Here is a 144,179-nt window from a genome sequence, read left to right as displayed (position 1 = left end):
GAGGTGATTCTTTTACTTTTTCTTCAATTAAAATTCTTCTTTTAAGAACCTGATTGCTTTTTCATTGTTCTTAAGATCCAAGGGTTTGGGTCTAAAGAGAAAAGGAGTACTTGTGGCACCTTAGAGACTAACCAATTTATCTGAGCATAAGTTTGGGTCTGTGTTCACCTATGCAAATTGGTGAGGATTTTTATCAAGCCTTCCCCAGGAAATGGGGTGTAGAGTTTGGGAGGATTTTGGGGGGAAAGACGTTTCCAAGCGGGCTCTTTCCCTTTTATATATTTGTTAGACGCTTGGTGGTGGTAGCAATAAAGTCCAGGGGCAAAAGGTAAAATAGCTTGTACCTTGGGGAAGTTTTAACCTAAGCAGGTAAAAATAAGCTTAGGGGGTTTTTCATGCAGGTCCCCACATCTGTACCCTAGAGTTCAGAGTGGGGAAGGAACCTTGACACTGTTACAAAAGTATTTCAAAGGGTGATAGCTAAAACATTCTACAAAAGGATTTTAAGGTAACAACCTTTACCTTCCATCTCTTTCATCACAGATTGGATCAGTTATTGGTTTGATACAGTGCTTGTGATTCTCATGAGTTGTTCATGGCATTGTTTTTGTTATCTTTTCTGTTTCATTGTTTAATTCATAGTACACTACAGTAAGTGGGGTTTTAGATACCTGTAAGATTTAAAAGATTTGAGTGTTAGGACCCAGCCCCACAAAATGCTGAGCCAATGGGACTAATGTGTACTGAGCACCTAGCAGGACAGCGAGAAGAGGGACCGAAAGGAGAACGTGGCACGCCAAAACAAAGCCACAGAGAGGCTCTTAAAAGTTATGGAGCGCCAAGCAGACACTCTCGAGGTAATACTAGCACTACAAGCAAGCAATTCCGTGCCCACCCTCCCCTGCAGCTGCTGTCTCAAAACTCTTTCCCATGCCCTCCCAGACACCGCCAACACACTCTCATCAACCTCCTGGCTCCAGTCTGTACATGCAGCATTCCACTCCTCCCCATCACAGCCCTGCAGACTCCCAGTACCCACTGCACTCAACACCCGTCCCTCTGCAGTTTAGCCCTGCTGAAGTACAGTACCCGCTGCACTGTACTCCAAAGGACAAGGCTGCATATGATACCTGGACATACACAAATCTTTAACTGTCCTGGGACCCCCACCTCCTGGGACCCTCCCTTCCCCCATTCCCCACAGTGCTGATGTGTTTTTTTGTTTGTTGTTTTTTAATAAAAGAATTGTGTTGGTTTGAAAGCAATCTTTATTCCATTAATTGAAAGCAAACAGAGCCCTGCAAAGCAACAGGCAACATTCTTAAACCTTCATAGTGCATCATCCGCACCAATCACAGTCACCTCCTAGCGTGACAAGCACTGCACTCCCGAGCATAGCAACAAATATTAGTGGCTTTCAGCTTCAAATTGCTGCCTCAAGGCATCCCTAATCCTTATGGCCCTGCACTGCGCCTCTCTAATAGCCCTGGTCTCTGGCTGTTCAAATTCAGCCTCCAGGTGCTGAGACGCAACGGTCCAGCCCTGAGTGAAGCTTTCACACTTTGCTGCACAAATATTATGGAGTGTACAGCGCGCAGCTATAAGCGCAGGAATATTGTCCTCGGCCAGGTCCAACCTCCCATATAGGCAGCACCAATGAACCTTTAAACATCCAAAAGTACACTCAACAGTCATTCTGCACTTGCTCAGCCTATTATTGAACCGCTCCTTGCTTCTGTCAAGGTGCCCCATGTATGGCTTTATAAGCCATGGCATTAAGGGGCTGGCAGGGTCTCCCAGGATCACAGTGGGCATTTCAACTTCCCCTATGGTGATCTTCTGGTCCAGGAAGAAAGTCCCTGCTTGCAGCTTCCTAAACAGGCCAGTGTTCGGAAAGATGCATGCATCATGCACCTTTCCAGATAAGCCTGTGTTAATGTCCGTGAAATGCCACAAGCACCAGGAGAACCATAGAAAAATACTCCTTCTGATTAATGTACTCGGTGACTAGGTGTTCTGGTGCCAGAATTGGAATATGCGTGCCATCTGTTGCCCCTCCACAGTTAGAGAAGCCCATTTCTGCAAAGCCAGCCACAATGTCACACACGTTGCCCAGAGTCACGGTCTTTCGAAGCAGGATGCGATTAATGGCCCTGCACACTTCCGTCAACACATGTCCAACAGTCAACTTTCCCACTCCGAACTGGTTAGCGACTGATCAGTAGCAGTCTGGAGTAGCCAGCTTCCACAGTGCAATTGCCACGTGCTTCTCCAATGACAGGGCAGCTCTTGTTCTCATGTCCTTGTGCCGCAGGACTAGGGCGAGCTCATCACACAGTCCCATGAATGTGGTTTTCCTCATGCAAAAGTTCTGCAGGCACTGCTCGTCATCCCAGACGTGCATCACAATGCGATCCCACCACTCAGTGCTTGTTTCCCGAACCCAAAAGTGGCATTCCACTGTGGTCAGCATCTCCATGAATGCCACAAGCAATCTCATGTTGTAGCTACTATGCGTGGCAAGATCTATGTCAAATTCCTCTTGCCGCTGTAATTTAAGGAATAACTCCACTGCCACTCATGACATGTTAGTGACAGCAAGCAGCATACAGGTCAGCAGTTCAGAATCTATTCCTGCAGCCCCAAGAGGCAGAGTGCGTAGTACACAAACCATTGAGTGAATTTGTGGGGGGGGGGGGTGGAGGGTGAGAAAACCTGGATTTGTGCTGGAAATGGCCCACCTGATGATCACTTTAGATAAGCTATTACCAGCAGGACAGTGGGGTGGGAGGAGGTATTGGTTCATATTCTCTGTGTATATATAAAGTCTGCTGCAGTTTCCACGATATGCATCTGATGAAGTGAGCTGTAGCTCACGAAAGCTTATGCTCTAAAAAATTGGTTAGTCTCTAAGGTGCCACAAGTACTCCTTTTCTTTTTGCGAATACAGACTAACACGGCTGTTACTCTGAAACCTGTCATTGAAAGATGGTGCCAAATGCGGACGGAAGCACGTGATTGCTGGGTTGCGAAGCAATGCATCATGGGACATTGGGACAGGATGCAGAATGCCTTGCGACCCCCTCCGCCTTCCCACAACTCTTAGCAGCAGAAGAGGAAGAGATGTTCTGTGGGATAGCTGCCCAGAGTGCACCACTCCTAATACTGCTGCAAGTGCAGCAAATGTGAACACACTATTGCGCAGGCAGCTGACAGTGTGAACACACAACAGTGGTTTTCCTTCAGCGCTCTGAGCGGAGCTGTGACTGCCGGTGCTGTAACTCTACCAGTGTAGACATACCCTTAGCTGCAAAAACAAAGATTATGTGGTATAGGCCAAGAAAGGCAGTGCAAAGCCATGGCAGGCGGCTTGAATAGCCAAAACTGAGACCTCATTAAAATTAAAGCAGCAGATACTGACATGCTTTAATCCTCATTTAGATGGATACAAATGTTTTGCTGTTAGACTTTTCAACACCTCAGGCATGCCATTTGCATTCTCAGCAACCTTTTTTCATACAGATGTGATGATGGAAGGTTAAACTTACTGAGAGCTTGAAATGTCAAAATCCAGTAAGGGTTCATGGTAACTGTCTGGTGTTTCAGGGCCAGGACTGCCATACTAACATGCTTGAAAACGCTACTGTTATCATATGCACTTTTAAAGGTAATTTCAAGCAATTTTTAGAGAAACTGTAATTTCCCGGCCTTCTGCTGTGCTAAACCAGGCTACAACAATAGATGCTTCTGTATTGCTTCACCACTGAGACCATACACCAACCTGTCATAAAAGGTGAAAAGGTGAATGAGGTAGTATCTTTTATTGGACCAACTTCTGTTGGGGAGGTTTTGAGCTGCACAGAAATTCTCTTCTTCATCAAAAAGGTGTAATTTAACACACAAATTCAGCATTAAGCCAACATTTTCAGACTATCACAAAACATTAAACTTTTTTCCCTCTTCTTCTTCTTGGGGCTTGTCTACATTACCCGCTGGATCGAAGAGCAGCGATCGATCCAGTGGGGGTCGATTTATTGCATCTAGTCTAAACATGATAAATCGACCCCCGAGCGCTCTCCCATCAACTCTGATACTCCACCAGAGCGAGAAGCGGAGGCAGAGTCAATGGGAGAGCATCAGCAGTCGACTTACCACAGTGAAGACACCACGGTAAGTAGATCTAAGTACGTCGACTTCAGCTACGTTATTCACGTAGCTGAAGTTGCATAACTTAGATCGATTCCCGCCCCCACCACCACCACAGTGTAGACCAGGCCTTGGTTTCTCTTATGAAACCAGAATCCCTCTGCAGTACAATTTATGTATGTTCTGTCTGTTTGCTACCATCAGACTACATAATACTATAAAGTGGAAGGTTTGCCCCACACTCAGGAGAGTGGGTATAGTTGGATTCACAGAAATAGCATTTGCAGCTGCACTGAACATTTTTAATATTCTGTAGGAAGTCCATATTCTCATCCAAATCTCCCAGAGGTCCTATCGCAGCTGCCATTTAAAAAAATTGAAATTAATATCTTCAATCTCACAACACACATGGCCAACTGTCCCTCCTTTCCTCTCGGGGAGTTTTACTCTCTCATTCCAGGGTATGAGAATACACAACTCATCAAAATAGGTTTGATTCACCTACTAGATCCCCTGCATCTAAAAAAATACTTTATTAAAAAAAAAAAAAGAAGGCCAGTTGTCCTGCAGCTTTTTTTCCTGATGATTCATAGTAGAATCATCAGACTTGTCACCTTTATTAAACCTGGAACTTAGAGACTGTTACATCAATGAGAAAATTCACCAGCAGCAGATCAACAACCAACTATATGTGATGTCCTCCTGTACAGAAAGATCTAAAATAATTCCTGCCATCCCATCATTTTAAAGTGTATTGTTAAAATTAATTATGCATTCTATGCAGTCATGCAACACTGTTATCTAATCTATCATAGGTACCTATATGGTCCCAATCACCATAAGTTCCAACCACTTCTCTTTTTTCTTCCCAATCTGTAGGAGAAATAGCTTAATTTATTGATGGGTATTTTTGTTTTGTTTTAAGTACGAAGAGCTTGTTTCAGGGAAGTGAAACCCATGGAATGAATTTTCCATCTAGCTCTAAAAATTGTGAATTAATTTTATTTAATCTAGTAACAAGTTCTGTTTTCTAGCTCCAATGAATGTTCTCTCTCCCATGCTCACAAGTTTCCCCATACTGATTGACAGTTCCATTGTACCAGTGGAACATAGTTGTCCTGGAAGCTCTAGTTGGCACTGGAAGAGACAACCTTTCAGGTAGCTAGGGCTAGTCCCAAGGAGAGGGTTGTTTATTTGGACAGAGACTTTGAACTGGATTCTGTATTCAGTGAGGAGTCAATACAGAGCATGGAGCATGGGGATGATATGTTTGTGACGCTGGCAAACCAGGTGCCAGCTCTTGCCAAGATTGCAGGCGTTAGCTAAGAACTGACAAGCTCATAGCTGGAGATCAGGCCAGTTCACCTATATGTTAGTTTTGCTCAAATAGGAATTAGTCTCATAAGAACGTATTTAGACTCTATGAAGTGCTTGTAAGTTGCTGCATGCATTAATTTCACTTGTAATGTCTGTAAATATATAAATTTTGCTTTATAACTTTGAAAATGTTTGCTCTGAACTTGTGAACCCAGGCACAAAAATCATCTCTCCCTTCCCATTCAGAAGGATTATCATAATCAGATGGGCCATCAAAATACAAAGGATTGGTTAATGGCCCTATCACACCTGGGAAATACTATGTGCCAGGAAGCTTGTCCTGTGGACTTAGAAGCTGAGTGAAGGAAATAAAAGAAAGTCACAGGAAAATTTTCCATCTTTTTGGCTGGTTGAACCCTGACAGGGCTAGACACACTAACCTGAAGCCAGAGATCCCCAGGGACTGCCCCGTATATCCGCCCTGAAAGACTTGACAGATCCCTACAACTTTGTCTCTTAGGATTTAGATGATAGCTCATTTCTGTGTATAAGTTTGCTTGCTTTAACCTTGTAATAACTCTCTCATTTCTTTTCTTAGTTAGACTATCCTTTCCTGAACCCCCATCTTCTGGCTTTCAAATTACCTTCATCATCAGAAGCAAGTTCCCCACAAACCAAGACACAGTCACCAACTCAAAGCGGCACCAGACCCTTTCAGAACAACAGATGCAAAACTGGCTGACAAATCTTCACTGGTACAATGATCAATACCCCCCACAACACACCTTTTAAAAGGCATGTGTAGAACCCATTGATATCACAACATGTGATGTACCTCATCCAGTGCACTAAATGCCCCAATAGCAACTGTGTGGGTGAAACCAGACAAGCACTACGCTCTTGAAAGAACTCATGTAGGAAAATGATAAAAGACAAAAACACCATATCACCTGGGGGTGAACACTTTTCACAAAGCAATCATAGAATCATAGAACATAGAATCATAGAATATCAGGGTTGGAAGGGACCTCAGGAGGTCATCTAGTCCAACCCCCTGCTCAAAGCAGGACCAATCCCCAATTAAATCATCCCAGCCAGGGCTTTGTCAAGCCTAACCTTAAAAACTTCTAAGAAAGGTGTCAAGGTTCCTCCCCAACTCTGAACTCTAGGGTACAGATGTGGGGAACTGCATGAAAAACCTCCTAAGCTTATCTTTACCAGCTTAGGTCAAAACTTCCCCAAGGTACAAAATATTCCACCCGTTGTCCTTGGACTGGCCGCTACCACCACCAAACTAATACTGGTTACTGGGGAAGAGCTGTTTGGACGCGTCTTTCCCCCCAAAATACTTCCCAAAACCTTGCACCCCACTTTCTGGACAAGGTTTGGTAAAAAGCCTCACCAATTTGCCTAGGTGACTACAGACCCAGACCCTTGGATCTTAAGAACAATGAACAATCCTCCCAACACTTGCACCCCCCCTTTCCTGGGAAATGTTGGATAAAAAGCCTCACCAATTTGCATAGGTGACCACAGACCCAAACCCTTGGATCTGAGAACAATGAAAAAGCATTCAGTGTTTTACAAGAAGACTTTTAATAAAAAAATAGAAGTAAATAGAAATAAAGAAATCCCCCCTGTAAAATCAGGATGGTAGATATCTTACAGGGTAATTAGATTCAAAAACATAGAGAACCCCTCTAGGCAAAACCTTAAGTTACAAAAAAGATACACAGACAGAAATAGTTATTCTATTCAGCACAATTATTTTCTCAGCCATTTAAAGAAATCATAATCTAACACATACCTAGCTAGATTACTTACTAAAAGTTCTCAGACTCCATTCCTGGTCTAGCCCCGGTAAAGACCAGCATATAGACAGACACACAGACCCTTTGTTTCTCTCCTTCCTCCCAGCTTTTGAAAGTATCTTGTCTCCTCATTGGTCATTTTGGTCAGGTGCCAGCGAGGTTACCTTTAGCTTCTTAACCCTTTACAGGTGAGAGGAGCTTTCCCCTGGCCAGGAGGGATTTCAAAGGGGTTTACCCTTCCCTTTATATTTATGACAGAAGGAGATTCTACCACCTCCCTAGGTAACGCATTCCAGTGTTTCACACCCTCCTAGTGAAAAAGTTTTTCCTAATATCCAACCTAAACCTCCCCCACTGCAACTTGAGACCATTACTCCTTCTCCTGTCCTCTTCTACCACTGAGAATAGTCTAGAACCATCCTTTCTGGAACTACCTCTCAGGTAGTTGAAAGCAGCTATCAAATCCCCCCTCATTCTTCTCTTCTGCAGGCTAAACAATCCCAGTTCCCTCAGCCTCTCCTCATAAGTCATGTGTTCCAGACCCCTAATCATTTTTGTTGCCCTTCGCTGGACTCTCTCCAATTTATCCACATCCTTCTTGTAGTGTGGGGCCCAAAACTGGAAACAGTACTCCAGATGAGGCCTCACCAATGCCGAATAGAGGGGGACGATCACGTCCCACGATCTGCTCGCTATGCCCCTACTTATGCATCCCAAAATGCCATTGGCCTTCTTGGCAACAAGGGCACACTGCTGACTCATATCCAGCTTCTCGTCCACTGTCACCCCTAGGTCCTTTTCCGCAGAACTGCTGCCTAGCCATTCGGTTCCTAGTCTGTAGCGGTGCATTGGGTTCTTCCGTCCTAAGTGCAGGACCCTGCACTTATCCTTATTGAACCTCATCAGATTTCTTTTGGCCCAATCTTCCAATTTGTCTAGGTCCCTCTGTATCCTATCCCTGCCCTCCAGCATATCTACCACTCCTCCTAGTTTAGTATCATCCGCAAATTTGCTAAGAATGCAATCCACACCATCCACCAGATCATTTATGAAGATATTGAACAAAACCGGCCCCAGGACCGACCCCTGGGGCACTCCACTTGACACCGGCTGCCAACTAGACATGGAGCCATTGATCACTACCCGTTGACCCCAACAATCTAGCCAACTTTCTACCCACCTTATAGTGCATTCATCCAGCCCATACTTCTTTAACTTGCTGACAAGAATACCATGGGAGACCGTGTCAAAAGCTTTGCTAAAGTCAAGAAACAATACATCCACTGCTTTCCCTTCATCCACAGAACCAGTCCAATCACTCTATAGCTGACCTTTCTATCCTCATCCTAAAAAAAGGCAACCTGCTCAACACTTTCAAAAGATGTGCCTTGGCGCTTAAATTCATAATTTGGCTAGACACTAAAGATCAGGGACTGAATAGCAACACTGGATTTATGGCTTCTGTGACATTATTGACTTGAACTGGGACCATATAGATCATTGTTGCAACCAAAGTCCTGTAGTGGCACCAAATCTTATAAAAAGGGGGTCAAATGAGGTGTCTAAGATAAGGTTATGGTTTGCTGGTTATGATTATGCTATCTGTGTACGTGTATCATTTTTATAGTTGAAGTTATGAATATTGGCTCTATACTGTCTGTAGTTCAAACTTATGCTATGCTTCTGTGTGACACCCCAGACAAGTTGGTGTCAGCTCTGCCTCGCCTGCTTGATGGCCCATTAAGGACCATCAGCTATACAACTGACCCATTGAGAAAAGGCAGACACGCCTTGTGACTCAGCAAGATATGCAGGGACATGCCTATGGACAGAACTCTGGGGTGTTTCCAGGCCATGTGATGGACAGCTTGTCCTTGGGACAAAGAAAGCAGAGACCACATGGCAAGAGAATATAAAAAGCTGCTGCAGCTCCTCCATCTGGTCTTCAATCCTGCTTCTTACCTCTGGAGGAACTTTGCTACACTGAAGCTTTGAACCAAGGACTGAAAGACCCATCCCAGCTGTGGAAGTACTCCAGAGACTTGATTTGAACCTGCAGTCTATTCCATCACTGCTGCAAGCCTGAACCAAGAACTTTGCCATTACTATAGTAATTGATTCCATTTAACCAATTCTAGCTCTCATCTATATCTTTTTCCTTTTATGAATAAACCTTTAGATTTTAGATTCTAAATGATTGGCAACAGTATGATTTGTGGGTAAGATCTGATTTGTATATTGACCTGGGTCTGGGGCTTGGTCCTTTGGGATCAAGAGACCCTTTTTTCTTTTACTGGGGTATTGGTTTTCATAACCATCTGTCCCCATAACGAGTGGCACTGGTGGTGATACTGGGAAACTGGAGTGTCTAAGGGAATTGCTTGTGTGACTTGTGGTTAGCCAGTGGGGTAAAACCAAAGTCTTCTCTGTCTGGCTGGTTTGGTTTGCCTTGGTGTACATAGAAACCCCAGCCTTGGGCTGTAACTGCCCTGCTTGAAGCAATTTGTCCTGAATTGGCACTCTCAGTTGGATCCCACCAGAACCAGCATCGTTACAGCTTCTTACAACAATTTCTAAACCACTAAGGGCTTGTCTACACGGGCACTTTACAGCGCTGCAACTTTCTCGCTCAGGGGTGTGAAAAAACACCCCCTGAGTGCTGCGATTACTCCCCTCATGGAGGTGGGTTTTTAGAGCTCTCCCAGTGCTGTGCCATGACTAAACAAGCCACGTTAAAGTCCTGCCACAGCAGTGCTTTAACGTGGCCAGTGAGGACTAGCCCTATCACAGTCCCACTCTCCCCCCATCCCCAGCTGCTTCCTGCCCCCTTCCTTTCCTCCATAGGACTGGAGAGGTATTACTGGGCCACTTCACTTTGAATGGTCCCTTGAAATATATCCGATGAAGTGAGCTGTAGCTCACGAAAGCTCATGCTCGAATAAATTGGTTAGTCTCTACGGTGCCACAAGTCCTCCTTTTCTTTTTGTGAATACAGACTAACACGGCTGCTACTCTGAAACTTGAAATATATGTTAATTACTTTTATGCCAAACAATCTGTTCAAACCTTGTATTTAGCTGTGACACTCTGAGTACATTCCCTAGACCTGAAGAAGAGCTGTGTGTCAGGGCATGGCCTCACTGGCAACGTTAAAGCACTACCATGGCAGCGCTTTGATGTGGCTGTGTAGTCGCAGCACCAGAGAGCGCTCCCAGCACTGTAAAAAAACCACCTCCACGAGGGGAGTAGCTCCCAGCGCTGGGGCACTGTTTCCACTGCCACTTGACAGCACTGAAACTTGCAGCGCTCAGGGGGGTGTTTTTTCACACCCCTGAGTGAGAAAGTTGAAGTGCTATAAAGTGGCAGTGTAGATAAGGCATTAAAAAGCTATTTTTCTCTTGCCGGTTTCTTGTTTCTTAAAATATCTGAAATTCCTGCACAGAACAAATACCCAGTAGTTGCCAGTCACTTAGCAATCAATTTTGAATATCACATTAAATAAATAATGACAACTAGGTGGAATGCAGCCCAGCCAGGATTAATGAAATCAGTTTGTGAAAGGTTTTTAAAAAAAACAGACTTGATATATATTTGGTTCTACTTGTAAAGTTTCAAAAGCACTCAGGAGTCAGGTTGGTTAGACCGAAGCTTTATTTAAAAGTGCACTAACTTTCAGTTCACTTTGAGTTTGCTTAGGCTTCTGTGACTATTTAGCTGACATTGGGCACGCTCAGAGGCTTAATGGATGAAAAAAGTAAACGCACCAGAATTCTTTCCGCAAGGAAATTAGCATGTCTTTCACAGCAACACACAAGTAAAGCTAGACACAACATCAAAACAGGCTTCTGGACTTTTACTTTGATACTTTTATTACCAGTGCCATTTCATGAAATATCAGGTTTTCTAGCAAATCTAACCTCTTTATAGGTAGGGCACCAATCATTACCGTATGTAGGTACTGCAAATAGAGAAAATGGGAGGTATGAAGGTGGGCTACATTCTTGCTGTCCTGACAATTCGCAGCTTAAACATTTTAAGATTTCCTTTAATGAAAACAAAATAAAATTACGGATCAAAATATCTTCTAGAAAAAAAAATCATAGAGTCTATTAAAGAGCAAGACATTTTTCAGCAAAATGGTTTGTGGCATTTGAGTACCAGCTGTCTGACCTCATTTGACCCTGGCCACACACTCATGCTCTCACTTCCCCTTCAGGTAAACTCAGGGTTGCGGTGGAGAATAGCAGGAATGGTGGGCTTTTAATTGACTTCTGCATTCATCATTTATCCTGCCTTATGTAACTGTTTTCACTTTTCTGAGGACTTGTGAGACTGCTAAGCGATGCAAATTTCCTGGCAAAGCAGCCAGTAAGTAGCTTATTTACAGCACAAATGGCAAGGTAAGAGAGGAACCCGATGTTTCTTCATATTTTGTATACATCTAAGACCAAATCCTCCAATCGGCTCTACAGGCTGATGCCACGTCTGCACTGTGGCATCCGGCCTGGCAGCCAGAAGGAATGCTAGTTTTTGCCAAGACGTTAGATCTGGTTGGTTAAGGGAGGTTTGAAATAACACCGTTTAACTGTAAACTCCAGCAGCAACAACCTCAAGAGGATCAGGGTCCAGTGGTCTCGACTGTGAGACAGGAAGTGCTGTGTTCTAATCTTAGCTGTGTGGCTTGGGACAAATTCTTATCCCCACTGTCTCCTCATATGAAATAAAGGGATTTTAATTTATTTGTATAGCACCTATTGTTCCAGCGAATAGCTCTCCAGTCTCAAAAATTACCAGTGAGTCATCTATAAAATGGAAAAATAATGCTCCTTTCTCCTACTCTTTGTTTTGTCTAAATAGACTGATGTCTCCAGGGGAAGGACACAGTGTGTATGTTGTAAAGTATGTGGGCCCATACTGAAGTGGGTCTGGGATTACTTAACTGTTCAACGCTAAATAAAATTAAGTTTGATAGAAATGTTAAAGCAGTTTTGTGTCTTTACGTTAGAGGGTGCTGAGGTAAGCTATGGACTTGCATCGAGATGGGGCTCTCAGAGACATTTCCTTAATTTCTCGCCTAGTAACAATCATGAGTTAATATATGTGAGAATGGCTGACAAGTTGCTAATTATATTTAAATAAATGAAGTGTGCGCTCCAAGTCCATCACTCAGAGTAGAAGCCTGTTGCCAGTCCTTCCAGCAGGAGCCCCACACGTATTCTTGGAAGAGCCCCAGTCTTTAGTCACCACAGTGGATCTTGGAAGACTGAAATTTTTCGTTATGACTGAAGACCTAGAGACAGCCAAAGCCTTGGGGCCACATCAATCATATCTAGCATGCAGGGACCATCTAACTGGCCTTTGAAGATACAATGGTGGCCCCTGAGGTGAAGTGAATGGGATACTGACCCCTATAAAAATTAAAACCATGAAAATTAAATGTGCCTCTCTCAAGACATTAGCAACACCAGACGCTACATGCGCCTGTCTTCCTTTCTCCATGCCCCTTGCCCAAGCCATCCAGAGAAGATGAGGTAAAAGACCTATGCCTTTGGCCATGCCACCCTGACCAGTCTACAACCAAATGAGACTCCCCACATACACACACACCATGTGCCTGAAGGTATCTTATGAGTTCTGACAGCTGACACCTGCTTCCAGTTAACAACAATCACATGAGTTAAAGACACCAAGAAACAAAGAAGAAATGAGAACTGTAATATGGCACAAGGGACTCCTCAAATCCCCAGCACTACATCAGTGTGTGTGTGTTTGTAGGAAAACAGCTCTCTTTTAATAGCTCCCCAGAATTGAATATTAAACTGTCTGTTAGCTAATTAGTCAGAGATTTTCCTGGGTTAAAAGGGGGTGTTTAGTCTGAAGCTCCTAGTGTGTGTGGTTTAACACCATCACTGTGTAAAACCTGTTAAAAAGATGCTGTGCTATTGTGTGAAAGGGTGGGGGGGAGAGGGAGAGAAGTAAGAAAAGTGGAACAATTGTTTGTAACTACGATGAGACTAAAGGACTGAGGGTTCAAGTGGTGAATTACAAGGAAATCATTCTAAGGGCTTGTCTACAGTACAAAATTAAGTTGACCTAACTTACATCAGCATACAGCCACCGCAGTGGTTAAATCACGTTTGTGTGTCTACATTTTGCGCCTTGTGTTGGCAGTGTGCACCTTCACCAGGAATGCTTGCACTGACTTAACTGTCAGTGTGGGGCTTTGTGAGATGGCTTCAGAAAGGCTTCTGAAAGTTGATGTAAGCAACACAGTGTCTACACCAATGGTGGGCAACCTGTGGCCTGCACGGGGCCCATCAGGGTAATCCTCTGGTGGGTTGCAAGACAGTTTGTTTACATCGACTGTCCGCAGGCATGGCCGACCCGCGCTGCTTCCTGCAGCTCCCATTGGCCGGGACCAGCAAACCGCGGCCACTGGGAGCTGCGGGCAGCCATGCCTGCGGATGGTCAATGTAAACAAACTGTCTCGCGGCCCACCAGCAGATTACCCTGATGGGCCGCAGGTTGCCCACCACTGGTCTACACTGATACTACGTCGACCTAACTACATCAACATTGACTCTGTGTCTCCCATGGAGGTGGAGTTACTAAGTCATGTAGTGAGCAAGTTACACTGGCGGGAGCAATAGCTTAATGTAGGCGCTTAGAGTTAGGTCTACATAAACTGCCTCACATTGACCTAATCTGTAATGTAGACCGGGACTTAGAGTTTTACTTCCTTAAAATAATCCAAGGCAAGAACATTGTCTGCTCTGAGCAGTCTCATTTGGTTGGGGTCTCAGATCAGAGAGAAACCTGCTGCTCCTTAACTCTGGTTAACAAAATAATTCTTTCTGATGTCAGCCCCATAATTTGATTGGATTACTTGTATTAACTGGAGAAATTGATAGACTGAGCCATAGATCAATTGATTTTTATTTCAACTGTAACCTTGATCATTGCATTGTTCTATTAATTAATATAGAGAAATGATAGTAATTAGGGATATGATTGTTTAGTTTTATATTTGCTTGCTTATTCTCTTAATAAAATCCACAGAAAGTACACCAAACTGGTTTCTCTCTCAAAACTGCAACACAGCTCCTCCCACCCCGAGAACAAAGGTACTTTTAATTAAAACATAATTAATTCCTAGATGGCTCCTACAGTGAACAGAGCCTAGGCTGGGGCTTCTAGATGCAACTGAAATATAAATAATCACAAACACATAAAATATTTATCTCATCAGGAATTGTGAACATTAATTAGATGAGGCCAATCTTGAACACTGTTGAGCACCCTCAACTCCTACTGTCTTCTGTGGGCATTGAAGGCATCTGGGATCCAGAAGCTATTATTTCCATCTAACAGCTCTGCAGTGACCCATGTGAGAAAAAAGGGATGGTATCAGTTCTGTATCTAGTAAGAGAGGCATCTACATAACAAGTCACCATTGAAACTGGCACTCTTTTGGTGGTCCCAGCAGAGCTCAATGAAGATGGGCACTGCCCTGCTTTCACAGACAGAGATAGCCTCTTTACCGTATTGGATGGTTTGGATGTGGATATTTTTATAAAAAAAAAATGTATTTTTGCTGAGGGTTTTTTTTTTTTTTAAATATTTCGGTTCTACTTGGTCTCTTCCTTAAAGGCTAAGACACGAGGAAAATGATAAATGGTTTTCTCTTTAGTTTTCCCTTGCTGCTCTGTGTCACTCCAGCCAGAAATCAATAGAAAAATGATAAAAATCTTGAGAGGAAAAAATCTAAGGTTTCCCACCAAGCAACAGATTTTGGTTGCAAAATAAATGAACATCCTAAGTCATGTGTCATTCAACAATGAAATGGTGGATATTTATTGTCCAGGATTTCAGCCAAATGTTTCCTATTTTGGGTGTCTAGAGAAAGGCACTTAAATAATTGGCCTCATTTCCAAGTTTGGCTTCCATAATTAAGCTTAAAAATTACATGTGTGGAGATGTGTGTGTTAAATTCATAGATCATAGTTCTCTGTCTGCACATGCAAAAAATCACCAGTGCATGTGTTTATATTTAAAAGGCTGCATTTATAGCAAGAAATGACTGTTTAGTTGTGACATTATTGACATAAACTGTGACCGTATAGATCATTGTTGCAATCAAGGTCCTATAGTTGCACCAAATCTTGTAAAAAGGAGGTCCAGTAAGGTGTCTATGGAAAGGTTATGATTTTCTGGTTATGATTATGCTATCTGTATATGTGTATCATTTTTGTAGTTGAAGTTATGAATATTGGCTATGTACTTGTATCTCAATGTGTTTTGATCCTAAGTAGTCGCAGTGAAGCATTTAGTCAGCTTCTTGAGAAAGGACTATTCTCAGTAAGTGCCCAATCAAGAAACACTTAACTGACAATGAACTTTGGGTGACGCCAATCCACATCTGAGCTTTCCTGGGAACGTTCAAACTAACATGAAAACAATGGCATCAGTCTGTAAAGAACTGAGTAATGCACGGACATATGACTTGCCCATGTGACTCCAAACTCCATCTTGTTGCTGTGCTTTTGCACAGAAGAACCAAGGGGTTTCTGCCCACAAGAGAAAGAATATAAAAGGCCCTGGAAACCCCTCCATTTTGTTTTCAGTCCTGCTTCTAATCTCTGGAGGAACCTTGCTGCAAACTGAAGCTCTGAACAAAGGACTGAATGACCCATCCCAGATGTGGATGTACTCCAGAGACTTGATTTGAGCCTGCAGTTTATTCCATCACTGCTACAAGCCTGAACCAAGAACTTTGCTATTACTGTATGTAATTGATTCCATTTAACCAATTCTAGCTCCCATCTATATTTTTTTCTTTTATGAATAAACCTTTAGGTTTTAGATTCTAAAGGATTGGCAGCAGCATGATTTGTGGGTAAGATCTGACTTGTATATTGACCTGGGCTTGGGGCTTTGCCCTTTGGGATCAGGAGAGCCTTTTTTCTTTTACTGAGGCATTGGTTTTCATAACCATTCAAACCCAAAACAAGTGGCTCTGGTGGTGATACTGGGAAACTGGAGTGTCTAAGGGAATTGCTTGTATGACTTATGGTTAGCTTGTGGGGTGAGACTGAAGTCCTCTCTGTTTGGCTGGTTTGATGTGCCTTAGAGGTGGAGAACCACCAACCTGGGGCTGTGACTACGCTGCTCTAAGCAATTTGTCTTGAATTGACAATCCCAGTTGTGTCCCGCCAAAGGCAGCATTGTTACATTAGTACAGAAAGAAACCTTGGATTTTGGAGAAATTTGTCAGAATGCTTCCACCTCACCATACTCTGTAGAAGTCTGCTGTCCAATTTTTAGTACTACTTGGTGAGCCAAAAACTCAGCTAGTGTAAGTCAATGTAGATCCACTGAGCTGCTGTTAATCAGCATAGTTTCATTTACTTCAATGGACTTATACCAACTGAGGATTTGGCCTAATGTATTTATCTGAAAAAGAAAAACTTTACACAGTTGGAGTAAGATGTCAACCCAAACTGTCTGATAGAAGCCCCGCTCAATATCTTTGCAGGTATTAACAGCTAAAGGGTATGTATGTGTTGGAGGAAATTGTCTAGAATCTAGATTTATTAATCCACACGAAAGGCCATGAGTGTCGGTGACACAAAGACTGTATATAAATTGGATTTTGGGCAGAAGTTTCCCATTGCTACCCATCAGTTCAGCCCCACCAACAGCAACACTACAATTGTCATACACAATGCTCCAAATGGCCACTTATACTTTTCCTGTATCATGTCTTCTAATCCTGTTCAAAGCAAGGTTACACAACATAGTACTTGAAATATTAGAGGCTTCTGGCACCTTATTCACACTAGCTCACTTACTCTTGCTATCACTGTTGCTGCTCCACCATTGGTAGAAGTTTTAGCAGGAAATTTTAGCAAGAATTTCTTAGGCCATGTCTACACTACAAAGTTTTGCTGAAGCAAGTTACGTTGGCATACGCCCACCATTGTTAGCATATCGCTTTTGTGTGTGCATACTTGGCTCCTTGCATCAGCATTGCACATACTCTCCAGAAGTGCTTATGTTGGTGCACCATGGGTAGGTATCCCACAGTGCAGCCCGCCACTGTTCAGTCTTTTGGGTAGTTTTGACAATGCATGGTGGGGTGGAAATGAGTCACAAAGGGGTGACTGGGAGCAAGGGGTCAACTTCCCATGATGCAATGTTGTCCATCTATATCATCTATAGCCCATAATTTTCAAGACATAGAGACATTGTTCTTTGACTGACCAAGAAAGTAGCAGTTTTCTATGATGGCAAAATATACTGGAATTGGAAAAGATACAGAAAAGGGCAACAAAGAGGATTAGGGGTATGAAACAACTTCCATTTGGAGGAGAGATTAAGACTGGGACTTTTCAGCTTGGAAAAGGACAACTGAGGGGGGGAATCTGATAGAGGTCTATAAAATCATGACAGGTGTGGAGAAAGTAAATAAAGAAAATACTGCTTCTCATGACACAAGAACTAGGGGTTATCAAATGAAATTAATAGGCAGCAAGTTTCAAACAAACAAAAGGAAATATTTCTTCACACAGTGCACAGTCCACCTGTGGAACTCTTTACCAGAGAATGTTGTGAAGGCCAAGACTATAACTGTGTTCAAAAAAGAACTAGGTAAGTTCATGGAGGATAGTCCATCAATGGCTATTAGCCAGGATGGGTAGGGATGCAAAACCATGCTCTGAAGTGGCCCTAGCTTGTTTGCCAGAAGCTGGAATGGGCAACAGGATGGATCACTTGTTGATTACCTATTCTGTTCATTCCCTCTGGGCCACTGTCAGAAGACAGGATACTGGGCTAGATGGACCAAAGGTCTGACCCAGAATGGCTGTTCTTATGTTTTTATCTCCACATAAAAGGGTAATAGGAGCTAGTGAGGGCCAAAATTCACAGGAAAGGCTAAATTGATGCAAGACCTTCTCCTCCCCCACCACCCTTACCATTCAGATTACCATCAACCCACGACCCTTAGAGACTTACAGCCACTTAGCAACTGTAACTCCCACCACACATTTAGTACCTTTACACTGCTTGCTGGTCCAGAGTTGCTTTCTGTGGCATTCACCTTGGTGTGTGTTTAATTTTCTCTATTTCTGTAAAATTGCCAGTTAAGACTTTAGTTTGTCTTAAAGCAAACAACTGTTGGCTGTGTGCACAAAAGAGTTAAGTGCTGAGATGCTGAACATCATTGTGCCTAACTTTCAGGCATGTAAGAAAACACTGATTCACAAAGCCTGAGTTAAGCACATAGTCACTTTTGACTGCTATTCACAAAAGACATGCTAGGCAGAAAGCCACCTAAACTATCCAGGAGATGCTGACCAGAGGGCTGTGTGCTAAACCCTGCCCCTCTATAGTCATAGTTGCTTAAGTCCAGGCTGGCGCCTATCTCTGTCAGCGATTTTTCAACTGTGAACCCTCTCCTGGAGCCAGGCGCCTATGCTCTTTTAGCAAAAAGCCAGGGGCAGGGAAGGACCTCTCAACTTTTAGCCCAGTGGTTAGGTATTCAGCTGGGATGTGGGAGAACCCCAGTTCAAGTCCCTCTCTCCTTGACAGGGAGAAGGGTTTTGAACTTGGACCTGTCACATGAGCACTCTAACCACTGGGCTATGGGATATTCTGATATAGAGCTCCCTCACTCTCTCCTCTTAAAGCTGTTGTACTGTGCAACTGTGGATAAATAGTCATCGGAGCTGGGGAACTGGATCCTACTAGATTGGGCTCCGCACATGACTTAGGGGGCCAAATGCCTATCTTACCCCAGTTTGTGAATAGTTCTGGGGCTTAAGTAAGAGATAGGTATCTGGAGGCCTCGAGGGTGAAAGCAGTACACACATTGAGAGGCAGAAACATAAGTGCCTAGGGAATGTATACTGCAAAAACTTAGGCACTGAGTGAATTTAGATACTTACAGGGTTCAGAGGGAGTTTTGTGCATCGCAGTGGCCCAGAAACTGAAACAGGGACTTAGGCACCTACCTCCTTTTGTGCATCCAGTCTTTTGTACCTGACTTATGTGAGCCAGATTTTGGTTGATGCACTCTCAGAGCTGGTCTATGTGGGGAAATTTACAAACAGAAATACAATTTTACTGCTATAGTCATACCGGTATAACTCCCTACATAGACACTTATTCTGCAATAAGAGTGTCTTGGAAAAAGAGCGCACAAAAGAAGTATTCTAGAAGTAGTGTACGCTTAACTGTACATTAAATTCAAGTTAGTTTTACAAGGTTTATAAATAAGAGGGCAACTAGTCTATCACTAATCAAGACTAACGCTGATGTGTTTTGTAAGCAAATAACCCAATCAACATGCATCACACGGAGGTCTGTATTAAAATTGTTCTTTATTGTAAACAAGGTATAAAGTACGACATAAGAAGTATTGTGCAAAATTTTAAAGTAGTCATAAAAGATTACCTAGTACACTATTATCCAACTGTTTAGTTGTCTGTATTTGTGTACTCAACATAATAAGATACAATAGAAAGATGGTTAGTAAAAGTTGATGCATTATTTGTCACAAAAATCTACAGTATTAATTCAAGGCTGGTGTGTTTACTGCCTTATTTTTACTTTACAAATAACTCCTAACTTTCTAATTTAATACAGTATAGATTATATCCTCATTATATAAAGACCATTTATCTCTAATAGAAATCATCTTCAAAAGTGACCTCCACATCAAGTAGCCTAGCATAACATACTTGTTCTTGCCTTCTTAATAAACCCACTTAATTTATTATTCTTATGGTTACATTTTTATTTTTTTTAAACATACCATCTCAGTGTTTATGAAAAATGCGGTGGTATGGAATTTTGAAAGGTATAAAGGAAACCACAAGCAACTTGAAAGCAGAAGCATCATAGGATGCCTAAATATAACCAATTGTAATAATCATGAGCTTTCAAGAGGAATAGCAAAAATAGTATTAGCGTTCTATATTATAATAAATTAATGGGGATTTAGGTACTTTTGGCTCTCTCTAGCCACTCAATCTATTCCATATTTGGACAGTAATGTAAAACTGGCATGACTGACATACTTGATACAGTATTTAATGTATCAAGAGGTGCTGAGCCTCAATGCCCATCTCTCATGATTGGGCTGCAATGTAAATAGAAAAAAAAAAAGTATAAATATCCTATCAAGGAAAGGTGACAGCAGTAGGATAACTGTTTTATACTATTTCGTACAGATGCATTTCTGATCTACAAATCTGTACTATACATTGATATTTCTCTCTAGTCTGTGCTCTACTGAAAACTCATTACGTCTTTGAAAGCTGTAATTGTAGTTGGTTTCAAGAATTATCAGCCAACAGCTCTGCATGACTTATGTCTGACCACTCTATAGTACATACAAATAATCTGCATAAATTCAAAACCCTTCGCTACCTGTGCTGCTCTGCTCTCAAACCTTCAACCTCTTTCTCTTTTCACCAAGTCGAAAAGAAACCTGACATTCCATTATTAGTCACTGGTTCTCTCAGTAGCATTTCCTGTGACCAAGCACAGACTGCCTTTGCCTCTCTGCTGTAATGCCATCAACAGCTGGCACTGAAGAACTACAGACCTGGAGTAGGAGCTTTTATACATCACTGGTGGTATACCATAGTGACAACAGTTAGTTCTGGTAACTTTTCAGGAGTTCTTTCACTGTGCAGGTGTGGATGCAAGTGGCACAACAATGTCATTTAGCTTGCTCACTTCCATTTGCCAGTTTGGTAGCTTCTTAGCTGACAAATGCCGCCGTGCATGCTTTGTTAAATGGTCACTCCTCATGAACCGCCGATCACACATCGGGCAAGCAAACTTCTTCTCACCAGTATGCGTTCTGCGATGCCGAGACAGTTCATCAGATCGTGCAAATCTCCTGTCACAGCCTTTCCAACTACAGCTAAAAGGCTTTTCTCCTAAAACAAAATAGAAACATGAGCATTTATTTAGCAACAATTTTGCTTTTGACTGATAATATGTTTGACTTTTTTATAACCGATTTCTACTGTGACAATCAAGACACAAATAACCAACCAGGAAACCCAGAGACATATAATATTAAGATGGTTTTGACTGTGCTAACTCGAAGAGTCACCATCATTAGGTAGCCAGTTGTACAAAGGGTCAGTGCACTAGCGTTTCATCACTGGAAAGCAGAGTTCAGCTTGTGCTTTATGTTTCAAAACAGTTATATTCTCATCCTTATCTTCATTTATATACATTACGAAACCATGACAGCTTTGCGTGACCAGCACCCACTGCTGAAAATGACGTCTATACTAAAAACAAGAGGGATGTTACATGACAAGGCTGAAGTGCACTAGTAGAGCTGTGTAAACATACATAGCCCCTTATCCTTTACTAGTGTGATTAGATTCACTGCCAGGTTTTTTTTAAAGAACTGCCGGACACCTGAAGGAATGACTCCCTGGGGTGTTAATGTTGAAGGTGAGAATGCTAGTCACCTCTCCTTTTTGAGGCATCCTACCAAAGATTATGCCATGTATTAACACCTACTGGCAAAAGCAAGCAATAGCACTCTGGGACTACCCCACAATGCTAGATTATGTTCAGTCAAGACAAAAAAAAAAAATCTTTAGAGATGTACAATGTTAAGATAGCTTTAACTGAAGTAACTAGAAAGGTCACCATTATCAGGAAGCCAGCTGTACAAAGGATTAGTGCACTAACCTTTCACCTCTGGAAAGCAGCAAACATGAACAAAATCACAACTCACTAGAACACTGATAAATATTAGCACAAATATACATGAAAAGCTTTCTTTGAAATTCCTACTATCCACTGCTTAATGACTTACCCGTGTGTGTTCTCACATGGGCCTTCAAATGAGAGCTCTTGAAATAAGTCTTTCCACATCCTGGATAGTTGCAAATGTGGCTTCTTATTCTTGATGAGTCAATTGGTGGAGTGATTTTTGCTGCAGAAGGTGTAAAACCTGGAGCAGGAGCAATAGGAGAGAGTCTAGTGCCATTTGGACTAATGTTTGGAGCCTTTGTGTTCTGCACAACCGGCTGGGGCACAACAAACATAACGGCACCTTTAGGAACTTGAGTTCCCATGAACATCATAGGCTGGCAAAGGGTTGATTGTTGGCTCGAAGGAGTGCTGGGCACTATTGCTGTCACAACAGAGTTGTTAGTAGACAGAGGAACCATCTGGCAAATTACTGGTACAGATGAGACACCACTCGCTTGCACAGCAGGAGAAGATGCTATCATCGATGACTGCTGTACTGATCCAGGAACAGGCTGAGGTCTACTGGTTGAAGTCTGGATCAGGGACAATGGACTGACAGCTAGTGCTGTACTTGTTTTTTCTTCTAAAACTGGAAGTTTGTCACTTTTGTAAGTTGCTCTGTTTGGTGACACAATTGCACAAGGTGGATTTTGTTTTGCAGTTCCATTATTCTGTATATTTATTTCCCTTGAAGTATTGTTCTGATACTTCAACACACTAGCTGCTCTCACTGGACATGTTCTTTGATTACAAAGCTGAGCATCAGCTGTATGGCGAATAACACTTGTTGCTTGAGCTTTCATTGGTTTTGGTGCTGGAGACATTTCAGTCTCTTTAAAAGTTGCTGAAGGAACAGGCTTTGAAATATCAGACAATCTACATTGTACAGCAGATGGCGCTGCTGCTGCTGGCAGATGAATTACTTGAGACATCTCAAAATCAGAAGGGCTGTAGGGTGGAGTCAAGCACTAAAAGGGGAAAAAAGATGCAAGTAATGAGACATCTAATCAGCACGATTATTTCTCACAGTTAATGTGATCTAAAAAACTTTAATAAGGCATGTACAATAATAGAATAAAGCTTACAAATGCTGGTATTGCATGAAAGTCAGCTGCACCAGGTAGCAGGTTATCATCAGTTTCTTCTGACATATCAGATGCTGGTGTTATAGGTCTCAGTTCGGCATATTTTTTGAAGTCTGATTTCCAGTTGCAGCTCATGGACATAAGGGCTTCTACGGCTTCAAAATCACTCTTTTCAGTGGTATTGTTCCAGGAACGTCTATTATTGTTTTGCTTTTCAGTAATCATCTCTATTCCTTCCTCCTAAAAGGAAAAAAGGAATATTTTTCAGTTTACGGTTAATTTAACTATTTATCAGTTCCTTCTTTAAAGAAAAATTACAAAAATTAAATGCAACCTGTAAAACATATCATACTTCATAGAACCTATTCAATATTTTTAAAGACACTCTACATTCCTGTTTCCTCTCCTAATACAGTATATAACTTTCATTAAAAGGTTAATATGAAAGAGGGAATCAGACTATCTGATGAATATTGTGTCTGCACAGCTGTCTAGTGAAATTATTTGGAACAAAATACAAAACAGTTTTTGAAAAGCAACAGTAAGTTACTCCCTTACTGCAAGTTTTGAATGACTGAAAGAAAGCTTGTTCCTTAAACTGTCCTTTAGTTATTTTATACTTGCTGTTCCTTTATTCCATCCTGTAAGGATTTTAATTAGGGTACAATCTTAATTTTTTTGTTTGAATAAACTGAAAAGGGACAATACTGAGGCTGAGACACAAAAGTTGACTGACTTGAATTGTGACCTGATAAAGTTTGTCAGACAATATGGAAAATGTTTCTGTTGTTTCATTCTTGTTGTTTTACTCATATCATTTGAATATTAAAAACAGGTAAACACTATTTTGTGTAGCTGGAGGGTGGGGAATGTTTTGGACTCTACAGGATCATATAGCAGCCGCCATTGCTGAAGCAGTTGATTTTAGAGTGCTGATGCACAAACAGATATTTGTGTGCCTGAGCTCATTGGTGGGTGTCCTCAGTGGACAATTCACACTTCAGAAAGCTGTGGCTAACGTGCTCTTGCCAGGGCCCAAACTAGTGGAGCTTCAGCATGCATTAAGATGGAGCTGTTTGATCAAGCTTTTAACCAGCCTCTGGATCATTCTTAGGGGCAGGACAGGTAAGGTTTTATAGATGCTTTTCTAAAGGCCTATGTTTTGCAGATTTTGAATTTTATAAATAAAGAAAAGATGGAACATGTAATCCTCAGAAGATGGACCCTGAGAGGGCTAGGGAAAGGTTGTCCTCATTGGATTCTATAAGGAACTGGCCTATATTAAGAGAGACATGACCAATGAGCAAAAGCAGCAGAGGAAAAAACTGCCTTTGGCTCACAAGGGAGGCAGCAGAGGCTCCGGGAGATCCTCGCTGGCAGACGGATCCTGTGTTTGAACCACGCTCACCTCGGTGAACCTCTGTGACTCACTCTCTCCATGCCTGCACTCAAACCACGCAGTACCGCCCCCGCCTCTCGCCCATTGGTCGCCACGGTCAGGCACCACAGAAGCCGAATGGCTGGCACAGGGCCGAGGCGAGGTTGGGGCGGAGGCATGTGAACAAAGCGTGATCAGCGGCTGGTCCCAGGCACTCGCGAAACGTGGTGAACTGGGGACTGCCGCTCGGCGACCTTTCCCCTACTTGTGCGTCTCTCTCTTCCCCCGCCTCCCTCCCCAGAGGGTGGAGGCTGAGCCAGGGCCCGCCGCCAGGCAGGAAGGGAGCCCGCCTGCTGCAGCAGTGAGCAAGGCTGACAGCCAGCCCGCCGCGTGCTTCCTCGCAGCTCCCGCCAGGCCAGAGCCGCACAGAAGGGAGGGGGCGGCCTCAGTCCACCCCCGCGGCTCCCAGGAGAACAAGGCGGAGACAGCCCCTCCTCTCCAAGGGCTGGGGCCGAGAGGTTCAGCACCACCACACCCGACGCTTTCCCGCGCCGCAGCTCGGGTTACCACAGGGAGCCCTTGGAGGGGCCACGGCTGCTCCGGGGGGGCTCTCAAGGGAACGGAGACAGGGCGCTCCCTGTTCCCAGGCTGCACAAGAACCATTCGCCCAACAGGCACAAGCCCTGTCCGGAGCCTGAGCCCGCCCGACGTGCCCGGGGACTCTTGCATGGCGGGAGCTGGCCACAGACTCCCTCGCCCCGCCCGCCGCCTTCAGCCGGTCTCGTCTCATCTCACCCACCCCCGGCTGACCTCCAGCCCCCGCAGCCTCGCCCACCGGCTTGTCCCAGCCTCATCCCTCCCCGTCCCGATCCCCCTCCCTGAGCCTCGCCCACCGCCTTCCTCAGCCGCGAGGGAATCCCGCAGCGTCTCCGGCGCCCAGCCCCCACTCACCGCCCCTTTCCCTCACAGGCCCTCTCAGTCTTTTCCCGTCACCCCAGTGCAGTCCGCCCCCGACCAAACCCTCCCCACCCACCCCTCGCTCTGTCACACGCACCCACCTCCCCGCCCTCCAGGCAGGGCTCCCCAACTACCCTCATCCTAGCGGCGTGAGCCCATAGCTCCCGGTACACGCCACGTGCCCCCTCCACTCGCCACAGGCCCCCCAGCAACCTCTCCCCGCCAGCGCCCGCAGACCGATGCCCTGACATCCAGTTCCCCAGTAACCTCCCCCAAACAGCCCCCCCGACTGCCTCCCTCTCTGCCATCCCCTCTCCGCAGATCACCACAGGTTCCCCAATAACCCTCCCTAATCCCTCCCCCCTCTCTGCAGATCAGGCTCCCCAGTAACCTACCCCAACCAGCCCCCCCCCCGACTGCCTCCCTCTCTGCCATCCCCTCTCCGCAGATCACCACAGGTTCCCCAATAACCGTCCCCCAATCCCTCCCCCCTCTCTGCAGATCAGGCTCCCCAGTAACCTACCCCTGCCTCCCCCTCTGCCATCCCCTCTCCGTAGATCACCACAGGTTCCCCAAATAAACTTCCCCCGACTGCCTCCCTCTCTGCCATCCGCTCTCCGCAGATCACCACAGGTTCCCCAATAACCCACCTCCGACTGCCTCTCTCTCTGCCATCCCCTCTCCGATCACCGCAGGTTCCCCAATAACCTTCCCCTAATCCCTCCCCCCTCTCTGCAGATCAGTCTCCCCAATAACCTACCCCAGCTCCCCCCACCCACTGCCTCCCTCTCTGCCATCCCCTCTGCAAATCAGGCTCCCCAATATACCCCCCTCTCAGCCATCCCCTCTCTGCAGCCCACCAATAACCTCCCCGCAAGACCCCGATTCTCTCTCCAGATCCCACAAGCTCCCAGTAACCTCAGCCCCAGCTCGATTCCTCCTCTGCCACCACAGGATTCCCAGCAACTCCTCCCCGCAGCTCCCCAAAGGGAATCCCTTGGGGCATCGTACCCCAGACAACATCTCTCCCCCTCCATCCTCCCCGGGCCGAGCCCCTTCTCCTCGTGCCCCGCCTCAGGTGCAGCTGATGCGGGGAGGGCTCGCTGGGCACCAACCCCCCAGGACTAGGGAGCGGGAAGAGACGCACTTACAGCTGGCTGGTAGAGGGAAGCTGCAAAATTCAGCATGGCCCTGCTGGGAGGCGCCGTGGCTGGGAGCTGCTCTGATGCTGATGCTGCAGCTGCTGACAAGAGCCTTCACCCCAGGCGCTCTCTGGCCACTGCCTTGATTTTCCTCTTTTTGTTCGCAGCTGCCCATTCGGCTGCTGGTTCCACCAGCCCGGCGTAGGGGGAGACCGGAGCTGGCCGCGGCCAATCCGCGGCAAAGGTGTGTGAGGCGGCGGCCAATGGCGAGCGGGGGCACGCGTGATCAGCGGCTGCCCAGCGGCATGGAGAGCGTGTCAGCTCTGCGTGTGCACTAGCCCCGGCAGCGTGTTCCCGACGCAGCCCTTGGGTAAGTCCCGACGAGGGCTGAGTCAGTGTCACGTCTCCTCTGTCTCCCTCTCCGGATCCATGTGGGAGAGGCGCGCCCGAGCGGGGGAGGGGGCAGCAAGATACTTCCTGTCAAATGAGATCATACCGCTGGGGGAGGGGAGGGCATAGATCATGTCTCCGCATCTACCTTCTCATCCGACTAGCCGGGGCTTGTCCTTGCACCACTCCCGAGGTCTCAGGTTGGGTAGGGGGTACTTTGTCCAGATTTTTTTCGAGGGGGGATCTCCTGTGGGAGTCCAAATGGCTGTACCCAAGTGATATCAAATGGAGCAGTTTATAGTCACCAGTAATAGCTGCTATTTATTATTTTATTTATGGTCTCCATTTGAGCAAATATTAACCAGCTTTTCACTGCAACTCCACTGTGAGGTATGCAAGTATTATTATCTTCATGTTACAGATAGGGGACTGAGGCACGGAAAGATTTGTGACCCCGGGGGTGAGTGTGGCAGAGCCTGAAAGAGATCTCATACCCAGCCTTAACAGGACCATCTGATACTCTTACCATTTGAGTGGGTTGGTCAGTGTGATCCATGGAGGCTACAAGTTCCAATATTTGTTGCTCCTCTGGGGCCTTCAATGGTATCAAAGGAAACAGCTGCTCAGGCTCCTACCTGTGTGTCACCACTCTAAATCCAGCCTAGGTTTGAGTCCCAGGGACAATGAATTTGCAGTTCATAGTGTAGAACCAGGGACATCTACGTCGAACACATCACCAGCCACCGACAGTACCAGGAGTGTGAGCCGGTACAACATTGTGCATCAACTATGGGAAAGGGACTGAGAGACTTTTTCCATTGGACCATATGAACTGGAACCATAAACTCACTGAACATTAAATCCCACCAAATGAGGGTAAATCCATCCTCATCATCGTATCCACTCATACTTCACACCTGAACATAGCCATTATATGAACAACATAAACCCAAATCTCAATGTCTGTACTTTGATCTGTTAAACTTTTACCCCCAATCGGGGAGATTGCAGATTATGTATTCCTTACACCACCTGTTTCTAAACTGAATTTCGCACCCCTTGATAATCTGTACCTTATTCCCTGATAACCAGAAACTTCTATGCTTAAACTCTGTACCATTTTCTTTTTACTTCAATGTCATCTTAGTAAAATTATTAAATGTGAGTGACTTTAATCATGTGTAGAACCCAGCTAAAACCTCAGTCCTATCCTAGGCTTTAGCCTGCTACTGGAACACTCTATACTACAGATGGCAACTGTGTCAGAGGATAGCCTTGGTGTAATTAGGTTCATTCAGCTGTCTTCCTAGTGGCTTGGCCCTTAATGAACCCACATCCAAGGCAGGCTCTACTTGTCCTAGCTCCCTTACTATTATTGATACTCAAAGGGGAAGATGATAACTCAGTGTTTTTCACACATGCTTGTTGGGAGCAGGCCTTGAGAAGAGGCAACTCATGGCTTGATTTCTCCTACTGGGAAGTTGGGACAATAACTGTAAGGCCAGCCTCATCTTAATCGGAGTGGTGCAGCTTATGTGGCAGTTAGTACCTATTTTACAGGTTCTTATATTGTTACCAAAACTGTGATATCTGAGTGCCTTGCATATATTAATGTATTCTCATAACACCTGTTATTTAGGAAAGTATTATTAGTCTTTTCAGATGGACACACAAAGAGATTAAGTGACTTTGCCAAGATGGTACAGGAGGTCTGTGGCAGAACTGTGAACTGAAACTAGAGTCACAGTCTAACACCTTAACCACAGCATGTGCTGCTCTGCCTTGATCTGAGAGAACAACTCTTGCTTGGATCAAGTTGGAGTATCTCTCGGGCTAGGACCCATTGTCCCCACAGACTATCGTTATGAATCAAAGATGTAGATGAATGAGGGTCATACTGTTGCAGTCAGTGGGCTGTGTTTGATATAAGGACCAATGTATTGGTCCCTATATCTCTCAGTGATTACTCTGCTTTACTGTAACTGTTGTTAGAAAAAAAATAAAATAAAAGGGCTTAGTAGTTAAAAAATGTTTACACTCTGTTTTCCTATGGAGTTGGTTAGAAACGTGAAGAGTGAAAACATCTAAACTTTTAAATTTTACATTTGTCAAACTTCATTCCTTTCTTAGTGCTGACTGCAGCTCTTTTAATAGCACAGTTTTAAAATTAGTGTTCTACAGCATCTTTGTCCAAAACATCTTTAATAATGATGCTGTAGAAAGTACATATGGGTCTGACCCAACTTCCATTAAATTCATTGGGAGTTGGATTGGGATCAGTGGCAGTTTAGATGCTAAATAGCAAACAGGAGAGTACAAACTTTTTTCTGCATTTCATAAAAATTGTTACTGTTCCTTGAATGTTAAACTTTATTTCAGACATTATAATACTTTAAATCTCTCTAATTTCTTTCATTCTAAAGGGTTCTAAAATACTTGGTTAACTATATACATCTAACACCAATGAAATGCAAGCCTGTCTTGGGTGGAAACTGGCAGTCAGTTGACACGTATAGTAACAAGGGGTGTGGGAATTTTGGCTAAAGTCAGATTCAAGGCTCACAAAAAATTTGTCAGACCACTCTGTTTCTTAGCGAAGCGCTTTGCCAATGCACCCAGATATGTGAGCCCCCTGCAAAAGCTCAAGCTAACTTACTTATACAGATAAGCCAAAGCCAATTTAACATAAGAGACAAAAGGAAGAGAAACTGACAAATTTACATACATATCTTATTTGCATACTAACGTTTACCAATCTCCTAGCTCAGTAGGAGCTCTAAGTTAATTAGTTTGAGGACCCATTGTCTCACACTCCTTAATGTTTCTCTTCCTGACAACTATATTTCAACAAACCTTTCAAGCAGCATTTCTTTAATGAATTATAATTTAAATATAATTCATTCTACTTTCACAATCCCTCCTTTTGGTCAAGCTACGCAATGACCAACAATTACTGGGTTCCACATATCAATCATTCTTTATCTCTTTGTTCATCAGTGATATTTAAAATCATCAAATTAGCACTCTGGTTTGGGGCAGTTATCTGTGTAGCATGCCTGACACAATTTTGGATACAACAGGAAAGTAACTGAAAACATACAAAAATTATTAGGATTCCAAACAGGAGAGTTAGGGCTCCCTGAAACAACCAGTTTTCTATGCCAGAGAAATTGAAAAGGTTACTTAGCCACTTCCATAAAGAACTTGGCTCTTCGTGGGGAAGATATGTGATTTGTTCTAAGTGGCTAGCACGATCTGTTACCTCATTGGTGTTGTCTGGTATATACACACAGCAATCTTTTGCAATAAGAGCACAAGTCCCTCCTTTTGCCGCCAGCACTATGTCCAATGCCTGACGGTTTTGGAGGGCCATCTGTCAGATTGCCCCTGTTTCTTTGGCCAGGGCTCTTAAACTTTCTCCGGTTTCATTTGCCATTATTTCAGCTACTGCTTGTAACCTTAGGAGCCTTTTTGCATGGTGTATTACTCCCCCTAATGGTATTAAGGAACCGCCAATGGCCTCTTCCCAAATTAAAGGGTTTATGTTATTTACATACCATTGGGCATCTGTTAAGCCCCTTCTTTTTCACCTGAAATTGCGGAGGCGTTCTCGAGGGAAGGTTCCTAGCACTTGGAATTGTGGGAAGAGTCGGGCGGATAAACAGATTCCTGACCAATTAGCTGGTAGTGCAGTATAAGCTCTGGTCCCACACACCCAGTGATGGCCTATTAAGGCCAGGAAGGGTTGGTTGCACCCATTTGTCATATAGGTGTTTGCAAAGAAGGAGTAGTATCCCACAAAGGGTACAGGGTAATTCTCCTTACAAGGAGTGATGTTATTTGCATGACATTGAAAGATTGTATTGTTTTCACTAAGGGGGGAACATGAGATTGATTTCTGTTTGATCCCAGGTTGAGAAAAAATTCATATCTCCATACCCGGCCCGCCACTTTTTAGTTTTGTTTGAATAATCCCCTACACCACTGGCCACAATATGCTGAAGGCAACAGCTTTTCCCCAAATCCAGCACTGTCCCATTACACACCCAACACCAATGACCTTTTCCCTCCACCACACTTATCCATTTAGATGCATTTATTCCCACCGCTTCCCAAGTGTCATTGCTGTTCCATATTTTGTTAAACGGATGAGGCCCTCCAGTGAGGTCTGGGGACTTGAGTGGGATAGCCAGGACAGGAACACCAGTTTGAGAGTGGGCTGGGATGTGGCTGCAGTTAGAAATATTAAGGGTCTGAGCTATCCACACCTGCTGCTGGATAAAAGAATTGTCATCATGGTCTCCCCAGACCGTAAGATACCAGCAGCCGAGGAACAGGCAGAGGCGCATGTTGGAGGCAAGGCTCTTCTGGTTCTGACAACCTCAACTGAGGGAACCGCAGTCATGGTTTTATGCCCACCAGGCAGTAGGCACTAGGCTCGCTACTGCTTTCTTTTTTTTTTTTGTTCGTCATCTGCTTCTGGCAACCCTTACGAGAGCGTAGATTGTAAGGTATTGCAGACTGTTCCTCTATGTCTTCTTCTGGAGTCAAAATTGACTCTGCGTTGTCCTGAGGTGATGATTGGTTCTCTGGGGATGGTGCCTTCTTACACTGTGAAGCATGTATCCACGCTGCGATGCCAGATAGTTTAACAGCCATCTGTGTAGTAAGCAGTACCTGATAAGGACCCTTCCACCAGGGCTCCAAGGCGTGCTTTCGATGATGGCGCCTTACATAGACCCAATCACCTGGCTTGAGGTTGTGACAAGTGTCAGTGGTGGGTTCCATGGGCCAGGTGGCTCGAACCTGTGAATGGAAGTGACTTACAGCTTGCATTAGTCCCTTGCAATACTGAAGGAGCGTGCTGTGGGTCAAGTTCAAATCTGGAACGGGAGTAATGGTAGTCATAGCTCGCATAGGGCGTCCCATAACAGTTTCAAAGGGACTTAATTTATGCCTTTGGGATGGAGTGGATCTCATGTCAATAAGGACTAATGGTAAGGCTACTGGCCAGCTTAATCCTGTAGAGTCACAAATTTTAGCAAGCTTATTCTTAAGTACATCATTTCGTCTTTCAGCTGCACCTGTACTCTGTGGGTGGTAGGGACAGTGCAACAGGTGTTTGATATGCAATATACGGTCCAGGTGTTGAACAAGTTGTCCAGTAAAATGTGTACCCCGATCACTGGACAGAGTAGCAGGAATTCCCTTGGCAGGCATAATATGATTTAACAAACATTTGGCAACAGACAGTGAGTCAGCCTTGTGACAAGGAAAGGCTTCAATCCAACCCGAGAATAAACATACCATAACCAATATAAATTCATATTGTTGACACTTAGGCATTTGTACAAAATCAAGTTGCCAATGCAAGAACGGTGCTTGAGGCAGGCCCCGGAACCCCTGGGCCATTTTTACAGGTTTACCAATATTATGGCTTTTGCAAATGGTATAGGCTGCACAGAGGCGGGCTGCAAAAGAGCAAAAATGGGGGGCCCACCATCCTGTCTTAGTTACAGCGGAGACCATCTCCTCCTTTCCGACATGCGAAACACCGTGTAGCAGGGCGGCCAGAGACGGGTAGAGTGAAAAGGGGGTTACAAGGTGCCAGTAGGCGAGCGCCAAAGAGAATCGGGATGTAGAGAGCAACCTTGGGCAACCCAGGATTCTTTCTCGGTTTCTGGGGCAGAGTCTTGGAGCAGGGTGAGGTCAGTGAGGGACGGCGGCGGAACAGAAAGGGAACCTAGAAATGCATCTGGGGAAGGTTCTATGGCAGCAGCATGTTTAGCAGAGGCATCAGCAAATGTGTTACACTTAGCAACATCAGTATCCGCCATTGAGTGGCCAGGGCACTTAACAAGAGCTAGGGCAGACAGAAGTAAAACTGCATACAGGAAGGCAGTGATGTAGGGCCCATTTTTAATAGGGGTACCAGCAGAGGTAAGGAAACCCTGAGTTTGCCAGAGGGTACCAAAGTCATGTACAATCCCAAAAGCGTAGCGGGAGTCAGTGTAAATGGTGGCGGAGCGTCCCTCTGCCAAAAAGCAGGCACAGGTGAGGGCAACTAATTCAGCGACTTGTGCTGAGGTTACAGAAGGTAAAGGCGCAGCTTCCAGGGTTTCAGAGAGTGAAACTACAGCGTATCCTGCAAGGAGATGACCTTGGTCATCTCAAAAACAGGAACCATCAGTAAATAAAACAAGGTCAGAGTTAGGGAGAGGGACATCAGAAAGGTCAGAGCGCGGGACGGTGACAGCAGAGACAGTTGCAAGGCAGTCGTGGGGATCAGTCATTAGACAAAGGAAGGAGAGTGGCAGGGTTTAACTGAGAACAATGCTTTATGGTGATATATGAAGCTGATAGTAGTAAAAGTTCATACCTGGTAAGGCGGGCAGAGGAGAGGTGGCCTGTGTTATTTTGTAGCAGGAGAGTTTCTACAGAGTGAGGGACCAGGAGAGTAAGAGGAGAGCGGAGAACAAGGGAATCAGACATTTCGACTAGGCGCACTGCAGCAGCCACAGCACGCAGGCAGGGGGGTAAGCCTTGGGCAACAGGGTCTAAAGTGGCAGAGAAATAAGCCACTGGGTGGTTCTTTTCTCCGTGCATCTGAGTGAGAACTCCAAGTGCACACCCAGATTGTTCGTGGCAGAAAAGGGTAAAAGGCTTAGAATAGTCAGGCAGCCCTAAGGCAGGGGCAGAAGCCAAACCCTGTTTGAGGGAAACAAAGGCAGAATTGGCCTTAGGGGGCCACGGCATGGGGTCAGGCACAGAGAATCCAGTGAGTTCCTGGAGAGATTTTGCAAGGGAGGCATATTGGGGAATCCATTGTCTGCAAAATCCAGTCATGCCTAAAAACTTCCAGACCTGGTGTGGGGAGTGGGGTCGGGGAAAGCTAAGGATAGCTTGGACGCAGGTGGGAGAAAGTGCACGGGAACCCTGGGAGAGGAGAAAGCCAAGGTATGTGACAGAAGCTTGACAGAGTTGTAGTTTAGAGCGAGAAGTTTTGTGACCCTTATTTGCTAGGGCAGTAAGGAGCACTAAAGAGTCAGTTTCAGAGGCAGACAATGAAGGGGAACAGAGGAGTAGATCATCTACATATTGGACTAGAGTGGACCTGGATGGGAAAACAACGTCAGCAAGGTCTCGGGCTAATGCTTGGGAAAAATATGATGGGCTTTCAGTATACCCCTGGGGCAGAGTGGTCCATGTGTACTGTTGCCCCTTGTAAGAAAAGGCAAACAAGAACTGGGAGTCAGGGTGAACCGGGACAGAAAAGAAAGCAGAGCACAAATCAACAACAGTAAAATGAGTTGCATCTGGTGGGACAGAAGCCAGAATCTTTGAGAGAGGCAAGTTTTGATTCTGTCCACCTATTATTTGCCTCTTCCCACCACTGCATGAAACAATCAACCTCTCCTTTTACCAATTTAGTTTTAGGTTGGCCGAGTTTATCTTTTAAGATATCTACTCAGTCTTTGTCCCAAGATCCTAACAGTGGCCACTGAATTTTGGGATTCTCCTGAGTTAGCCTAGACCATTTTTCCAGAAATTTACAGGAGTCCAGACCCTTCCTAAAATACATAAAATGAGCCAGCATTCCTTTAGGGAACTGTCCCGACTTAGATGTCTGGTTACCCATACAGGAGGACTTTACACACCAATCACACAAGAAGGAAAGTCGGGTTCGTCAGAGCGATGCCCGGTGCAACACACAAAAGGAGCCCACAGGCTACTGCCTCAATCGCCCTTGCTTTCAAACCAAGGGTTTTACCCAAGGCGCGGTGCGGCTGCGATTGTGCAGATTTCACTCACTCAGACCGTGGGGACAGGAACCCTTTGGTCAGCCGATCCCCAGACGGAGATGGCGACCAGACTCAAACACACCACAGGGAGGACGGATAGACACAGAGACAAGACAGTCCTCAGTCCGGACAAAACACAAAAATAATTACCTGACCAGATTCCTGATGTCAGATCCCGGGATCCCTACCAGAACAGAGTGGGAACCAACAGGTTCAATGGCGTAGACTTCACTGTGGTCATGCACCCTTCCGTTCTGGCGGAGGACCGTTCGGGCCAAGTGCCCAGGTGCCGGCTTGCCACGACTGTCCTAAGAACGGTCAGGAGTCACACGGTTGTCATCTCAGTGGGACCTCCAAAGTCAGATTCAAGGCTCACAGAATTTGTCAGACCACTCTGTTTATTAGCGAAGCGCTTTGCCAATGCACCCAGATATGTGAGCCCCCTGCAAAAGCTCAAGCTAACTTACTTATACAGATAAGCCAAAGCCAATTTAACATAAGAGACAAAAGGAAGAGAAACTGACAAATTTACATACATATCTTATTTGTATACTAACGTTTACCAATCTCCTAGCTCAGTAGGAGCTCTAAGTTAATTAGTTTGAGGACCCATTGTCTCACACTCCTTAATGTTTCTCTTCCTGACAACTATATTTCAACAAACCTTTCAAGCAGCATTTCTTTAATGAATTATAATTTAAATATAATTCATTCTACTTTCACAGGACCCTGGAGCAGAACCTCCTTCTTATGAAAAGTGCTATGGGATCTTTAACTTTCACACACAACAGGCAGGACGCATCCTAAAGGCTCTAACACAAGCAACTTCTTTTGTTGTCTTTGGGAGGATGAAGAATTGCAGTGCATTTTTAGATAGTACAGATATGTATTTAGAATCCAGAGGGTGCTCCCATAATATATGTAATGATTTTAAATGCATACCAAATAATGGGTTAAAATATTCACAGTGTCCTTTTAATTAACTCCAAGAACCTGATTCTCCACTTAGTTGCACCATTGTAAATCAGAAGTAACATAAAATAAATGGAATGATGTCAGTGTAAAACTAGTGTGAGAGGAGAATCAAGTCTTTTGTGCTTATTTTCCTTAGACAGAAACACATTGGTTAATCATTTGGGCTCTAGGAAATGCACACAGAGCAGTGCCAAATTCAGCATTCATTTACATTAAAGTAAATGTGGAGTCACTCCACGGAAGTTGATGGAGTAATCCATCCAGATTTACACCAGCGTACCTGAGAACAGAGTTTGAAACACAAGTTTTATGTTTCCCACCAAAATAAGAATAAATTATTTAACAATTCTCTTTCTTCCTATGTTGGAGTATTACGGATCAGGTTTCAGCAACCATCCTTCCAACCAACATGGACTGGACATGGACTCCTTTTACAGTCACCCTTAAGTCCTAATATCTTCTAGAGAGGTTATTGTTGAGAAATGAATGCCTCTTTTCCTCCTTGCCTGTCTGTGTCTTTCCTCTCTGTGTGTCCCATCCTCCTGTGCACGTTGTGCTGCATTGAAGCAGTGTAGCTGGACACAGCACTGCTTGGAATGAGTGTTGTCAGGTCTGAACTCAGCGCTTAATACAGTGCTTTCTGTTATTGGTTGACACGGGGTGCTGCATTCAGCTAAGCCATTTCAAAGTGATATGTTGTCGTCAGGACAAGCGATACCTAACTTGTGTTTTAGATAGAGGCCCCATTCTCTCTGTGGCATGGTCTTCCTCTGTCTGTTCTTTTTAACCATCTCTTTAATGGAAATGATAATACCAGGATGTATTGGGGAGCTTCTCTGAAGCCCTCAGGCCCTGGTGCTCTCTTCTCTTGCTGCTTTTTTTTTTTTTTTATTGTGGCTTCTCATTATCACGGCAAAAAATGTGCTCTTCTTTTGTGTCATGCACTCCATACAAGTTATGAGGATGAGAAGGTGGTTGAGTTTGGCAGCATCTGAAAAAGTATCACCTCCTGCAAGGCTGTTACTTCGGTGGTTCAGTGCACCATCTCATCTCTCCTGCATTGGGCCACTCCCCTCACTCCTGTTCTGCTCCTCCAATAGCAGATCACCACCTGCAGATGGGAGCTGACAGCAAGTTGGTTATATCCTGCTGTTTGCTTGTAAGCATTACATAATACTTTGCATATCTGAAGGTGAGAAGTGCCATAATAATAGTGCACAAAACACTCTGGGATATTTCAGTCTGAAGGATACAAAGTGAAAGCTGAATGCACAAATTCATTGGACAAGAATAATTTTAACAAATTCTTAAATTATTTATTTTTTTAGCTGAGAAGACACATTCTGAGGTGTTACCTTGATTCTGCAGTTGCCACTGAAATTCTGTGCATGGGGGTTCCTCTCAACACAACTGCTCATACTCATTTCCTTCCTACTGGGGTACTCCATGCCACACACCAATGGTGCCCTTCTGTCTTTCCTCTGTTCTGTTCTATTCAGGTTATTTATACTGCTTTCATCACCATGGTATCTGAGAGACCCATTATCTCTCTGAAATGGGAGAGCCTACATATTTTGCCTTTTGGTTACATTATGTAGCTTGTAGCAATATTGAGGATCTGCTACTCTTTGGCTGGTTCTTTAAGACCTCTAATCTAATTGTAAGGAGCCCAATCGGCTGAAAAGCCCTTTTCTAGATTTCTTGAAAGAGATTTAGTATACTCTGAGCCTCACTCCCTAACAGCAGCAAACGGTTGTTTATAAACTAATCCTCTGGTTCCCACAACTCAAGTTATGCTTCAGCAGGAGAAATTGTATTAACTGTTACTCTTAGGGTTTGATCTTTCTCCTGCTGAAGTCAGTGGGAGTCTTTAGTGGGAATAGATCAAGCCCTTAATGTACTGTACTTCATCAAAAGGCTCAAAAAAATCCCTTAGGCATCCTCATAAGCACAGATTCTCCTAGCTGCTACCCCAAGCCCCCACTCCCAGTTACATAAATAACTGCTGTGAGATTGAGGTAGGAGTCACACAGTGAAATTTTATGGCCTCTCTTATGCAGGAGGTCGGACTAGATGATTGTAATCGTTCCTTCTGGCCTTAAAATCGATGAAATATTTCATTTACTAGTATGCTAGAGATTAATCCAGAATAATGACAACAAATAACAATTGTCTGTGTAAATGAAATGAGTACATTGTATGAAATACTACTTCCACATTTTTTTTTTTTAAAGAGTTTGTTGACTTACCCTCTAAGGCCCACTGCAATTACAGAAAGTTGCTGGTAGGTCTACACTGCAGCTGGGAGCCAGCGCGGATTGAGCTAGCACATTACAAACAGCAGCATGGACGTTGTGGCTGGCAGCAGCTCAGGCTCTCAAGTCCACCTGACCCCCCTTGGCTTCAGAGCCCGAGCTGCTAGCTTAAGCAGAGCTAGTGTGAATGTCTACCTGGTAGCAGTATAAAGAGACCCTCAGTCATCAGTGAAAGCTAATGATATACAGTACTCTCCTAGTGGGGGGGAGGGGAAAGAAACTACTCAAAGAAATTCCATCGTTATGTTCATACATAGGTCAAAAACAGAGTATTTCTTTAGTTTATCTATATTGAGGCTTGATTCAGTGCTTACTGAAGTCAATGTGCAGACTTCCATTGATTTCAGTGGACATTGGATTAGACCCTTAAACTGTATGCACTTTGGGGCAAGGACTGTGTCTTTGTGTTTGTACAGCACCAAACATGATGGCTTGGAGTCTCTGGGCACTGCTGTAGTATAAATATTAAATCACTCACATTCTCAGGTGGCCCTTCTCAGTCAGTTTTTCCTTTTCTTCTCTTTCTTCCTCTTTTGCTCCCTTCCCCTTTTCTTTCTTCACTGCACTTCGTTATTTTCACACGTTTATTTTGGCTTCCTCTTAACGCTTTCTTTCTGACTCACACCTTTTTTTGTTGCCTCCTCAAAGGGTGACCTTCTGCTGTTGCTATACCATCTTCAGATATCCACTACTCACCCACCGCTTTCCAACTGCCACCCCCAATTAACCCCTCCTAACCTGGCCCCCCCAACTGCCATTTTCATCTGGCCCTGCCTTAATTTGCACCTGTTCCCAGATGCTCCTTCCCATCCATCATTTCCAGACTGCCTTCTCCCAGTGCACGGTGTCCCACACAACCCCCTCCCAACTGACATTCCCAACACGCCCCCTTCCAACCTGCCCTGTAACAACGGTCGTTGTCAACCCACCGCCTCCCCACTGCCCTTTTCAGTTAAATTCTCCCAACCTGTCCCTTGCCAACAGTCATTTCAAGCTGCTCTCTTCAATGGTGTTTCCCATCCTGCACCTCCCAACTGCCATTTTAAACCTACCTGCCATTCACACTTGCGTGACCTAACCTGCTTGTTGCACTCTAATTCCCAAATGAAGCTTTCCCAGCTGGTATTCTCAACTGCCCCTCCCAACTGTCATACCCACCATGACCCTTCACAACTATCATTCTCACTTACCCCCTCCCAACTGTCAGTCTTGTCTGTTCTCTCCCAGTTGTCTATTTCCAGCTGCCATGGCACCTTCAGAGTCCAGCATGCCATTCCATCTCTTGTTCAAGGGAGAGCATCCAAAACACTGTGCATGCTGCCTGAACATCAATACAGAATAGAATATCTCCCTGTCGGAATCCTGTTACGATTCTTCTTGGATCCTTTGGGCTAGATTTCAAATGAGATCTGGCCAGCAGCACAAAGGGGCTGAGTTCTAGCTGCAGTGGCCAGCAGGGAATTTCCCTGGTGTAGAGGAACTCCATGCTGGCATAAAGCTGACACCTGAGTGCTATGCCAGCTGCTCCTGAATCCTGCAGTGGGGTTACATCAAGGGGAAAGGAGGTAGGGAGGGGAAGAAGTATGGTGGAGTAGAATTTTGCTACACCTATCCTCCACTGACAGAGACTCCCTTAAGGACCCTATGCCAGTGACATAGACATGTCAGGGCTGGGATTGGTGTAGATCAGCCTTCAGAATGAGGGAGCTGTAACCAGCTCGGTGACACCACTGCCATTATCCTAAGGAAAGCTGCATCTCAAGAGACTCTGGTCCTTTCTGTGTACTCAGAACTTCCAACTGGTCTAAACTGCTGCAGGGTAGTGGGAGTGGGCTGGTGTATGTTGTACTGTCATTTCCCCCTACTCTGCATGTTTGTCCCAGGGTATTAAAGAGAGGAGGTGGGTGAGGTAGTATCTTTTATTGGACCGACTAATGTTGGTGAGAGAGAGAAGTTTGCAAGCTGCACAGAGCTCTCAGTTCAGTTCAGAGTGCTGCTCAGAAATACCATCCATGCTTCCGAGAGAGGAAAATGTGACAGCTTCATTTTCACACCTAGATCAGGGCAGTGGGTGTCGGAGGCAGAGAAGTTTGAGGGGGTGGGAAGGGAAGCACAGTGCTGAAGCAGCAGCAGAGTGTTGAGCAGTCAGGGAACAGGAGAGGAGACAAGTGGGAGGAAAGGGAACAAATTAGAAAGTGAGGAGGGGGAAGGGAAGGGAGGAGACAAAGGGGAGGTCAAAGCGGGCCAGTATGTGGCAGTTGAAGGGATAGATATATTTTTCCCCTGCCTCTAGTCTGACCTGAGGGAAAAATGAATTGAAGCAGCATTCATTTCAGAAGTCTTTTGTTGGCAGGGGCAGGTGATGAGTGGTGCAAAGGAGGGACAGTGTAATGATGTGTGGATGTTGTAACTGTGTGGTAGAGGTGGAACTTACAATTTGCACCTCTACCATGGGGGTGGATTCAAGGGAGGTGACAGCATGTGTGAGGATGAGAAAGTGGATAGTGTGCATGGACCTGAGGGAGGGAGGTAAAGTGGGGAAAGGCAACAATGTGCACATGTAGCAATACAAGGCCATGATCAGAGATGATACAGGCCCTAGCAAATGTTCGCAGTGTCCTGGTTATAGAAGTAGTTTAGTTTTTGTCTGTCAGAGAAAAGACGTAGCTTAATTGAAATGAATATAAAGGGGATTCTTTGTTAAGGCTCTGGAGACAGGCAGCTCCCTGTAGTTTCTTCTAGCAGCCTGCCTCCCAAGCTAACTAAGCACTGTTTGGCTGACTATTTTTTGTTGTTGTTGTTTCTTCCCCATGCTACATCACATAATCTATAGTCATTAAATGTAGCTACTTTGTATGTGCATTTCACAGAATACTCCTCATGGCTTAGGGCCTCCTGTCTAAAAGCACTTGTGCCTGGTCCTGAGTCATCACTGCTCTAGTTTTGCCTCTCCTGATTGGTGCCTTTCAAGGGGAGGGATCAGAAGAGGTTCATAACCATGACATTCTCACTCCTGCTGGTAGGAGACCAAGGCTGCCAGGAAGGGCAGTGACTCGGACACCAATGATGATCCTTCCTGAAGCCTAAGGAGAGCAAGAGAAACTGTTTGTGGTATCAAATAAACTGTTTTCAATAAATCTGTCGTCCCCCCCCAGTATAGTCATTGGAAGCATTTGAACGATCACAATAAGCTCAAACTTAGTTATGCTTCTCATTCACTTTACCAAACATGTTAACTACATTCATGTTTCTAAGAGAAAATTTGTGAAGATTTTACAAGTATGACTTGTTTAGCACTTGTGCCGGGGTTATCTATTTGTATATGCCTGTTGCACTGGATTGTATATCTTTTATGCTGAATTTTCCAGAAAGCCTGCAGCCAGGAAGTCCAGCCTGCAGGTCCTATTCTGTTGATGCAGAAAACTGAATTACCATGGAATTGTGACGACAAACTGAGAGAATAATTGGCAGCATGTCGGGTTTCTGGTGGGGAGTCCCCAGGATTGGGAGGGGGATCCCAGGTCCCAGCCATGCACCTCTGCACAAACATCAACACTCCCTTCTAGGTGGGTCAGAGTTAACCTGAGGAACAAGCACCTTACTTAACCATTGAACAACAGTTCTATCTATCCCAGGCAAAGCCAGGAATAGACCCATGTGAGGATCTCTAGCAGGGCTTACACAGACTCCCTTGTCTCTGACACAGCATACAGAAAAACAGCACCCCTTCTCCCTCTCCCCCCAACCTCAAATGCCTGGCTAGACACACACAAGATCTCTGCTCCACACCAATGAAATCTCCCCCTCCCCACCCCTGTCCTTGGGTCAGTACAACCTGTCTGTGCACTCTGATGCTGGCATGTGATGTGAGCTCAGAATGGTGTGTCCTGTTGTGTGGTCTCAGCTGTTCTGTCAGCTCCAGGCTAGGCATTTACAAGAATCCCCTTTTGCAAACAGCTGGCTCTCCTCCAAGCAACTCCCTCCCTGCTGTAGCTGAGGGTTTCTGCTTCCTGTGCTTGCTTCTTCCTTTGTTTCCTCTCTGAATTTTCCCAGGCTCGTCCCTGTTCGTGCATTCACTCAAACCCTGGCTGAGTTCAGAGTTAGTTCTGTGTCCTTGGTTTGGAAACCACCCCACCCCCCACAATCAGGTTTCTGCAGACTATCAGGAAGGGGAGGAGAGGAAGGAAGGGAGGAGCTTTCTGGTTAGCCCCAGACCTGCCACCATGTAACACAAATGTCACCAGGTAGTAGGCACACCCTGTAGCTTGGTCACCCTCATGACTGCTATAGCAGTCGGCTACGGGGACCCCACCCCCACCCCTGGTTTGGCCTTTGAGAACAGCAGGGTCCTCTGCCTCATTGCTCTGTTTCCTCCCCTGCGCCCGTGTCAGGCTTGGGTGCTTCCTCCCTGTTCTGCTCTTGCCCTGCCTCAAGGCCGGGACCAGGGTCTGGGTCTTCTGGTGGGGATCCCTCCCAATGTGATCCACCCCACAAGTGGGAGCACATTGACTCCTTCTGGCCCTTTCTCCGAGGTACTAGGGCTTGGATCTCTTCCCCCACACCCTCTTTTGTGACTCAGGCTCCAAGTAGTAAGGCCGGAGCATGTTGTGGTGGCCCAGGTCCTCCAGTCTATCCGCAGACTCTGCTCAGATCTTGTATCCTGGCTGTCTGGGGTATGGGATCCCACAGACAATGCATGACGTGGGGCTCCAGGCTGGATCCAGTTTGGAGCACCTCTGCTGCTTAAGTAGGACCAGATCCCCCAGCTCCAGTGGCCTGGCACCAGTCTGTCATAAAGCTGTTTCTGCCTGTCTCGGTCATGGCCTATGTTAGTGGCCACAATCTGGCCTGCCTCCCAGAGGCATTGGTGATGCTCATGGACCAATTCTGGGGCCCCTGGACCCTGGTTCCCCTAGGTGGCTGCCCAGGGTCATGTCTGTAGGCTGGTGGCCATGCCTGCTGAAAACCAGGAATTAGCAGATGTATTTTGGGGCAGAGTGCACTGCATTATTACACATGTAGGTCAGTTCTGGCAGGTAGGAAAGCCAGTGTGTCTGTTGCATTTCTGACAGGGGCCTCAGCCCTGCTAGCAGTGTCTGGCTGGCTTGTTTGCAGATGATAGGATGTCATCCTTAGCTTGTGGCTGCCATATAGAGAGCACAGTACAGTTCTTTGAACATCTGAGACTTGTAGGGTGTGCCTTTGTCTGTGAGCACCTTGGTAGGACAGCCATAGGGCTGGTCAAAGTAGTGCCGGAAGGCTTCTGTGGTTGCTCTGGATGTGATCTCTCTGAGGGGCGTGGTGACCAGGAATTTGGTATAATGATCTACCATGGTCAGGATGTAGGATGCACTGCTCTGATTTATTTCCATCTTCAAGGGGTCCAATGCCACTGATTCCAAGAGTGTGCTGGTCTCTGTTGGCTGGAGGGTTTCTCCATTCCTGGGTTTCTTCTGCTGGTGCAGACCGAGCAGTTGTCACAACACTCCTGCATGGCTTGGGCTATCCTACGGGTAGAACATCCTAAGGGTGTTTTTCTCAGACTTTTTGGGGCCAGAATGGCCCATAGCATCATGATAGGCTTGGAGCACTGTCTCAGCTGCTATCTGGGGCAGCACTGTCTGGATGATTTCTTCATTAGTCCCTGGGTCTCGGGTCTTATGTACCAGTCTGCCCTCTACCCTCACATAGATAGGCCTGCTGGTCACTTCTGGGGTCAGAGCACTCCAATCCATGGCAGAAAGTCCAATGCTTCTCTGGATAATCTCTAATAATCTCTGAATAATAGTGTTACGGTCTTGGATCTGGACCCAGAGGTCTTTGCCCTTTTCAAACTCTTCCAGGGGTGGTTCATGCAAGCCTGGACTGCTTCAGCAGAGATGGTCACAAATGGTAACATCTCTAAATCCTTGTGGTCATCTGGTGCTCTGGTTCCAGTGTTGTCAGAGCCTTGATAGGGCATCAGCATTGATGTTGCTCCGGTCAGATCAGAATTGCATGGAGAAGCTGTAATTAGCCTCTCTTGATGCCCAGTATTGATCTAGTTCTCCTGGCAGAAGGGGAGAAGGGAGGGAAGGCACTTTCTGCCCAGCCCCACAATGGCAAATCACAGCACTTTTAGCCATTCAGCTGAACCTGAACCATTTTAAATACTCCTGATTCTTATAGTGCTCTGGTATCTTTTAGACACAGGTATGTACAAGTGGGTGTCTTGCTAGTGGGTCTTGCCCACATGCTCAGGGTCTAACTGATTGCCATATTTGGGGTTGGGAAGGAATTTTCCCCTGGGTCAGATTGGCAGAGACCCAGGGCTGGGGGAGATTTGCCTTCGTCTGCAGCATGGGGCAGGGGTCACTTGTAGGTTTAAACTAGTGTAAATAGTGGATTCTCTGTAACTTGAAGTCTTTTTAACCCATGATTTCAGGATTCAGTAACTCAGCTAGAGGTTATGGGTCTATTGCAGGAGTGGATGGGTGAGTTTCTGTAGCCTGCAATGTGCAGAGGGTCAGACTAGATGATCATGATTAAGGATAAGATTATGTCATGGAGGTCACGGATTCCATGACTTTCAGAGACCTCCATGACATTTTCCAGCCCCGGCATGGCAGGCCGGAGCTGTCAGCTGGCGGTGGGCCCCTGCTCCTTGTGGGCAGTGGGCACCTGTAACAAGCGGGTGGTGTAGGTGGTGGATGCTGAACCCCTTCCGCAGTGGGGGTTCTCAGTCCCTCCCCAACCCCCCGATCAGCCCCATTTTCTCAGTTACTTTTAGTAGAAGTCAGGGACAGATCACAGGCTTCCATGAATTTTTGTTTATTGCTCATTACCTGTCTGTGGCTTTTACTAACAATAACTGACAAAATCTTAACCTTAATCATGATGGTCCTGATCTTAGTCTATGAGAAGGGCCTGCAATTAGAGCAAGAGGAATTCTAGCTCAATAAATACCTCATCCAGTGCCCAAAGTGAGAGGCTTTCCATTAGCTTCAGGTGTTGAATCAGACCCTATGTCAGCCACAGTTCCTTCTGGGGTTCTGCAGGTGTGTGTGCTGTTGCAAAAGTTCACATCCTTTTGCAGTGTGCGGTATCGGTATGTGCACCTCCTTGTGTTCAGTTGGTGTGCTGACAGGCCCTTCCTTGTCCTCCCCCTTCCTCCCCTTTTTGCAGGCTAGCCACAGTACTAACCTAGTGCAGTGGCTGCACTTTCTAGCTACTGTGCAGCTGGTATCTGAGTGGGGATGGGGCCGGGACAGGGGAAGTCTCCTTGTATTCTCTACCACCGCCTTAGTTAGCCCCTACATGAGTGTGTGAGCACAATTTGCCTTTTACTGCTCTCAGAACACTCTAGTACTATTGTCAAGGCTCCTTCCCCACTCTGAACTCTAGGGTACAGATGTGGGGACCTGTGTGAAAGACCCCCTAAGCTTATTCTTACCAGCTTAGGTTAAAAGCTTCCCCAAGGTACAAACTGTTTTACCTTTTGTCCTTTATGCTGCCACCACCAAAGTGTCTAACAAAAACAACAGGGGAAGTGTCCACTTGGAAACGTCTCCCCCCCAAAAAATATCCCCCCAAGCACTACACCTCCTTTCCTGGGGAAGGCTTGATAAAAATCCTCACCAATTTGCATAGGTGAACACAGACCCAAACCCTTGGATCTTAAGAACAATGAAAAGCAATCAGGTTCTTAAAAGAAGAATTTTAATTAAAGAAAAAGTAAAAGAATCACCTCTGTAAAATCAGGATGGTAAATACCTTACAGGGTAATTAGATTCAAAACCTAGAGAATCCCTCTAGGCAAAACCTTAAGTTACAAAAAGACACAAAAACAGGAATATATATTCCATTCAGCACAACTTATTTTATCAGCCATTTAAACAAAACAGAATCTAATGCATATCTAACTAGATTGCTTATTTACCCTTTACAGGAGTTCTGACCTGCATTCCTGCTCTGGTCCCAGCAAAAGCATCACGCAGACAGAGAGAACCTTTGTTTCTCCCCCTCCAGCTTTGAAAGTATCTTGTCTCCTCATTGATTATTTTGGTCAGGTGCCAGCGAGGTTATCCTAGCTTCTTAACCCTTTACAGGTGAAAGGGTTTTTCCTCTGGCCAGGAGGGATTTAAAGGTGTTTACCCTTCCATTTATATTTATGACAACTATCTATGCTAATTCCAGTAGATCCAGTACTTAAAATGGAGTTCTAAAAATTACTCAATGAATTTCCCTCACACTTCATAGGAAAAGTTTCTGCCTGGTTGACAGTTTATATATGCAGTACTGCAGCATTTTAGACAGAAACATACTTCTGCCAAAAGTTGAAAATCCTATACAAAAGAGATTTATTTACACCTTCACAAGAACCAGGGGTCACCCAAAGGAATTACTAGGCAGCAGGTTCAAAACAAGCATAAGGAAATACTTCTTCACACAACACACAGTCAACCTATAGAACTCTTTGCCAGGGGCTATTGTGAATGCCAAAAGTATAACTGGGGTAAAAAAAGAATAAAATAAGTTAATGAAGAATAGGTCCATCAGTGGCTACTAGCCAAGGTGGTCCGGGGCGCAACCCCATGCCTAAACCTCTGACAGCCGAAAATGTGACTGGATGACAAAGGTGGATCACTTGATGAATTGCCCTGTTCTGATCATTCCTACTGAAGCATCTGGCACCAGCCACTGTTGGAAGACCAGATACTGGGCTAGACAGACCATTGTTCTGCCCCAATATGGCTGGTTTTATGAGATCCAAACCAAAACTGCTGCCAGTCTTAATTATTACATTCACAAACAAGCTATATTATAATTTATGAATAGGGTCCTACCAAATTCACGGTCCATTTTGATCAATTTCACATGCATAGGATTTTAAAAATCATAAAATTCACAATTTCAGGTATTTAAATATGAAATTTCATAGTGTTGTAACCATGGGGGGGGTCACAAGGCTATTGTAGGTGGGTTGCAGTATTGCCCCCCCTTACTTCTGCACCGCTGCAGGCGGCAGCGCTGCCTTCAGAGCTGGGCTCCCAGCTAGCAGCTGCGGAGCTGCCTGCAACTGGGGGAGGTTCCTAGAGATGGGTCTGACCCAGCCCTGGGAGCAGCCACTGCAGGGGAAGAGGAAGTCCCGTCCCTCCTCAGTCCAGCTGGAACTAGCATCTGGAGACCAGCGCATAGTAAGAGGCCCCAGCCCTGCCCCTCCCCTACACTAGCCAGACTTCTTGGGTGAGACCAGATTTCACGGTGTGTGACACATTTTTAATGGACATGAATTTGGTAGGTCCTATTTTTGAAGTTATGCAATATAGCAGTCAGGTGGAAACCTGTGAATGCTGGTTTGTAAAGTATTGGGACGACAAAATACCAATGTTTACATGTTGACTATCATGATTAAAGTAGCCCATGTGCCTAGAATAAGAAGATCGCAGGCAAAACCAAGGGCTGCTGTGTACTGGCCCCACACAGCCTATAACTTTCCTACAGTGTTATTGGAGACATTGGGTTAGTGTGTGCTGCTTTAGTTTGTTTGTAGTCCTAACTCCTTCACATTAAGAACTGCAAGTAGTGCACACGGATTCAGAATTAGCTTTTCCTCCTCACTGCCGCCCAAATCAATGACGCTGTATTCTTGAGCTTAAGCTCTTTATAGGATGATGATAATTTGCATCTACCCCATAAATGCAAAACCTTGAGTCTTGATCTGAGATGATAGTTGCCCTGGTTTTCTTAAACCAATTGGCTGCTGCCCAAAATAGCTGCATTAGGGGCCAGCTTCAGATGCAATGTTTTAGTGAAGCAGACTTCTGCCCACACTTATGGGAAATAGCTCCTTATGTTGGTTCCATTCTGTTTGGGGTTAAAGATGAGTAGGAGTGCCTGTATATAATACAAGCACTACATCTGTTTGTAAGAATTGCTGTTTCAAATGGGTACTACAAAATGTATACCCTCTATCTTCCACAGTAGTTTTTGGTTCTTAAGCCCAGGGTTCACAATTTGGAGTATAGTCTTGGAAGTGTTCTTATGGATAAGATATACACTCTTGTTTAGACAGCCTTTTGGGTCTAACCAGCCCAGGAGAGAGATGAGGGTATATGGCATGTGGAGAATGGGCAGGAGGACACAGAACCCTTGGCAGGAGCAGAATAGGGGACCCTGGTATGAAGGTGAAGGGGGTACAGAATCCCTGGTATGGGGGGGAAGATTAAGGGAGGGGATAATGGGGGGAGGAACAGCCCCTTGTATGGGAGAGGGAGGGAGGGGGTCACCTACAGAGCCCCTGCCATGGGGAGGGGGGAATGGGGAGTACACAGAGCCCCAGGTGGGGGAAGAATTGGGGACCCTGGTACGGGAGGGGGGATGCAGGGGTACACAGCGCTCCTGGCATGAAGGAGGTGGTGGGAGAAGATGCAGGGAGTCTCTGAAATGGAGGGAGATGGGAGGGTGGCACACAAGGAAGGAGTTTGTGGGAGGAAAGAAGGGATGTGAGGAGCTCCTGATATGTGCAAGGTGCTCAGTCTACAGAAGCAACAAAGTTACAATCTTCGAGTAAAACTTGCAGATAGGAAGCTGAATCTCTCTCTGCCTCATTGCTTTGAACTCTCATTCTGGGGTATTGCCTTGCCAGGGAAATGAAGCACATATATGGGTCAACTCTTTCCTGTACCACCCTGCAAAAACTCCTGGTAAGAGCAAGGAATGTTTGTCTTCACTAAATTAATGCAGCCAACTAGAGGTAAAGGAAGACTTTGCAACCTTTGAAGGTCTAATCTAAACATTTCATCTAGTCTCCCTTCTTCAAATATTATCTGTTTAGATAAACACTTGCACTCCCACATATTTGTGGCCTTTAGGGTTCAATCACATTAGAAGTTAATTATGGATTGATTTGCTGATTCATTCTGTATAGGTAGTGTTTCAAATTTCGCCATGTTTGCATAGAAACTGAATATGGCACTGTTCTTCTAGAGCTACATTGAATAGAGTTGCCAGTTTGAGTTAGGGATACCAAAATATCACACAGAAGTAGTCTGAACTTGTGTTCATATTCTAGTCCTGGGGGAATTCTGTGCCAAAAAACTAAAAATTCTGTGCATAATATTTTAAAATTTTGCAAAATAACACTATAATAATGCCAGTTTCAATTATTTTGGTAATTTATTTCAAAATACTTATCAGCAAATATGTCTGTAGCAATATAGATTAAAAAAAAATCAGGGATTTTTTTTTTGACAAATAGATTCCTTACTAGGCATATTAATACAGAATGTTGAGTAATTCATTTAAACTACAATACAGAAATCCTGTGTGCCCTCAGAAGCATTGCGAAGGCTGGGAGGAATCAGGGGTAACAGAGGAGTGGAGGAAGAGAGAAGGAACCTGGGAATGAACCTGGAGGGTTGTTGGGTGTGGGTGGGAAAAGTATGGAACTGTTGTTTTGAGGGAGCGGGGTGGGAAGGAAGGGATTTTTAGGGAGTTGGGGAGCCTCCCCTGTGCAGACCCTGGTTGACCCCTAGCCTCTCCCATTCAGTCAAGCACATCTGCCCCCTGTCCCTGTGTGACCCTGCACCTCCTGTCTTCATGTGGCCCTGCAGCCCTTCTCCCATTCAACCCCTGGCTCAATGCTGTCACCTCACTAGCTCCTGAGCCCATGCTCCAGTCTGTCCCCGCCACTAGCCCTTCTGAACCCCAGTCTGTGACACGCCCCCCCAGCAGCTCCTTGTGCCCTGCTCTGCCCATCCCATGTCTCCTCACCTAGCCCCATTGTGAGGAACAAATCCTCTCCGGCTGGCTGCCCTCTCTTCTGGTACCAAAGCAGCCTCTGGTGGGTGAAAGGTGTAACTGCAGCACCTCTCCAGCAGAATCTATATTCTGTGGAGGAAAAAAAAGTTGGGGGGGGGGACATGATTCTGCACATGTGCGGTGGCACAGAATTCCCACAGCAGTAATATTAATTTATATCAGTGCCTTGTGTATCTTCACTGAGTATAAACTGCTAGTGGGTCTATAAATAAGACAAATAAGGGTAGGGACAATGCACAGTCTTGTCACGTTCCACATCATAATTCAACAAGTTCTAAATGTATCCCATTTAAGAATGCCTTTGGATAGTTACAGAAGCATTCGATAGATTTCATAAATTATTGGATGAAGTTAAATTACCTTTTGCAGTACTTGAAAAATCTCATAACCTAAGTTCCCTGTAAGCTGTGCAGTTGGGCGGCTGCCCAGCAAGCTATCAAGTGCCACACAGTTCAGGTGTCCCTCCCCCCACTGCCATGTGTTGCTTCTGCCTTAGAGCTGCTCCCAGGCGCCTCCTGCTTGCTGTGCAGAGTAAGGGGGAGAGGAGTGCTGATGACAGGGTGCCCCTCTCCTCCCACCCCTGTACCCCATTTCCACAGAGCGGGAATATGAGAGGGCTCAGGATCCCGGGAGCTTGCTGGCAGCTGCTGCTGTGTTTGAACTTGCTGATTTACTTAAACGGGAAGCATACTTAAAGTGGGGTCAGCATACTTAAAGGGGCAACACGCATCTCTATCTCTGTCTCACACACACACACAAACACACACTGTCTTTCACACTCACCTCCCAACACAAACATGTTGTTGTTGTTACTTCTTGATACTTCTTTCAAAGTGTGTTGTTTTAGTTTTTTGACTGCTCTATGCATTTCATAATTTTTATTTCTCTCTTATGCTTAAATTTAATTTTTTGAGTAGTGAGTTCTCAAATGCCTAACCTGTCCTGGATGGAGTAATTATCCCTATGATAACTCTTAAAAAAAAATATATATATACGTTTTTGGTTTCTACTGGTGGGGCACACATCCACACATTACCTCGATATGGTGCACATAACAAAATTCATTTTGCACATGGATGGAAAAAATTAGAAGGAACACTACCCATAATACACAATCAGAATTTTTTTTTCATGGAAGGATAAAAGAAGCCTGTGTGTTGTATCTTTGGGAATGGTGTAGGACATTCAAAGGTCTCCTGCTATAATGATTTGTTGATTTGCCATATGTAAAGCCCACTTGATCAATGTGAATTAGGGCTTGATCTTGCCAACACTAATAGCTGAGCTGTCAGCCACCTTGGTTGAAATACAACAACCTTTAAGCATGACAGAATGATGGGCTTTCACTGAGCACAACACCATCTGTCTGTACTATGAAAAATAAGCAAATTTCTTGACAAAATGCTAGATGCAACTCTGTGTTTTTAACATCAAAACCACAATTTATTTGTGATATAGGTGACCTAATTACTGCTATTCTTGACAGAGCTCCTTTGATGTGATAAACTCAGGCTGTAGGAAGTGGGATTGTTTAGTGATCTAAATGTCACGATTGGCATATTGATATGGATTCAAATCCTAGCAGGGACTATTCAGCCTTTCATCCTTTTAAGGAAGATAAATATAATACTATCTAGCTACTCTGTGTGCATGTGTCTTTTGAGGCCTTAAAATGAAGGTCCTGTCTTCCCTCTTTACTCCAGTGTCCTTGATTTTCACCTCTCTGCCTTGATGTGCAGCAGACTGCAGGCCTCCACCCAGAGAGGGTTGCATATCAGTGGCATTGTGTGTATATAAGCCCTGATCTTGCAGTAGTATCACCATATGTGAACCCCTGCGCCTATGTAAAGCCCCGCTGACTTAACTGTCAGGCACCAGTGTCTGCTTCTGTGGATTCTGTTGCCCCTTTTTGACCTGAGGGGCTAGTCAAATTTTGGGGTCCTGGGGTTGTGTCAATTAGAAATAGAAATTGATGGTGTGTGGTATTTTCTTTGATGCTATCTTGTTTATTTACAAGGAATGTACAAAGTCTTGCTTTAACAAACACAAGAGGAATCAAAAGCAAAAGGAGCGGTTCTTAGCTTCCATCCCCAAGCCTCTTTAGCCAACAGCCCCAAAAGGTCTGTCTGTAGCTTTTCCCAGGGTCAGACTGAGCTTGCAGGTTACTGCTTGGCTTTCTTTCTTTTTGTTTTTCACCCTCTCTCTCTTCTTCGTTTCTGTGCATTCTCTCATATGCCCATCTGGTCACAATACCCAGTGGAACTCCTGCCCACATGGTACTAGTTTCTGGGAAGACTCTATTAGGCCTTGTTTTTGGTGTGGCCTGTTAACTATCTCTGACAACTATCTTAATTGAAGGGCACGTTCATACATCAGTTTGAATAAGGTTTTGTCTCAACACATAGCAAGGCTTAATCCATTTTACAGCAATCTATTGTGAAACTGGGGTCAGTTTGTAAAAGGTTTTGTGATTCTTATAATTTTCCAGAGATAATTTTAAAGTATAAACTGCAAAAGCTACTGGAGAAAATCAGTTAATAACAAGAATGTTTTATTAAGTCAGTTGACACCCTGCTTTGTTTGTGAGCTGTCAAAACCCCATTTGGTGAGAATACTTGTTTGATTACTTTTGTTAAATCTTCCTGGAATTAATTGTTACAAGATATATTATCTTAGCTCTCAGTATTTGCATGTATCCATTTCAGTTTATTTTTATATTTTCTTGTTTAATGGTTAGATTGTGTAAACAAATCCTAGTTTTATTAAGATATAAATGTTCAAAGTAAATGTATAGCAATATCAGTTTTTCTTTCAAATGGCTCTTTGTGTCAGTGGAATGGTGCTATCTAAATTTAACCATCTGTTTCTATAGTAATGACAGGACGAAGTGATTGTTGTGCAGAGGGCCTGATCCTGCAGTTCTGCTCAGAGGTTTTTTTGAGGAAGGGCCCTGTGGCTGAGAGTGAGCAGCAGGCAGGCAGGGCCTTGAAGGAAGAGGTGGAGTGAGGGTGAGGGCCTTGAGGGAAGAGGTAGAGTGAGGGGGAAGGGAGGCTGGTGGTTCCCCCACTTCTAGGGAGCTTTGCATCCTGCACTACGAAAGTGACAGACTGGCACACCTCCAAAGGGAAGTGACCCATGGCGTATCCGTGGCATTTGCCCTCCTGCATGGCCAGCCTTTATTTTATTTTATTTTATTTTATTTTTGGAGAGGCTTCCCCTCCCCAAGCCTCTTGTATGCGCTGCCCACACATTTGTGACACAAGCTCTTTGTTCTTAGAGTCCCTTTGTGAACTGGTTTTCTTTCAGAAAGTGCTGTCAATTTGTGCATGCGGTGCAAACGCCTGTGTGTGCAGTTGATGGTTTCTAGATAAATGGATTTTGTGCATGTTCAGTTTATAACCTGTGTTTGCAGGTACTAGTGCTAGAAAAGTGCACATGCTACTTTACACATCCAAATACAAGCAAGTGCACAAAAGGAGGATGGGTTGGAGCCCTTTGAAATTCAGACCTTTGATCTCCATTGCCCTGAGGAAGCTTTGAGGTTAGACTCAAACTCAGGTCAGTTTTGTGACAACAGAAGGCACTTTGTGCAGGGTGACATTTAGTGCTCTGGAGCAGGAAACATTAGTGAATCCTTTCCACCCAAACATGCTCTGTCTGTTTTCTCTCTTCTGTGGAACAGCAAATGCTGGTGAAGGAATCCCTGAAGTTCCAGAAGTCCATGTGAGTGCTGTTTTATGAGTGAATTTGCTGGGATTACCCATAACCTTGTGAACTGAGCTGTGTTGTGTTTGGTATGCCCAGTGGCAGATTATCCAACAGGCCCATGCTCAGGGGCCCCGGCCAATTGGGGAGCCCCAGCAGAAACCTGCCTTGGGATGGCAGAAGCCCAGAGCCATTGCAGAAGCCCCAGAATAGCCAGGGGAAGCCCCAGTGCCTTGACCCAGGGTCCCTGCAGAAGTGCCAGGTGGGCAGGGCGGGGGAAGCCCCAGCGGCTGGCTGCGGCCCCAGGACTGGAGGAGCTCTCACTCCCTGCTGTAGCCTCGGAGCAGTGGTGGGGGGACAGAGCTTCTCTGGTCTTGGGGCCGTGGCGGGGGGACACAAAAGGAGGCAACAGGTTGCGGCGCTGCAGTGTGGGAGGAGGAGTGGAATGGGGTGGGACTGTGGGTGAACTGGGGGCAGGGCTGCAGGGGAAGGGGTGGAACAGGGGTGGGATTGCAGGCAGTGGAGGATTAGCCAATGGGCCCACAGGGCCCAAGCCCAGGGGCCCTAGCCAATTGGGGGCCCCCCAGAAAATGAGTGCCCTGCCCCCAGCAGACAAGCACCAGGGTGTGGCAGGGGAAGCCCTGGACCCCGCTCCTCTCCCCGGCAGTAGTGCCAGGTGGGAAAAGCCCCCATACCCCAAACCCGCTCCCTGGCAGCAGTGCCAGGCGAATGGGATGGGGTAACGGAAGCCCCAGTGCCTGGACCCTTGCTCTGGCTCCGGGACTGGAGCTCTTGCTCCCTACTGTGGCCTCAGGGCTGGAGGACTCTCACTCCCTGCCGCAGACCATCCTCTTTTTTTTTTTCTTTTTTTTTTTTGAACACCGACTCTGGCCATCACAAACTCAATGTGCAATTTTATTATGGTCAATGCAATATTTGGCAATTCTGGCATAATGCCCCTTACTGGTTCTCTGGGCTCTACATTTTGGACAGCTTGAGAGTTCAGAAAGCCTTTAGCCAGCTCTACCCATGTAAAATGAACAATTGATATGAATTACAACCTATGAGAGGCTCTGTGGTTTAACAGTCTTCCTGGTACTGTGACCACTCAGAATTCATTTTAAAACGTATACTCAGAATTCATTTCAGTAAATATTTGTTTTTGTGTGAGACAGAAAAACAGTTCAACCATTTCTCACACAGCTGTCTCTGTGCCTTTATCTATATCACCCCTGCACATGGAAGGTAGAGTTTTCAAAGCTATTTGAAGATTTGGATGCTCAATTCCCATCCATTTTAATTGAGTATCCAGATAGGTTAAGCAGTTTTGAAAATCTGAGCCACAATGCTCTGGCTAGCCTAGTTCACCAGGAAAAAACCCTCTCCTCATTAATATCCCCTCTAAACCAGTGGTTTTCAAACTGTGGGTCATGACCCAGTACTGGGTTGCAGAATGTAAGGTACTGACTGGGTCACAGCAGCGGCTTTGGTCAGTACTTCCGACTGGGCTGTTCAAAGTCCCATCAGCGGTGCTGCCCGACTAAGGCAGGCTAGTCCCTACCTGTTCCGACACTGCGCTGCGCCCTGGAAGGGGCCAGCAGTAGGTCCGGCTCCTAGGCGGGGGCTCGGGGGGTGGGTGGGACGGGGCTCCATTTGCTGCACCAGCTCCACACTCCTGGCCAATGGGAGCTGGGGGGACGGTGCCTGCGGGCGAGAGCTGTGCAGAGCCACTTGCATGCCTCCGCCTGGGAACCAGACCTGCTGCTGGCCACTTCTGGGGCACAGCACGATCCGTTGTGCCAGGACAGGTGGGAAGCCTGCCTCTGAACCCTGGCTGCGCCACTGACTGGGAGCCACCTGAGGTAAGCCCGTGCCCCAATCCCCTGCCCCAGCCCTGAGCCCCCTCGCAACCCCAACCCCTCATTCCCAACCCCAGCCCAGAGCCCCTCTAAACCCTGAACCCCTCATTCCCGTTCCCGTCCTGAAGTCTGCACCCCAAACCTCTGCCCCAGCCCTGAGCCTCTCCCACACCTCAAACTACTCATTCCCAGCTCCGTTGGGTCGCGGGCATCAACAATTTTCTTCAGCTGGGTTGCCAGAAAATTTTTTTGAAAACCACTGCTCTAAACACTCCCATCTTCTGCACTGCCACAAAAAGTGAATGAAAATGCTTTAAAACAGATTTTAACGCCCCCCCACAACTGTTCATCCATCTAGCCCTGCTCTTTCCTGTCTATGTTAGTGGATAAGGTCTTTGAGGCAGAGTCTCTCTGAGTTCCGCGTATTATACAGCAGCAAGTCCATTGTCAGCATGCAAATCATCATAATGGACCTGTCATAAATATAAAGGGAAGGATAAACACCTTTAAATCCCTCCTGGCCAGAGGAAAAACCCTTTCACCTGTAAAGGGTTAAGGAGCTAAGACAACCTCGCTGGCACCTGACAAAATGACCAATGAGGAGACAAAGCTGGAATGGAGCGGGGGGGAATGGGGGGGGGAAACAAAGGGTTCTCTCTGTCTGTGTGTTTTTGCCAGGACCAGAGCAGGAATGCAGGTCAGAACTCCTGTAAAGGGTAAATAAGCAATCTAGTTAGATATGTGTTAGATTCTGTTTTGTTTAAATGGCTGATAAAATAAGTTGTGCTAAATGGAATAAATATTCCTATTTTTGTGTCTTTTTGTAACTTAAGGTTTTGCCTAGAGGGATTCTCTAGGTTTTGAATCTGATTACCCTGTAAGGTATTTACCATCCTGATTTTACAGAGGTGATTCTTTTACTTTTTCTTTAATTAAAATTCTTCTTTTAAGAACCTGATTACTTTTCATTGTTCTTAAGATCCAAGGGTTTGGGTCTGTGTTCACCTATGCAAATTGGTGAGGATTTTTATCAAGCCTTCCCCAGGAAAGGGGGTGTAGGGTTTGGGAGGATTTTGGGGGGAAAGACGTTTCCAAGCGGGCTCTTTCCCTGTTATATATTTGTTAGACGCTTGGTAGTGGCAGCAATTAAGTCCAGGGGCAAAAGGTAAAATAGTTTGTACCTTGGGGAAGTTTTAACCTAAGCTGGTAAAAATAAGCTTAGGGGTTTTTTCATGCAGGTCCCCTCATCTGTACCCTAGAGTTCAGAGTGGGGAAGGAACCTTGACAGTACCATTCTAAACTGACAAGGTGGGTGAGATAATATCTGTTGTTGGACCAATTTCTGTTGGTAAGCTCGAAAGCTTGTCTCTCTCTCCAACAGAAATCGGTGCAATAAAATATATTACGTCACCCACCTTGTCTCTCTAATCTCCTGGGACTAACAGCTACAACAACACTGCACACATTATAAACTGATACAGATTAAGCATCCAGAAACCATTTTTTCCCCCTGTTGATTCCTCTGCTGTACAAATACATGTCAGGCTTCTTGCCTAAATGAGAACACCACATAGCACTGCCAAATACAACTCAAGGCAGAACTATGTAGACAGAGTTATGTAGGTGAAAGGACCTGGGAGTCCTGTTTACTACACTGGCACTTATTATCCATCCTGGGATGCTACCATGTAGGATTGCCAGTTTTGTTATTGCAGCATAGCGAAGACATTGTTTACTGTAGTATTATTTGATGAGTGTGGTTTTTTTGGTAGTCTCTTGTGTCTCATAAAGGACTGTTTGAAGGATGAAATAGCTGTAACTATGAGGTCTATCTCCAGACATGCTGAGAGGAGGACCCAGGATAATGGTTCAGCCAGTCTGGTGTGGGTGAGTGAACGAACAATCACAGAGATGGACCCATCCAGCTCTGGGAAAATGGATGCAAAGGTGGATTTTTCCTAATGTTTTTTCCCTTTTCTCTTTAATTCTGGTCTAAGTGGAAGTCACCATGGTGAAGTAGATTGCTGAGCATACAACCCGTTGAATGGGAATTGAAGGTGCTCAGCACCTTGCAGGAATGGGCCCTCTGCTGGTGCTATGTGTTGCTGCTATGCTGTAGCTGTGTTTGGCCAGTGTTTCCATTTTAAACTCCATTTTTTCAAGGCAGAAATTAGCTTGGACCTTAGCATACCCAGGGCAATGCCGAGTGTGAACAATTTTAAAGTAAGGGGCCTGATTCTGATCTCCCTTACGCTGATATGACACCATTGACTACAATGACTTACTTCTGATAAAGGTAGAAGTGTTCAGTAAATATTTCTGTTCTGTATTAGAGGGGGAAAAACAGATGATATAGCCATATCATATAACAATCTGTCCATTTCACTAGCATCTGAGGAGAATGTTAAACAGTTGCTACTGAAGTTAGACTCTTAAAATCAGCAGATCTCGATAACATCCATCCAAGAGTTTTAAAAGAGCTGCTTGATGAGCTTGCTGGACATTCATATTGCTATTCAATAAATCTTGGAAACTGAGGAAATTCCAGAAGACTGGAAGAAAGCTAATGTTGTGCCGGTATTTAAAAAGGGTAACTGGGATGACCCAGATAATTATAGGCCTGTCAATCTAATATCAACCCCAGGCAAGACAATGGAGTGGCTGCTACAGGACTCAATAGTTAAAGGAGGACAATGTAATTAATGCCAATCAGCATGGGTTTACGGAAAATAAATCCTGTCAAGTTAATTTATCTTTTTTTAATGAGATTTCATGCTTGGTTGATATAATGTACTTAGACTTCTGTAAAGTGTTTGTTTGACTTGGTACCACATGACATTTTGATTGTGGGGGTGGAACTAGAATGATATAAAATTAACATGCCACATCACAGGTTAAATGGACTAAAAACTTGCTAATTGATAGGTCTCAAAATGCAACTGTAAACAGAGAATCCTCATAATCAAATGGGTGTGTTTCCAGTGGGGTCCCGACAGGATTGGTTCTTGGCCCTATGCTATATAACACCTTTATTAATGACTTGGAAGAAAACATAAAGTTTACAGATAACCCCAAAATTGGGGGAGTTGTAAATAATAAAGTGGACAGTCACTAATACAGAGTAATCTGGATCTCTTGGTAAACTAGGTGCAAGCAAATAGGTGTTTTTAATACAGCTAAATGATGAAACCACTCCTGGAATAGTGTGTCCAGTTCTGGTGTCTGCAATTCAAGAGGGATGTTGAACATTTGGAGAGGGTTCAGAGAGAAGCAAATTAAAGGATTAGAAAGCATGCATTTATAGTGATAGAGTCAGGGAGCTCCATCTACTTAGTTTAATAAAAAGGTGAAGGGGCAACTTGATTACACGTCGATAAGTACCTGTATGGGGAACAAATATTTTGATAATGGGTTCCTCAGTATAGCAGAGAAAGGTATAACATAACTGAATGGCTGGAAGCTGAAGCTTGACGAATTCAGACTGGAAATAAAGTGAATTATTTTGGTGAAGTTCCAAGGCCTGTGTTATACAGGAGGTCAGACTAGACCGGGGTGGGCAAACTTTTTGGCCCAAGGGCCACATCTGGGTATGGAAATTGCATGGTGGGCCATGAATGCTCACGAAATTTGGGGTTGGGGTGCGGGTAGGGGGGTGAGGACTCCGGCTGGTGGTGCGGGTTCTGGGGTGAGGCTAGAAATGAGGAGTCCAGAGTGGCTGGCCATCTCTTCCCCATTTTGTGATGCCCAGCGCAGCAGTTTCGGGAGCTGACCTTGTTAGTGAAAACAGAGGCAAAAAAAGCATTGAGTACATTAGCTTTTTCCACATCCTCTGTCACTAGGTTGCCTCCCTCATTCAGTAAGGGGCCCACACTTTCCTTGGCTTTCTTCTTGTTGCCAACATACCTGAAGAAACCCTTCTTGTTACTCTTAACATCTCTGGCTAGCTGCAGCTCCAGGTGCGATTTGGCCCTCCTGATATCATTCCTACATGCCCGAGCAATATTTTTATACTCTTCCCTGGTCATATGTCCAACCTTCCACTTCTTGTAAGCTTCTTTTTTATGTTTAAGATCCGCTAGGATTTCACCATTAAGCCAAGCTGGTAGCCTGCCATATTTACTATTCTTTCGACTCATTGGGATGGTTTGTCCCTGTAACCTCAACAGGGATTCCTTGAAATACAGCCAGCTCTCCTGGACTCCTTTCCCCTTCAAGTTAGTCCCCCAGGGGATCCTGGCCATCCGTTCCCTGAGGGAGTCGAAGTCTGCTTTCCTGAAGTCCAGGGTCCGTATCCTGCTGCTTACCTTTCTTCCCTGCGTCAGGATCCTGAACTCAACCAACTCATGGTCACTGCCTCCCAGATTCCCATCCACTTTTGCTTCCCCCACTAATTCTACCCGGTTTGTGAGCAGCAGGTCAAGAAAAGCTCCCCCCCAGTTGGCTCCTCTAGCACTTGCACCAGGAAATTGTCCCCTACGCTTTCCAAAAACTTCCTGGATTGTCTATGCACCGCTGTATTGCTCTCCCAGCAGATATCAGGAAAATTAAAGTCACCCATGAGAATCAGAGCACGCGATCTAGTAGCTTCCGTGAGCTGCCGGAAGAAAGCCTCATCTACCTCATCCCCCTGGTCCGGTGGTCTATAGCAGACTCCCACCACTACATCACTCTTGTTGCACACACTTCTAAACTTAATCCAGAGACACTCAGGTTTTTCTGCAGTTTCGTACCGGAGCTCTGAGCAGTCATACTGCTCCCTTACATACAGTGCTACTCCCCCACCTTTTCTGCCCTGCCTGTCCTTCCTGAACAGTTTATAACCATCCATGACAGTACTCCAGTCATGTGAGTTATCCCACCAAGTCTCTGTTATTCCGATCACGTCATAGTTCCTTGACATCACCAGGACCTCCAGTTCTCCCTGCTTGTTTCCAAGGCTTTGTGCATTTGTATATAAGCACTTGAGATAACCTGTTGATCGCCCCTCATTCCCAGTATGAGGCAGGAGCCCTCCCCTCACAGACATTTCTGCCTGTGCTTCCTCCTGGTATCCCGCTTTCCCACTTACCTCAGGGCTTTGGTCTCCTTCCCCCGGTGAACCTAGTTTAAAGCCCTCCTCACTAGGTTAGCCAGCCTGCTTGCAAAGATGCTCTTCCCTCTCTTCGTAAGATGGAGCCCGTCTCTGCCCAGCACTCCTCCTTCATGGAACACCATCCCATGGTCAAAGAATCCAAAGCCTTCTCTCTGACACCACCTGCGTAGCCATTCGTTGACTTCCACGATTCGACGGTCCCTACCTAGGCCTTTTCCTTCCACGGGGAGGATGGACGAGAACACCACTTGCGCCTCCAACTCCTTTATCCTTCTTCCTAGAGCCACATAGTCCGCAGTGATCCGCTCAAGGTCATTCTTGGCAGTATCATTGGTGCCCACATGGAGAAGCAGGAAGGGGTAGCGATCCGAGGGCTTGATGAGTCTCAGCAGTCTCTCCGTCACATCGCGAATCTTAGCCCCTGGCAAGCAACAGACTTCTCGGTTTTCCCAGTCAGGGCGGCAGATAGATGACTCAGTCCCCCCGGAGGAGAGAGTGCCCGACCACCACCACCCGCCTTCTCCTCTTGGGAGTGGTGGTCGTGGAACCCCCAACCTCAGGACATAGCATCTCATGCCTTCCAACCAGCGGAGTCTCCTTCTGCTTTCTCGCCCCAGACATATCATCTGGTCCACTCTCTGCAACGATACCTGTGGAGAGAACATGAAAGCGGTTAGTTACCTGTGTCTGTGATACTGGAACCCGGACATTCCGCTTACCTCTTCTGGAGGTCACATGTTGCCAAGCTTCTTCACTGGCCTCTTGGCTTCTCTGTGCAACCTGCTCTATATCTTTAGAGCTTTGTGCCCCTAGAAGCATATCCTGAGTTTTGTCCAGAAAATCCTCAGTTTCTCGTATGCAACGCAGGGTTGTTATCTGTTGCTCCAGACCTTCAATCTTCTCTTCCAATATGGAGACCAGCTTGCACTTTGTACAGACAAAGTCGCTTCTGTCCTGTCTAACTTCAGGCACATGTTTTTTAACTTGTGGCACTAACATGGCTCAGGCCAGCCAAGTTTTAGACAGGCAGAGAGCCCTGCCTCTGGCACTTCTGTCTGTACCAGCTCTGTATGTATAGATTTCCCCTCCCTGACTTTCCCTGCCAGACTCAGCACTCAGTTCCCCACAGCACATCCCTCTTATTACTACTGTACCCAATTCAATTCCAGTTGTTGTCAATGGCAAACCTCCCATTGACTTCAGTGTTGCAGGATCAGGCCCATAGGATGCTGGGGGGATATTAACTAACTCCCCAGAGTTGGCCCTGCCCTAGAAATCCCTGCATACCCACAGGTAATTAGGGTCCTTCCTGTAGCCAAAGGAGATGGTTAACCTTGGGACTGCACCTATACATCCTATCACAGGACTCTTCTGAGGAGCAGATCACTGTATGGATCCTAATGAAATGCAGGGCAGGTGCCAGTCTTAGGTCATTTTGTCTGAGAAGAATTTCACACCTTTCACTCCTTTTTATTATTCACACAATAAGTTACTTCAGCTACTGCTGATGGAGCAAGAGACAGAAATGGACAGTGTCACTGAGCTCTCTTACATATGCTCACAAATGCAGATTTATTCTTTCAGATCCCAACTACAGAAAGACATCAGGGACACCTACAAATTCCTCCCTTCTTACTGGGTGGCAGTGACTCTCTTGCTCCTTGCTCTCTGTTTATACAACAGTTAGCATGTCATAAGGTATGTAAGGAATCAATCGCAGACAACCTAGTGACCATTGGTAAAAATAAATTTCTTATATTTGTTTGTCTTTACTAACCATTCTGTGATACAGACTGCATGAAAACTACACACAAGATTAATCCGATTCCGATTCAAAGTGTGGGCCTTTACTCAGATGCTAAATACTACAACTTTGATGTTTCCTCTTTTTGGCTTGCTAAATGGATGGACAAAATCCAAAATCATAAAGCTGGGTATCTTTATTTGTGTGAATTAATAACCAATATTCCAAGAATAGCAGTTCTCAAACGTAACTGAACCGCAATCCCCTTCTGACAATTACTTCACAATCCCATGAGGATGGACTGAAGCCTGAGCCCGCCTAAGCCCCACCACTCTAGACAGGGGAGCCAAGCTGAAGCCCAAGGGCTTCAGACCCTAGTCAGGGGGCCTGCAACCCGACCCCTGCCACCCAGGGCTGTAGCCCTCGGGCTTTGACTTTGGCCCTGGGCCCCAGCAAGTCTAAACCAGCCCTTGTGACCCCATTTTGACCCCATTTCAAGAACTGCTGTGCTAGATCTTGAGACAAAGCTCTGTTGCTTTCTATCAGAGGTTTTAGCCATTTTGATCTTAGCTCATTATAAAATGAGTTCCTTAATATAGAGTGGCACATACCCTCAACTTTACCCTTCCCACATGGGCTTAATCTCAAATCAAACTCTCTAGCCTGGGGTCCGCAATTATTTTGTTCAAAAAAGAAAATAACACCGATAATTCTGCATCTTGCTTTAACATGGGAAGGATGAGCGTCCTATGTGAGATTCTACAGGTGAACCAGTGACTTTATGGGGAAATGTCTTAAAAGAATTTTGGCAGTCTTGAATACCCCTGTCATGAGAAAACAAGGAGATGCAAAGTGAAGTTTTACATGTAAAAACAAAACACCTCATGAAAGTGATTCAAACAACTGGGAGTTATACTCTACCAGCATATGTGCTGGCATGCTGCCTAGATTAATTCTGTTAAGGGCTTCAGGGAGTTTGAATTCTGGGGCTGGAGGCAACATGAGCCAGATCCTGGGGTGCTACATGGCCACTTTGCATCACATTGCAGTCAGGTTCTTTTCCTAAAGTTGGTATAACTGACCATGGGAGGATCACCCAGTGTAGGGGGATCACTGAATGTGATATAGGAGCTGCTGTCTCATCCCCTAGCTCCCTGCTGTTGGCACAGAGGGCATGATTAGAGCTTTCCTGTGTCCTCCTGAGCCCTGGCTGTTGTGTTGGCCCTTTGGGCTCAGAGGTATGCTGTGGGGAAATGGCCAGGCACACAGGCAGTTTTGAATCAAGAGAGCAGAAAGGCCACCTTCTCCCCATTTCTGAGCTGCCATGGGTGCTGCTTGGCTGTAGCTGAGGAATCAGGATTTGAGCTTTTCAATCCTGTATGTTTGCATTCTTCCACAACTGGCTTGTGAGCGCCAGATGTTCTGCTGAGGACATTAAATCTTGCATAATTGCACTGACACATTTGGCAAGTAAGCCGGAATTATTCAGCAACGACGTCAGGTGAATTTTAACATCTTAAATTGCTAACCCCAAAACTGTTCACTTCTTGAAAGGGCTTTCAGAAGTCCCAACGCTGTAGGGGAACTTGCCCTGGCCTTGCATGGGAGGAGGGCAGGAGGAGCTGAGAGTGCAAAGAAGAGGTGGAGCATAGTTGGGCCCAGAGACAGCTAACATTTTGGCTGATACTAGGAGCTAAAGAGAGACCTTCACAGCAGACAGCATGAGATTCTACAGCTTGAGCTGAGCTGAAGAGCCAGCCTGTATAGCTGGGGCTGTAAGAGAGTCATCTCCTCTGTGGATCAAGCACAGAGGGGCACATGTAACCCATACCAACCAGTGGGTTCTATTGCTCCCCCGGTGTGTTGAGGTGCTCAAGGAAGGATTGTGCCCCCTGAACACTTCCTGATGCTCTGCCCCTCACAGAGGCCAGTGATGAAATGCAATACTTGGGCCCTGAATTGTTTTGACTGGTTGTGTGGGGATCGATCAAAGCTGCAGCCATGTGCCCATATAGCTCAGTGTATCTGTTGAATCGCAGACATGTGTGACTACAAGTGGGGTGTGTCAGGTAATGCACATTATGCAAGCTGCACTAATAGTGTGCACAGGATGGTGTGCTCTCTGTCAGTGTGTATACACATGAGGGAGGCTTGCTGCTTACTAAGGGCATGCCATTCTTGGAGGTATTGCATTGTCCTTTGCTGCTGAGCAGTGTGCATTCTGGGATTTCTCACTGTGCATGTGGGATGCAAAGCAGAAGCCAGATGTGTTTAATTTTTAAAAAACAAACAAACCCCAGAACACCTATGTTTCCTCTGTCTCCACTCTGTCCTTCCGTTTTGGGTGGCCTAGCACCATTTCTGAATTGCTGTCAGCTAGCACAGACCCAACAATGCTCTGCACTGCTATGCTGGCAACCATGAATGTGCAGAAGCTGTTTGGGCTGTCTTAGAGCTCTCAATGCTGGATAAATTTGGCTTTGGACTCCACCCACCACCCACTGAGCACGTGATGTGGCGGCAGCTCCTCAGTAGTAGGAAATTCAGGGGCAGAAGAAGCAGGACAAGGATGAAGAAGAAGAGGAGGATGCTAATCAACTGGTTCCTGGAGCAGCTTCATGCTGTGCAGGGCTGTTTCTGTGCTTGGGGAAACCAGTGTGGACTGGACATTCTGCAGACCTGGAACAAATAGCAGTGGGGAGAGAATTTCAGGATGGGAAAGGCAACCTTTTTGGAGATATTTGCTGAACTAACCCCTAAGCTGCAGCAGCAGCGAACCAATATGAGCTGACCCATACCTGTGATCAGTCAGGTTGTCCTTCCCATCTGGAAACCAGCCACCCCCAAATGCTTCTGGTTCATAGCTAACCAATTCAGCATGGGGAGGGGCCATTGTCATACAGGTGTGTGATGCCATGGAAAAGGTGCTACTGAACTGGGTTATAAAGCTCAGTAATGTTCAGGAAGTTATTGATGACTTAGCACACAGGGGCTTCCAACATTGTACTGGGATAATTGATGGGACCCATGCACCTATTTATTTGCCCACAAACCTCCCTCCTCCATCAGGGATCAGAATTTAAAACCAGAGATGGTCATTTCTCCATGGTGCTCCAAGGGCTTACAGAACACCCTGGGCAGATCTAAGGTCACACATACTGGCTGATCTTTCAGAACTCCGCTCTGTATACCTTAGTGGTGAAAGGATTGCTTGCCACCAGGAATGCTATGAACCTTCATGGTGTGGACACTGCTCATTATCCTGGGAGACACGGCTTGTCCTCTCGTTTCCCTGGCTAATGAAGCCATTCACTTGTTGAACTACTGTCTCAGTAGTTTCAGAATGACAGGGGAGCATGCATTTGGCTGTTTGTAAGGAACGTGGTGCTGTTTGTGGAATAGGTTGGAGGCAGCAGGAAAAAAGTGCCCAAGATCATAGCAGCATGCTGTGCTTTGCACAATGTTTGTGAGAGAAAGAGAGAGAGCCTTAGTGATGAGTGGGAGGCTGAGGCGCAGACACTTGCTCAGCAGTTTGAGCAGCCAGCAAGATGTCCAAGAGAAAATGGAAACAGACAGGACAATATTGTCAGGGATGCCTATTGCTCCTACTTTGAGTCTCAAGCCTAAACCTGTGCAGCTGTAGATCCAGCTGTTAACCCGCAGGGAGGTCTGGATGGATTGTGAGCAGTTTCATGGCGTTTATGGGCAATGGAGGTGTAATGTTGTGGCAGTCCTTATTTACCTCATGTCTTTGCCTAGTACTCTTGTAAAATGGTATGAGTTATATAAAACTTAATAAATTTCAGTATTAAGTGCCTTGACCCCTCATGAATGTTTCTTTGAATTTCTCAGTGGTTTTGTTATTAATCTATTACGTAATAAACAAAAAATAAACCTATAAATGAAACCATAATGAAACAATGTATTGTCAAACAACTACAAAGCAACCTCTAATTAAAACAATAGTCAAAACATTAAAGTGCAACAGCACAATGCATGGTTTAAAGTCACAGACAAGCTTTACGTCTTGCCTCTGCCTCTTCTTATTCATGGGTCTTATGGTGTTGAATGGTGAGGCTTAAAGTTACCAGGGCAATAGAGGTTTCTAAAGAGCTGGGCCAGCAGGTACAACTGTTCTCAGTGCCCTGAGCTTGGCCCAACCAGGGGAATGGCCTCTGGGAGCTCTCCTGTGGGGTACAGAAGGGAGGAGTTGCTGGTGCTCCCACTATCCTGTATTGCCCAGGAGCTGCAGAACGTGACTGGCTCCTGGTTTACAACAGTGCAGGGCCTGCTGCCCGAACCGCAACATATGTTAGAGTGCAGCATTTTGGCTGTGTGCTGTATTCAGGAGCTGCCTCTGCATCTCCCTTGTCTTTGATGAGGTCTTTGGCCACAGCAATGCTGTCTCCGGCACCTGCAATGCTTTGAATCCCACAATGTCATTGGCCATTCCCGCAATCTCCGAAGAGTTCCCTGTCGGTTTCCCTCTCCATCCTCAACAACTACCTCCACCACTGCGGAGGTTTTTTTGGGTTGGGGGAGGGGGGATAGGGATGAGGAGGAATTGGATGGTGGTGGGTTTTTTTGGTTTGGACTTTGCGGTGATGGCCATGAAGATTTCATCATGAGTTAGCCAGCTGGTCAGTCACTGATAAAGGCCCTGTCCTTGCGGGTCTGGCCAGTGCAGGTGCTGTGTCACTATTTAGAAGAGAGGAAAAAATTAATAAGTGATTACTGTTCATATTCTAGGGAAGCTGTGATAGAAATGCATGCTAAAAATGCTGACTTTACCTCCCTGAGAGTCTTCCCATCCTTGGGGGAGCCAGTTGAGTGGTGTGTGCTTTGGGATTTTTGTCTTTGCTGTTGTGCATTGGAGGTGGGGACATAGGCTGAGTTGGGAATGATGTTCCCAGTCTGGGGGTGGTCGGGAATTATGTTCTCAATCTGGGCTTTGCAGTTTTGGTGTAACTTGGAGGTGCCTGTATGCTATCAGAAGGGACACTTCCAGGAGCAAACTGCATAGTAATCCCTTCTATGTCCCCTTTAGGCTGTCCTGACTCTGGATGACATTACACTGAGGCAGGAAAGCAGGAGGCAGAGAATGGCCTTATTCAAAAAGGCAAAGAATAGACCAGTGAGGTACACTGAAGTTATTCACCAAGATGGTCCCTCCCAGAAGCGTTGCAGGCGTGGAAGGGAGTTGTGAGCTATACCATGCAGCTATTCCTCAAAATATCCGGACAAAACCTGAGAAATTTCTCAGTCTTAGATTTTGCTTTATCTGCCCTGCAGCCATGGTGAAAGTTCAGAGAAAAATAGAGTTCTGAAACGATGGACACATTCACTGTTCCCAGTTTTTCTCTGTGTAAGCCTGTGAAAAGTCACTAAGATCTTTGCTGTCCCTACAGTAAAGCTTTTGTACTGTAACATGTTATGGAGCTTTTATATCTCAGCTGGGGGCTGCAGTCTTTGTAACTTTATTGGCATGCAATGTCCATGTCTACCTCATGCAAACAGAGAATGCTAACCAAACTTCTTTTCCTGTAATCACTGTCTCAATAAATCAATAAATTTTGCACAAAATAATATTTTCATTATTCTAGTCAGCTGCAGGAGAGGGGGCTAAGAGAGGCTGTTGCTGGCTGCCGTCTCGAGCTGGGGAATAGGGTTGTGGGCAGACTGGTGTGGTAGGCTGGGCAGATCAGGGAAGGGGAAAGGAAAGGAAACCAGAGAAACTGAGGCATGCCTAGGAGTCATATTACAGAAAACTCCCACTTTGTCAAAGCTACACCCCATTTTTGTACAGCTATAACTATTTCTGAGAGAGTATGATTTATTTTGGGGTTTTCATTTTTTTCTTTTTAACTGACATAGTTCTACCAGTATAACCTCTCGTGTGGGCACAGTTATACTGGTAAAAAGGCACCTTTATACCAGTAACACATATTCCCCTTCCCCTACAGGAATAGCTATGCTTGTATAAGCAGTTATACAGAGTAACTGTATCCACCCTAGGGCGTCTACCAATATTGTTAAAACAGTAGAACATCTGTGAATAGACAGGGCCTTGTGTATTACCTTGGAATCAGTTGCAGAACAATTTACCTTGAGCTGACAGCTTTTTTTTTGGCTCCGTCTCCTGCTGATGACAGTTACTATGGAAAATGAGGGTGATTTAGAGGGTTTATGAACATCAGGTTCAAGGCAAATTGGAAAAGGAGACATATTAGCTTCTAATCCTTGTCCTCACTTTATTTGATGCCTGTCTCTTTTTACCGTCACCCCCATATCTCCTTAGTCTCCACACCTCCTTCCCAGCTGGGGCTGTGTTATCGTCAGATGTCAGCTTTTAAACAAAAAATCAAGGTCCATCAGCAGTGTATGGAAATGCTACAGAGATGAGCTGTTCAGGGACAAGGGAACTCTGCCAGTCAGCAGCCAGTCCACTAGCCAACTAAAGGTTACTATTGTCAGGCTTGGAAGGGGGAGAGTCCTGTCTGGGCTAGCTAGCTCCAGATGGAGCAATGGTGGCCATGATTTGATTTGTAAAGCAAAAGGAAAATTGTGGGGAGATCCTCAAGACTGCATCAAGGCAGGAGATAACCAAGGAATGGAGATGCTTCTTAGCTGTAGGGGCAGAAAGGAAGGTTTGGAACTTCCGTATGTTGTGGAGGAAGAAATGTCAGGATTTGATGACATCCTGGATGTGTGAAACATGACACCAAGGGCTAGATTTACAAAGGGGACTTAGATTCAGTGTAGCAAGGCCTAATGTTTAGATGCCCTGCCACCTAGCATAACTCTCAGCCTTTTGTCAGGTGCCCAGGCTCCCTACACACTGGATGGCGGGAGAGAGGTGAATGAGAATGGGATCCACAAAAGCCAGCACACTAAGTGGAGGGCTACCTAAGCTAGCCAATAGGACATGCTGAGGAGAGGGGTCTGGCCTAAGCCCTGCTCTTGAAAGGGATTTAGGTGCCTAACACCAAGTCAGAGGAAGGTGCCTGTATCTAGTTGGGATTCGGAGAGATGAACCCCTTCCTTGAGTTAGGCTTACCTGACTTTTAGGCACCTTTCTCACAAAAACTGGTGGTAGTGATGACTTTTCCCCATAGTCCAGTGGATGTGGAGAAAGGTCTTGACCCTGACTTGCCCTCATTGTACATGAGAGCCCTAACTACTGGGCACAGAGTCAGCCTCAGTCTCTCTCTCCCCCACTGGCAGAAATTTAGGCACCTACAGGGGTAGGTGACAGCTGAGCAGAAGTTTTGAGGATCTACATTTTGGATGTAGGCACCTAAATCCCTTTGTGGCTCTAGCCTCAAGGTTGCAATCTGGATGAACAGGAAGATAGTGGTGAAGGGAGGGAGAAGAGAGGTGAGAAGGTCAGTGAAGGTCATGTTGAAGCTGAACTGGAGGCTGAACATCCAGCATCATAGGTAGTAGGATAGTTGGAGGAGGGCAGCTGGACTGCAGGGGAAGGTTAGGGTGGAGAGAGAGAGATTTCAGAGTCGTTGACATAGATGGCAGCTGCAACAGAGTAAGCAGATTAGGTCACCCAGTAACAGGGTATAGAGGGTGTCAAGGTTCCTTCCCCACTCTGAACTCTAGGGTACAGATGTGGGGACCTGCATGAAAGACCCTCTAAGCTTATTCTTACCAGCTTAGGTTAAAAACTTCCTCAAGGTACAAACTTTGCCTTTTCCTTGAACCCTATGCTGCCACCACCAAGTGTGTTAAACAAAGAACAGGGAGAGAACCAACTTGGAGACATCTTCCCCCAAAAATATCCCCCCAAGTCATACACCCCCTTTCCTGGAGAAGGCTTGATAAAAATCCTCACCAATTTGTACAGGTGAACACAGACCCAAATCCTTGGACCTTAAGAACAATGAAAAATAATCAGGCTTTTAAAAGAAGTATTTCAATTAAAGTAAAAGAATCACCTCTGTAAAATCAGGATGGTAAATACCTTACAGGGTAATCAGATTCAAAACATAGAGAATCCCTCTAGGCAAAACCTTAAGTTACAAAAAGACACAAAAACAGGAATATACATTCCATTCAGCACAGTCTATTTTACCAGCTATTAAACAAAAGGCAATCTAACGCATTTCTAGCTAGATTACTTACTAACTTTCTACAGGAGTTCTGAGCTGCATTCCTGATCTGTTCCCGGCAAGAGCATCACGCAGACAGACAGACCCTTTGTTTCCCCCCCCTCCAGCTTTGAAAGTATCTTGTCTCCTCATGGGTCATTTTGGTCAGGTGCCAGTGAGGTTATCCTAGCTTCTTAACCCTTTACAGGTGAAAGGGTTTTTCCTCTGGCCAGGAGGGCTTTAAAGGTGTTTACCCTTCCCTTTATATTTATGACAGAGGGAAAAGAGGATAAGACCCAAGAACAGAGTTTGGAGAGGTAACAATACAGGGAGGGAGGAGCAAGAACAGAAGGGTTCCTGGAAGTAGCAGATGGGGGAAAACTAGGAAATCCTTACAAAGTTCTCCATGAATGCTATCCACAAGCTTTCCCTCAGCCACTATTCTTCGATCTCTTTCCCCAGCCCCTGAATCCTGCTCCTGAGGGTTCACTGACCTCAGCCTCTTCTTTCTGCTGTAGCTGCTCTTACCACTGGCTCAGTGCATGCCTGCTTTGCTAAGTCAGTCAGCTCAGTGCTGTGCTTGACAGGAGGCTGTTTCTTCAGGACTGAGTAACAGAGTGGGGACTCATGGAGAATTACATTCAGGACGCTCTTCAAGTAATGGTTTGTCAAGTTATGGAAGGATATATTCCCTTAATTATACCCCTGCCTCTGATATAAATAATTATGAAATAAAACAGGAATGGAATAAGAGTAAACCAGACGGATCAGTTCAAGTACCTGGGTGGCCGAGTTACAGAAGATGGCGAGTTTGAACATGAAATACAGTCCAGACTGGGGAGCGCTGGAAGAGTGTGGGATAACTTCTCAGGAGGTGTGTATGCCCCTGAGACTGAAGGCCCACTGTACAGAGCAATGGTTCTGAAGCATGGGCAGTGAAGAGACTGCAGGTTGAGTGCCTACAGGGGGTTGCGATTAAGTCTTCACGCAATAAAAAGAATTGTGCCAGGACAAGATTTTGAAATGAAAGCATTAGGATGGGGAGCTAGCGAACAGGGGAGTTTGTAGGAGGGAGTTGTAATACAGTCGCTATGGTTAGGAAGGGCCACATCGCCAGTGCCAACGCCGCTGCTGTCTCCTCCACCTGCGCCTGTATCCACACAGACAACCTCACCACAGATGCCTCTGCCCAGATCCTGGTGTGGATTTGCAGAGACTGTGGCCTGCATTTCCCACTCTTAGAAAGCCAGGCTAGGGGGACCATCCAGTGTGAAAGGTGCCTGCTGGTGGAATCTCTCAGGAAGCAGGTGGGAGAGCTACAGGAGGAGGTGGCTAGACTGAGGAGCATCCTTACCCGAGAGGAGTTCCTCAAGAATATTTATATGGAGACATCCAAGGTTGAGGAAGCTATCCAGCTACAGAGGGTTGCTGTCACACCACTGGGGGAGAAGGATATGGGTCTGTCACAGGGAGGGCACTGGCAGCAGGCAGTACTCCACCCCTACTCCCAATCCACCCACCCACCATGGTGATGGAAAACTGATATGCTGCCCTAGCAATGACCAATCCTGCCCCCCCCCACAAGAGAAAGAGGAGAAGCCATGTACCCCCAAGGCTGGGAGGATCACCAATCTCCAGGAGGATGGATCCAGGAGGAGGATCCAGGAGGAAATGTAGGGTAGTGGTGATTGGTGACTCTCTTCTGAGGGGGATGGAGGCACCCCTCTGTCGACCTGACATGGCATCCTGGGAGTTATGCTGCCTGCCAGGGGCCTGTATGCAAGACGTTATGGAGGGATTGTCGAGGATTATCCAGCTCTCTGACTACTACTACCCCATGTTACTCATCCATGTGGGCACTAATGATACTGTGAGGTATGACCCTCAGCACATCAGAAGTGACTACAGGGCTCTGGGAGTAAAGGTGAGGGAGTTGGGAGAGCAGGTGGTGTTCTCTTTGATCCTTCTGGTCAAGGGTAGGGGCCCAGGCAGAGACAGATGCATCCTGGAGGTGAATGCCTGGCTGTGAGGATGGTGTCGCCAGGAGTGCTTTGATTTCCTTGACCACAGACTACTGTTCCAGGAAGGACTGCTAAGCAGAGATGGGATCCACCTATTGAGGATGGGGAAGAGCATATTTGGATACAGACTGGCGAACCTAGAGAGGAGGGCTTTAAACTAGGTTCAAAGGGGGCAGGTGACCAAAGCCCACAGGTAAATCAAGAACATGGAGACCTGGGAGAAGGTTTGGAACTTGGATGGGAGCACAGGCTGTTATAGCAGGGATAAAGGAGAGACCAGACAGAATTGGCAGGGGAGCGGGGGGATCAAATCAGTATTTTAGATGTCTGTATATTAATGCAATAAGTATGGGGAATAAGCAGGAAGAACTCAAAATGCTAGTGAATAAACAGAACTATGACACAGCTGGCATCACAGAGACCTGATGGGATAATACGCATAATTGGAATATTGGTATAGAAGGATATAGCTTGCTCAGGAAGGACAGGTAGGGGAAAAAAGGGAGGAGGTGTTGCCTTATATATTTAAAAATGTATAACACGTGGATTGAGGTTGAGAGGAAATAGGAGACGGACTTGTTGCAAGTTTCTGGGCAAGGATAAAAGGAGTAAAAAACAAGGCTGATGTTATGGTAGGGGTCTACTACAGACTACCTAACCAGGAAGAAGAGGTGTGTGAGGCTTTTTTAAACAACTAACAAAATCATCCAAAGCACAGGACTTGGTGGTGATGAGGGATTTCAACTACCCAGACATCTGTTGGGAAAATAACACAGCAGGGTACAGATTATCTAATAAGTTCTTGGAATGTATTGGAGACAATTTTTTATTTCAGAAGGTGGTGACAGCTACTAGGGAAGAGGCTGATTTTGACAAATAGGGAGGAACTGGTTGAAAATTTGAAAGTGGAAGGCAGCTTGGGTGAAAGTGATCATGAAATGATAGAGTTCTAAGGAATGATAGGAGGGAGAACAGCAAAATAAAGACACTGGATTTCAAGAAAGCAGACTTTAGCAAACTCAGGGAGTTGGTAGGTAAGATCCCATGGGAAACAAGTCTAAGGGGAAAAACAATAGAAGACAGGTGGCAGTTTTTCAAAGAGACATTATTAAGGGCACAAGAGCAAACTATCCCACAGTGTAGGAAAGATAAGAAATATGGCAAGAGACCACCCTGGCTTACCCAGGAGATCTTCAATCAAGAAGAGTCCTGCAAAAAGTGGAAACTAGGTCAATTTACAAAGCATGAATATAAACAAATAACACAGACATGTAGGGACAAAATTAGAAAGGCCAAGGCACAAAATGAGATCAAACTAGCTAGAAACATAAAGGGTAACAAGAAAATATTCTACAAATATATTAGAAGCAAGAGGAAGACCAAGGACAGGGTAGGCCCATTACTCAAGGGGTGGGGGGAGGAAATAATAACAGAAAATGTGGAAATGGTAGAAGTGCTTAATGACTACTTTGTTTTGGTTTTCACCAAAAAGGTTGGTGGTGATTGGATGTCTAACATAGTGAATGCCAGTGAAAATGAGGTAGTAACAGAAGAGGCTAAAAAATAGAGAAAGAACAAGTTAAAAATTACTTGGACAAATTAGATGTCTTCAAGTCACCAGGGCCTGATGACATGCATCCTTGAATATTCAAGGAGCTGACTGAGGAGATATCTGAGCCATTAGCAATTATCTTTGAAAAGTCATGGAAGACAGGAGACTGGAAAATGGCACTGTATTTGCCCATCTATAAAAAGGGAAATAAGGACAACCCAGGGAATTACAGACCAGTCAGCTTAACTTCTGTACCCGGAAAGATAATGGAGCAAATAATTGAGCAATCAATTTGCAAACATCTAGAAGATAATAAGGTGATAAGTAACAGCATGGATTTGTCAAGAAAAAACCATGTCAAACCAACCTGATAGCTTTCTTTGACAGGGTAACAAGCCTTGTGGAAGTGGTAGAGGTGGTATATCTTGACTATAGTAAAGCTTTTGATATGATCTCGCAAGACCTTCTCATAAACAAACTAGAGAAATGCAACTGAGATGGAGCTCCTATAAGGTGGGTGCATAACTGGTTGGAAAACAGTTCCCAGAGAGTAGTTATCAGCGGTTCACAGTCATGGTGGAAAGGCATAACAAGTGGGGTCCTACAGGGATCAGTTCAGGGTCCAGTTTTGTTCAATATCTTCATCAGTAATTTAGATAATGGCACAGAGAGTACACTTATAAAGTTTGTGGACAATACCAAGCTGGGAGGGGTTTCAAGTCCTTTGGAGGATAGGATTAAAATTCAAAATGATCTGGAGAAATGGTCTGAAGTAAATAGGATGAAATTCAATAAGGACAAATGCAAAGTATTCCGTTTAGGAAGGAATAATCTGTTGCACACATACAAAATGGGAAATGACTGCCTAGGAAGGAGTACTGCGGAAAGCAATTTGGGGGTCATAGTGGACCACAAGCTAAATGAGTCAACAGTGGAATGCTGTTGCAAAAAAAAAAAAAAAAAAAAAAAAAGCAAACATCCTTCTGGGATATATTAGCAGGAGCATTGTAAGCAAGACACGAGAAGTAATTCTTCTGCTCTACTCACTCTGTGCTGATTAGGCCTCGACTGGAGTATTGTGTCCAGTTCTGGGCGCCACATTTCAGGAAGGATGTGGACAAACTGGAGAGAGTCCAGAGAAGAGTGACAAAAATGATTAAAGATCTGTAAAATATGACCTATGAAGGAAGATGGGGGAAAAAAAAATTGGTTTGTTTAGTCTGGAAAAGAGAAGACTGAGGTGGGGGACATAACAATTTTCAAGTATGTAAAAGGTTGTTACAAGGAAGAGGAAGAAAAATTGTTTTTCTTAACCTCTGAGGTTAGGACAAGAAGCAATGGGCTTAAATTGTGGCAAGGGAGGTTTAGGTTGCACAGTAGGAAAAACTTCCTAACTGTCAAGGTGGTTAAGCACTGGAATAAATTGCTTAGGGAGGTTGTGGAATCTCCATCATTGGAAATTTTTAAGAGCAGGTTAGACAAGCACCTGTCAGGAATGCTCTAGATAATATAGTCCTGCCTTGAGTGCAGGGGACTGGACTAGATGACCTCTCAAGGTCCCTTCCAGTTCTATGATTTTATGATGGAAGTCAAAGTCCGTGATGTGGCTGACAAATCTAGGAAGCGCAGCTTTGCTGGTTTGGTTATGTACAAAGGATGAATGAAGAGGACTCGGTGAAGATAGCAAGGCAAGAGAGGGTGGTAAGAAAGAGACCATGAGGAAAGCTGAGGAAGCAATGGATGGATTGTATCAAAGAAGGTGGTAAGCAGGTGGACATTAGTGCCAGCTCAGGCAGGTGAAGATGGCAGAAGCACAATGACCTGACCCCAGATAATGGGATAAGACGAAGGAGGAGGAGAAGAATAGGAATAAAGAGCTGGACAAAAAGGTGAAGTCTAGACAGAAACATAGGATGGGGAGAATGGGATGAGACAAAAACTCATTCCTCTTCGGCTTCAGCTGCACTTTCAATCCATCCTGGACCATGCCTTCCAAATGAAGCCCTTCTTTCAGGGACTGGCAGGAAAGGAGACCATGCACTGATGCAGCATGTTGATGGTCAGCTAGACTAGTCCAAATTTACTGGAAAACTGTAGAAAATCAACAATGGAGACCAGTGCATGGTTTCTGAACATCTTTGGAAGCCAGTAAGGCTTTGCCTCTGGTATAGATCCTTAGGAGGAGGACGACTCACAATGTATCATCCAAACAGATGCTCTAGGCTGCAACTGGCATTGACACCATTTCAGATACATCTGAATAAGCCTGGAGAGGCTTGTGGCTAAGAGACAAGCACGCTAGAGACCATGTCCTCAACTGGGAAAGAAAAGGACCAAAAAGTGTTAGCATTTTGGTTTTGTTGCAAAAGTAAGTCTCAGGGAAAGTGTGTCTGATTCAGAGAATGAATTTCTACCCTAACGGAGTGGCCTGATTGTGAGAGGTGCCGAGGACCTGCATCTCCCAGTGATTTAAAAGGGACTTGTGCTGATAATCTGCACTTCTTAGGTTGAGGCCCTAACAAAGCAACTGTGATGGAGGGAGGGGTTTAAAATAAAGAGCAGGGAAGGGTGGAGGGGAAGGGAGAATTTTCTCTCTAAGGTTCTAGCAGCGAACTTGACATGATTACATCAATTTTGTTTGACTGTAGCTTTGACCAGAGGTATAGAAATTATGTTCTCGGAACTGTGTGTAGGGAGGAATTAGCTTTTTATTTCAATCTGCTGAGAAGAAAGGGGTACTATGATCAAATTACTAGGACACTGAGCCTGAGGCACTGGCTTCTGTTCCTGGCTCTGCCATTGACACACTGTTACCTGGGGCAAGTTACTTAATCTCTGTGCTACAGTTTCCCCATAACTCACATGGGGACGACAATGGGTACCCATTGTTGTAAAGAACTTTAAGATCTACAAATGGAAATTTATCATGTAAGTCCTAAGTGTTGTTTGTTAATAATCGTTTAATGACACTTTAACTACAAATAAAACAACAAATCTTTGTCACTAGAATGTTACTTAAGCCAAAGATGGGTTTTTTTGTTTGTTTGTAACGTACAATCTGTCTGCCTACATAAAGTTAAAGAGCCAGTGATTCAGGCAGTGCCTTTAGTGCTACAAGGACATTTGTGTTTGAATAAACCAGCAATCCAGTTTGGGGGAAAAGCTTTCTTTGGGAGAAGGAGACAGTCTGTCTGTGACATGCAGATGGGCTGGTCCCTGAATTCTGTGCCGGTTCTTTCTACTGCAACAAACCAAGTATTTCACCCTGCAACTGTCAGTACTGCTATGATGCATCACAAGTGTGCACTGATAATACTCTAGGAAAAGGAATAGCTACTGTCAAGAAAGCCGGAGATCTCATCCAAATGGCGGGAGAAGGGAGTGCTGGTGCCAGACTAGTGACAGGGCTCGTGCAATGTGTGTGGTTAAGAACAAAACACATCCCACTTTCATATACCTGACTTGACTGTCACTTTCACTTTCACTGCCAAATCCCAGAAACATCCTCAGGTCTGAGCTTTTCAAGGAAAGTCCTGCCCATAGAAGCGAAAGTCGTAATAGTCACTTTAGAAGGCAAGACCCATTTCTGTAATCAATGTGTCTGGGTGGGGAAATTGAGAAGTTAACTCTTGCTGTGGAAGTCAAGGATTGGAGTTGTTCACATTATAGTCATTGTGATAAATACAATATGGTTATTTTACGGACTGTTCATCACATCAAGTGTTACACAATGCTTTACACTCATAAGCTAGAGACAGAAGATACATTCTAATGCAAGATTTAAAGCAATCTACTCGCTGGCTCTTGAGGACACTAAGTCCCAGTCAGATGGAGTAATACAAGTAAAGCTGTGACCCCTAGTGGAGAGTGATAGTAGGACACTAAGAGGAGGCTAATGCTGGAGGAGGGGAGTGAGCTGGTAAAAAGTGATGAGGTACCACCAACAGACAACCCTTCCTGGTTTGTCTGTTTCACTAAAGAAGTATTTGATTAAGACAGCCCATGCACTGTCTTATCAAGCCTGTAAGATTGTATTGAACAAGTCCATAGACATAACTGTTTGAGCTGTGTAGGAAATGATACATCCCCTTTTCACCCATCACGTACATTTTCAAATCTCAGAAGTGTTAATGTAGAACATTATTCTGATGGAGCCTCTGGTTTTCTCATATCTGGGTTTGGGATGATGGTGACTGATTTCTATCATCCTTTCCTGAAAGGTCAAAACAGGTATTTTATGTGTATTACCATCTCAAAACAGGTATGTGCAGACCTGAACACAATGCAAGATTATATTACAAATAATCAGAGACTGGTTTAAGTAGCTTATCCCCATCACTATTCTATTGAGTGCCTGCCAGCTACTCAAAAGTAAATGTAACGATCTCTCCTTCTCCTTTTTCAACGTGTAGAAGAAACACCTTGGTTAGGTCTTGTGTGGGTGTAAAGACTTTAGTGAAGGAAAGCCAAGTCTAAGGGATGAGCTTTGCATTTAGTTCTGAGAATGCTGATAGCTGTGGTCACTCTTACCTGTTGCAGGAGCGAGTTCCATAGTTTCTGTCTACCTCTTGTGGAGGTTTTGTCTTCCACGTTGACAAACTTCTCGGTTATTGGTCACAAGTTTGATCCAGTGAAACCCACGGTGTCACGGGAGATCACTGTGCTGGAGAGAAAGGCAGTGGCTCAGGTAACTAGATAATTCACACAAAGAGCTTTAGATATCAGGATAGAGATGCTGAACTGGATTCTCTTATTAGTGGAGGCAGAACACTGGAGGGGAGTTCTAGGAGACATTTGGGAAGCAGACAGGCTGCTGTGTGTTGTACCATTTAGACCCTTTTCAGGGTTGCAGGGATCTCAAACTCAAATGACCACGAGGACCACATGAGGACGAGTGCATTGGCCCGAGGGCTGCATCACTGACACCCCACATCGCTGCCCCTGGCTCCACCCCCACTCCACCCCTTCCATGAGGCCCTGCCTCTTCCCACCCCTTCCCTGTCCCCATTCCAACCCCTTCCCCGAAGTCCCCACCCCAACTCTGCTCCCTCCCTGCCCCCAAAGGGTGCAGGAGGTATGCAGGGTACAGCAGGGGGCTCAGGGCAGGGAGTTGGGGTGAGGGGTGCAGCAGGGGGTTGGGGTGCAGGGTGCGGCAGGGGGCTTGAGGTGCAGCAGGGGGCTCAGGGCAGTGAGTTGGAGTGTGGGGTGCAGCAGGGGGTCATGGTGCAGGGTACGGCAGGGGGCTCAGGGCAGGGGGTTTGGGTGCAGGAGAGGTGCAAGGTGCGGCATGTGGTGGGGGCTCAGGACAGGGAGTTAGGGTGCAGGCAGGGCCAGCTCCAGGCACCAGCAAACCAAGCAGGTGCCTGGGGCGGCAAATATAAAGAGGCGGCAGGAGGTTGGGCTCTGGGGCAGCAATCCACCCTTGGCAGCGGCGGGAATTTGGCGGCTGCTCCGTCACAGCGCGTTTCGCGCTCGGTGGCGGGGACACGACTCGTGTTTGGTCACCGGAGGCAATTCAGTGGCTGCACCGTCACTCCCCCTCCGTGTTTGGCGGCAAGGTTTTTTGTTTGTTTGCTGCTTGGGGTGGCAAAAACACTGGAGCCGGCCCTGGGTGCAGGATGCAGCAGGGGGCTCAGGGCAGGGAGTTGGGGTGCAGGAGGGGTTCAGGGTGTAGGCTCCGGCCCGGTGCCACTTACCTAGAGCGGCTCCAGGGTGGCAGCAGCGCGCACCGGGGCCAGGGCGGGAGGGGGCTCCGCGTTGCTCTTGCTTCCAGGTACCTTCCCTGAAGCTCCTATTGGCTGCGGTTACCCGTTCCCGGCCAATGGGAGCTGCAGTTGGCGGCGCCTGGAAAAGAGAGAGCAATGCATGGAGTCATCTGTGTGTCGTCCCGTCCCGTCCCCCCCCCCCCCCCAGGGCTGCAGGGACATGGTTCTGCGCACCATGGGGGGGCGATCCCATGCCTGGATTTGGCCCGCGGGCTGTAGTTTGCCCACCCCTGGCCTAGAGATAGGCAGAGAGTTGTGGGGGGATATGGAGGGCACAGGGAGCTTGGCAGGCCACACAAAAGAACCCTGCGGGATGTGTGTTTGAGACCCCTGGTTTATGGCTTCTTTCCTAGGCATGAGTTGCAATAACAAAGCCCCCAGGTCACACAGATACGGCCAGTTATCTATGTATGAGTCTAATAGGATAGGGCTTTATCTTCTGACCAGACACAGATTCGTAAGTTCCAAGGAAGAAGGCACCATTGTGAGCTGACCTCCTGTACAACATAGGTCATAGAACTTCCCCAAAATAATTCCTAGATCATATCTTTTAGAAAAACACATAATCTGGATTGAAAAATGGCCTGTGACTGAGAATCCATCATGACGTGGTAAATTGTTCCAATTATTAATTACCCTCCCTGTTAAAAATATGCCTTATTTCTAGTCTGAATTTATCTAGCTTCTTGCTAGATTGAAGATTTTATTACATTCGTTCCTCTCATATGTACCTGCAGAAGTAATCAAGTCACCCCTTCATCTTTTTCTAATGTTAAATAGTTTGAGCTCCTTGAGTTTGTCACTATAAAGCATGTTTTCTAATCCTTTAATCATTCTCATGGCTCTTCTCTGAACTCTGTCAATCCCCACCCCCCCAACCGTTCTTGAATTGTGGACACCAGAACCCAGTATTTTAGCAGTGGTTGTACTCATGTCAAATTCAGAGGTAAACTATCCTCTCTGCTCCTACTCAAGATTTCAGTTTATGCATCCAAGGATTGCATTAGCCCTTTGGGTCACGGGATTGCACAGTGAGCTCATGTTCACCTGATGATCAACCCCAATGCCTAAATCTTTTTCAAAGTCACTGTTTCCTATGCAAGTATGGTTTACATTTTGTTCCTAAAGGTATCCATTTACACTTACATATTGTTTGCTTGCACTCAGTTTACTATTTTAATATAACTAAGTGATCTAGATCACTCTGTATTAGTGACCAGTCCTCTTCATTATTTACCACTTCCCCCAATTTTTGTGTAATCTGCAAACTTTCTCAGTGATTTTGTTTTCTTTCAGGCCACTGACAGAAATGTTACAGCATAGGGCCAAGAACTGATCTATGTGGGATCCTGCTAGAAACACACATTTTCAGACCTCAGTGCACGTTTTCTGCATCATAGCTATTCATGCCCTCAGTAGAATTGAGGGCCTTGTTGGGAGTCGATTAGCTACAAACAGCTTGAGGGCAAGTAACCTCAGTGGGAGGATGATGTACAGTAAACTTAAACTTTTATAGGATAGGAAATGTCTTCTCATTCTAAATCTCAAGGTTGACGAAAATAGGACCTAATCAGCCCTTCAACAATGTAAGCTTTAAATTAAAAACAAAACAAAACAAAACAAAAAACAGAAGACAGTGTCAATTTCCAGACTTTGGAATGGCTGCAGTATAGCAATCAAGAGAATGTCAGTATAGAGATTGTTACATTCAGAGGCAGCCAAGGAATAACAACCAACTTGACTTCAGAGAAAAATGACTATTTTTGTAATAACCGCATTGCTCTGTCTTAATCTGACAAATAGGAGCACTCGGGACAGAACAGAAATTAATCTGTTAGTGCTGTTACTGTCTTACAGCAAGTTTCCCTTCTGGCAGCTAGCTCATACTGTCAAGCACAATTGGCTTTGTTCTACAGCAATTCGCTGGGTAATCCTATTAAAACACCTAATTCAAATTAGACTATACAGAGGCAAGGAGATTAAAATGTAATGTGAAAAGGTGGCTTTGTTTAGCTTGAAGGTTACAGTATTGTTTAATATTGGGTTCTATATTCTACTCAGCCTGTGACCATTTCCACGGCAGCTAGTTTTACAACAGTCAAACCCTCCTCTTCTTCAGAGGCTCTTTTGCCACAGGTAATTTTGTCATGCCAGCCATTCTTCCACTGGAGGATCCAATACTATTGTATTATACAAAGAAGCTACAGGGTAGCTGTACTAGGATCCAAACACAAATTCCCTTATGGGGTAGCAGTATTGCCAATCTCAACCATTCAAAGATCATGAGTCAGATTAATTTAAAAAAATTTTTTTTAAAAAATAGGGGGGGTTTACTTGCCTTCTTATTCTGAGCCTGCAGCATGCATTCCAGTTCACGTTTCCATGCTTTTCTCTGCAATCATGAGGTCTAAAAACTTACTTAAAAATAAAAAGCCGATCCATATCGCTTCTCTCCAGGAGATTTGGGGGCAGAGGGAGGCAACACTGCAGTAGTAAAGGGTATGCCTGTATGACCACCATCTATAGCTTCCCCATCTTCTTAAGAATGGTTTTAATAAAAGATGTGTTTATGGCTATTTGCATTTTACCATGGAAACTCTCAGGATGCAGATTCTAGTTGGCGTCAGGTAGGAAAGGAGATGATCTAAAACAATGAGTTTAGGCTATTCTTTGTGTGAACTGAAGGGCTGAATACTTAAAGCCTTGGTTGTTCACAGGCAGGAATGGATTAAGACTATCAAAGGCCACTGGCATGCCATAGCCTGCCCCCCACCCTGCCCAGCACCTGAAGTGGCTGTGGGCCTACCTTCCTTCCCAGAGAGGTGGCAGCAGGTACCCTTGTCTACTCCCTGAGCAACAAAAGTCAGGGTCTACCACTTGTGGGTCCCATCTCCCTTGCAGGGGTGACCATATCTTCTAGGATAAGTACTGGGGCCTTACAACTATTTATCTTAAGAACTGGTGAGGGGGAGCCTCTTACATTCCCCTACTGCCACACACCGAGGTCCATGCTAGGGTGCTGTTGGTAGGGCCTACTAAAGCAGCAGTGGATCTTGGTCTTTATAGCCAAGGCACCTCATGTCTCAGCACTGCTGTTTGACTCTACAAACTCAGGCAGACCTCTCTCTAACTATGCTCAGTTTACATTTTCATATTTTTGTTTTAATGAAAGCTGAGATGTCACAACCTCATCATATGCCTCTCAGAGTTGGTGCCTAGGCCTGTGCCTAATTACAGGGAATCAATAGCAAACCAAAATGCAAGATTAAGTTTTAGACTAGCACGCCCTAGTCTATCAAATTCTAGCAATTTATTTAGCAGGTATCTTCTGAGGGAAGTAGGGACAGTAATTAAATCTAGTTTGTTTTCCTAAATATACAATGAAATGGTTTTTCATAACTTTCCCTGTTCTCTCAAGCCTGGATCAAGTCTCATGTACAGCCCATTAAGAGTATTAAATCTCTTTGGTGTTCCCTGTAATGTGGGGGAGTGTTTTCATTAAAAGTAATGAGATGGGGAATGGAATTTACCCACCTCTGACACAGGACTCACCTTAGCTAGGTGACAACCCTCAGCTCAAGGTAAATTTTATATTTAGGTTGACTGGGTAGCAGCAATGGATTTACTAAATCACATTTATGTGACTGGTTGCTTGGATAGAGCAGAAGCAGCTGCAAAGTGTCTTTCCCTACTGAAAGATAACTGACAGAGCTTGAGTAGTTTGGTTATACCAAATAAAGAGGGACCATTGCCTCAAGTTGTGGTGCCTAATTAAAGGGTGGTGATGAACGCTTGGGAAATGCCAAAACATATATACAAATTGTCAAATGTATTGATGTAGTACTTCAGAAGAAGTATTAATAGTTTTGTGAACATAGGTATGGTGTAACACTGAGCCTGTTTGGGATATACATGATTATTCCAGTGTACTGGAAACAGCACTTAGATATTAACATCATGGAAATTAATGGTTTAAAATCCCCACTGTATTCATACCAAGGTCCACAAGAGTAGTTTTCTGAGCGAGAAGTTGTAGATGTGTATTCAGCATGACAAAGCTACATTACAGTTCAATTACTATATAGAAATCATTCAGGTTTATATTTTAACTTCTGAACTGAGATTACAATATTGTAAACAAATGATGGTAACAATTTTTAGCATCAAATTGAAATACATACTGGGTTCAAACTTTTTTATGGCAAACTGTCTTCATATACAATAGGTATGTCTGAACTGACCACCATATTATTTACAATGGAATTATTTGCAACTGAGCTGTAAGTTTAACATAAAACAATTCTCTTTAAAGCTCCACAGCAGAATCCTGCAACATGATCTCAGATAACCCTAGGTGATGTTTTGTATTTGTTTAGGATTTCAACCAAACCTGCCACTGGAGGACTAGAGTACATGGACTCTTTCAAACCTAGAGAAATTTGGGCTGATGGCTAGATTTTCCAGACGAAACTAACTCCCAAAGTATTAACCCCCATAAATAATTATTATAAAACATGACCATCTTCAACCTGTCCCTTCAACAGACAGGAACAATTCATTAACTCAAAAAGCACAAGACAGTTAAGCCCAGAGGTGCAAAGGTATTTAAGCACTTAACAGCCACTGATTTCAATGGTACTTAGATACCTAAATACTTCTGAGGTTTTGGGCCTTAGTGCTTCCCTTAGGACTGGCCTGCACCATTCTATCAATTGAGAAACAACATGGTACAATTCCCTATTGTGATTGTAGATACAGGTATAAAACTGTGTGTAGGCAAGCCCTTGGTGCTGGAAGTCCAAGGTGAAAGGATCATTCCATGATAAACTCACCTTCTTTCCACCTTTAAAGATATACAATATTATGTATTCTTAGCCTTTCTGAACTGCAAACTTGGGTTTCCTGCCAGTTGGCACTAATGTACAAATGCATTTGTACATGTAAGGTGGAAATTTCACACCCCCAGGTAAGGAGCTAAAAAATCATCTCCATTTTCTAATTAATGCTTTTGATTCAGAGATCCAGGATTTAGCACAATAGCCATGAGTATTTAAAAATCCTGACTCCTAACAGTTTCAGGTTAGCAAGAAAAATAAGTTAAAATGAAAAAGCAAGTGGAGGACTGGAGAAAAGAATCAAGAGACTTTAATAACAGAACAAGTAATTCCACTGAACAGCTTCAGTTATTAAGATTAGTTGGCATATATAGTTGGTGTGCTTTGCTGTTATTTAAATACACAAAGTACAGTGCAAAAGAGCATCAAGGTTTCTGAAGACATGTAGCCCTTCTATTACAAAGACAATGCTGTACAGGACTAGTTGAAGGTTTTCTATAAAGCTAGTTCAAAAAAGGGAACTGACATTTCTATTTAACATTCAGTACAGCTGTAATTCATATTTCTACATGGGTACTACATGCATTCTAGCTACAGCTACCTCTCTCCTAGGTACTGCTATTCACTACTGTTGCCTTGAATGTTTGATATTTTTGGTGTTAGAAATGTTAATATAATTTAGTTTATGTTGAAGCAACACCACAAACTGCATTTCAGCTTGCCAGGAACTTATCATCTGAACTTCCCCTCACACGAGCTCACCAAACTTAATTTACTTAAATTAATTATTCATCATTTAATGTTCTGCCAACCTAAACCTGAAATAATAGGCTGGAAGAAAAAAAAAATCTTTTCAAAACAATCATCTACATATCCATTTCACTGCTATCTAGTCCCTCTCACAAAGAGAGCCTGAAAAAAAAAATCTACACAAAGTTTTATTGCAATCATACATGGGTTACGTCAAGGGTCAAATACAACAAATACTATGATGCAATTTTACATTTATTGAACTACAGTTCAAAGCACAAATTTACACACTAAATACACTGAACATCTCTAATGAAGTCACACTAGTCTCCCACTGACATTTGATATATCTGGGTGAAAGACAATAACTTTACAAGACTTTCTAACAGGAATCCTTAGTATAAAAACTGTGTACTTGTATGTAAACTGTTTAACTGAGAACCCAAGTGATGGGTTTCCATCTCGACTAAGTCATCCATTTTGTTGCATATTTTATTTAAACGCTCAGGGGTTGAACAAACTGGCAAGTTTAAATCTGCACACTATTATCTAACCCTCCCACCCCAGTGAATTGTAGTTGTAGCTGGTTTTGCCTGGTCCCAATTAGCTATTACTAATTTTCAAGTTTTGAAGAGAATGAGTTGAATTCAAGATTGTTCCATTTTAATTCCACAGTGGAATGTTGACCAGACAAACTACAGGCTTGCAACTGCAAGTCTACATGAAGCGTTACTGCCTGTTTAAGCTGCAGTGGAAAAGCTGTCTTCTGGGCTCAGCTGAATGCAAGAAGGCACAAAGAAGAAGTTCTTCATCAATGTGTCTGAAGTAATTCCAGCATCTTGCATCTCATACCTACAGCAGAAAGTATAACAGAGGTATGTTCAGGAAGCATAGACCTGAGAGTTTTAAAGTTCTCATGGCGGCTTAACATTGGAAACCAGCATTAAGTTCAGTATTCAGTCTAAACAAAAAAATGATTTGGCAGACTTAAAGATTAAGTTAACCTTTTCCACCTTAGTAATACGTGCATTACGGTATTTACTGGTGAATATATGTTATATAGGCTGTGCTTATCACAACACTTCCTTTTAACACATTGGACAGCTGCACAGAGACTCATCAGCCAGCAAAGCAATACCTACAATTGTATGCATTCTACCATTGTCTTAAATGAAAGACTTGTCTACACCACACCACAGGGTAGACTATGGGATTGTGAATTGCAGAGCACTCCAAACCATTGTGCTCTAACTGTCCTGCATGGACACTATTGGTGAGAATACCTAGTTCATGTTAATGTAGTCCTGTTTGAAAGGTGAAACAGTGTGGTAGTATTTTAAAAAAGAAACATGAACTAATTGTCTAAGTTGATTTTTTTTAAAAAATAAATCTTCCTATATCAATCACCATGCATCCAACTGTAAGATTATGACTAAATGTTTTCAGGGGGGAAAAAGGCTGAGTGCAACTACCACAGCAAATATTGAAAACATCATCTTACCAGTCATTGAAAGACATCATGTAGTAAATTGGTGGTCTCTGAAAATCATTAAAGGCAGACTGTTGACCCAAGGTACCAGAACCCATATTATCAAAGATCAGCCAGTCTCCGACACTCAACTCAGGAAGAAGACAGTTTTCCACAATTTGATCAAGCTCATCACAGGATGGACCCCAAAGGCTGCTGGCAAACAGAGGCTCATCTTCCTTGTATTTCTACAAAAACAATCCAGTCAAGTCAGGCTTTAGTTTAAGGCAAAAGGAAGTTTTATAGACGCATTAGAAAAAGAACATTGATATTAAGTCATCTGAAAAATTCCTTTCTTCTAGGAAAAAAGTCCACAGATCCATTACAATGGGTCTCACGCCTGCTTGCAGCTTCTTGGGGCAGAAAAGACTTGTCAATCAGGCAGTCTGGGAGAGGCCATACCCCTAAAGACCTAGCCAGTTCGGAATACTTCCGAAGCTGTTTTGTAGTGCAAAGTCCTTTAAAGGTTAATTCACAGGTTAACAGACAAGATTCATAAACATTTTCCGCTGCAGAGTAACTTGAAATTCCACTCCAATTATATTATTATGTCCCTAACTTCAAATTTCACCCCAAAGAAATATATATTGTGTCCCCAAAGAAAATGGAGGCTAGTGTGATGGTTTAAGCCTTCCTCAGACCACAATCCTTGTACTGAGTTGGATCTGTGGACTTTTATGACTGGAAGAAAGAAAATTTTTGAGAAAAGATATGGTAGGTTTCCCTATTCTTTTTCACAGGGAAAGTCCACAGAGCCATTACAACAGGGTGTCTAAAAGCAGTGCATTTCCGTGAAGGGAAAACAGGAAGAATGAGATGAGTGGCTCTGAATGAATGAGCACCAGCTTTTTTGGTGGGGGGCATGCTTTGCCTGTTCCATGCAGGCCAATAATGTAACATGACACACACAGACCAAGCCCTTGAAGATGTCCTGTTTGTAAAAATACTTTTTCAAGGCTAAAGAAGTGTTAACACATCTGACTATCCTATTTTAATTATACCTCTCACATAATGTAGTTAAGATTTGATTTTCTGGACTTGGGTACAAAATTTTGTCCTTGGGAGCAGATTCTTTTTGTAGAGGAGACATAGCTGAGTGGTGGTGGACACCTGAATTCTACATGAGACCTAGAATTTCCCTTGACAGCATGGAGGCCATCATGGCTCACTTCTGCCTTGTTCGTTTGTCCTGGAGATCCTGGAGAATACTGTGATCAGAAAAAGAAAGTCAGGCTTTTGGCCCTGGAAGAAAGGTGCATAATCATGCCTGCAGCCTATTAATTTCTTCATCAGAAAAGAGACTCATCTTTGCTGGGTTCTGGCTACAGATATGTCCATTGACACACAGGTGACTCAGGGCTGACTCTGCACTCAAAGACCTTAGGCTGTAGACTCTGCTCTTCTGGATTTTTCCTTTACTTTAACCACCTCCTATATTTATTTATTCTATATGTAGTGCTTGAATATACAGAAGATTTTTTTTTGCTCTTTTCAAAATATGCAGCCAGGAACAGCGAAGATTAGATGCTCATCCAGGTTGAGGGCCTGGTACCTCTGTCCTTGTTTAAAGCTATTGCTGAAGTGTTGTAAGGGATCACTGCTACATCTTGGCTGATCAGGACTGCTCTTAAGGCCTAATTATTTTGATCCCCTTGATACTGTGTTAGAAGTCTGTTCTTGCATTAACTTTGGATGCAATTTGTTCCCTGAATGAGGTTTCCTGCTTTTGAAGCTGCTATAGATTATCTCCACCAATCCTCTCATTGCAACATACCCTCTCTTCCAAGTACCCCTGGCAATGGCACAAAAAAGACAGTCCTACATGCCCAAGAAATGTATGGAGAAAAACCATGTGGAGTCTTACAACAGTATGTTGTTCCTAGAGACCCCTGTTCTTATCCAAGACAACAGAGCCCTGACAGATGTGACTGGAGAACAGAGGACACTGTGCCTCCTGACCACTGGCTTGGAGTGGAGGTTGATAGTAACAGTGCCAATATGATCTCATTTAGATGTTTGTGATACTGACAAACTAGGTTGTTCCAGGAAAGAATATGAACTGTATGGTATCCCTTTTGTGTGGGCATTTTCCAGGAACAGTGCTCTGATGAGCAAGTCATCTTAGCACATGTATACAAGAACCCTGTTCTGCTTGTGGAGAAACAATGTTAACTAGCACCTTGGAGGACAGCCTGAGAAAGGCAGGTAGGCCACAGAATAAAGGGTATATGGGTAATGTAGTCTGTTGCACATGATGCTGGTATCTCCTCCAGCACGATTGCATAACATGTAGATAGGTGTTCACATCAATTAATGATGAAAATTTGGTGCAGTGGTAGAACTTGGTCTCCATCTTGTGACTTTAGAGTTGAAGTTATGAATATTGGCTCTATACTGTCTGTATTTCAAACTTATGCTATGCTTCTGGGTGACACCCCAAACAAGTTGGTGTCAGCTCTGCCTAGCCTGCTTGATGGTCTATTAAGGACCATCAGCTATACAACCGACACATTGAAAGAAGGCAGATACACCTTGTAACTCAGCAAGGTATGCAGGGACATGACTATGACCAGAACTCTGAGGTTTTTCCATGCCATGTGATGGACAGCTTGTCTTTGGTACAAAGAAAGCAGAGACCACATGGCAAGAGACTATAAAAAGCTACTGCAGCTCCTCCACCTTGTCTTCAATCCTGCTTCTTACCTCTGGAGGGACTTTGCTACAAATGGAAGCTCTACACAAAGAACTGATGACCCATCCTAGATGTGGATGTACTCCAGAGACTTGATTTGAACTTGCAGTTTATTCCATCACTGCTACAAGCCTGAATTAAGAACTTTGCCATTACTGTATGTAATGGATTCCATTTAACCAATTCTTGCTCTCATCTATATCTTTTTTCCTTTTATGAATAAATCTTTAGACTTTAGATTCTAAAGGATTGGCAACAGCGTGATTTGTGAGTAAGGTCTGATTTGTATATTGACCTGGGTCTGGGGCTTGGTCCTTTGGGATCGGGAGAACCTTTTTCCTTTTACTGGGGTATTGGTTTTTATAACCATTTATCCCCATAAATAGTGGCACTGGTGGTGATTCTGGGAAACTGGAGTGTCTAAGGGAATTGCTTGTGTGACTTGTGGTTAGCCAGTGGGATAAAACCGAAGTCCTCTCTGGCTGGCTGGTTTGGTTTGCCTTAGAGGTGGAAAAACCCCAGTATTGGGCTGTAACTGCCCTGCTTTAAGCAATTTATCCTGAACTGGCACTCTCAGTTGGGTCCCACCAGAACCAGCATCATTACACCCTCCTCTAAGTCTCAGCTGGATCAAAGAGTGCCAAGACCCATAGAAGAGTCTTTCTCCTTTTGAGTTATCAGAGCTCCTTAGATGATTAATATATTTTAAAATTATTTTATGTAAGCAGGTTTCCAAGGCAGGTTTGTTTATAGTCACTAAAGTGTGTGCCCCCTGTGCTACTCAGCAGTAACCAGTACCTACTTGGCCTGAGGATTGGACTTCCACAGCCTCAGGCAGAGCTGGTGCTGTGACTAAGCTGAGCTTATTGCTCTTACTGTAAATCTCAGGCTGTTTTGATGAGGGACGGCTAAGGAAATCTTTCTCAACAAGGCTGCTGGCCTGAAGGTTCTTAATGATACAATGGGCAAGAGGTAGTCTGGCCATGTATGTCTGGTTCTAGTCCGATATGTGGAGGCACAAAAGACTGCTGAGCTGGCTCAGGGGTTGTTTTGGTTTTTAAATTATATTCTTTTAAATAAAGATCATCTGTTTCTTTAACATGAGGACTGAATCAACATTGGGAGTACAAATTATCACAAATTTGCTTGTGGATGAACTAATTCCCCTTTCCTCACAATCCCCATGTTTCCTTTTGCAGGGGCTTATCTGGAGGCATACAGAGTCCCCACCAAATACTCCTGAGAATGGTTTCTGATTACTCCTCAAAAGAAAAAAAACTGAGTTCTTCCTGTATTGTGGTGACCTACAAGTGGAAGGAAGTCAAAGGAGACTTCGACTCCCTCAGGGAACAAATGGCCAGGATCCCCTGGGGGACCAACTTGAAGGGGAAAGGAGTCCAGGAGAGCTGGCTGTATTTCAAGGAATCCCTGTTGAGGTTACAGGGACAAACCATCCCGATGAGTCGAAAGAATAGTAAATATGGCAGGCGACCAGCTTGGCTTAATGGTGAAATCCTAGCGGATCTTAAACATAAAAAAGAAGCTTACAAGAAGTGGAAGGTTGGACATATGACCAGGGAAGAGTATAAAAATATTGCTCGGGCATGTAGAAATGATATCAGGAGGGCCAAATCGCACCTGGAGCTGCAGCTAGCCAGAGATGTTAAGAGTAACAAGAAGGGTTTCTTCAGGTATGTTGGCAACAAGAAGAAAGCCAAGGAAAGTGTGGGCCCCTTACTGAATGAGGGAGGCAACCTAGTGACAGAGGATGTGGAAAAAGCTAATGTACTCAATGCTTTTTTTGCCTCTGTTTTCACTAACAAGGTCAGCTCCCAGACTGCTGCACTGGCCATCACAAAATGGGGAAGAGATGGCCAGCCCTCTGTGGAGATAGAGGTGGTTAGGGACTATTTAGAAAAGCTGGACGTGCACAAGTCCATGGGGCCGGACGAGTTGCATCCGAGAGTGCTGAAGGAATTGGCGGCTGTGATTGCAGAGCCATTGGCCATTATCTTTGAAAACTCGTGGCGAACCGGGGAAGTCCCGGAAGACTGGAAAAAGGCTAATGTAGTGCCAATCTTTAAAAAAGGGAAGAAGGAGGATCCTGGGAACTACAGGCCAGTCAGCCTCACCTCAGTCCCTGGAAAAATCATGGAGCAGGTCCTCAAAGAATCAATCCTGAAGCACTTGCATGAGAGGAAAGTGATCAGGAACAGCCAGCATGGATTCACCAAGGGAAGGTCATGCCTGACTAATCTAATCGCCTTTTATGATGAGATTACTGGTTCTGTGGATGAAGGGAAAGCAGTGGATGTATTGTTTCTTGACTTTAGCAAAGCTTTTGACACGGTCTCCCACAGTATTCTTGTCAGCAAGTTAAAGAAGTATGGGCTGGATGAATGCACTATAAGGTGGGTAGAAAGCTGGCTAGATTGTCGGGCTCAACGGGTAGTGATCAATGGCTCCATGTCTAGTTGGCAGCCGGTATCAAGTGGAGTGCCCCAAGGGTCGGTCCTGGGGCCGGTTTTGTTCAATATCTTCATAAAGGATCTGGAGGATGGTGTGGATTGCACTCTCAGCAAATTTGCGGATGATACTAAACTGGGAGGAGTGGTAGATACGCTGGAGGGGAGGGATAGGATACAGAAGGACCTAGACAAATTGGAGGATTGGGCCAAAAGAAATCTGATGAGGTTCAATAAGGATAAGTGCAGGGTCCTGCACTTAGGACGGAAGAACCCAATGCACCGCTACAGACTAGGGACCGAATGGCTAGGCAGCAGTTCTGCGGAAAAGGACCTAGGGGTGACAGTGGACGAGAAGCTGGATATGAGTCAGCAGTGTGCCCTTGTTGCCAAGAAGGCCAATGGTATTTTGGGATATATAAGTAGGGGCATAGCAAGCAGATCGAGGGACGTGATCGTTCCCCTCTATTCGACATTGGTGAGGCCTCATCTGGAGTACTGTGTCCAGTTTTGGGCCCCACACTTCAAGAAGGATGTGGATAAATTGGAGAGAGTCCAGTGAAGGGCAACAAAAATGATTAGGGGTCTGGAACACATGAGTTATGAGGAGAGGCTGAGGGAGCTGGGATTGTTTAGCCTGCAGAAGAGAAGAATGAGGGGGGATTTGATAGCTGCTTTCAACTACCTGAAAGGGGGTTCCAAAGAGGATGGCTCTAGACTGTTCTCAATGGTAGCAGATGACAGAACGAGGAGTAATGGTCTCAAGTTGCAGTGGGGGAGGTTTAGATTGGATATTAGGAAAAACTTTTTCACTAAGAGGGTGGTGAAACACTGGAATGCGTTACCTAGGGAGGTGGTAGAATCTCCTTCCTTAGAGGTTTTTAAGGTCAGGCTTGACAAAGCCCTGGCTGGGATGATTTAACTGGGAATTGGTCCTGCTTCGAGCAGGGGGTTGGACTAGATGACCTTCTGGGGTCCCTTCCAACCCTGATATTCTATGATTCTAAGTCCCTGCACCTTTTTCTCCTCCTTTTGACTAGGAAAAAATCAAGCTTTAGAAATTTCCTCTGTGGAGGAGTGACACCTGCAATTAGAGTCCATAGTGTGCCTTTTATGTCCCTCTCAGCTTCTGTATTCTGTGGTAATAGAATATCAACAGAGGGGGTCAGGAGAAAGCATAGCAGGTGTGGTTCTACAGAAATAATGTTCTTTTGAGATGAGCCCTTGAATTTTATAGAAGCTCCTTAAATCCCTGCCTGTGGAAGGAGCAGGGAAAACAATCACATGACACAGCCCTTTTGTCTCACTAAATCCCCTGGTGGGCCCTGTAGTGCTACACAACAGTTAACACCCATGTTGTCTCACTGAATCCTAGGGTGGGCAAGGCAGGCTTCCATAAGGGATGATTCCCACCTTGTTAAAGAGGGTGAAGTAAATTAGAAACAAGTAGTGGGCCAAGACACCCTTTACTGCTGCTTGTTCCTCCACCTCTGGGCTGCTCTCTACCTCAGCCCTCCAAGACTAGCAGTCTGGGGCATGGCTGACCTGCAAAGAGCAGAGACCCATTAGTCAGGCAGGTAGCACATGGCTGACTGGCAAAACAAGCTGAGTTCAGCTGGCCAGACATTTTTGCGCCCTTTTCGTCCAACTTCTCTATTCCTCCAATTGCCTTGAAGCTGTTCCAACAGAGCGGCATGTCCAGACAGGTTAAAACGGAAACTTCTGCAGCCAGCAACCCTGGTATCAAAACGGGGTGGGGGGAAGGTGTTTCAGCAAGCCTGCTACAGAGCACAACTCCTCCACTCACCCACACCCCTTCCAAGGCAAAATAAAAAGCCAGTTCAAACTAGCTAGAAGTGGCTGGGTCTTCAGGGGTGTGGCCATTTGCGCCTGAGTGGCAGGTCTGGTTACTGCCCCAAAGAAGCTGCAAACAGGAATAAGATCCATTGTAATGGATCTGCAGAATTTCCCCACAAAAGAATAATCCTTTGTAAATTCTGTAAGAATATGATATAGACTCACCTTGTGAACCTCTGGGATGGTATTAAATTTTTCAAACAATTTACTTGCAAAAGAACCATAAACACCATCGTTCATGTAGTACATAAAGATTGGCTCATCATCACTCCTGGTTTGCTCCACTGGAAGAAAAATGGTTACAGAGGATTGCGAATTAAATGTTGTTATAAAAATATGTAACAGTTAATCCCCACCCCCCAGAGTATGTAAAACATGCACTGGGATAAGAATGTTGGGGAAAGAGTGTAATTATGAGACTACAATATCCATTCAAGCCTCCCGCTAAAGGCTATGCTTAAGGACACATTTTGTATATTAATATTTCAGTCATTACTCAAAACATCCAAAAAATTCCATTTTAGTAAAAGAGGGACAATAGTAACTCCATTGCATGTTCTTTCATCTTCCCCTAATACAGCTGTAATTATATGCTGATAGCATGCCTGAAGATCATAGATGAGTCACATCCATAAACCAGTGAGGAAAAAAGCAATGCCAAACAAACACAGAAAACAGAAAATTAACAGAGGTACAGATTAACCAGGCTTGGAAGGATTAGATTTTTATCGGTAAATGTCTTTCATTGTATACACACCAACTGATGAAAAAATATTTCCACCAATGATAACAAAATATACATATAGGCAAAGAAAGAAAAATGCTGCTTGAGAATTTATTAGAATTTGATTAATGATATTCATTTTATATATTTTGACATGATGTTGATAATTTGTTTTAACAGTTATAAAAAATTTGGACTTTTTGAAACTCAACATCTACTATAACGAAGTAAGTATTGTCTGACCATGCCACATAATATCCTGCAAAGGTGAAAATTTAAAATATATAAAAATGAAAAAAATATGCTTCAAAACAATCATCAATTATTTTTTAAAAAATCAACACTTAATTCTGCCAAACCTAAGATTAACATAGGGACAGAACCTTAAAAAATAGACAGACTCAAGTATGAGCCATATATTGAACAGAATATTTTAAAAGCATAATTCATGATCTGCACATAAAATGGAGCTATGCTGACAAAAATGGAGACTTATTTGTACTGATTCACACATGTACAAAACAAATATATTGCTTACTTCCAGAGGGAAGAAATTTATCGTATTCAACAGCTTTCTTTGCAATGATGTTAACTGCTAGAGTAAATGCAGATGAAACATAATAGCATCCAGGCTCTGCAATCACATTAACACCGGATTCTTCAGGAAAGTAGACATCCAACAATGGACTGATGACATGATTAACCTAGGAAATTGAAGTCATAGCTAATGTTTAGATTGCTCATCTGATTTATTTTGAAGTTTATTTATAGTTCTTGTGAAAGGTGCTGGATTGATAGATCAGACACAGAAGTCCTCTGTCACAAATTCCCAGCCAACAATTTACAGTGCTGGTGAGTTGGCCATAAGCTGATTTTTACTATCCATATTGGGCCTTTGCTGAATCAAGTCTCAGACATCACAGTTAAGATTTACAAAAATAAAATGGGTGTTACTTTTGGGATACTGATGCCATACCTAGGCACCTAATAATAATTGCTAGCTCTTATATAGTGCTTTTCATCAGTAGATCTCAAAGCGCTTTACAAAAGGAGTTAAGTATCATTATCTTCAGTCTCCAGTAAAGCCCAAGTCATCCAAATGACTGAATCACCCATTTAAGTAATTTCATAGTGGTTGTAGTACAACAGATGTTGTAAAATTATTTATGAATCCATGAAATGCATCAGGGTTGCGTTTAAAAACAAAAAAGCAATTTGGTCCACTACCCTCAATAGTTGTACATCTTGACAAATAAAGAAACAGATGGTATTCACTGAATTTACCCAACATTAATCTGATTTTTAACTTCAGTATTAATGCCATAGTCTTGCATGACTTGTCCACAACTACTTGATAAGGCAAACACTAAGTAGACAATTTTCAAAGTTCTATTAACGATTTTAGCTGTTTGAACCTATTCATTTCAGCACCCCAGGCTTTGGGAGTTTATCTTTAAGAGTACGCAAAATACAGTGATCAGTCTAAATCTCCATTATTCACTAGTGACCAGGTCATAACACCAAACCAGAGATCAAACGAGGCTCTGTCTACACTTAAAATGCTTCAATGTAAACACTTACTAAAGCAACAGGAGGGGTTCTGTCATAGCTAGTAGGTAATCCACCTCCCTGAGAGGTGGAGCTAGGTCAATGGAAGAATTTATCTGTTGACCTAGCACTGTCCACACTATGGGTTAGATTGGCTTAACTGTGTCTCTCAGGGCCATAGATTTTTGACATCCCTAAAAAATGTAGCTATGCCACTTTAACTTTTCAGCGTCAATCTGCTCTAAAAGTAAAAATCTTAAAGCTCTTTAAAGCAAATGTCCAGCTGATGCATTGTGTCTTCAGTTCTAAACCAAAATACTGAAAATTCCAGCTGCAGCAGCAGGTCAGTATTCATCCACTATGAACACAGTAAAAAGAACTGCCTCCAGAAGAAAGGGCTAAAATCTTCATGGTAAGGGTACAAGGGTAACCGAGGCTTTGGTTTGCTGTCAATTTAGAATGGTTACTGTTTCTCTCATTTGTAAATCCTTAGCACCTGAGGGACAATTTTGTGAATAATTTATGTAATATTAGTTGAATCAGAGTTGAGAAACTAGCAGGACTTCATGGACCTGTACTAATTCTCTGCTAATGACTCCACAGTGCAATTGTGGCATATAATCCAGTCCATCCCCATGGTTTTAAATCTGTCAATCCAGATTTTAACTATCAATATTAGTTGGAAACTGACATGTCAAAAAACTCCAAACCTACAAATGAAAGGCAAGCTAGTTCTAACTTCCACTGAGTTGCATACCTCTTCCAGCTGAAGTTCTGAACCTGTGAAGCCCCCACCAATGTCCAACATGTTCATCTTAAAGCCAAATTCTTCCTAAAAGGAAGTATAGACAGGCCTTTAAGTATGCAGACAATAGAAATTAAAGTTTTTATTGAAGAGCTCTCCAATCTCATTCAATATTGTATGCTCATGATTTTAAACATGAAATTGTGACATCTTAAATACAGTTGAATATTCCAGTGAACAATTCACTCCTGTTATACCTAGTATTACTCTTCATTAAACATTACTGCAATATTAGTAAAGAGAATGAATAAATTAAGCAATTCCAAAGTAAAGCAACCTTAATTTGGCCTTTGTTGAGTATGCAGTAGAAGTGTCTTTTCCTCACAAAACTGGACAGTGCAACACACTGTCCAGCAAATACTTTACTACAGTATAGTGGGAAAGAATTACATGTTTATAACATTAGATGCACATAACAGTATGTATAATATAAATGGATGCATGGTATGATAATGTAATTCAAGCCCCTCTTGTAATGCATATGCACAAGGAGGAAAGAGTTAAACTGCTGTGGGAACTTCAACTGTCTTCCTTGTATAATTAATCACATCAATAATTTTGCAATAATCACAGCAAGGTCATTATCTTTGATTTTTCTGAAGTAAAACTTAAGCTTTTCTTTCTCACTTAAAACGAACAGAAATATTTTCAATACAAAAATCTGTTTAATTAACACAAGAAGTATACATTTATAGCCTAAAACAACAAATTAATTTACCAGTGTCAACAAGTCAGTTCCTCTTTGCCAAGAGGATCATTCAGAGTTCTGTTCCTCCCCACCGCAAAACCCAATGACATAATTATACAAGGAAACATACGGAAGGCAGCCACATGCATTGTTCAGTTGGTAGTGATTTCATCTCATGCAGAAAAACAAAACCTGTTCACTGGTCTTGGTAGATAAACATTTTAGTTTACTTTTAAGATGTATTCTTAACTTAGAAAGCTACAAATATATTCTGCTCGAGTTGAGATCTGGGACTTTTAAAAAAAAAAAAGCAGTTGGCCTTTAATGAAAATTTTAAAATACAATCAAAGGATGTTTTAGTGCAAGATTTTATTTGTCTCACATTAAATACTAAGTAAGGTCTATAATTTACTGCTCAGTTGTGTGTAATCAATTCCTTTATTTGAAGGGTCTTTACAGCAATTATCTTTCCTACCCTTATCAGACTAGCAAGACACATTTTAGGAAACAATTTTTCTTATCTCCATTAGCGAGAATATAGTTGGATGATGACTCTGTTAAATCATATGTTACCATAATTACTTACAGCCATGTCAAACACACACCGAGCATCAGATATAGCATGAATGTACACTTGAGGTTCCTTGCAAGAACTTGAAATGTGAAATCTAAAAGAAATGAAATATAATAATAAATACACAAACCTACAACCTGCATTAACAACAGACCACTGATATATCTAGACCAATAGGGACGTACAGCAGATCACTCAAGGAAATTTGACAAAGGAAGTATTGTTTTGACAGTACACACGTATTTATAGTAGTTGAAATGCATGTATATTCCATGCATAGGTGATTAAGGTTTTATTTGTTTAAAAGAAATGTATGCAATATATACAGGACTATAGGAAGAGACCTCAAAACATCTTTGCTTTCCTTCTAGCTCATTAATTTTGCCCACAAAACAAATTTGTACAGCACAATTTAAGAATGGCTAACAATGGCTTCATTCTAATCTTTTTTAAAAAGGAAATGTCAGTGTTCTCAAGATATGACAATTAAAGTTGCCTAATGGCAAGTCCATAGAAATAGTTTATTGAAATACGTTTATAAAGAAAAATAGGCTCAGTAGTGAGATAGCATCTGAGAACCAGTTACCGAAAATACTCTAAAACACAGTCCTAGCACCTCCCTACCCACAGTGTCCATATCAGTTTTGATTTTTTTTAAACAGAATTTTAGGCTTTGGAGAATTAAAACTATTGTAATGCAGGTTTATAGAACTGTACAAATGACCAGAGGGACACAGTAAAACAATAGATGTTATAACAACTGGGAACAGTAGTTATTCCCAATTATCCTCTTTATGATTATTTTCCTAATAGACCAGATTGTGGACTAGACACATTGATTGCACAGATGAGATGGGGTAATTCAAAACAGGTGAACAGAAAACATTAGCTAGAAAACGAGAGGCTAAGAACAGATGAGACAAACCAGCCATTTTCTCATATCTAAAACGACAGACATGAAAGGAATAGAGCACAGTTTCAGCCAGCAGTCTGGTCTCGAAATCTAAGATTACTATCTTACTATGACAGAAGACGACACAAAAAAAATAAACATTTTCATCACGGAAACTTAAAATATTGTGACACCATATTTATTCACAAAAATTGTTCCTTGTGCCCACTCACTAGCACCGGGCCTTTTAAAAGAGACCTAGTACTTATGAACTTTGTTGTTCTGACAGTCCAGAAGAATGATGATGTCTTATTTATGTACAGAACATAAAAATATAAATACAACTGTGAAGATATAAATTTCCTTTATAAAAATGTATCCATATTGACACTGGAGAGATGAGAAGATAATTCAGCTTCCATGGTTATACAGTCTACTAGACCACTCTGCTCAGGCTGCCAACAAGGTGCCAATTAAGAGGGTGACTCTTGTCCAAGGGAACTAGATGAAGACTACAGTTCATTTTATACCTTTTATGTTTCATGCCCCTATAATATAAAGCTTCAGTGCTTGTGAAAAACACTAACTCTACATCATATAGAGTAAAGGTCACAAAAGCCATTGGTTGCTTCTGATCACTACTAACTTGGGTAAGAACCAAAGCAGCAATCTAGAGGGGAAAGGCTCTGTATCCCATTATCAATCCCCTTGAGCCATTCAACCTCTAACATGCATACTTTGATATGTAACATGTATTCACTCAATATTCTATAAGCTGTTTTATAAATAAAAAATGGTACAAAATGCAAAACAGATGACCCGTAGTTAGAAGAAAAGGCTCAGCACAACCAAATGATGGGAAGGAGAAAGAGTAGAATGTAAGTTTGAACTACAATGGATAGAGTATTTTAACATATTTTAGAGCCCAATCCTGCACTGCCAGGATGGACTAAGCGTTCTTTTCCAAATTATTTGGCCAAACATCTGAAAGAGGGAAGGAGACAATGAAGAATGTGACAAAACCAGACACGAACTCAGAACCAGCTATATTTTCTGCCTCTTTTTGGAGCCTTGTGAACCATGTGGCCCCACTGATTTTCATTTCTAGAATTAAGTTAGAACAGTTTTAGACATACTGATTTAACCCTGTATGCTGACAATTTGTATTCTCTTCTCATCCTTAGCGCTAAGTAAGCTCAGCCACAACATGACTGTTACTGAAGTGACAAAAATTAGACAGATTAAGCTACTGATACCTCATCCAGAGTCTAAGTCTTCATTGTGACAGACATGACAGATCAATTTAAATCAATTTTCATCCTGTTTTGCATTTGTACATTTTAGTTACTTTTCTAAAGAAAGGGTGATTTGCATTGATTGGTTAAATTTGGTACTTCTTTTTGCTAACCAGGAGGATACATTATCTATAAACAATATTTCAAAGCAATTCTATAGCTTAACATATAATAAAATGCAAAAATCTGAATAAATGTGATAGAAAATGCTGAATGATGCAGTTCTAGATGATTTTCTAGATTAATATTTTTACTTGTGATGTTTGTCAAACTACGTTTCAATCAAAACTGGAATTCAATTAAAAATGCACAAAGCTTTTTAAAATTAGTGAAAAATACCTTAAATGTGCCGAATACATAAAGTTTATCAAAACATATTTTGCATTTAAAACGGATTTATAAACAAAGGAAGTATCTGCAGTTAGTGAACTCAACTAATTGTTTCTGGTCATGTCTTTCAGGATTTATAAGTAGTTCATCTCATCCTCAGACACCTCATTTTTGTATATTGGAAGAGCTGAAGAAGCTTCTCTGCTTTTTCAGCTCCCAACTGGTTTCTCAAATTTGAATGAATTAGTCATTAAACTGAACTAACTGAATAAACTGAAATGAAGAAAATATTCTCTCTGTACTTGCAGAAGCAGCTAATGCTGTCAAAAGCTGGTTTAGCATTTCAACACACACTGGTTCCAGGTGCTTAGCCAATGACTTCCATTAGTTCAGTGCTTTGACTTTCTTTAAAACTTTGCCAGCAAACATATACTGCTTGATTTTTTTTAAATTTAATTTTAATACTTTAAGTTTAGGCATTAACATACATTACTAACTTCAATTTTAAATAGGTTAATTTATTAAATAATAAAAATGTATTTAATTTAAAAAATCCAATTTGTTTAGGTTAAAAAAATAGATTTTTTTTAACCCACCCCCAGTGACTGATAAAGGAATATTCCTCTTACTTTGACTGTTTCCTTAATCTATCAAACACATTCATTAGTGTTCCACAAGTTTTTTCAGCAGTTGAAAGAGTACAGACAATTTGTGCATCGATTTTTGATCAGTGTGATATGAGAATTTTTCATCTTTGTGTATCTAGCTTACTCTAGATTTAAGAGCCACAGGTCACTCAGTTTAGGAAGACTAAAAACACTTCAAGAAGATCCTCTGCCATCTACAGGTCAAAAACTAAAATTACTAGAACTCTGAATTTGAAGTGATTACTATGGACATCACTAAAAACTTTCCATAGTTAAATCTTACAGCATTATCTCACCTAGTATCTGTACTGATTTTCCCACACTTAACTACTGGCTTTTATCAGTTCAACTGTTTATTTTTCTATGCAGAGTTAGACAGATAAAAGCTAATCACTGGAAAGCACAACAGCAAGAGTAGGGAAGTCAGTGGATGAAATGCTCTAGCAGTTTTTCTGACTACAGCAGAAGGGATTTCACATTCCCACTATGGATTGCATTAAATTCACTTTATGTAGCTCAAATGCAATTACTTTTCTGTTTCATACTGATTTGAATGCTTAAGTGTCACCAAAAATTCTGAAATGATACAACTGGATTTTATATTGTTCCCTATAAGGAAAGGAGAATAAATTGGCACAATAAAAAATAATTTGAGTTAAATCTAAGTTTGAATATTTAATATTACACATAAAGGGAAAATGAAAAAGCTACTCACTTAACACCAACTATTTGGACTTCAAGCTCCTTAGCACATTCCATGAGGTGCCTACAGCTCTTCAGCATGGTGCCAAATTTCATGTTCATCTCCTCAGCTCCACTAATGTCTTCTGTGGCAATACGTAGTAAGAGCCTAAGAGAAGGGGAAGATGATTGGGGCACAGTTGGTTTACATCATCATCAGCACATGTGAAGCCTGAAGACTGTCAGAAGTATGTTGATTATGTTGTCAGTACTCCAGCTCCATCGATGGATGAGTCAAGTGAACCTAATAAAAACAATCCTGTACAGAGAAAAAACTAGCAATTAGGGGCTAAAACATTGAGCCAACAAGGAAAAGGGATTTGGAAATGCAGCAACTAAGACTCTGTTGTAGCAGCAAGAGTCTGTTGGGTGCTGTAATAAAGAAAGGGTTACCGTCTCATAAGGAGTGCTTGCTCAAAAGCTGCTCTTTAGTGACAATGGGATTGCTTCTCTCCAGCCCTTTCCTCCTGGCTGGCAGGAGGAAGAGTGCCCTGGGATTCCCTTTGGAGCCTGCTGTGTTTCTCTTCTTACATCAGCCTTGTCTGGTAGAAGTCTGATCCATGTAGAGACCCCTCCCATCCCCCCATCTCCACTGGCAGTTGGACTGGGTGCAAGGGGTGTTCCATTCCCTCCCCCATTATTTCCTGGTTGCCTGTGAGAAGGAGGCTGCTGTCTGAGTGCCATTTCTCCTCCTCCAATGGGTCTCACATATCATAGCTAGAAGACCTATTAACTCAGTCTTTGGCTAGAGCATAGGTGGCTAATTTCTTGTAGCTTCGTGAGCTGAGTCTCATTAGTTGATATTTAATCAGTCTTGTTATGATTTAATTGCTGTGGAGTGGTAATTTGATAAGACATGCCTATCAAAACCAGAGAATGTACAAACACAAGATTATATTAATACAAACTCACTCAACGTCAGCTAAAAGGGTCAATGATTCCATTTTCAATCCCAAGTGAGAAACACCATCAAACATAAAAAGCCGCATTTTGCACTAGCTGAAGGTTGGCTGGTGAAGTCCAAGCACCCCATGCAGAGTGAACTGCAGTAATCCAATCTGGAGATGAAAAAGGCATGGATAACTGGCAAGTTCTACATCTGAAAGGAAAGATCACAGTCTCCTTGCCAAGCAAAGATAAGCACACTATTGGCTACTACCAGCGATGTGATAATCTAACGGCTGCCAAAAATTTAATGGAACCCTCAAATTGCAAACATTTACAGGTTTAAAGGTATATGCCGGGGGGGTAGGGGGAATCATCTAACTTCCATTTCTTCCATGTGTGCCCTTCAGCATCCTTGCTCGTCATTTATGCCATTTGTTACTGCTGGCATTTCACTCATTTTGGATAATTAAAGTAGACTGGCCAGTTTCATTTCCTGGTTCTCTTTTACCAACACAAACACTTCAGAGGAATTTTTTAAAAATCATTTATCAAAATTAAACAATTTTAGTTATACAGTATTCCGTAATAACATTTGGACAAACCTATATATTCGGCCTAGTTATTTAATCAAAAATCAAATCCTTTGAATTCATCATATGAAAACTCCAAAAATATATCTATTTTTGCACACTACAGCTTAAGTAGCACCAAGGTTAGTCTGAAAACATTTGTTAACCAAGACTACATATGCCATACTGAACTGACAAGTTTTCATGACAGCATTATAAAGCATCAGTAAAGATTTTCTAGCGAAAACAACTGTACAAGATAAAAAGAGAAAACTACTTTACCTTGTAATTCTGCTCTTCTCAAAATATCTTGCAGGATTCTCACACCTGGGTCTCAGCTGGCTAAAGTGAGGCTGGAGGAAATCCAAGATCTTGGTGCTTTTTGGCCCTTAAAGGCAATGGTAGTGGGTAGCAGCATGAGCCATTCTTTCCCTACCAGAGGTCACATGACACCCTGAGCTTAATTAGTGCCTTTGGATTCTTTCAGTCAATTCCACATTTTAGCAAAATGTGAAGGCTCCGCAAAGAAAAATTAGCCAATCACAAAACAAAATGATTAGAAGAAAAGAATGCTTCAGAAGGCTGAATAGTAAAAGCATCAAAATCTGAGAAACCAACACTTCAAAAAGGTTCCTCTTCAAACATCGACAGAGATGGATGAAAATCTTCAGAGAAGAAGTACAATTTTCTGTGCAGGATTCTCTCCAGGAATGCAAGTAACTAAAGTCACATGATTGGAACAGGCAGCAAAGGCAAGTCAATGCAAAAATATGAAATTATTTCTGAAGTACACAAAGAAGGTATAAGATAACTCCCAAAAGGAAAACCAGGCTTATCACTTCAGACTGTAGGACAAACACAACGACTTCAAAAGTTTAGCCAACTCAGGTGAAATCCAGAAAGAAATAAAACTATATAGTAAGAGAATTTGGACTCACAAGTTGTACAGGATTTATACTCCAAAATGGGATTTCTTCCTGTAAGCTGAATCTAAGCAACTGCTTTGTACATGCATGGAGCAAGCATCATGTAGCCGTCTTGTACACTGCTAGAAACATCCACGAGGAAGACAGCACAAGCCACTTTGATTGAATGATCCTTTAACAGGGTCTTTAGCTTATAAAGGCTTTCACATACACCTGCTAGCTACCATCACCCACATCAAAGGCTGTCTGTACCAGATGCCAGCCCAGGTCCATGCCCTCCTGCACTAAGATTAGTTATGTACCTTAAAGAGTCCTGGCATTTTGTCCAAAAAGACTGACTGAACCAGGGCAGAGGCCTTTTTTCAAAAGTCAGTCTGTCCTTTGACCGTGAAGAACTGATATTTCACCATGCTAAAGGAGCCAACTGTGCACTAGTAAACCTTTGTCCAAAAGAATCTTAGCACTGAAGATCAGGATCACAATGAACAGTCTGTTCCAGCCATGGTCACCTCAACCACAAGCTCATGTGGGGATGGGGCAGGGCAGAGAGAGGGGAAACTTAGCTGAAATACTTCTTGACTGTCTGACAGGGACAACAGTCTGGGCAGCCTGATACTTCTTCACCAGCTGGACCCAAAGAGGGTGCAATGGTACCACAAGCCTACTGGATGGAGGTGAAAGTCTTGATTATAGCCTTTGAAGATTCCTGAACTGGCACTAACTCAAACTAGCCAACTTAGCCAGTTTTTCAAGAAACTGGAGGAAGCCAGTTCCTCCCACAGTCTTGCTAACCTGCTGCTGCTCTGCAATGGAAATGTATTTGCCATTAGTTGGTGGTCAGCTTATCTGATTCCCAATAGAAGCCATGTCATCCTGATCACCACCCTGCTCCCACTATAGTGATCTATCTAACACGCTAATGGAGCATACACAATACCACAGAAGTCATCTACACTGCTTTTCTTAAGACCCTTCAATTGCATGAGGTACCTATGTCAAAGCCAATGCTTCATGCACCAGCTCAGTGTGAGTGTAGTCTCTGTGCAGACGGTGCTCTGATTGTGTGAAGCGCCACCAGGTCTCAAAGCAGGGTGGGAGATAAGCACTGAAGGGAGTACTGTAGCCTTTGGGACAGCCTGAGAGATAACCAGGAGGGATGTGGCAAGATCCCAAACACGTACCATCACAGAATCTCCCCACATCCATCTCCAAGATGTGAACCTGAACAGAGTCAGGTGCTTTGGTAGTGATATGTCAGGGCAACTTGTTTCTTGGTGTTTCCTGTTGAAATTTACGTGGAAGCAATGCCTTGTTCACCAATGTGAAGCACAGTACTGTTCACTTAAAGTACTAACTTGCAGTGTCTTGGGAGGCTCGGACCATAGGCGACCCCCAAGCTATGAATGGGAATGATGCAAGATGCTTTGAGGGGAAGCTCTCTCGCACTGGGTCTGGAGGGAAGTGGAATCTGTACCAATGTGGGTGGCACTAACGGAACTCCAGCCCTCAGCAGCTGAAGCAGACTCAGGTTTATGATTGAGTGATTTCTCTTTTGAAGTACTCTGAGCCATGGCTGGGGTATCTCAAGAAGGGACTGAAGGCAATACCCATTACTCTTAATTCGCTTGTGACATCTGCAGGTGTATCTGACACCACTACACAGCACACCCAAATCCCAGGCAGAAGATTCAGTGTATGTGGTCATTTGTTGACAATTGAAGCTGTTGGGAGTCAAGTAAATGGATGACATCCTGAAATAAAACACTGAAGCCATGCAAAGCAAGATTACTTGTAGATGAAGAGAAGCTGAGGCCTCAAGGCAGGTGCCAACGTACTGAAATTAAACTGCCAGAATACTGAAGTGAAAGTTGGGCCCCCAAAGCCAAAGTTCCCCCCAGGTTCTCCTGAGCATAGGAAGTTCCACCTGTTATGCTAGGAAGCTGAGACCCAGAAGAGAAAATCCTGCAACAAAATATCTTTAGAGAAACACTGCTACACCAGAGCCAAGGTTGGACAAAATACATGCAAGTAAACTGCACTAAAAAACCCACATGCTTCTCTTGCTTCCAGGTAAACAGACAAACCATACCACAGCCAAAGTTAAATTCCCACAACAATAAGAAAAACTAAGATTTCTCTCTCTTTTCAATGCAACACTTACTTAGCACTTGGATGGTTACGTGCAATTTTCTTTAATTCACTTTCATTGTCACAAGTCATGATGTTTACCCCAGCTTTCGCTGCATATTTTATCTGAGAAGCTTGCTTGCAAGGATTTGTATATATAATGTTTTCAGGAGCAATGCCCAAGTCTTGTACCAATGCCATTTCAGACTGAAAAACAAGACAGTATTAAAGTGTTAAACACAAGTCAAATGAGTTTCAGTAGCGAATTTATCTTCAATTTATGTGGGGATATATAGCTCAAATAAGGTTTTCTTCTAATTAAACTGTATATTATAAGCTGCTTCAAGAGTACAAAATGGAATTGCTATACTAAATCATAATGAAGGGTTTACAGTTTAAGGCAAAGAATGTGTCCGCATGGTAACTAACACCAAGAGCATAAGTTTTATACAGGACAAATTTAATGAACTCCAGGATAGAGAGAGGGTAATTTGACAGGCAAACAGGATATATAGAACAAACACTCACTTTACTAGAACATGCAAACCCAATTCCAAGAGCTGCCAAAATCTCAAGTACACCTGGAGTGGAATTGCATTTTACAGTGTAAAATGGTTTTACTGGTGCCATCACATTCTGCCATTGGTTGTGTTTCTTCAGAAGCTTTCCAAGATCACCAACAAAAAATGCATTTTTTCCAGTCTATAAACAAAGGACAGTAGAAAAATAAAAATCACGTATCTATAATGGTGGACCTGAAGTCAAAGCAAAAATATCCTAGGACGCACAAATATCTCATGTTTATTAGGTCAAAGAATGACTGGGAATCATAGGTTATATATTTTTTATTCTGCCATTTGCTTAATGTATGACCGTGGACAATTCATTTGACTTCTGTGCCACAATTTACCCAAATTTAAAATGAAGGCAATACCTATTCCTTCGAGGAAGTTGTTAAAATTATTTACATAATACTTTAAAATTCCTTGGATGAAAGGCCCTACCTTAAATGCCTAGTATTATGGCTTTTGCAAGAACTATATTTAAGGTAACAAAATATTTCCATTACAAGCACTTCTTTATAAAAAAAAAAAAAAAGTCCTCAACTTTCTTGAGCAGGGCCAGGGCCATAGCATCACAGAAATGTAGGACTGGAAGGCACATCGATAGGTCATCTAGTCCAGTCCCCTGCACTGAGGCAGGATTAAGTATTTATCATGACTAGGGCTCCGTGTCTGTCACGGAGATCATGGAAGTCACGGATTCAGTGACTTTCTGTGACTTCTGCAAGGGCCAGTGTGGCTGACCCCAGAGCAGCCGACTCTGGGGACAGCTACTCAGGTGGCCCCCAGGACAGCCACACCAGCTGCTGCGGTCCGTTGACCCCTGGATGCCTTGCCTCAGCCACCCCCCTGGATGCTTCCCCCCCAGCAACACCCCCCCCCGCACCCCCTAGCCTCAGCCACACCCCCCAGATGTCCCCCAGCAGCGCCCGCCCCAGATTTAGTCACAGGTATTTTTAGTAAAAGCCACGGACAGGTCACAGACCGTGAATTTTTGTTTATTGCCCGTGACCTGTACATAACTTTTACTAAAAATAACTGTGACTGTATCGTAGCCTTAATCATGACCATCCCCGGCAGATCTTTATCTATCCTTATCTTTAAAACATCTAGTGGAGATTCCACAACTTTCCTAGGTAATTGGTTCCAGTGCTTAACTACCCTCAAAATTTGAAAAATTTTTCCTAATGTCTAATATAAGTCTGCCTTGCTGCAATTTAAGCCCATTACTTCTTGTCCTGTCCTCAGTGGATAAGGAGAACAATTTATCACCCTCTTCTTTGTAACAACCTTTTATGTACTTGAAAACTTTTATGTCCCCCCTCAGTCTTCTCTTGACTAAACCCAATTTTTTCAACCTTTCCTTGTAGGTCAAGTTTTCTAGACCTTCAATAATTTTTGTCATTCTCCTCTGGACTTTCTCCATATCTTTCCTGTGGAGGCCTTTGCTGGGCAATTTAGTGCTGAGCAGTGTACTCCAATTGAGACCATAGCGCTGAGCAGAGTGGAAGAATTACTTCTCACGTCCTGCTTACAACACTCCTGCTGCTATGTCCAAGAGTGATGTTCACTTTTTTGGTAACAATATTACAGTGTTGACTCATATTTAGTTTGTGATCCACTATAACCCCCAGATCTTTTTCTGCAGTACTTCTTCCTAGGCAGCTGTTTCCCATTTTGTATTTGTGCAATTGATTATTCCTTCCCAAGTGTAGTACTTTGCACTTGTCCTTACTGAATTTCATCCTATTTCTTTCAGACCATTTCTTCAATTTGTCCAGATCATTTTGAATTCTAATCCTATCCTCCAAAGTGCTTGCAACCCCTCCCAACTTGGCATCATCTGCAAACTTTATAAGTGTACTCTCTATGCCACTAGGCAAATTTATGAAGATATTGACTAGAACTGAACCCAGGACAGATCTCTACTGCAACCCATTTGATATGCCTTTCCAGTTTGACTATGAACCATTGATAGCTACTCTCAGAGTACGATTTTCCAACCAGTTGTGCACCCACCTTATAGCAGATTCATCTCTAGGCTAAATTTCCCTAGTTTGCTTATGAAGAGATCATGTGAGACAGTATCAAAAGTCTTACTAAAGTTGAGATATGACATCTACTGCTTTCCCCCCTCCACAAGCCTTGTTACCCTGTCAGAGAAGGATATTAGGTTGGTTTGACGTGATTTGAGGTTCTTTCCCCCATCTATCTGAGGCATCAAGATTATAATTACAATTCTATACAAGAATCTATACTAAAAGTACATTAAGGTTCTAAAGTCAAGCACTCAAAAGTTAGGAAAATGCCAGGTCACCTGTGCAACCTGGTTAACTCTTAGGTATGGCATATTAAAGAACAGGGTTCTATTCTGAGCTCTGCCACAGATGGCCTTGTGCAACACTTCCATTACCCCTTTATGCTGTCTGCCTGCTTCTTAACTTTGGGGTGTGAGACCTTGCTCAATAAAAAAAGTCTATGACATCACAGAATTAATAAAACTAGTCAGTAGAAGATCCAAGACTAGAACTCACTGTCTCTTCCTGGCTCCCAGTGCAGCATACCTTCCTCTAGGCTGAAGGAGGAGCTGCTGCTGTTGTTACCCCACCCCTCTGTTCCTAGCATGTAGGAGGTTCGTTGGGAACGGGGAGCATATACAGTGCACTTACCATATGCGGTAAGTGCACTTACCAAGGGCTCTGTGGGACTGCTCAGTGCAGATGGAATATAGAAATTTTTAACAGGAAGACCCAAACAATCTCTGAGCATGTGCAAATGATTATTTTCAGAGGCTTATGAATCAGCCAAATCTGGGCAAATTTTCATGGGGGCAATAAAAGTCACTTCTCTAACCCCAGCACTAAATACTGGCCAAACTTCAGGTCGCTGCTCCAAATCCCATAGCTAAGCTCTTCATAGGAACAGCTGGAGAATTTTATTTATTTAACACTGGCAAAGCTATTTTCCCCACAACCTCATTCTTGGAAGTGGCTGACCAGGTTTTGCTCAAACTTTGCCAACAAAATTCAGCCTGAGGCAGAGAGCAAACATGGAAAATTTCAGCCCAAATGGTTAAAATTCAGCAAAGTTATAAGCAATTGGAAAGGGGTTTATAATTAAACAGGTTAGGCAAACTTAACTGTATGCGTCATTGCCATCTTGCCTACAATACACTTGCTAGTCAAACAATTTGAAACTAGGAACTGAAAAATTTAAGTACTAGAAAATTATACATGAAAATTAATTCAGTTAAATTAGAAGGCGTGGATATCAAATACTTACAAGTGTATGTTCATAAACATAGTTGTCAATAACATCTCCAAGAGTTGCTCCTTCATCCAGCAAGCCAATAGAATAGTTTGCATCCTCAAGAAATCCTTTCATCTCAGCCGTATTCCGCAAAGCCGACAGTCATAAACCAAGAAACACAAGGGACAGGCCGCCAAGCCTTAGATCCGGGTCCTTAAATTATGCAACAAACTGCACAACAGAAAAAGAAAAGGAAAAAAAAAGGTAAAATAAACCAGCTGATAGCAAACAGCACACATCAGCCCCGAAGGCTTCTATTTAAATTTACAACAGACCTTCCATTTTCGGTGTGCTGCAAATGATAAGACACTTATTAAATGAAACTTTCTGCTCTGCTCCCTTCACTTACCATGGATGAAGAGAACATGGGTCCTGCACAAAGATACTCTGAGAATTAGTAAAATTGTGTAAAATAAAATAAAACTGCCTTAAACTGATGCTAAACTTTGAGATGAGTCAGCTTTCATATTTTCTACTAGAAAGGCACTATTCTTACCTCTGTTCAAATGGCTGAAATAGTTCCTATGAAAGTCCTGTTCTTGGAAGGGTCTCAGGCTGGACACACATTTATTTGTGTTTCGCGACAGGAATTCAAAATGTACTGCTCTGGATTATAAACAAATTATTAAAAATACTCGTAGATAAACCGTAAAACCAAAACATGGGTGGGTGGAAGCTTGTTTTCAGTGTTGGTCCCAGGATATTAGAGTCAAGTTGGGTAAGGTAATCTCTTTTATTGGGCCAACTTCTGATGGTGAAAAAGACAAGCTTTTGATCTGTACAGAGCTGTGTGTGGCTTGAAAGTATGTCTCTTTCATCAACAGAAGTTGGTCCAATAAAATATATTACCTCATCCACCTTGTGTGTGGAAGCATAGTTCAATGTCCAGAGTGTCATCAGCACTGGATGTGCTTTATCATCTTAACAGCTGCAACCCCTTCTGTGTTATTCCTTACGTTTGGAGACGGATGTGTATACAAGGCTTTCAATAGTATGCTTCTTGCTGAGGCCTGGTCTACACGAGAAAATCAGGTTGGTATAACTACACAGCTCACGGGTGTGAAAAATCCACACTCCTGAGCAACGCAGTTAAACCGACCTAACCACCGGTGTAGAAAACGCTAGGTCGATGGGAGAATCCTGGCAGCTGCCTCTTGGGGCAGTACCTACGCTGACAGAAGAACTCCTCCCATCAGCCTAGGTAGTGTCCTCTCTGAAGTGCTACAGCAGTGCCACTGCCGTGGTTTAAGTGTAGACAACCCATATTCATGGAGGCCCTATCCGCAAGGAACCCTGGAGTCTACTGGAAACATGCTCGCACTGAGATTTGTTAGGCTGTTCCTATATTTTCCGTTCACAGTTTTGTTTTGAATTTAGAAAATACAAATGCATACCCATTTTATGTGGATATTAAATCCAGGATGGGAAAAAAAACTTGACTTTGTGCCATTCTAACTTTATCTACGGTCTTTGACATCTCTATTTCAGAAGAGCTAAAGATATCAATAGAATGGAAATAAGATCAGTGAAAAGCAGTTATTTAAGAAGCTTTGAAATTGTATAAGAACTATAACTGCATGTTGTTTTAAAACTCATTTGTTGTGTTTGCTATGTTGCGATCAATAGTGACAGACTTCAAAATAAAATCACTGATGTAAGAAACATGCATTCGTTTTGTCTTTTGTTTAATAATAAAGTCTGTATTGACAGTTAAAAAATTTTTCTGAACAAAGTGCATCAATTCAATTTAACAAAGTGACAATTTGGGTCAAGAAGGGCCCTGAATAACTAAAAAATATTTTTTTATTAAATATATGCAATGTATTAATATGGGGTATGTGAGATAAGGCCAAGTAATTTCATGTAAAACTGTGCACATGGCTGAGAACTACCAATTGCTCACTGGATTATCCCATCAGTCTTACTTGCTTAATAGGCTGAACTAGTTTAATCCTGCTTAAAACAGTCTGTTAGAACCCTTTGAGATTTTAAAGATTAACTGTCCAGCTTTCCATTTTTTCAGATCCCAGACTGGAGCTTATAAAAATTGTCTGGCTACCACTTTTATGTGAACATTGTGGATATTCCCCAAAATCTCTGGTTGAAAATGTCACACTGATTAGGAAAAAGAAAGAGAGTACTTGTGGCACCTTAGAGACTAACCAATTTATTTGAGCATAAGCTTTTGTGAGCTACAGCTCACTTCATCGGATGCATTTAGTGGAAAATACAGTGGGGAGATTTATATAAACAGAGAACATGAAACAATGGGTGTTACCATACACACTGTAACGAGAGTGATCAGGTAAGGTAAGCTATTACAAGCATTCTTACAACTACAATACCCACCTGCTGAAGTGAAGAAACAGACTGACAGAGCCAGAAGAGTACCCAGAAGTTACCTACTACAGGAACGGCCCAACGAAGAAAATAACAGAACGCCACTAGCCATCAGCTTCAGCCCCCAACTAAAACCTCTCCAACGCATCATCAAGCATATACAACCTATCCTGAAGGACGACCCAACACTCTCACAGATCTTGGGAGACAGGCCAGTCCTTGCTTACAGACAGCCCCCCAACCTGAAGCAAATACTCACCAGCAACCACACAACAGAACCACTAACCCAGGAACCTATCCTTGCAACAAAGCCCGTTGCCAACTGTGTCCACATATCTATTCAGGGGACACCATCAGAGGACCTAATCACATCAGCCACACTATCAGAAGCTCGTTCACCTGCACATCTACCAATGTGATATATGCCACCATGTGCCAGCAATGCCCCTCTGCCACATACATTGGTCAAACTGGACAGTCTCTATGTAAAAGAACAAATGGACACAAATCAGACGTCAAGAATTATAACATTCATAAACCAGTCGGAGAACACTTCAATCTCTTTGGTCACTCGATTACAGACCTAAAAGTGGCTATTCTTCAACAAAAATCTTCAAAAACAGATTCCAACGAGAGACTGCTGAATTGGAATTAATTTGCAAACTGGATACAATTAACTTAGGCTTGAATAAAGACTGGCAGTGGATGGGTCATTATACAAAGTAAAACTATTTCCCCATGTTTATTCTCCCCCCCCCCCCCTTCCTCAAATGTCCTTGTCAACTGCTGGAAATGGCCCATCTTGATTATCACTACAAACCCCCCCCCCCCCACCTCTCCTGCTAGTAATAGCTCACCTTACCTGATAACTCTCGTTACAGTATTTATGGTAACACCCATTGTTTCATGTTCTCTGTGCATACAAATCTCCCCACTGTATTTTCCGCTGAATGCATCTGATGAAGTGAGCTGTAACTCACAAAAGCTTATGCTCAAATAAATCTGTTAGTCTGTAAGGTGCCACAAGTACTCCTTTTCTTTTTGTGGATACAGACTAACATGGCTACTACTCTGAAAACTGATTAGGAAAAAGCTGAGAGCTTTCTGGAAAGATATGCTACTTTGCTTTGAAATAAAAGCTTTTTGTAGATTTTAATAACAGTTCTGGGAACAATTGTACAGAAGCTGCAATAACCAAATGAAAAGAACCCATTGTTTCAAATGTCAGCATTTTCCTATATTTGGGGTCCTAAGTAAAGCACTAAAAGCTATATTTCTACCAAGGGGTTAAAAACAAAAAACAAAAAACCAAAACCACCACAAAACATGGTTGATCTGTTTCCAAAAGTTAGTAAGATAACTATGACTTCAGATGGCTTGAAGACCACTGTACTATTCCTGGGGGAATTCTTCACCACTGCACATGAGCAGAATTAATTTCCCCACAGATTTCTTTGCTTCCCCGCTGAAAAATGACTCTCTGATGGGGAAGCAAAGGGAATCTGCAAAAGTCGTCATGTGCCACTCCCCAGCAGCGCGGGTGCGTTGTTTTGGGTGCCCAGAGCAGCCATCTGAGAGGTAAATCGGGGGGGAGGGGGCAGGGCGGGGCTGGGGATGCTCCAGCCAGTGGCTCCTACCCTGTGCCAGGCTCAGCTGTTAATCCTGGCTGGGCTGGGCCTTCCTCTTCTCCTGCAAGGAGCAGCCAGGGCTGGGTCAGACCCATCCCCAGAAACCTTCCCTCCCCCTGCTTCCTGCCCACATTGCGCCTCAGTCAAGGGGGGTGAGGAGTCACTGTATAAGGAGCTGCTCCCCCATCTGCCCAACCCTCATACATCTGGGACCTCCCCCCATATACAGATCCCCCACACAGAACCCCCTGCACCCAAGCCCCACCCTCCCAGCATCTGGACCCTCACCCCTGCACCCAAACTGTCCCTGCTCTCATACCCCCACTCTGACAAACTCCACCCCAGATCTCCATCCAGACTGCCCCTGGCACCCAGACCCCCCACCAAGCCACCTGCACCCAGATTTCCCCATACAGAACCTCTCACCCCACACCTGGATCCCCTCCCACTTGCACCCAGCTGGGCTGAGCCTTCCTTCCTATTCCTAGTGTACGTGGCATGGAGGTGCAGGGCCCCGGGGTGTTTCTGGGGCAGGCCTAGCCCTTGTGCCATTTCAGGGATGGGTGCAGCCTCACCACTGAGTCCGTGTCCCAGGGAGGAGGGGACAGGGCTGCAGGGTGATCTCCCATCTCCGTGCTTGCATTGGGGAGCACAGGCTACTACCATGTTGGAGCCATCACATTTATTTATTGACAAATAAAGTTTGCAGAATTTTAAAATACTGGGTGCAGAATTTTTTTTGGGGGGGGCACAGTATTATATCAGGAGTACACTGTACTAGCCCCTTCACCCTTTCCCCAAAAAGGATACTGTGAAATGAAATGTAAAACCAATTTCACTAATCCTGCTTAGTAAGGTTACGAAAACAACACTGCTAGTATCTCAGGCCATCTTTGAGAAGGACAACTTCTATATGCAGTTCAACTTCTTAGCATTTTAATCTGGTGTATGGAAACAAATCATGGGGCCTTGATTTACATGCTTTCTATTTGGACTCATTTTAAAACTATATGGTCAGAAAAGTGCCTTGAAAAAAAAAAACCTGTACCTTCTTATCTGGCATACCTGCCCTGGTACATATAGCTTATCTGAGATTTCTACTTTTGTGAGCCCTGCAGGGCCAAAACAACTACAGGAGAGTGAGATGGATCCCCTGATTAGCATCAACAGAATTATTTACTAAGTTCTCAGCTGTAGAAACCTCGATACAGGTAATGTGAGCCAGAAAGATAGTGGAAATGTCTATCAGATCAGGTTGAGTTTGGCAATTAAAAATTTACTTTTAACTTCAGCACATTTGATTTGGAATCAATGACACCAACATGGAACACCAGAATACTGTTTACATAGCTACTATGCACAATGCAGTAGCATTTTAAACACCCCAGCAATATCGTGGTCTTGACAGCTAGCCAGTGTCCTAGGCAGGAGCCCATGAACCCATTTTCAGACCACAGGCAGAAGTTACAAGAAAACAACACTGGGAAGACTCTAGCTCAAATCTTCATTTTATTAAATTTGGTTAAGTTCTGGAATCTATTCAAGGACTGATGGAGAGAGGAAAAGCTATAAAAGGAGTTAAAATCACTTCCTTTGCCATTTCTCAACACTACAATTTAAGGCAAAACTAGTATTTGACTGTTCTTTGAGATGTGTCCCTCTGTATGTGTTCCACTGTAAGTAACTTCACAGCAGTATCCCTCCTGGATGGCTGGGACTTTGGAGTGGAGTCTGTTACTACAGAGTACTGCGGAGTCGAAGATGGCATTGAAGGCCAAATCTCCAGTGATTGCATACTGTTCTGTGAAAGTGTGGACAGAGATCTAAGTCCCAGCTCTGCAGATTTCCAAGATAGGGGACATCTTTAAGGAATGCAACCAAGGTAGAAATTGTGGAGTGCATAAAGATTCCAGACAGAGGCAACAGTTTGCACCCAATAACAGTGATTAATGTAACACGAGACCCATTTGGATAGTCTTTGAGCCAATATGCACATTAGAAACTATACACATAAAATGATGGGATCTAAATTAGCTGTTATTGTAGAACTGATCAATGAAATAGTTTTTAATTGTTCACTTTATTAATATAACTTCATAAGCAAAGTTTTATGAATGAAACCTGGAGAAATGGTCTGAAGTAAATTGGATGAAATTCAATAAGGACATATGCAAAAGTACTCCACTTAGGAGGAACAATCAGTTGCACACATACAAAATGGGAAATGACTGCCTAGGAAGGAATACTGCGGAAAGGGATCTGGGGGTCATAGTGGATCACAAGCTAAATATGAGTCAACAGTGTAACGCTGTTGCAAAAAAACCAAACGTCATTCTGGGATATATTAGCAGGAGTATTGTAAACAAAACACAAGAAGTAATTCTTCCGCTCTACTCCACTCTGATTAGGCCTCAACTGGAGCACTGTGTCCACTTCTGGGCGCCACATTTCAGGAAAGATGTGGACAAATTGGAGAAAGTCCAGAGAAGAGCAAGGAAAATGATTAAAGGTCTAGAAAACATGACCTATGAGGGAAGATTGAAAAAATTAGGTTTGTTTAGTCTGGAGAAGAGAAGACTGAGGGGGGACATGATAACAGTTTTCAAGTACATAAAAGGTTGTTATAAGGTGGAGGGAGAAAAACTGTTGTTCTTAACCTCGGAGGATAGGACAAGAAGCAATGGGCTTAAATTGCAGCAAGGGCAGTTTAGGTTGGACATTAGGAAAAACGTCTTAACTATCAGAGCAGTTAAGCACTAGAATAAATTGCCTAGGGAGGTGGTGGAATCTCCATCATTGGGTATTTTAAGAGCAGGCTGGACAAACACTTGTCAGGGATGGTCTAGACAATACTTAGTCCCGCCTTGAGTGTAGGGATCTGGACTAGACGACCTCTCGAGGTCCCTTCCAGGTCCATGATTCCTATGGTATGCCCATATCTTGAATACTGCGTGCAGATGTGGTCGTCCCCATCTTAAAAATGGTATACTGGAATTGGAAAAGGTTCAGAAAATGGCAACAAAAATTATTAGGGGTATGGAACAGCTTTCATATGGAGGAGAGATTAAGACTGGGAAATTAAGACTGCAGAAGAGATTAAGACTGTTTTCAGCTTGGAAAACAGACAACTAAGGGGGAGGAATATGATTGAAGTCTATAAAATCATGACTGTTGTAGAGAAGTAAATAAGGAAGTGTTATTTACTCATAACACAAGAACTAAGGGTTACCAAATGAAATTAATAGGCAGCAGGTTTAAAACAAACAAAAGGAAGTATTTTTTCATACAACTCACAGTCAACCTGTGGAACTCCTTGCCAGAGGATGTTGTGCAGGCCAAGACTATAACAGTGTTCAAAAAAAGAAAAGGAGTACTTGTGGCACCTTGGAGACTAACCAATTTATTTGAGCATGAGCTTTCGTGAGCTACAGCTCACTTCATCGGATGAAGTGAGCTGTAGCTCACGAAAGCTCATGCTCAAATAAATTGGTTAGTCTCTAAGGTGCCACAAGTACTCCTTTTCTTTTTGCGAATACAGACTAACACGGCTGTTACTCTGAAAAGTGTTCAAAAAAGAACTAGATATGTTCATGGAGGATAGGTCCATCAATGGCTATTAGCCAGGATGGGCAGGGATAGCGTCCTTAGCCTCTGTTCCCAGAAGCTGGGAATGGGTAACAGGGGACGGATCACTTGATGATTACCTATTCTGTTCATTCCCTCTGGGGCACCTGGCATTGGCCACTGTCAGAAGACAGGATCCTGGGCTAGATGGACATTTGGTCTGACCCAGTATGGCCGCTCTTATGGTATTGCAGAGCCTTTGGATCTTTCCGCAAGTGAAAGGAAGAGTTTAAAGGACCTCCTGAAGTCCTTAATTCTGTCAAAGTAGAATGCTAGTGCTCTTCTAAAATCTAGCGTATTCAGAATGGCCTCCTTGTTGTCATAATGTGGTTTTAGGGAAAAAACAGGAAGACAGATCTGCTGATTCATATGGAAAGTCAAGGCAACTTTAGGGAGAAACTTGGGATGCAGACTTAAAGTTACTTTGTCTTTTTAAAAAAGACCATGTATGGTAAGTGTGCTATTAGGGCTGCTATTTCTTCTATGCACCTAGTTGAGGTGGTGATGGCCATTAGAAATGCAGTCTTCATGTACAGGTGTTGAGAGAGCAAGTTGCCATGGGCTCAAACGGAGGTCTGGTCAAAGCTCTGAGAACTAGGTTACGATCCCAGGTTGGAGCAGGTGGGTCTCACTGCCATGGAGACCAAGTGGGCCACTGAATTAGCTGCATCCGGCGCCATCTGTAGTGCTGTTCTGGCTACTAACTGACCATCTCTGACAATGTCCTGCTCCTTGTGTGTGTCTGGTAAAATGTCCAGAAACACTGAAAGAAAAGGAGTACTAGTGGCACCTTAGAGACTAACAAATTTATTTGCCTCTCACGAAAGCTTATGCTCAAATAAATTTGTTAGTCTCCAAGGTGCCACTAGTACTCCTTTTCTTTTTGCGAATACAGACTAACACAGCTGCTACTCTGAAACCTGTCAGAAACACTGAGTTTCCCATAATTAATACGATAATATTTAGCCATGATAGCTCAGTAGTTTGCGACTCTAAACTGCCATGTTGCCAATAAATATGCCTTCCTCCCAAAGAGATCTAGCTTTTTCTGATCCTCACTGTATGGGGTCTACTTGGTATGCTGTTGCTTGCCTCTTGCATTAACCGCACCCACTATGATGGAGCTGGGTTATGGATGCTGAAACAGGAACTCTGCCTCTTTGGGAGGGATGTAGTATTTTTGTCAGCTCTTGTAGGTTAGTGCAATGGAGATTAGTGTTCACCAGATGACTTTGGCAGGAACTAGAATTGCTTCATTAATTGGGAGGGCAATTTTGGATGAGGAGGTGGTGTGCTGAATATCTACCAGCTTGTGATGTGTATCTGGCACCTACTGTAGAGGAATCTGCAGCTCATCCGCCACCCTCTTAGTAAGGTCTTGGAAGTTCATGAAATCATGAGCTAATGATGGGGGGGAGGCACATCACAGCCTCATCTGTTGAGGACTAGGAGAAGTAGCTTCCCCTTCGAGCCCTCCTCCTCTGGTTCAGGGGTTCTGGACAGTGACACTGTAGGAGACCATCTGGCAGACTCTCTCTGAGACACTAGTCACCTGCAGAGTATGGGATCTGTACATCGCTCAAGGATCCCAATACGGCCATGCGTTGGGGAAAGGACATAGGTGGTGGGAGGGCCCAAGGGGGCCCAAACCAAGAACACAGGTCAGCTCAATGAAACTGAAGAGGATCCTTGAATTGTGACGGGAGGCCAGGGAAATTATATCCTCCTGGTCACTGTCTGACTCTTTACTGGGTAAGGATGGTGCTGACTGTGGTAATGGTGGTACACAGCCCAGTGCTGAGGGAGATTCCAGGCAGCGGGATGTGCTCAGTACCAGGGACTAGTAACAAGTAATGGGGATTGTTGTTCCTCCCCAACTGTCAGGTCTCTAGGGTACCGGAACTCTTGTGGTACCGTTGGCTCACTCAGAACCACAGAGGAGTGTCCACAGTATGTTGTCAGTACCAATTGTTTGGAAGGTGCATAGCGCTCCCTAGACCAAAGGTTTTCTCAGTGCTGCTCCTTTAGAGGCAATATGGTTTTTTTTTTGTTTTGTTTTGTTTTTGGTCCTTAGAGGGGGGTAATGCTGCCTCAGAGACTCTAGGTGGTGTGGCAGAGCTCACAGCAGAGGCACCCTGATGTTTTTGGATACTGTGCTTTGGAGCCACTGGTACCGGGGTGGTTGATCACACTAGGGAACCCTGCTGGCTGGCCAACTCAGTTTGCAGATTTGGAGCCCTTTTTTTCCCCACAAACCTTTTGGGGGGAATCTGCTGTTTCCCCCCACACACAATTCTACCGCCTCTGAAGTTGAAAGCTCCAGAGATGATCCATGGTCAGCACCAGAGCCCTCTGGAGGGTGAAGTGCCTTCTCCATAAGGAGGAGTTCTAACTTCAGCACCTGGTTCTTGCAAGACCACAACTTTAGCTGATGGCAGAGGGAGCACTTCTGAGCGATATAGGACTCTCCCAGTCACCAGACACAGTGAGAGTGTCCGTTACAGGAATCAACTCCTTGCAGGAGAGGCACCTCTTGCAGCCAAGGATAGGAGAGGGGAAACGATCCTACTCTCGCATCGAGGAATGCAGAAGAAAGTTGTCTCCCCGCACCTTCCTTTTAAAGTGGAAGAACTTAGAGAGGGTCTTCTAAATACCCAAAGGGAGGGTGGGTAGGGAGAGAAATAGTCCCGGACAGGGAAACAAGCTAAAGTTCTTTTTCCTCCCCCCCCCCCCCTTTTTTTTTTTTAAATCCCAAGGGAGTAAAAAAGGAAACACTAACTATTAAGAACAAAATCAACTACTACTTATGCCAACACAGATAAGAAAGGGATAACTGTTCACTGAGGCCAAAGACAGTCAAGAAGGAAGGGGGGGGGGGGTGTCATCTAGGCAGCGCTAGGTAACCTTGAGGCAGACCATGAGGGAGGCAGGGCGCATGTGGGGGCTGAACTGACACTGCAACCTAAAATCTCCGATAAGAGGAGCAGGGGTGCAGATATACCTATAATGGAGCACCCACAGGGACACTACTTGAAAAAGAAGCTGCATGTTTAAACAACTGATGAAGTTGAGCACAAATAAGAGAAAGAGGGCTTTTATTCATTCTCAGGTTATTACATTAATTGCTCAAATTACCCATAGTTCTTCTAAATTAGTGTCTAATACTACAAAATGGGCTAGTTTAAAAAAAATGCAGGCCAGGTTTTATAAGACACTATGTATTTTTTTCTTTCAATTAAGAACATCTGATATGCTGAAGGTTATAGTGTATCATCTCAGCTTTAAGTTATGCTTGAGTAAGACCACTGAATTCTGAAAATGAAAACCAATTACTGTAAAGTCAGGAGGCAAAAAATAAAGGGACTTTGAGGAATGAACAGTTAACATTTTATATACAATAGGCATTTAAAGTGTATGTAAAGAAAAAATTAAATCACTGAACAGCAAATCCATCTCCCCTCCTTCACAGGTGCAGAGGCTCCCCAGGCAGCAGAACAGATGTAGATTTGTTTGGAAAAGGGGCAAGTTTCCAGGAGCTGCTCACTACTTATTTTGCATCTGGCTTTGCAGCAGCTCCTACACAGCAGACAGTCAAGTGGATTCTCTGCTGCACTGATCCTTCTGTGGATGACTGTTAGCGAGAACACAGCTTCAACTATTGGGTTTCAGTAGCCGCGGAAGAACAGATCTGTCCAACACTCAAGCTGGCTCTTCATTTTAGGATTTATCCCTTAATTAGCTTTTAGGGAAAAAAAGCTCAGAGATTTTGTCAAGAGTTATTGTTCATGTGTGTTTTCTAAAGCTCTCAGTCTTGGTCCAACTCTGCTCTCATTGAAGTCAACCATTGGGAGAGCAGAGTTAGGCTAACTGCTTCATACTTTGACAATACAGGCTGGGATTTTTAAATTTAATCAAGCTGGTGGCGCTGTTTAGTAGTACAAACTAAGCTCAGTGGAGAGATTTCTTCAAATCCCCTTCTCCTCCCCCCCCCCCCCCCACCAACACAATTAGATGGAATCAAAGATGACAAGATAGCTGGGAGGGAGGGAGGATGGCAAAAATGACAAACAGAAGGAGGAAACAGGGGTTTAGCTCTTAATTTTAATCTTTTTCTGCACCTCACTCTGAACAACTTGGGCAGAAACCACCATTCCAAACTATGAAGTGAAAGTTTTGCTTGGAATGTTGAATTACCATAAAAGTCACATAAATGTAATGTGTTGGCAGTAACAATACCCTCTTTACCCCACAAGTGTCACTCTTCAGACAATAAGAAAAGGAGTACTTGTGGCACCTTAGAAACTAACCAATTTATTTGAGCATAAGCTTTCGTGAGCTACAGCTCACTTCACGAAAGCTTATGCTCAAATAAATTGGTTAGTCTCTAAGGTGCCACAAGTACTCCTTTTCTTTTTGCGAATACAGACTAACACGGCTGTTGCTTTGAAACTCTTCAGACAATATCGTTTAAGGCAGACCCAACTACCATCAACTGAGCACTATAAAAAAGACAGCCACATAGCCATGTAATTGCTACCTTTGATGTAGGTGTTAAATGATGAAGAGCCTGGGGATGTAAGAGAGTGGATCTCTAGATTAAAAACTTTCAATTATTGATACATTAAAAATTTATCTTAATGTAAAATACTTAAATACTGCTGTTAAAGTACAAATATCCGAAAGCCAAAAAAAGTTAAAATTCAGTTTTACTTTGAAAAGCAATTCAAACCAAATATCTGTTTATTGTATCTGAGTGTCCATAAAAACTGTAAACTAAGACATTTGTTATTTATTTAAACTGACAGCACTGGATACGCAGCCTATGCTCTGAAACAAGTTAAGGTGGTTTCCTTCTTTGATATATATCACCTGAAAGCTAGCTAGAAAATAGAAATCACTTCCCACCAACCCCCCCACCCCCCCACCCAAACCCATGGGGTTGGTTTTTTGTCTGTTTGTGGGTTTTGGTGGGTTTTTTTTGGGGGGGGGGTGTCAGATCTTGAACCAAAACAAAATGGTCAAAAAATGCAAAAAAAATTCACAGGAAGATGTTTCAAGAAAAAGAATCCATTTGGGGAGAACTAAACTGGAATTTTTCAGCTTCCTAACAAATGAAATTGCAAAGCGCTTACAGCCAGGCTGCCAAAGACGCAGAGAGCCGGGGCATAGAGCCTCCCCTCTAGCTCCAGGGCTAGAGAGGCAAAGGTCAGTCTCTGCCACAGCTGTGAGAGAGGGGGGAGTCTGAGAGACCAAGTCAGGGTGCTCAGCCTTGGCACCTGTTCTGGAAACCTTTTATCAATTTCACTCACAGAATAGATGAACCCCTGTGCTATGACAGTCATTAATATAAACAGGATGATACACATGCACTTGGAGTTGTGCAGACAGATGGATTCAGCTCTGCAGATTCAGAGAGCTTTGGATGAAGCGGAAATACAGCTAAAAGAGGAGGACGACGACTAAATCAAGCAGTTACTTCTGCACAGCATTTATACAGAGCAGCTTTATTTGGTGGAGTGCTGTTTCTAGTTTCAGCCAACTCACTTGGTGGGATGAAATACTGATGCAGAACTCAGATGACCAGCAGTGGCTGCAGAACTTCACAGTGAGAAAGGCCACTTTCCTAAAGATCTGTACAGAGCTTGCTTCAGAGCTGCGAGAGCAGCAGAACACCAATATTAAGAGCTCCCCTCACTGTGAAGAAGCATGTGGCCATCACCTTCTGGAAGCTCACCACCCCTGATTGCTAACAGGTCAGTAGTTAACCAGTTTGATGTTGGCAGATCAACTGTTGGGGCTATTCTGATCAGGTTTCCAATGCTGTGAGGGTGCTGCTGTGCTATGTAATGAATCTTGGCAAGGCACAGGAGTTTGATGACTTTTCATGGATGGAGCTCCTGAATTGCATATGGGCTATAAATGGGATCCACCTGCCTATTTTTTGCCCCTCCCACACTGAAACAAAGACTATCAACAGGAAGAGGCATTTCTCCATGCTGCTGCAAGACATGGTTGGTCACCATGGAAGATCCATCAATATTCATGTGCAGTGGGTTGGAGGTCCATAATGCCAGGATATTTAGAAATTCAGGCCTCCTTGCAGGAATAGGCAATGTAATATTTGCTCCACAACCACTACAGACATTCACGGAGTTATGGCTCCTCCTGTCATTCCGGGAGACCAAGCTTATCCTCTACTTCTGTGGCTCAAAGCCTTTTGCTGTACACTTGGCTAAGAAAAAGGAGCAGTTTGATTTTGGCAGTAGGAGGTACAGAATGCCAATGGAGTGTGAGTCTGGAAGGAAAGATAGGTGGGTGGTGCCTTATGAAGAGGCTGGAAGTTTATCATTAAGTGCCTCATCATAAGCACCTGCTATATTTTGTACATCTGTAAGAACAAAGGAGAGCCTGGAGGATGGGTGGGAGCAGGCTGTGGAGAGACTTTTGAACCAGGCAGAAAGGGTGCTGCTGAACATGCCCCAAGTGGCCAAGGAAACAAGGTGAGGCATGCACTATGCTCCTACTTCAAGGCCAGAAGCTGTTAGGGGTGATAAGTCACCGTAACCAAGAAACAAACCAAGGTGTGTTTCATTTTATTAAGAGGTGACAGGGAGGAATATTATGCCATTTATGGACTGTGCTGTACCTCACTAAGATTTTTCAGCCAAGCTGTACCAAAACGAAGGTACTAAATTAACAAAGCCATCACTCCGACATTGCTTCTTTAATGAAACCAAAAACAATTAACCAAGACTATAGTACAAACTTAAGATGAATAGACTTGAGGCACAGCCAACCTAAGGTGTGCTCAAACACTCCTGTAGGTAATTCACTTGATATGGAAGAAAAGTGTGCAAATGTCCTGTAAGTGAAAGGGTAGGTCCAGTAAGGTGTTCTGTATTTTGCAGGACCACTGGAAGGTTAGGATGCAATGTTTGACCTCTCTAAGAAAAAGGACTCTAGCAGCTGTTCGTCTCTATATCATATCCCATTGCAGGACTATATGCTCCATTTTGATCTTTGGACAATCCTCCAGAAGCCACCCCTCTGCCTTCAGGGCACTCTGGTGGGAGCTCTCTCTCTCTAAATCTAAAGCAAAAAAGCACAAGTAATTATTGCACACCTAATCTCCACCTCTAAAAATGTTTCTTTCCCCACAATCTGGAAATGGCATTCCCTTCTCTTCCCCCTCGGAAGTGCCCTTTGACTTTTCCAAGTTATTGCTACATAGAAAGGGCCTTCTGTGCAAAAGCTGGTATTGGGGTGGCTGCAGGGCTGTAAGATGGGTATGAGAGGCTATAGGCTTTCAGGTGGGTAGGGGACAGATTAGTAATTGCACATGCAGACTCCTCGGTTGGAGGAGGTTACTCAGAGGATCTTATTCAAAAAGGCAATAGGGCAAACTCTGAATGGATGTAGAACTGCTAATTGCCAAGACAGCACCACCTTCCCACTCCCAAACTGGTACAAGAGAAGGGGGGGGGGGGAACACCACATTAGCTCGATATGCAGTCCCAAGAAATCTGCTTTACTTTGGCATGTTCACGAGTACTATTTTTGGCTTCAGTTCTTACGGCACTTACAAATCAGCCGCACAGATACAAAATTTATAGAATTCTGCAAGAATTGTTCTAAAGCCAAATGCCTTATAGAGCCTTCAAGTCTCTATACAGCCTCTGCAGACCGGTTTGGGTAATTTATTTAATGAAATCTCAGAGTGCATTATGACTCTGTGAACCAATCTACATTTTCTCTCAGTCTGCCACTACAACAAACATACTTACCTTTCAATGTGTGTCTTACCCCCAGGGTGCCAACATCTTGAGAGGGGAAGGTTTGTGGGGGAGGAAGGAGGATACCAAGAGAAAGCAGCTTGGCAAAGGGGATCGGGCACCCATATTGGATCATATTAAAGAAGTTCTGTATTAAAATCACAAATGAGTTTGATTCCCCATAGTTTAAATTCCAGGGTATTACTAATTAAGAGGTCTCTTGGTTTTTGGTACTGTTTCTCTCCCTCTGTGTGAAACTTGCAAGCTGCTAATTGCGTTAGCACATTTTAAGACAGAGTCTGTTCTCAAAGCAATTCTTTGCAACAACTACTCACACAGAGAGAGACTCAAAGCAATACTCTAACAACAGAAATAGCACCCAGAGACTCTCCGCCCTTTTGTTGTATTCATCTCGCTTTGTTAACAATTGTGATTAAAATAGAGATAGAGGATGTATGCTTGGTGTGGATAATAACTGAATGATCAGCTGAACTGAATGATCAGCCTGAGGTGCCAGCCTAACAATCTAGTGTCCATTGGCTGAAGAAGGCGTCAAGTGGAAACAACCAGAGGACCCCCGGAGGGCAGACTGGAATCCACCCAACAGCCTCAAGAATGGGAGAACCAAAGAACAAGATAACATCTGGCAGCATGGAGCTGTCAGGAATGTGCCATCTGCTGATTGATTCAGCAACAGCATGATGAAGCAATTCCCATAGCCTGGCATAGGAAGAAATTCCTATAAAATGGACTCTAGAAAGAGAGAACTTTGGGGTCTGATTCTGCAAACCAACTTCCAGGAGCATCAGATGTGCATCTGACAAGGCCCTGTTCCCTCATGTCCAGGCCACCTGGCCAGTGGGCAAACATGAGCAACTCATGCTGGTAACTATGATAACCTGGCAGAATGTGTGTGTGTGAGAGAATGAATAAATATGAAATTGAATGGAATGTTATAGCTATAACTGCTTACTAGGATTCTTTCTGTATTCACAATAAATGTGGTATTTTGCCTTTTCCCCTTTAATAAGATCCTGCTGGTTTTTATTTTATTGGTATAACATTTTGGAGGAGAATTACGAAAGGGGGAATATTGGTAAAAAACCTCAGTTGTTGTAAATATTGGTGTGCACAGCGCCAGCCCTACTGAGCTAGGCATTTTTATTAGGTTAACCAGACCTGCTGGCCTCCAGGAAGGTAGCAGGGGAAAGTGTATAAATTAAGCTAAGATTACAGAATCCAATTCCTATTGTTCACTGAAGTATCAGGGGCAACAAGAAGGCCTAAGGGCCAGGCAGTGCTGCTCGCTGGAACAAGGAGCAGCAGGATCAGAGAATCTAGGCTGTGTCACTTGATGACCTGTGCCAGGTATGACGAGGAAATTTGATAAGTTACGATTTCAGAATCTAGGCTGTGTTACTCACTAAGTAATACCAGGAGTGACAAAGATTGAAATACCTGTGTTAAGACATTTAAAAGAAAACTAGGTAAGCCAGTACCAGAGGGAGGAATGGAGTGAGAAGGAACTCCAACCTCACCCTTTGTTTAAAAAAATTACCTTTTAAACAAATCCTTCAAAAATTTGAGCACAGTCCTTGGACTAAACAAGCCCTAGCTGATGTCTGCACTATTTCGGACCTAGAGGATAGATTGGCTCAGTATATCCTCATATACAAACCTTCTAGTGCTGCCAAAAGAGATGCAGCAGCAATTTGGCTGTTGTGGGAAGCATGTAAGGATTCTTACCTCCGCTTGTCTTCATGTATAGAGGAAAAGGCACAAACGGAAAAGGGAGCAGACAATTGGAAGGTGCTGGCTACAAATACCCAAAGTCAGCTGAAAATAGTGAGAGGCACTCCAGGAATGCAAAGAGAAAGATTCCTGGCAGACCAAGCTAAAGCCTCTGAGAAAATTGAAAGAATCATGTGCTCCAAGGTATGGTAAAGAAATTAACCTTGAAGCAGGGCAGAGCACCTGCAAATCATAGTCATCGTGAATCACTAATTAAGAATCTGAGACAAAAATTGGGCTTTGCCTCTAAACAGGTAGCAGCCATTACAGCAGGTGAAGGGGGAGAAGGTCCTATGTACAGCACCTCCAAGCATAATTACAAAGAGAAAAGAGTGAAAAAGTTACCTCTGCAGAGGCTGGAGGGAATTAAGCAGCTAAACTTTGTGAAAATGTTAAAAAGAAAAAAGTGTTAGAGGAAAATAATTCTTGGTTTCTTTTGAGGATGAAGGAAGTTCGGAAAGGGAGAAGAGAAGACAAACTAAAAAATAAACCCTTTCCCACATGAAGACTGGTGGTGCTAGATTTCCTCTTACAGAGAAAGGTAAAAATTTAGGCACAAGGTATTTCAGTTTTAAAGAACTTAAAATCCTTTCAGCTTCCCTCAAGTTTGCCAGGTCATCTTGCTACAGGAGTCGTGTCACAGGAGGCAGCAAACAGACCTGAAAACATGAGTTTGAGGGAGGGTGTACGGATTATTTTTTCCTTCTTCTTGATAGGAGCTTAGGAGGGAAGGCTGTGACAGCTACAGAAGCAGCAGAGGTAGTGATTTAAAGATGAATGGATGTGGAAGCTGCAGAGAGAATACCTGAAAGATGCTTTGTATGTATGAAGTAGCACCTGACTGATCTGATGGAAGAGAAGATCCAAGGTTTGGAGCTGCAGATAGAAACTATGGTTGAGGTTCTATGGGAATTTGAGCGGATAGTGGAGGAAGGAGAGATGAGGCTGAAGACTTGCAGATGCATACTGGATCAGAGAACTGTGAGGATAGACTGCTGGATGAGAAGGGTGGCCAGTGGAAGCACTACAAGGAAGAGGAAGAGACTGGCTAGCAAAGGAGAAACAGAGCCGAGAAAAGGTTTGCAGAGTTGGAAAATGAAGGGGAGAGGCAGGCAGTAACAGAAGATTAGAGAGCAAGGAAGAATAGCAGAGCAAGTCCTACAAGAAGTAGGGAAGAGACAATGAGATACAGAGTTCAGCGTCCCAGGAGACCAGATGATTACTCAGAAGATTGCAAGTGAGAACAGAGGACAAGACAACTTGCAGCCGGAAAGAAAAGGAGGAAGTCCAGAGAACCACACCAACACCAGTAAGAGGCAGATCTGTTTGGGGATTCCTTACTAAGAACAGACACTCCAGTCACTAGAGTGGATCTGGAGACTAGAAGGGTGTGCTCTCTGCCAAGGGCTAAGATATGCGATGTGGACTGAGGCTGAAGGAGGTGCTAGTGGGAGCAGGAAAGAATCCACTGATTGTCCTTCACATGGGAAGGAATGATAGAGCAAGATTCTTGTTGGGACACATCAAAGGAGACTATGCCAGGCTGGGGAAAATGCTTAAAGAAACAGAGGCTCAGGTGACAGTCATTGGGATTCTACATGTTGCTAGAGGAGGTCAGAAAGGGAGAGACAAGGTTATGAAGATCAACAGTGGCTCAGGCAATGGTGCTAAAAGGAGGGATTTTGGTCTTCAACCACAGAGGCATTCATGGACAGAAGACTGTTCGCATGGGAAGCACTCCACCAGAGTAGGGCAGGAAATAGACTTCTGGGATGGAGGTTGACAACCGAGCTTTAAACCAGGAATTCAGAAGAGATAATTGGAGATGGTCATGTAATCACTACACCTGATTAAAATACTGAGTGAGGAAAATCAAGTAAAAAACACAGCAATTTAGAAAGAAAGAGGATAGGAGAATGGACAACAAAATAAAAAGATAGTGCCAGTACCAATGACAGTAACAGGCAGGTAGGCGATACTGGCAGTAAAACTACTACTAAATCAGGTTAGAAATCTGGGTTATGCCAAACAAACAATTAAGATATCTGTACACCAATGCAAGGAGCCTGGGTAACAAAATGGAGGAGCTAGAACTACTGATGAGGAAGTTATTATATGGATAATGGAAACCATGGTGGAATAATAGTCATGACTGGATTACAGGTATGAAGTATATGTACAGTTAAGGAAAGACAGAAAAAAGTAAAGGTGGTGGCGTGGCATGGATTAACGATGAGGTGGATTATACATAAGTGATGGAACAGATAAAAAACAAAATCTGTTCAGGTCCAAGTCACTTTGGGGAAGAAAGACGACTCCGCTAACACTTGGTTTGCTACAGACTCCAGGATCTGATCTGGATATGGACAGAGACCTAATATTTTTCACCGATATTCCTGGATGTGATAGCGGACATTTTTTTTCTACCAAATAGTCACTGAACTAAGAAAAGGTGATGCCATTTTAAATTTAGTAAGCAGCAAGGACCTCATAGAAGAGATGGTTGTAGAGGACAACCTTGGTTTGAGTGATTCATGAGTTAATTCAGTTTAAACAAAAAGGAAGGATAAACAGGTGTGCAACTAGGGCCCTTGACAAAAAAAACAATGAAGGCAATTAGTTAGGGAAGTGGACTGAACTGAAGAAATCAAGGATTTGAATGTGGAAGAGCCTTCGAATTACTTAAGCAAAGTTGAAGATAGTATCTGGAGCCTGCATCCCAAGCAAGGGGAAAAATTCATAAGGCAGGGTTGCAGACCAAACTGGATGAACAAGCACCAGATTATTGAGAAAGCAAAAAGCCTACAGAATGGAAAAAGGGATGGATCAGCAAGGAAAGCTACCTCTTGGAGATCAGAAAGTGTAGAGAGAAAAAAAGTGAGAACTGCCAAAAGTCAAGCAAAGTTGGACTTTGCAAAAAGTATTAAAGCCAGTAGTAAAAGGTTATTTTAGCCATATAAAGAAAACAATGAAAAAAGTAGGACCAGTAAGCACTGAGGGATGGGGTGGAGATTAAAAGTAATGTAGGTATGGTCAACCACTTAAATATTTTGCCTCTGTTTTTAAGAATAATAATGAGGCACCTGGGGACAGTGGCAGAGTGGTTAATGGGAATGAGGATACAGATGTAGAAATTACCACAGATAGAAGCCAAACTGAAACAGTTCAATGGGACAAAATTGGGCAGGCCAGATAATCTCCATCCAATGCTATCAGAAGAAGTGGCACATGAAATTGCAAGCCTAATAGCAAGGATTTTAAATGAATCCATAAACTTGTACCCTATGACTGGAAGAACTGCAAATACAATGCCTACATTTAAGAAAGGGAAAAAAGTGATCTGGGAAACTGCATACAGTTGGAGTTAAATAGGCCTGTAAGGTCTTAGAACAATTTTTGAAAGAGTAATTAAAGACAGAAACAAATATTAATTGGGATGAAATACAACATGGTTTAAAAAGGTAAATCATGCCAGACAAAATTCTCTTTAAAATAAGATTTTCTAGACAAAGGAAATGCAGTAGATCTAATCTATCTAGATTTCAGTAAAGGATTAGATACAGTTCCACCTGGGAAATTAGTTATATTGAAGAAGACTGAGATTAACACAAGAATCAAAAGGTGGCTAGGGAACTGGTTAAACGGGAGACTACAATGGATCATGCGGAAAAGTGAAATGTCAAGCTGGAGGGAGGTTACTAGTGGAGTTCCTCAAGGAACTGTTTTGGGACTAATCCTATAACATTTTAATTAATGTCCTTGCAACAAATAGTGGGAGTGCACGAATAAAATTTGCGGATGCCACAGTTGGGAGGTATTGCCAACATAGAGGAAAACTGGAATATCATACAGGATGATTTGGATAATCTTGAAAACTGGAGTAATAGAAAAGGGGTGATATTTAATAGTGCAAAGTCATGCACTTATGGCTAACAACAAGAATTTTTGCTATAAGATGGGGACATATCAGTCAGAAGAGACAGGAGGACGAGGAGAATCACAGTATCGGTCAGTCACAGGATGACTACGAGCCATCAATGTGATGTAGCTGTGAAAAAAACTAATACGCTCCTAGAATGCATTAGGAGAGGTATTTCCAGAGGAGTCAGGAAAGTGTTATTATACAAGGCACTGATGAGACCTAATCTGAAATACTGTGTGCAAATCTGGTCTCCCATGTTTAAGGAAGATTAATTCAAACTGGAACAGGTACAGAAAAGGACTACTAGGATGACCACAGGAATGAAGAATCTACTTCATAATAGGAGACTTAGGCTAAACAAGCTATGTCCCTTAACAAAATGAAGGCTGAGAAGAGATGATTGCTTTCTATAAATACATCAGAGGGATAAACATCAGCAAGGGAGAAGAGTTATTTAAGTTAAGGCTCAATGTTGACACAAGAACAGATAGATATAAACTGGCCATCAACAAGTTTAGGATTGAAATTAGACCAAGATTTCCAATGAGCAGAGGACTGCAGTTCCAGAACAGCTTTCCAAGAGGAGCAGTGGGGGCAAAAAACCTAACTTATTTCAATACTAAGATTGCTAAGTTTATGAAGGGAATGGTAAGATGAAGCTGCCCCACAATGGCACTTGGCCCATCCAAGACTGCTAGTAGCAAATATCTCCACTGGCCGGAGATGGGACATTAGATGGCAACAGCTCTGAATAACAAGAGAGAATTCTTTCCTAAGTATCTGGCTGGGGGGTCTCATACACATGCTCAGGATCTTATGATCACCATATTCAGGGACAGGAAGGAATCCCCCACATCCCTAGTCACACTAGCAGAGACCTGGGGGTTGGGTATGTGTCTGATGGGGGTGGGGGGGTTTCCTTCCTCTGCAGCATGGGGCACAGGTCACTTGCTGGTTTGAACTAGATTAAATAGTGGATTTTCTGTAACTTGAAGTCTTTAAATCAAGATGTGACAAACTGGAGTGGATGGGTGAGGTTCTGTGGCGTGTGATGTGCAGGTCAGGTTAGATAATCATGACGGTCACTTCTGGTCTATAGGAATACACCACTCTGGGATATCACCAATATCAAAAATCAGAGCTTAATAGAAACCACTGGTCCCACTGGTTTATGGAAAGTTATGAAAGTCTGTGATCCGCCCCTCCTTACAACATCTACTGACAAAGTTACTCCCTGACTGCCCTTTCGTCAGTAGTCTAATCAGTGGGAACACTGAGCTGATGTGTTTATGTTTAGCTCAGCTCGTTTTCTGGTTTTGCAGTTGAACTGTAGCTCTACAACTGGGTATGTGAGGAGTGGAGCCGAAAATAATGTTACTACTGATCAGTTCTTATGGACCGTACATATAGTAAAACTTATACTCACCTAATAAATCATAAGTGAATACATCCATTAGGCATCATTATACGAGAAAAAAGTTGACCGCAAGAACTTAAAGGAATAAACTCGTTAAGCGGCTTCAGCTCTGCTCACTAGGCAAAACTATAAACAGGATTTAAAGTTAATATCTGCACAGGGACTTCTGAACAGTAACTGAAGAATCCAAGACTTTCAAATATGCAAAGCTTAGGATAAATCAATTGTTTATGTTTTGCCCAAGTTTCTTCCATAGTTCTTTGGCCACTAAATTTACTGAAGATTGTGAGGTGCTTGGATACTACAGTAATGGGTACATGAGATATATATGTACATGAGATAGACCTTTTAAATTTAACCAAGTGCACTCAGTTATTATGCATTACTACAACATGTGTTATTTAGCCTAAGTAGTATCCATTGAAAGCCTTTAGTCTAGGGTTAAAAATGCAATTCTAAGGTTGCTTTTTTAAAAGATTACAAAAATGGCTTGGATGAAAGCTGCAGTCTGAGTGGGAGAAGAGACTTCAAACATGTAATTTTCTCCCAATGAATTCACATCAGGACTACAAAGTTTCTTCAACAAGATTGCTGTAATAGCCAAGCACTTTTAAAACTTATTCAATTTAAATCTTAAATTTTCATCTGAATAATCTTTAATTTTAAATTATCTTATAAAAAAGTGGATGATGGGATTAGAGAAGGCAAGAGCTGTAAAATTCAGACAGCTCTGAACCACTACTTCTTTCACCTGACAGAGATGGGTCTGGCTAAAAGTTAAATGGCTTCCCCACTGCCTACTACTTCCCCTTCATCTCTCCATTCAGTGGGATCTGGCAGCAAACAAAGCAGATTTTCTAAAGTAGATCAAACCACATTTGCAAGCCCAGATATGCTGATCAGCAGGAGCAGGGCTTGAAAGAGCAAGGCAGAGCTAAGCAAGAGAATGGGATCATAGTAGTTTAAAAGGAAAACAGCTCAAGCAGTTCCTCCTTTGCCACCATCAGCTGGAAGAGAAGGAAGAAAAATGGGAGGGAAGCAGGTTTAATGGGAATATAAACACATCCTCAGACATAAGCAGATTTTTATGAGTGTCTGTATGAAACAGATTAATAATTATGCTTAAACGCTTAATTGACTTTTTCCTCAATAAACCATTTTATAAGTGGAACAAACTCCCTAGGTGCACATTAATCAGCTAATTTAAGCACATCTTGGCTGTGTTTGAGGGACTGCTGTGCTTCAGCACACCCAATATGTGCGTGTATTGGCTGATTAACAGTTGTGTGCTGTGGCTTTATACATCACTAGAAAATTAAGATTTAATCTCCTTAAACTCATATCACACTATTTGAGGAGTAACAGTTCCTACCACAAAACAGAAAACCAGAATGTCTTAAGACATCGTTACAAACAATATATCCAGCTCTACGATAAACCAATTTTCACTATTTCCTATGGCATGTCTGCTAATTCACCAGTAAAAAAAGAAAATGAATTAGGAGGCTTTAACATTAGAACATTGTCTAGTAGCTTTTGTAACTAATCAACTTAGAGATTTGTATCTAGCCAGTTTTCAAAACGAATTTAAAATTGTTTTCGATTGTACACTACACCCGCCTCTCTGACAATTCTTCTGATTCTGCAATGACATTTTCCTATCATTTTAAATGTATTTCCTTTATCCCCTATTTCTGTGAAAGACCCATCTGTCAAGGAGAACTGACCATGTAAAAAGTGCAGTGAAACTCAAAGTGGGAAAAAGGAAAAAAACCTGAAAAAGAAACATCTATTACAGTAATCATAGGTGTTATTTGCAAAACAGCAAGCAAGAGATTTTCAGGCAGTTTTCAATTTGAGAAACATTCTCTCAGAAGGTAAGCATAAAAGTAAGCATATTTAGATTAATTCAAAACAATTTTCTCATAAGCTTGAAGAAAAATAACCCCGACAAAACGAAGCTACAAGTCATGATCAGCCAAGTTGTTCCCCAACCTCTCCCACCAAAGTGTTTTCTAATATAGGATTCCATCTGTATTAGATACCTTATAAATACCAGTCACTTTGGCATCTCATTTAACTCTGAAGGGTCATTTCAAAAGCACATGAGTGTTCCTGGAAATCTCACCCCAAAGTTTTTAAGTAAGAGTTATACAGCAATTAGCAAATAAACCGACACAGCATATTACTTTGAGCCAAACTGAGAAAAAAGGTACCATGTATAGAGTATCAAGCCATCTTAACTTTTAGGGTTACACTTAAACAGTAAGACTTATGATAGCCATCTTAAGCAATTGTTTTACAATATTATACAAAAGGAGACTACACAAGTGCAAAATACGGAGCAAGATCTTGCAAGTTAAAAGAGGCCATTGGAAAAAAAACCAAATTGATTCAAAAATGACTGGCATGAGTTCTGGATTTCCAAGAAATTAGGTTTTTCAACTTTAAGAAAATTACAATAACTAATACCTGAACATTTAGTCACTAATACACTTAAGTCATCAGAAGTGCAAGTCTTATGGTATTGGAAGATCTGGTATGGATATTCGTTATCAGAGAGCAAAGTCGTTGCTTTCTTTCGTAGCCTGCCACTGTAATTTTAAGTCTGTTTATAATTTGTACATAATGTCAGTCCAGCACAGAATTCAAGATTCTACTCTAATTGAACTATAACTATTTGTGGAAGTAGCAAGGTAATTAGCAAATAATGCAGACAGGCTTTTGGGGAGGCTCACCCTTCTAGAGCAGTATTCATACTGACTGTTTACAAGAGCAGATTTAACTATTTAGATATAAAACATTAAAAACATATAGTGCTGTGCCAAACATGATTCAATAGTCTAAATAGCTATGATCTCCAACTTAGCACAATGGAACTACAATTGTCAAACAGATTAGAAATAAATATAGCATTTTATTTCAAAAATTTCTGTAGCCTGTAGCTGTGATTCAGGAAAGCATTTCAGCATCTGACTTCAATGGGACTTAAACACATGCTTAAGCACCCTTCCTGAATAGGGAGAGACTTCAGCACAAATTTAAGTGCATTCCTGATTTGTAGCCCAAGATTCCACACATTTCCCCACCTATTAAGAACTCTTGTAACGAAGTAAATTAAATATTTATCAAGATGTCTGGATCTATAAAAGAGAATAGATGTGTCCTACACATTTCTTTAAGTTGTTTCCTTGCTTGCGTAGCCATAAAAAAAAAAAACAGACTTACATGGACAAGTTAGGAGATGGAACCCTACTATCATCAGCTAGGTTCCCAAGGTGGCTCGGCGTTGAAGTCGAACTGTTCTCTATAAAGCACTTCTCCTAGGCCTTCTGGATAGTTGTAAACCTGATCAGAGAGTTTGCCCTGTAGGAAAAATACATAGATAAATAAAATTTATAACTTAGGAGTAAACACCACTTTACCTTCAAATATGCAACTTCTGTTCTTAACTGCACTTTTAATATGGACTGCTGTCTCCTTTTATAGTAATTTACAACAACTTACAAAGCCTGTTTTTCAAAGGTGAGTGCACACACAAATGAGCATAAGCAAGACAAACTGTCAACAGTGACATGTTTAACTATCAATAGATGTTATCCACCTTATGGCCTCTTGATATTTATGCCCTCCTAGAACCTCCTCCCCTTATTGTCTCAGATAGCAACTATGAAAATTCAGGACAGCAGGTGCCTATATAGGAGCACAGGAGGTCAAAGCTATGTGCAACGATTGAAAATGGGACTACAGGCAGTGGATACAAGGACAAAATATAACAATCCGCGGGTGAGGGAGACAGTGGGAAGTACACAGGAGAATTAAGCTTGAGTATGGAGTGACATCAGGGGGTATGGGACTGTAATTGTCATCAGGTGGTACACATGGAATTTAATAGTCATCTTTGAGGGGATTAACAGAGTCAGAAGTGGTGCAAAGAGCACGACTGTTCTGATGGCCCACCAATGATGAACTACAGGTTTGTTAGAACAGATCCTCTTTGAAGAACTTCCCATAGTTCATGGGCCTGCAGTCCCTCTCTCAAGGACCACATTTAATTAATCCAAGTCAAGATGCTGCATGCACCACGAGTCCCCTCAGAGTCAAACACGTATTTCCCCAATTCCTACCCAGCTCTAATTAGCCCCCACCCCCAAGTGGGTACATATCTTCTAGGACCTCCTACAGTGCTCCTACTTCCTCCCCACCCACCCCCTTAACAGAGAATGGTTGGGAATGTATTCTAGGGGAAAAGTCAGGGGCCTTGAGCTATGGGGAGGCCAGAGTCTGTGCATCAAGAAACTGGCAGTTCAATGGGCCCTTAAGGGCCAAGCTATTAAATACAGATGCAAAAGTCAAACTAAAGTCTTGTCTACAGAGGGACAGCAAAGAAAATTAATTCAAATTAATTAAAGGTGTGAATTCAAAGTGGCATAGTTAAATTGCATTAAATCACTACATGAAAACATTCATTCTGAATTAAAGTGGCCTTAATTTGGTTTATTTCAATTCACTCTGGAAGTTAATTTAATCCTGTTTAGTTCCAAAGTGAACTGAAATAAACCAAACTAAGGCCACTTCCATTCTGAGTAACAGCGTCCACACAGGAATTTAATGCAGTTTTTCTAATACACTTCAAATTCACACCTCTAATTTTCTTAGCTGTCCCTATGTAGACAGCCCCTTAGGTGTTAAAATATGAGGTTTATACACCTGAGTTCAATTACAATAGTCATTTCAAAAAGTACCATAATAGGTCACAGTGGAGTTTAAACCAACCCTGCTTACACAAACTGAATTCTTCACAGGTACAAACTCAGTGTCTGTCACATTTTAAAATAATTGAAATAACCAGTGTAAGCAAACTGGTCATCTTGAAACCTGGGACATGCTGAGATTAAAAAGTGTGTGATAATCCATGGTATAAAAAACAGAATACTACCAATATTTAATAAAAGTAAATCTACATTAAACTTAAAAATCTGAATACATATGGGCTATCAAAAATGACCGATAGCAATCTAAACTAGTCTGTTACAGATCCTTTATCACATCTTTATCTTTTCAGCCATAGCAGTTGCTTATGTATGTATTGGCAAGGATAAGTGAGCAAACACAGGAGAATTAGGCTAGTTCACATTCCATAATTTGCACTCCAAACGTATCCTCTTTCTCTCCATCCCAACAAAGGCATAATAGCAGTGCTGTAGTGGAATCTCATTAATAAAATGTCATTTTTACAATACAAAACTATAGAACATTTACTAATACAGTTATGACTATTAAAACTGAACTACACTTGTTAAAAATGAATTGGGATTCTTTACTTCTAGCTGACGAAGTTACTTTTCATGTTCAGTTAACTTTAATTTTTCCACTGGAATTCTTTAAATTAAAGCTAAGCCAATAACATATTGGCATAAGAAATATGTTTTAAAATCAAGTGTTAATATCACAAAAGCAAAATGTTTAAATATCTACACTATTTTTGGATGCTGTTCAAAAAATGAACATCTGTATGCGGCTTTCAAACTGAGAGCACTTTTACAGCAAGCTAAGTCTCTTAAAAACAGGTGTTGCAAGCAGAAAAGATTACCTTTACTAGAGTACATAAAAGGCCACACTACAAGCAAATATGATCTGCACTACAGTCAAAATAAATTTTGCCACATGCCGCAAGGAGAGAGAGAGAGCACGCGCGAGCACGAGAGCAAGTTTCCTTGGAGTTGGAATAAAAATTGACAATTTTCCCTAGTGATAACTTCGTTGTGTTGTGTTTTAGAGGAATGCACTGGAATTTTAAACATACTTAGCATTTGAAGTCCTAAACTCAGGATTTCCCCCCACACTCTCCCCTTATTAGTGATCTCTACTAATGTATAGAAAGTACAATTCACTTCTCATGCATGAATATTTAACTCTCAAATATCCATAAAGGATAGAACAGCATTAATGAAGTCTGACTTTTGAAAAAAGAACAGGAGTACTTGTGGCACCTTAGAGACTAACCAATTTATTTGAGCATAAACTTTCGTGAGCTATAGCTCACTTCATCAGATGCATTCAGTGGAAAATACAGTGGGGAGAATTATATACATAGAGAACATGAAACAATGGGTGTTACCATTGTTACACACTGTAAGGAGAGTACTCACTTAAGGTGAGCTATTACCAGCGCGGGGGGGGCGGGCGACACGGGGGACCGACGGACCTTTTGTAGTGATAATCAAGGTGGGCCATTTCCAGCAGTTGACAAGAAAGTCTGAGGAAAGAATTTTATTCTAAGAGGTAAAGAATTTAACTAATGAAAACGTTCAGTTTCCAGATCAAAACAGGACAGTGCTAAAATGTAAAGTACTACATGCTAACATTTCACACAGGGTTGCCACATGTCCCTAATTCATCTGGGCAGCACAGATTTTAAAGGAATTGCCTCATGTCCAAACTGAAATGCTTGATTTTTCCCTATTTTGACTGAAAGTCTCAAAGGTGGCAATAAAAATTGTTCTTTACCAAGAGAAGTTTTCAGATGAGGATTTTTTTTAAACTAAATGCCTAGTAGCTGTACTTTGCCTTACAACACTTATAAAATCATTCATTGTCCATACCATTTTACAAACAGGAAAAACTCAAGGCACTAAACTCAAATATCCAGGGCCCAAACGCCTACAATCCAGAATCGCATGACTCACAGGTTTACAATGGTTGGCACACTTAGAGGCAGCATGAAGTGCATGGGTCATGGAAACTGAACTATCCCAATATGGTCCCTAGCTCCCTTCAAGATCACTGTCGAGGCATGCGGGTAGGACAGTATGTGTGAGAAGCTTGCCTTCCCTGCCGCCCTGCAGATCACAATGGCTTCTGTTGCCAGAGTATCCATCTGACCCCTTTCACCAGCACTAAATCTATAATTACTTTTAAACTGAAGCTTATGGTTTATGTAAATTAGCTCATTACATTATTTTCATTAAGTGTTTATGTGACTAAATGTCCCTAATTCCCCCCCCCCCAAGAAGGTGAGACTCCTAATTCCCCTCTATTGTAAGAATGGTACAATTTATTACACAGAATATTCACATCAGCATCAAGCCCACTAAGGAAAATACTTGAGACTCAAAACTAGACAAGGTACACAGTCCCCTTTCAATTTTACAGCATAGGCTGGGGCAGCCAGAGGTACAGCTCACTGTAGCTCAGTTTCTCTAACACAGAAGGATTTCCCCTACCCCTCCCCCCCAGAGAAATATTTACATTACTATGTTACTACCAAACCCTATCCTAGCCTCAGAAGCAGCCACAATCCCCTCCTCCCCACAGACTTGGAATTCAGTGCTGCCTGTCTGCCACCTGGCTAGGGAATAGAGAGAGAAGGCAGGCAGAAGAGCGTGCCTGCTGGAGCTGCTTTGGAGAGAATTACTGTTCAGCGTATATGAGGCAGAGCAGGGAGGGGGCATCCACTCTTGCACTCACTGCAGTCAGACACATGGGGTGGGGGGATGCAGTGTCGCAAGCAGCCGCGACGGCAACGGCAGCAGCATTGTTCGCATGGTGACAGGAAGGAAAGAACCAGACTGGACCAGTCCAGACTGGAACAAACCCCTCCTCCCCTTCCACCACCATTATTCAGGCTGAAATGCTGTTGTCTTTCACATTCACCAAGAACAGCAAGCAAGTGCATTATCTCTAAAGCTGGCAACCCTCACAAACTCGGTGAGGAAGAAGAATTGGGGCAACACTTCAGCTCACTCACACATAAGCATGAGTGTAAAAGAACAAGTTCTGAGTAGGGGCCCAGAGAAAGGAAAGCCAGAGCTAATCCATTTTGTAATTGTTATACAGCCGCTTCCCACAGTGACTGACACAATGCAGCTGTATTCCACTGGGGCTACCCAAACAAGCTATGCTGAGCCACCAGAGACTGCTGTAGACAGGGTCTGAATTGCAGCAAGCAGAGAATTGCAGTAACAGTACTTTTGCTCCTGTGTACTGTCACTTCTTGGTTGTGCAGGATGTTGCATAGCAGAAGATACATACCAAAAAGGACTGAAAGAGATTTAGTCTTGCTTTCCTCTGATACCCACAATTTGGATCCACCCTTATTGCAGTTACACATTTGTTCTGACTCCAAGCTTACATTTTATATGGATGGCATCGTGCTAAGTGTGAGAACATGAGTCTTCCAAACCCTATCACCTCATACACATGTGCATACACACTTGAAAACATACTACAGTCCCCACCTTGTTGCGTCTATATGGATGTATAAAAAGCCCTACAGTTCCCTCACAAGCTCCCCTTTGTATACTCACCCCCCCCCCCAATTCACAACAATATACCTGGCTCTTCTTTCTCCTAGCACCCCCTTCCAATGAAGCAGGTGTTGGGACCATGACACAAACATACCCAGCTGACACCACTCTGAGAATACACTGACAGCCAGACCCGCTTTGTACACATTCTACCAGAAGCTGAGTAGTGACTCAATCCTCCTTCATACACTTTCCACAGGCCACCACTGTGACTGAGGAGGACATAAATAATCAGACCAAAAGGACTCCCAAGGCAGCCAAAACAGTGAAAATGGGCTTAATTGAGACAATTCCAAAAGAACTGGTGGGCAGCAGCAACCCAGTTACTGTTAGCCTGACAGACTGGTGGTGGGGAGGGGAGAATATTTGTGTGTGTGTCCGTCCTTGAGGCAAAAAGGGAAGGAGAGATTGTGTCTGAGGTTGAGGGTGTTTGCTAAGCAGGATAGAGGGGGTACAGAAGAGCATTCCTTACCCATTGGCATATCAGCATTAAGTTAATGTGCCCAAGACATTAAGACCCCTGGGAGAGGGCTACAGTAAGCCACTTGTGCAGTATCCTCAACCCCTACACCTCCCACTGCTGCCACATGAGCTTCACACATGCCCCTGTCATGAACCCCAGTAACAAAGGCAGAGCATGAAGATATCATTGGGGTTACCACCTGCCAGCACCCACAACATGGCTCAAGTGGTGGGGATAAGAAAAGAGGTGTGTGACACCACAACAGAACCCGGATGGATAGTCACAGTCACACAACATGGCCTCTGAGAAGCGAGAGGAGTCTCTGCCATGCTACGAACCCCTCTTCTGCTCCCTTGCCCTCCTCCCCTGTCTAGTCAGGCCTTCTTTACTGATCAAAACATCTAGTTACAAACCTATTTCCCTACACCCCCCAAAATGGCATTCTGAGTGTCAGTTTACTAGAGAGAAAGAGAATCAGCAAAGATCCATATGGGAGGGAAACAACACTACCCCTTGTCAGAGCTGCCCTGACTCAGAAGTGATGATGAAACAGCTCCTGCTACAAGGACTATTCCTGGGGGAGAGGGGTCTCCTTTCACTGTTATTAAGTAGCCAAGTCAAGAGACTCCCCTCTCCTCCCCCAGCCCCAAAAAAAGGGCATCGAGCAATGCAGAAGCAGCTGGAGGAGGAGTCTGCTATTACTGCTAACTGACCCACTTCAGACTGAGACACATCACACATAGCCACCCAACCCCCTCCACAGGAATCCGCCATGTTGGAGCAGCTGCTGAGCCCCCCCTTACATAGGCACATTTGGGTCTGTGGCTCGTCTCCTCTCCTCCCCCCAGTGAACGGATACATCAGCCACGGCACAGCAGCCCCCAGATCCCCGCTCTCTCTCTCACACACACACACGGGTGTCCGCCATGTTTGAGGAGCAGCTGCTGAGCACCCTCCACACACACATTCCGTTGTTAAATGTGCAACAGCACCTCACTTCTGCCCCGCTCAGTGAGGACACGCCAGCCCCGCATTAAGCGGCAGAGATCCGCAGCAATGCGTACTAGGGGAGGGCGCAAATCTGTGACTCGTCCTCTTCTTCCCAGCGACCGCTGCTGGAAAGGGGGGTGCTGCCCGCGGCTCCCCCAGCCCGCCACGGCTGCCAAGGACCTGCAGCTCACGCCTCCCACAGCCGCTGCTCGGGGCAGGGGTGGCCGAAGGTCTGCAGATCCCTCCCGAGGATGGAAGCGGTGCTTGGATCCCCCGCCCTCTCGTCATGTGGGGAAGGGGACAAACATCCTCCGCTCTTTCCGGGGGGCCGGAGCCTGCCAAGCCCTAGGAACTTGCCCTCCCCCAGCCGGGAGGTCTGGGGCCAAAAGCCCGCAGAGCCCAGCTGTGCCCGTACCTCCCGCCAACAAGCCCCAGGCTTGGGAGGGCGTCTGCTTCGCAGCTGCCAGCGTTGGAGGCGTGGGGGGGGGGGTCTCTGCCTCGCCCCAGCCCCCGGGATTTGGGGCCTTCGCTTTCCACCCCACCCCCCTCCCCGGCCATACTGAAAAGGGATGTGCCAGCATTTGGGGGGGGGGGTCTCCCCCCGCCTCCTCCACCGGCCCCTGCGCAGCAATACGCAGTGCCGGAGGGCAGGGGGTCGGCCTGCCCCCACCCCACGCCCAGTGTCCCCGGGGGTGGGGGGTCTCCCTCCGCCCTGCCCCCAGCCCGGGTACTCACGTGGGACAACGGCCCGAAAGATTTGGTAAATCGTCTTCGCTTTTTAGGCGGAATTTTTAAAGAGGGATGTGGGAACCTACAGCAGAAATACAGGCGGCGGCAGCGGCGCCCTCCAGGGCCATAGGCTGCGGGGGCGGCCGGCAGGGGGAGCGCAGGGCAGCGCTGGGACGGCGGGGCACGGGCGCGGAGAGACGGGCAGGCCGGGAGCGCGAGGGGAGCGAGCCGGGCAGAGCGGGGTGGTGGTGGCGGCGGCGGGCGGCCAGGCAGGGACACGCGCAACGACGCCGAGCAGGCAGGAAAGAAGAGAAGGGGGCGCCGCAGCCCGGCACTTATAGGAGGAGCGGGGGGCGGTGCCACGCGTCACAAGCATGGGGGAGAGGGCGGTGCCTGCAGAAAGCAAAGCCGGTAACCCGCCGCCTCCCGCCTCCGCTACCCAGGGCGCAGCGCACCACCCTGGACAGGCCTGGGGCGCATGCGCCGGCAGGGAGCCGCCCCCTGCCCTTTGCTCCTCAGCTGCCGGCTGGGCGAGGCAGCGGGAGCTCCCAGCCCGCAGGTGGGAAACGTGACGTAATCCAGCCCCGGAGCTGCAGCCGGGCCCGGGCCCGGCCGCCGTGTTTCCCCCAGGAATTGAAATTGGAACGGGGGGGGCGGGAGGATGTTGGAATATGGGCGGGGCGACCAGGGT

General features: G+C 43.8%; 2 protein-coding genes across 8 annotated transcripts; both read right to left on the bottom strand.

Moving 5' to 3' along the window:
* Window positions 1–19,681: 19,681 nt before the first annotated feature.
* KLF10 (KLF transcription factor 10) lies at window positions 19,682–35,068 on the bottom strand. 2 transcript variants are annotated; one of them, XM_073330412.1, is made up of 4 exons: window positions 34,972–35,068; window positions 23,153–23,392; window positions 22,129–23,035; window positions 19,682–21,226 (listed from the first exon to the last, which is right to left on the bottom strand). In XM_073330412.1, exons 2-4 carry the CDS (start codon window positions 23,375–23,377, stop codon window positions 20,967–20,969), a joined length of 1,392 nt encoding a protein of 463 aa, XP_073186513.1. In that variant the 5' UTR covers window positions 23,378–23,392; window positions 34,972–35,068; the 3' UTR covers window positions 19,682–20,966. The 2 variants fall into 2 exon arrangements, with proteins under 2 accessions (XP_073186513.1, XP_073186512.1); XM_073330411.1 differs by lacking the exon at window positions 34,972–35,068 and adding an exon at window positions 26,639–27,037.
* Window positions 35,069–83,824: 48,756 nt separating this feature from the next.
* On the bottom strand, window positions 83,825–143,885 carry AZIN1 (antizyme inhibitor 1). Of its 6 annotated transcripts, none has more exons than XM_073330405.1 (12): window positions 143,495–143,885; window positions 136,226–136,363; window positions 110,477–110,674; window positions 107,160–107,333; window positions 106,666–106,838; window positions 102,096–102,230; window positions 98,229–98,310; window positions 96,907–96,981; window positions 95,140–95,305; window positions 94,043–94,161; window positions 86,837–87,051; window positions 83,825–86,187 (listed from the first exon to the last, which is right to left on the bottom strand). In XM_073330405.1, exons 3-12 carry the CDS (start codon window positions 110,576–110,578, stop codon window positions 86,076–86,078), a joined length of 1,353 nt encoding a protein of 450 aa, XP_073186506.1. In that variant the 5' UTR covers window positions 110,579–110,674; window positions 136,226–136,363; window positions 143,495–143,885; the 3' UTR covers window positions 83,825–86,075. The 6 variants fall into 6 exon arrangements, with proteins under 6 accessions (XP_073186506.1, XP_073186507.1, XP_073186508.1 ...); XM_073330406.1 differs by having other exon boundaries at window positions 143,575–143,885; XM_073330407.1 differs by lacking the exons at window positions 107,160–107,333; window positions 110,477–110,674; window positions 136,226–136,363; window positions 143,495–143,885 and adding an exon at window positions 103,034–103,179 and having other exon boundaries at window positions 106,666–106,752.
* Between the last annotated feature and the right edge of the window lie 294 nt (window positions 143,886–144,179).

Source organism: Lepidochelys kempii, chromosome 2 (assembly GCF_965140265.1).
Source record: "Lepidochelys kempii isolate rLepKem1 chromosome 2, rLepKem1.hap2, whole genome shotgun sequence".
Lineage (NCBI taxonomy): Eukaryota > Metazoa > Chordata > Testudines > Cheloniidae > Lepidochelys > Lepidochelys kempii.
This window is presented reverse-complemented; position numbering and strand designations above follow the sequence as displayed.

Excerpts from the sequence above, each read along its gene's own strand:
- KLF10 (XM_073330411.1), bottom strand. The coding sequence starts at position 26,674 with ATGCTGAATTTTGCAGCTTCCCTCTACCAGCCAGCT. Across the intron at positions 23,393-26,638 it reads CTTCCCTCTACCAGCCAGCT|GAGGAAGGAATAGAGATGAT; the intron begins GTAAGTGCGTCT and ends TTTTCCTTTTAG. Across the intron at positions 21,227-22,128 it reads CCATGTGAGAACACACACGG|GAGAAAAGCCTTTTAGCTGT; the intron begins GTAAGTCATTAA and ends ATTTTGTTTTAG.
- AZIN1 (XM_073330405.1), bottom strand. The coding sequence starts at position 110,578 with ATGAAAGGATTTCTTGAGGATGCAAACTATTCTATTGGCTTGCTGGAT. Across the intron at positions 98,311-102,095 it reads GTCCAAATAGTTGGTGTTAA|ATTTCACATTTCAAGTTCTT; the intron begins GTGAGTAGCTTT and ends CATTTCTTTTAG. Across the intron at positions 87,052-94,042 it reads CCATCCCAGAGGTTCACAAG|AAATACAAGGAAGATGAGCC; the intron begins GTGAGTCTATAT and ends TTGTTTTTGTAG.